Source organism: Molossus molossus, unplaced genomic scaffold (genome assembly GCF_014108415.1).
Source record: "Molossus molossus isolate mMolMol1 unplaced genomic scaffold, mMolMol1.p scaffold_m16_p_1, whole genome shotgun sequence".
In the NCBI taxonomy this organism is placed as follows: domain Eukaryota; kingdom Metazoa; phylum Chordata; class Mammalia; order Chiroptera; family Molossidae; genus Molossus; species Molossus molossus.
In genome coordinates, this window is record NW_023425344.1 from 216,462,776 (window position 1) to 216,606,954 (window position 144,179).

General features: G+C 40.6%; 1 protein-coding gene across 1 annotated transcript; it reads left to right on the top strand.

Annotated features, from left to right (window-relative positions):
• The first annotated feature begins 17,335 nt into the window (after positions 1-17,335).
• SYT16 (synaptotagmin 16) lies at positions 17,336-116,038 on the top strand. The gene is made up of 6 exons (XM_036277918.1): positions 17,336-17,950; positions 84,321-84,533; positions 89,999-90,255; positions 95,493-95,933; positions 98,760-98,949; positions 115,641-116,038. Exons 1-6 carry the CDS (start codon positions 17,431-17,433, stop codon positions 115,952-115,954), a joined length of 1,935 nt encoding a protein of 644 aa, XP_036133811.1. The 5' UTR covers positions 17,336-17,430; the 3' UTR covers positions 115,955-116,038.
• Positions 116,039-144,179: the final 28,141 nt, after the last annotated feature.

Genomic DNA, 144,179 nt, shown 5'->3' on the forward strand with positions numbered 1-144,179 from the left:
GAGGTTGTAAGGCATAGAGTAGTTATTTTTATTTGTTTGGTGGTAGCGGAGAGGCAGGAGTGACAATTTATTTTTTTGAACCTATTAAGCAAAATAATTTACCTGACAAAAATACCTTATCTTCCTTTAGGCTATATATTTTTCAAAGTTCAAAGAATTGACACAAAGTATTCTATCTGGATTTAGGTGAGGGGAAAAAGACACAGACACTGTTTCTTCCTAGTAACACAGGTAATAAGAATAGGTAAAGATAACTGGTAGCTATCATTTGTTTTGCGTCTACTATTGCCATGCACCTGCTAAGTATGTTACATGGATTATTGGGTTCTTTATTTAAGGTACTTGTGTTGTTCATCTGCAGTGATTGCTTTGGGGGAGAGGTGGGCGCTACCTGGAATAAAGAAACCATTGTTCAACTTTGAGGTAAAAAATGGATTAAAAAGGAAAATGCCATGGTAAGATAATAGTTTTTAAACAGCCTAGCTCTGAGAGAGACAAAAAGAGAGGATAATTCCCCCCACCCCCAAAGCTTTCTTTATATATCAAAGGCAAAATTTAGAAGTTGGAGCTTCATTTTAAGAGGCACAGTGTACAAGGACAGAGGATGTGTTATGAGGGCAGCTCCCCCAGGCAGGGAGCGGGAGAAGGAAGCCCTTTCACTGTTGGAAGGGCAGCCGATGGCTTGGAAAGATTATACAGAAAGAGATTCCAAGGGCTGGAGATGTCGCCTGGACCCCGAGAAGGGGGGCAGATGTGGGGTGCGGTCAAAGTAGTTGCAGTGAGAATCAGAATCCCACATGGCCGGAGGAAGAGGCAGAAAGCAGGAGTCAGGTGCTTCCCATTGGAACAATGGCCGTAGACTGCCGCCCAGGTGTCCCGTGTGAATAGAACATACTGGGGAGATGGAGGCATAAAGAACTTGAGAAGACAGCCCCACACTTCCTCAGGTGAGCAGTTCATGTCGAACAGGGGTTTTAGAAGTTTCTGCATGACCCTTGGGGGAGAAGACTGCAGAGAAATGAGCCAGTGACGCTGACAGAGTTGTTGCAACTTGGGGTGAGGTGGGCCCATCTCAGAGGCTGGGGGCTGAACTGCCCGAGGCCTTCTGGAACCAGGGCCAGCTTCATGGCTGTGCAATCAATTGCATTGGTTTAATGGCTCTGCTGTTGCCGTCTTGAAATTCTTAATTATTTTTGAACCTCGGGCCCTCCATTTTCATTTTGCACTGGGTCTTGCAAATTATATTGCTTTAAAAATAATGCCGAGTGATTTACAGGTGTGGCCAGGGTACAGGACCACTGATGGAAGGGATGGGTTCATTGCTAATTTCTTCTTTCGGGTCCGGAAGGGAAACATTTGGGCAGAGTATTAACTCTGGCCCAGTCTTCTGTTGCTTCTGCCCACAAATTATCCATCTGGTGTTCCCCACTAACCAGTCAGGTGGTCCCCTCCCTGACTAGTTCAGCTCAGCTCTAGTTTGGTCAGGAAGCGAGCTTTTTCCTTCATGATGCTTTCTCTTCCCGCCACCCCATGTATACCATGACACTACCAACAGTTTAATTCTGCAAAGAGATGTAAAAAATAAGATATTTAGAAAAAAGTGTCTATAAGATTATTCAAATTACAACCAACTCTAATTTATATTCAAGATTCTGAGGGTTTTACAAATTTTTAGTGAATTTGACCACAAGAGTTTGCCTGTCCCTCCTATATAACTTCCAGTGCTTTCAGAATGAAATATATATATATATATATATATATATATACCCTTCTCTCTCTCTCTCTCTATATATATATATATATATATACATATACATATACATATATATATATATATTTATAGACAGAGAAACAGAGAGGGGGCAGAGAAGGAGAAAGGGAAGAGGATTATTTTAAGATATTAGTTTATATGATTATGGAGGCTGACAAGTCTGAGATCTACAGGGTAGGTCAATAAGCTAGAGACCCAGAGAAAAGCTAAAATTGCAGTTTAAGTCTGAAGGTCATCTGCTGACTGAAGTTTATCTTGCTCAGTGTAGATCAGTCTTTGTCCTATTAAAGTCTTCAGTTGATTGGATGAGACCCACCCACATAATAAAGGGCGATCTGCTTTTTACAAAGTACACCATTTTAATTGTTAATTTCATCCACTAAATATACCCTCACAGAAATATCCAGAGTACAGTTTGATGAAATATCTGGGCTCTGTGGCCCAGCCAAGTTGACATGCTAAATAAACCACTACAGGAGCTTACTTAACATCTGTATTTGTGTTCTTAATTCCTTCAATGTATTATGTTAAGGAGGTTGGGAAGAGAGTCTCATTTAAAAAATATAACTTTGTTATGTAAATTTTCAAGCATACAGTAAAGTAGAGAGAATGGTATAAGAACCCCATGTGCCCATCACCCAGCAATTATTAAGAAAGAGAATTCATTTCTAAGTTATACCCTATGGTCTCCATTTCCTTGTTTTCCGTGCTCAAGAGGTAGCTATGTCCCTTTCAAATCTCCATCCTTTAATATTTTTATTTTATTTTTTTGCAACTTAGATGATGGATTATAGTTCCCAGCTCAAGAATTTGACTCAGCAAATGAACGTGTTACACAACTAGCTGATTGATGGAGATGAGGACATTAGATTAAAGGTTGGGAAGACACTAAAAGTTATTTGACAGATCTGGGCACAATTACCATTGGAATATAAGCAGGTCTACTTTCTAAGCTATTTGCATAAGGGTGCTTAGTGAGTTACCTTGCAAACATTCTTCTTGTGGCATTTGAGCTTCCGTTGTGATACCAGGATATTAATAAAAACCAATCTGAAGCTCTGTGTAAGTATGAATGACTGTGGAGAGGTTTACCAATGACTGTAGAAAATCTATCTCTATCTATCTATCTATCTATCTATCTATCTATCTATCTATCTATCTATCTATCTATCTATCATCTATCATCTCTAACATACATAGTTCCAAGTCTTAATTTTTGGCAGAAACTCTGAGCCTTTTTGTATTTGAAATAGCCACAGCATGAACGTTTTGGACTGAACATTCCGAGTAGACCTCAGTAAACCTTGGTAGATCTTGGTAGATGACGTAGAAGCACCCAGGAAATGTTTATTGCTCAGTGGACTAAAGTTCTTCCCTAATTCTGCAACATTTGTTCCCAGGATGAACTGAGGAAGCCTTAAACACACATCCTTTTGCTGGAGACAGTGAAGCTATCTCACCAACTTTTTGGGTAGCTTTGAGGGATTTTGGTGCGGTGGATATGAACACGTCATCCTCATTTATAGACGAGGAAAAGGCTCATAAGTTTAAAGCTCGTGCTTGTTTGCACATGCTAAAGAACAGGATCACTAATGACAGTCGTTCTCTTTGTGATATCTCCCAGAGATACAGTCGTGCCTGGAGGATACCATGGGTGGCATCAATTACATTTATCGGAGAATATTGGGTTTTTGTGCTCTTTTGTAAGGAAGACAGTAATGCTTATTATACTTTAAAGGGACACATGCCTTAAATAAAAAAGATTTAGTTGATGGGTGGGCAGCAGGGAAAAAGAATTATCGTTTGAGTAGAAGAGTTAGTAGCATAGATTACCCTTTCTGCATTGAAGTGGGTGTCTATGAGATTATATGCTTAACTAGCTATTTGAGTAATCTGTTTTAAACTAGTTATTGGAGTAATAGGTTTAAAATCTCATCATTTTTCTTAGCCTGACAGATTAAAGTAAAAGAAAGGACATATCTATGGTTATATGTTTCTGTTAAAATATCTGCATTGCTCTAAAACCCACTTACAGGAGAAAATGCCTTATTCACAAAAGCTCTCACAATAATTTCAAGTCTATATTATTCCAGGCTGTCTGATTGAGGTTTAGTGACAAAGTGACAGGTATTACTTGAAGTAGGTGAATTTAAGAATTCCAAAAACATTTTGAATCTTAGTTTCTCAGTTTCTATACTCTGAATCCTCAAAAACAGTTCTCAATACTTAAGAACAAGGAATGTCAGTTTTATAGAATAAAATTGCTATCTGCTTAAAAACTGTTGTTTTTTGTTTTTCCCCAGTGAGCACTGATGACAGAGTGATAATTTATGGTGGTCTCTCCACTTTCTATCAAGAGAGGATAATGGAGAAAAACTTACTTTTAGGGCATTAACTCTTTGAATGTTTCTTTTAAAATTATCTTGAAGCAAAATACACATCATGGCATTATATGGCACACTATGGAAAGTATGGTGAAGCTCTCAGTGTCCTAACTTTACTCTTCAGCACAAAGCTCTTTCATTTTAAAACTGGTCTTTGATCTTCCCAAATCCACCCATCACTCCTCTGCCCCTAAACAAGTCTGCTTACTAAGGCTGTACTGGGTAGCTCATTATTCTATGTGGGAAAGATGTCAGAGTCCTTTTACATTTCTGTTTTCCCATGGGTTGGCTTTATTGTCCAAGACTTAACTACAATTGGTTTTTAGGGAAAGGGTTTCATTTAAAATTTCCCCCCAAAAATCTGAAACTAACCAAAATACGTATTTTGTGTGGGATTGTTTAGAAATGGGACGTGAACATGAAATATTATTTTCCATATCAGTTGGAGAATTTTCCTTTCTATTATTTTCTCTATTGCAGATAAATATGAGAATACTCATATTTATGCTAATGTGTGTGTGTGTGTGTGTGTGTGTGTGTGTGTATAAAATTATATTTGGAATGTATAGTTAGTATTTTGCTACCAGGAAGTAGAATCCCATTATTATGGGTAATGGTAATAAATCTTACTTGAACTGAGCTGTGCTAATAGAAAACTATAGAGATATTTGCTGTTCCTTGGCAAGTAAGCTTCCATATAGTTTAATAAGAAATTGGAGAGATTGAAAGAAGAGAAAAAAAAAAGTAAAAGAGAAGCATTATTGGCTTACAATAGAAATATAACTGCATTTTGTTTTAACCAAATAGACACAATCTGTGTAATTATATAAAATACTATAAAATAGATCATGCTGGTATATAGAATTAGTTAAGATCATTTGGATCCACTATTATGCTTAGAAAACAGTGCTGCCCAGTTCTTATGTGAAAATCCCTGCCAATGCAAAGGGAAATGTAGGAGTGTTTTTAAATGTTCTTGAATTGGGGCCACTGTGGCTGGGCAGACCTGAGAGACGGCATGTCCCACCCACCTAACCTACTTATGTCTACAACCACAAAGATTCCATTAAGGCTACTGCTTTTGATGGGGTCCCAGGGGGATCTGATTATTAATGTTCACCAGACACAGAAGTATTGACATTGTCATGTTATTAGCATTACTATTCTAAGAGCCCAGTCGTCAAGGACCCCAGGAGAACTTATTTTGATAACCGCTAATGAAGGAGATAAAATTTGTAGCAATAGCCATTTTAGTAATGAACAGTTTTAATACCTGCTTAGTTTGAGGCTTGTGTAAACAAATAAAAGGAAAAATTAAGGAAAAGATTGAGCACTTGCTAGCATTGATGTAGGTTAAGGGTCCCAGTTCATGAGTATTGATGTGTTTATTCGTGGACAGAGAGGGCCAGTATAAATGGAACTGTGAGGCCGTGTCCTAGGACTTAGCAGACATATGCAATGGATTCATAATTTGTGCTCAAATGATTTTAGATGAAAGGCTTATATTTCCCTCATCACAAGCATAGTGGGAACCTGATGAAAACTTGTGTAATTGTTGGTTGTAGGGTGTCTTTCAGACAGACCAACCTCACCAATCTGTGCTATTTATAAACAGTGACAATGGGGATAAGGGACCCTTTTGAGACTCTCAAAAAAAAGAAAAAAGAAAAAAAGAAACATCATATCCAGGAAAAAGCTTATTCATTTACTATTTTGCATATAGTTTAACATTTATAAAAACTATCCCTAGGTCTTACAGAAGTTAGCCTCCGGTGTTATTTCCACTTTCTTTTATAACCTTTTAAAAATTGTATTATTCCATTTATATAGAATTCCCAGAAAAGGCAAATTATAAAAACAGAAAGTAGATTAGTGGTTGCCTGGGGCTGGAGTGAGAATGGGGATTAATTATATATGGTCATGAGAGATCTTATTGGGGTGATGAAAATGTTCTTATACTGGGTTATAATGATGGTTGCACAACTCGATAAACTTAAAATGTGTTGAACTGTGCTGAGAAGGGGCGGGTTTTACTCTACGAATCATACCTGAATACAACCTTGCTGTTCAAAGTGTGTCAGTGGGCCAGCAGCAGAAGCATGACCTGGGAGCTGATTAGAAAAGAAAAACCTGTCCTGGCCGGTTTGGCTCAGCGGTTAGAGCGTTGGCCTGCGGTCTGGAGAGACCCAGGTTCGGTTCCCGCTAAGGGCACGTACTTCGGTTGCAGTTTGTCCCCGGCCCTGGTTGGTCGTGCGGGTGGCAGCCACTCGATGTGTCCCTTCACGTCGATGTTTCTCTCTCTCTCTCCCTTCCTCTCTCTTCCTCCCACTCTATCTGTACAAAAAATGGAAAAATATCCTCAGGTGAGGATAAAAAAAAAAAAAGAAAAAAGAAAAGAAAAACCTTAGGCCCCTCTCCTAACCTCATAATAAAAAAAAAAATTAAAAAATTAAAGTAAATAGTCCCCTGAAATATTTTTATGATGATGATTGTTATCTTGTTTAGCCAGCTATACTTTTTTTGTTTTATTTTAATGGTAAATATAGAAGTCAGCTGTAGCCTAGCTCTAGTCAAAGCTCTCATAACTGTCAATTTTATGATGTCTGAATTAATGTAATTTAATGATATTCTTGTTCTAATGGAGAATTCTGGATATTTTTTCTTGAGATGTAAAGGATTGCATATTATAAGAATAGGTACCTTCATAGATTTGAATTTGGGAAAAGGTACTCAGGTCCTCATTAAAAATTTAGTGTTTAAAATGTTAAATCATTAAAAATGATAAACATGAAAGACTGGAAACATGCAAAATGCATTAAAAATGTTTAATGAGCCCTGACTCATGTGGCTCACATGCATTGAAGGGTTGCTGGTTCAAGTCAGGGCACATGACCAGCTTGCAGGCTTGATCCCTACTAGGGGGTGTGCAGGAGGCAACTGATCAATGTTCTGCTCTCACATTGATGTTTTTCTCTCTCTCTCTTCCCATCCCTTCCTTTCTCTCTAAAAATCAATTCAAAAATCTTTAAAAAAAAAAGTTCAATGAAAGAAGCAGGATGTAATATGTGTGTGTATTCAGATACTCAAAACTTGATTTCCAGTTCTGTGGTAGTCACTCAACTAGATGCTGACAACAGGGCAAAGATAAAAATTAACCTGCTACTGAATTCATGGAGCTGCCAGTTTAGTGGGGAAGACAGCTGTTAAGAGAAATAATTACATAAGTCATCAATAAGCCATAGTTATAATAAGTGTTAAGAGGAAGTAAGAGATACTATGAGAGACTATTTCAGGGGGACATAACAGAGTCTGGATTATATGGGGGCTGGTTGTTGGGCAAACGTTCTGTTAAGTGAAGTGTAAACTGAGCCTTGAAAGGAGATAGATGGGTGTTGGGAGACAGGGGAAGGAAGTATGGAGGGAGAAGAGGTTCATCAGCCAGTGGGAGGAGCCTAGTGAAGTAAGATACTGAAAAGAGGAGGTGAGTTGCTAACTGATAGAGGGCAAATAGAAAGTGACTAAAGATAAGAAGGCTAAAGATAAAAATACCAAGTATGGCCTTTTGAGTCTTCTGCAAGATTTTGGACTTTATCCTAGAAGAAATGGAAAGTAATTTTAAATCATTTTAATTACTTGATCAATTACTTGAATGACTGGATCAAATAGGTAACATTTTTTATTTTTTATCCTCACCCCAGGACATTTTTGCATTTATCTTCAGATAGAGCTGGAAGGAGAGAGAAAGGAAGAGAGAGAGAGAGAAACATCGATCTGAGAGAGACACACCGAGTGGTTGCCACTCGCATGACCTCAACTGGGGCTGGAGATAAACTGCAACTGAAGTACATGCCCTTAGTGGGAACAGAACCTGGGACTCTCTGGTCTGTGGGCCGATGCTCTAACCACTGAGAAAAACTGGCCAGGGCCAAATATATATCTTAAAAAGACCACAAAGGCCATTCTGTGGAAACATGGAGTAGGAGTGAATGCAAGGAGATCACTTAAGAAGTGGTTTAGGTGGGAATAATGGTGACTTGGATTCCAGTATTACCTGTGCAGGTGGAAAAAGGCAGGTAGATTCAAGGGTTATTTAGATGGAAGAATGGGCAGGCCCTGGTGATGGAGTCTAGGTAAAGGATAAGGAGTTGTTAGGTTCCTATATACTATGATTATAACTCTACAAATAACAAGAAAATATGATAGAAGAAATGTGCAAAAATCAGAGTGTGTTACAGTGGAGAGGTTATAAATGATAGCCCCTCCCTTAAAAAAATTTTTTTTTTCTTTATTGATTTTAGAGAGAAAGGAAAAGAGAGGGAGAAAGAGATAGAAACATTGATGAGAGAGAAGATCAATTGGCTGCCTCCTGCATGCCCCCCACTGGGGATCGGGCCCACAACCTGGGCATGTGCCCTGACCGGGAATTGAACCAGCAACCTCTTGGTGCATGGGTCGACGCTCAACCACTGAGTCACACCGGCCGGGCTACCACCTCCTTTTTTACCAGAATTTTATTAGGCTAATATTACTTCCATAATTAATAAAAAAATCTAACAAACACTGAATGATTGTTGATATTTAGAGAGTTGCTTAATCTATCCCCAGAGGGCTTCAATTACATTTGTTCCATAATTTCCCCCTATTTTTGAGTGTACATTTGAGCCTACATTTTCAAGTGATACAAATGATATTTTTATCTCTTCTCTTGGGACAAAATCAACAATCTGGTAAATCTCCAAGTCTGAGAGTAATTCCTGTTAATTGTGCCTGCATTTTGCCTTCCTCAATTTCATTACATTAACTTCTAATTACATCTCTTCATACTGTGGATGTTATTTGAGATTTCAGAATCTCCTTTATTTGGGGCCAGTTGATGTGCGCCAGTGGCCTGGAACACAGGTGCACTCTCGTCAGGGGTCTGTTGTGATCACTTCAGCAAGGGTGATGCAAAATTAGATTCTTTCTTATTTTGGTTGGGTCTTTAAAAAGGTAAATATTAATTAGATATAACTCATTCTTAAATTCTCAGTAAAAATTTTATTATCTGTGGGTCTGAAAATGGGTTTCTGTGCAAGGGCAATGACAGTCTCAAGGAAATTGTGTCATTAAAGCCTCTTTCTTTCTTTCTTTCTTTCTTTCTTTCTTTCTTTCTTTCTTTCTTTCTTATTTATTTATTGTTGTTGTTAATCCTCACTGGAGGATATCTTTTCATTGATTTTTACATAGAGTGGAAGGGAGGGAGAGAGTGGGGGGTAGAGAGAAACACGGATATGAGAGAGACACATTGATTGGTTGCCTCCCACATGACCCCGACTGGGACCAGGGAACGAACCCATGACTCTTTGGTCCGTGGGCCAACACTCTAACTGGTGAGCAAAACCAGCCAGAGCTAAAGCCACGTTAAATAGTCTCTCTAGAAATGCTGAAGAACTTATGTGTTTATATAACCACTGAGTATTTGTAGAGCATATATAAGTCTCTGCCTTGGATATAATAGATGTTCCAAAATACTCTATGGGCTTATAAAATTTGGAGAATATTTGAAAGGTGCTGTTGTTGCAATGGCAAAAACCTTGAGCAGTTTGAAACTCTTTTGAGTCAACCTTAGTCTTTTTGAGATCATCATGCTCAAATACAAAGCTGTCTGTTGGATAGAGTTTGAAAAATAAACATTTAAAAATAATCATTCCTTGACATAAGAAGTAGTTTAAAATTTTTTATGTTATTACTTATTTTGGAAAAGTAATTGCAATAATTTTCATTTTTAAAAGAGTTCATTAGTGAAAGGGGCAGCCAATGTGGAATGAAAGTAGAATGATAATAGACCTTGGAGTCAGACAAGCTGGACTTGAACCCCACACTGGCCACTTATTAGGAAAATGCCTTCACTTTTCAAAAATTTCTAGTTATATGTTTTATTGGCATTTTGTGAAGATTTGGAAGAGCAATAAAAGCAAGAACTTGGAATTTGATAAAGGAGAACTGCAATCCTAGCTTTACTCTTTGCTGTAGGTGTGAACCTTGGGCAGCTCACTTACCTTTTCTGGCCCCAGTATTTCAACTGTAAAATGGGAAGGCTAATATCCTTTACAAAGAGTTTTTATTCATATAAGTTGTCAAAAAGAATTGCATACTGTAAAGTGTTTGGCAAATGTTAGCTATAACAATAGTGTTATTTTTTCTGAGTTCGTAGCATATTATGGAGAAAACTTTAAGACTTTAACCTATTTTTGCCTTTTATGATAACACAAAATGGTTTAGTAATAAGGACTGATACTGAGTGCCTGTTCTGTAATGGGCTCTGTTCTAGGAGCTTTAGAAACATTGTGTAATGCAATTTTCATAGTGAACTGCAAGACAGATGCTAGTGCTCCTGTATCATAGATGAAGATATTTGGGTGCCCCAGGTAACACGATTTGCCCCAGGCTGTGGCATAACTGAGGGAAAATCCAACACTGAGCCTGTTTTTTTGTGTGATTCCAAAGCCATTGCTATTTCTTTTCTTCAGACTGTCTCATTTTCCTCAGTGTCTACTGATATAAGTATATTTTGATTATAAGGCAGTTATACATTTCACTCTACATTAACTGCCCCCCTGTAGCTCAGTGGTAAGGAGTCTGTTGGATTGCCCATGTCCCAGCAATGACAATGTGGCTGTCCTGTATCCATCTTTTTGAAATAATATAGTCCATTTTTATATTTGTTAAGGTTCCAGCATTTAGAACACATTTTGCACATTTTGGACAAATGCTACAAAAGCTATTTCATCTCAATGGCACATATTCCTCCCCACATAACAAATTTTCTCTTAACAGAAAACACCTGTAGACTCTTTTGAATCATGTTAAAGATGGCCCACAGCCCATTTTATAGTTCTTATTTGGACTCCATGCATTATTCATCTTTCTAAGCCTTCTTGTTCATACTAGGTAACACAAAATGCTTTTCTCTGAAAGGCATGATAATTGTCATGAGAACTGTAGACCTAATTAGCCTCATGACCACTCCAGGAAGTCAGTGACACATACCCCACATCTAAAAGATGACACAAAGTAGTTAACTGGTGGCTGCGAGAAGACACTTTAAATAAACCTGGTGTTCTTGACTTTTACTTATGTCTTCCCTATAGATCTTGGTACAGAATAAAAAGAGTAGATTTTCCAAGGTAATTTCTCCTTCAAAAACTGCTAAACATTAACAGACTTTAGTAGATGAACTTGCGTAAGATTTTGATTTGGGGATTGGTCACCTGGGGACCATATTGGAAACATTTTGTTTTCTCTCAGAATTGGTTTGACTCTCTCCAGGAGCTGATAATCCTCTAACAATCACAGAGGCACACAGGCTTCCACCTTTTCACCAAAATAATATAGTTTTTAAGCATAGTCCCTAGAAGCTGGTATTTCCTCTTAGGTCAGAGCTCTCCCCTTCCCTTCAAGCATCTGTCATCAGACAGAAAACGGGGGGCAGAGAGATCCAACTAAGCAGCCTTTGAAGGGCCATGAGCGTTATTCTTCTGGGTATGGAAGATTTCTGTTGGTAATTACCCTTGGTGAGGATGATCAGAATATGTGATAAAGCACATGGGCTGAGGAATTGGATAGTTTTCCCCCTACAGAAACATAACTCTTTAATGTTTACTGTTTAGTTGTTTCTTGTGTTTAAAATAACCTTAATTAAATTAAATATTTTTATAACTAAAATATAATTCTAATTAACATAGAATGTAAAGGTAGTTATACATGAGTGTGTTAGTGTGGCTGAGTGCCCACTGTGGGGCAGTATCACTGGGGACAGCTATACGTTCATTCGGGACAGAAAGGGCTCTGTGAGTTGTGAAAATGATAAACAGCCACCGATCTACGGTTCCTTGCGCTTTCTTATTGCATCCTCAGACCTCCTCACACCCAGTGATTCAGGAATTAAAGAGGTGACACCCAGCAGGAGACCCCTAGGCCAGTTATATGGTGCTGATTATTAATTTATAACCCCTAGAAATATATCAGTGGCTTTACTTCCATCTGTATTTATCAATTGTTACTAATTCTTTTTTTTTTTTTTTTTTTTTTTATCCTCACCTGAGGACACTTTTCCATTTTTTGTTCAGGTAGAGCGGGAGGGAGAGAGAGGAACAGAGAGAGAGAGAGAGAAACATCGACGTGAAGGGACACATCGAGTGGCTGCCACCCGCACGACCAACCAGGGCCGGGGACAAACTGCAACCGAGGTACATGCCCTTAGCGGGAACCGAACCCAGGTCTCTCAGGACCGCAGGCCGATGCTCTAACCGCTGAACCAAACCGGCCAGGGCGTTACTAATTCTTTATTAGGTTGCTAGTTTGTTTGTTTATTTATTTATTTATTTATCTTCACCCGAGGACATTGTTTTTTGCATTTATCTTCAGATAGAGTGGGAGGAAGAGAGGGAGAGAAACATTGATGTGAGAGAGACTCATCAAGTGGCTGCCGCCCACATGACCCTAACTGGGGCCGGGGACAAACTGCAACCAAGGTACCTGCCCTTAGTGGGAACCGAACCCGGGTCTCTCTGGTGCACAGGTCAATGACCTAACCGCTGAGCCAAATTGGCCAGGGCAGGTTGCTAGTTTATTTAGCACTCAGAGAGGTTGTAGACGTTCCCTGGACATGTTTGTGGCTGGAGCTTGTATCTTAAACATATACACATAAACATACACACACATAGTTTTTTGTTGTTTTAGCTTCTCATAATGATGAAGTATCATGAACTATTTTAATTCAAATAATGAACCTTCTCAACTGCCACAGAACTTGTATGTATTTTTTCTTTTAACCCAGGGACCTGGACTGTCTTTTTTTGGTCTATTTTTCTTTTCTCAATTAAAAAAAATTATTATACTAATACCAGAAGCCACTTTGTCTTCTCAGCTGTAAGAAAGCCCCCCCCCCCCCCCCAAACCAGGTTACCAGGTATATATCTGCTATCACCCTTGGCGTGCTTTACCAGTCAAATTGAAATTTACCTAAGCAGCAAAGATGTTTCCATGGTTACTGTGCCAGGGCAGAGTCCTTTTGACTTAAGACTGCTTTAGCAAAACATGAAAGGTCTCCAGGGTTGCTAGCTAGATTGTTTTTCAGGTTCTGGCTGTAGGTCGGCCCCCTTCCTTTTTTCAGTATTTTGGGATATAATAGCTGAACACTGTTTCATATATAGACCGAGTTTGGCCGCTTTCCAGTCACTCTGATAGCATCTGACAGTGGTTATTGACAAAAGTACAGAACCAGCCCCTGAAAAGGCAATGCTGAATATACCCAGCATCAATGTTATAGTGCTTTCTGGCTCACACTGGCACACTCTTGGGTTTCAAAGCAGACAGGAACTGCATGAGGTTATCTAGTTAGTTAATTTCACTTTACAGGCGAAGGAAAATGAAAGAATCAGGGCTATTGAACTTTATACATTTTCATTAATAACACCCATTCAGTAAATATGTATTGAGTCCTTACCCTGTGTGGGTCCTGGAGCTATTAAGTATAAACACAGTCCCAGCACTTACAGTCTCACAGTTGACTGGAATAAGAAGACTGACACATAGTTACCACATCCAGTGAAACCTTATATCATAAAGGCACATTCAGAGCACTTGAAGCCACACCCTTGATTGCAGATGAAGAGTCCACATAAGAGTTTCGTGTACACAATGAAATCTTTACCAGGCAGTCTAGGGAGAGAAGGCATCGGGGTAGAGTAAACAGAAGTCAGGCAAGAGCAGCCACCTTGGAAAATGCTGAGTGTGTTAGTGTGGCTGAGTGCCCACTGTGGGGCAGTATCACTGGGGACAGCTATACGTTCATTCAGGACAGAAAGGGCTCTGTGAGTTGTGAAAATGATAAACAATCACTGATCTACGGTTCCTTGCACATCTTATTGCATCCCTCAGACCTCCTCACACCCAGTGATTCAGGAATTAAAGAGTTGACACCCAGCAGGAGACCTCTGGGCCAGTTATATGGTGCTGATTATTAATTTATTTTGAGCGTCTCTCCTCTCCTTTGCCTTAGTAAGGGATGTAAACTTCATCCTATACGATAGGGTTTGAAAATCACATGCCTTCATGGTTGGGGAGACTACACAGAAATGAGTGAAGCAAGTGGGTGTAGAAAACAGGGAAAGTTGATGACTGTGATGAATTTGAAGTATTAAAATTAATTTTTAAAGAAGTCTGTGTCGACAAACAGAAATAAATGTTTGCCAGTGCTCAAATTTCCCAGTATAAGAAATAGGGAACCACAATATTTTTTTAAATTTGGGGAGTGATACAAGATTGATTTATTTTTTAAATTGCCACGAGGGTTTGACGGACAGAGGTTACAGAAGACATGGAGATATGAGACAGAGAGCATGGCTGTTTCTAGTTCAAAGATTGGATAAGAATATGTTGGATTAAATTCAAAGATTTTGGGTTGCCTATGAAAACAAAGTTTGTTTGTTTTTCTTCTTTTCTGTATGATAAAACAATAAAAAGAATTATTGGATTATTAAGGAAGATGTGTCATTTCTGTCTTTAAAAGTTTCAAGTACCTAAAGGACAGTGGTAGACACTAAACCCAATGATTCTGAAAACTCTCTGGGTCTGGGATGCCCTGAAGCATATTAACTTAAGCAAAATATTTGTGGAGAAAAAAGAAACTAAAAAACTGTGGGTGGTGAAATGGGGCACACAAACGCTGAAAGAACTCTTGAATGTTACCAAGCAGGGGATTTTTGTGGGAACATGAAGATGTTTTCAACAATCCTGTGTTGGCTTTGGCTGGTATTTGTCAATTTAACAAATTGGAGTACATACTATATGCTAGACACCGTCCTAGGCACAGTTTGTTTTTTAATCCTCACCCAAGGATACTTTTTTCCCCATTTATCTTCAGATAGAGTGGGAGGGAGGGAGGGAAGGGGAAAGAGAGAGAAAGAAAGCGAGTGAGAGAGAGAGAGAGAGAGAGAGAGAGAGAGACATTGATGTGAGAGAGGGACATCAACTGGTTGCCTCCTGCAACCGAGGTACATGCCCTTGACTGGAATCGAACTCATGATTCTTGGGTCTGCAGGCCGATGCTCTAATTGCTGAGCCAAACCGGCCAGGGCTGTCCTAGGCACAATTTTAGCTAGGATTTATTCATTCATTTATTGAGAATTTACTATCCCTGTCCTCCACGGAGCATTCATTCTAGGGGAGGAGATGGTAAATAAACCTGATACCAGGCCAGGTTATGGTGAGCAAACCTAGAGGATGGAATGAGGCTAGGGAACACTAGAGATGGAAACCAACCAGGGAACAGTGATCACTATACAAAATATAATGGAAGAGAGTTTTCACAGGCCCCAAACGAGCAGGACTTGGAGTGGAATGCAGGTATCGCAGAGAGAAATTTGCACCCACTATAATGTTGTGAGTATAGAGTGTTGAACAGTTGTAGTTGTAAAAGTAATGTGCTAGGTTTTTATGAGCTGATTTTGAGAGTTTGGTGAGACACCCCTGTGTAGCTATTTCCTTAGATCAGCCTTTCTGAAACTTTGGTGGTATCAGAATCAACTGAGAAACAAAAGAAATACAAAGGTCCAGGATCTATGCTTTCAACCAGCTTGGGCTTCTGTGTTTTTCATTAGCTCAGCTGGTGGGACTGACTCACAAAGTTTGAGAACCACTGACTTAGATAAACGGAGATAGAAGCCCAGAAAGAGGAGCTAAGGGCTGGAGATGTGTATTTTGGAGTTTTAGAAAAAGTGTTCATCGAGACTTATGGATGGATCAACTCTCCTAGCTGATGAGTGTAAACGGGGAGGAGGAAAAACCAGAGGACAACGAGTGGTTGCATATACGCAGCTGGTGGGGAGACGAGGAAGAGTCTGAAAGACAGACCCATGAATTATTCAGCATAAGGGGAGAGTGCAGAGTTCAGTTTCTCTTTAACTGGAATGTGGGCTTCCTGGGGACAGAGACCTCAGGGTTATATTATACCTGGCATTGTGCCCAGCACTTAATAGGCATTTAATCAATATTTGTTTATTAAATGAATCAGTGTATGCATGGTTTCCACAAAAGCTAAAGAGAAATTCTTAGGAGCATATAGGCAATCATATCAAATGCAGTAGCCCGAGGTCAAGGGGGCTGAAACTTCAGAATTGCTGGTAGATTTGGTCAGAAGGAAGCCATTGCTATAAAAGAGATGGGTTAATTAAGTACAAGCAGTGGATTTAGGCTCTGTTGTCATTTTAGCATTCATCCTGGGCTGTTGATGAACAGTTAAAGGCTACACACACACACACACACACACACACACACACACTACACATTGATATGCATATGTATATGTGTGTATATGGTTATATGTATGGATTTATGTACAATTACAGATATTTAGCTCTTGAGCCTTCATTGAGCCCTGTTGCTCTGTTGATGTCCTCTAGCTGCCTTCTTGAGGTTGTGAATCTGGTGGGAAGAAGTGTCATGGGTTTTGGAGGGGTCTCTTGGGAGGCTGGAATGAATATAGACCAAGGAAACCAAATGCTAGGGATGTGTTTCCAATAAGCTGCATAATTTGTCCTCAGTTTTTTGGTGATTGTTTGCTCCCCAAGAATAGATATAATTTCTAGAAATTGCATAAAGATATAAAATCCTACTGTTAGATTTGTTAAAAGCTTTGAAATTCTAGGCACACATTTCTTTTGAAAAGATAAATCTTTGTGTCATGAAGCCGAGATGCTTATTAGCCTGCTCTTTGGGATCTGCGTGTTCGTCGATGAAGCATCCAATCTTTCTTGTATTTTGAAATGTCATATCCAACTGCCTTTTAATGAAGATTCATTTATTCTTTTCACACTGTTAGGTATGGTCTGTGGGGAAAGACTTCTCTCAGTCCACATGAATAGAGCCCATTACCGGTAATGGAAGTTTTGCATGTGCCTGTGGAGGTGAATGCGCATTGAAATAATTTATGTTTAAACTTCCACAGTCCTTTTTATTTAGCTGCCTTAAGATTTCAGTGACGAACTCTTTTTTGTCCCTAGTTGCTGTTTGACATTGATTGTAGGCATTTGGTGATGGGTCCAAGGTTGTAACTCTAATGGGTGTAAGTATTTCTTTCCTCTGTTTCAGCTGAGAAGTTTTGGGAGTGAAATATTCACAGCCATTAAGAGACCTCCAATTTAATTTCTCATCATGCTTATTCTGTAGTTCATATTAACTCCACAGTACTGAAGGAACTGAACAAGTGGATCTCTAGACCTCAGATCGCTGGCCATGGTGTGGGCCATGGCGTCTCAGGATGCTCAGAATTTCTTCCAGCCTCTGTCTTCCTGGATATCTCGGGTATATGAAGCTCTCCAGCAAGCAGGCGGTGTGCTGTCTGCCTCCTTGGTTAACTTAAGCAAACAAGACTCTAAATTGAGTGACAAGCTAGACCAGGACTTAGATGATATTCAGATTCAGGAAACTTACTTTGAAGATGAAGAACAAAGCGATGGTGGGAGTCAAGAGGACACAAATTCCTTGTTTCTTGAAGTGGAGCATTTTTCTTGTAATAGTGATTTGCAGGACTCTGCTCAAAGTACAAGCCCTAAACGTAGCCAACATGCAAAGGACTCGCGTTCCATTATATCCCGGTGGCCCGCTCAGCCCTGCGATGACCACAAGTCGCCACGTGTGCTTTCTTCTGTTGCTGAGGAAGAACATCACCTTGGAAAGCAAAGGTGTGGCCTTCAACCTGGCTCTGAGAGGCAGCTCTCTGGTATTTTAGAAAATGTCTATGGAGAAAAGCAAGGTAAGCTAGCCAGTAATCATTTTCTCCAGGTTCTTCCAGAGGACGTGTTTGCTCATTTTATTTTGACTTGTTTTAGTTGTCATATGCCTTTTATTTTTCTCCTTCTTATACCTTTCCACACGCTGGCTTTTTTATCGAGAAATATAATCCTTAGGAATATTTTCAACATGTAAATTTTGGAATATCCATATTCGTGGGATTCATATTCCAAAACAAGAGTTCCAAGCGAGTGAAATGTTGAAAAGGACTCTGTGGGTTCTGTGTGAGAAGCCTCGTGCATGTCATGCTTTTTAAAATATCTTTCAAATTGTTCTCTCTCTTTTTTTTTATACTAGATTAGGAATCTCTAGATGTTACTATATTATTCAGTGTGAAATCCTGTGCAAAAAGCCATACTTGTTGCAAAATTTTTAGTTGATAACACTCCAAGAACACTTCTCACAGTATTTCACTGAGATGTGATGTGAGATGACAGTAGATAGAAAATCTCTGAAATAAGAATAGCTTGATTTTCTTTGAGCCTTGAATGGAAAGGATATATTTAAAACAAACGGCCTCTAAAGCTTTATCCTGTCAGAACTGAGCATATAATGGGCCTTTGATAAATGTAAAATGAAGACGGTATGACTGTAATTAACTCTGTAAAGGCAGCTGTAGTATGTTCTGGATAGGTTTTTCATGCTTCTAATACTCTGAGCCTGAAGTAAGGACGTTCCACCTGGTTGAGGGAAAGAGAGGTACATGCTGTGCAGAGCAAGGTGTTGGGTGTGAATAGAGGACGTGTGGTTGTAATACATACAGAGCTCACACAGCCTATTGGATCTTTTATGTAATATAAAGGTGAAGTAATTCGCTTCCTATTAGGGGGAGCAGACATTTCTGGAATGTTTCATAACCTCCTCCGCTATTTTCATGATTCCTCTTAGCTTTATCTTTTTAAAAATTTATTGTTGACAGGATTACAGATGTCCCCCGTTTTCTCCCACTTTGCCCACCTCTACCCAACCCCTGCCCCACCTCAGCCCTTCCCCACACTACGGTCTGTGTCCATGGGTTATGCATATATGCATATATGTTCTTTGGTTAATCTCTTCCCATCTCTTCCACCCCTCCTCTCTGAGATCTGTCTTTCTGTTCCATGCATCCATGTCTCTGGACCTATTTTGTTTGTCTGTTTATTTTGTTTATTAGATTCTAAATATAAATGAGATCATGTGATACTTGTCTTTCTCTGACTGGCTTATTTTGCTTACCATAATAATCTCCAGGTCCATCATGCTGTTGCAAAGGGTAAGAGCTCCTTCTTTTTCACAGCGGCATAGTATTCTATCGTGTGAATGTACTACGGCCTTTTATCTGCTCATCTACTGATGGGCACTTTAGCTGTTTCCAGATCTTAGCTATTGAATATAATGCTGTTATGAACATAAGGGTGCACATATTCTTTCTTTTTGGCGTTTTAGCATTCTCAGGATATATTCCCAGAAGTAGGATTGCTGGGTCAAATGGCAGTTCAACTTTTAATGTTTTGAGGAAACTGCATATTGTTTTCCATAGTGGCTGCACCAGTCTGCATTCCCACCAGCAGTGTGCTATAGTCCCCTTTTCTCCACATTCTCTCCAGCACTTGTTTGTTGATTTATTGATGGTAGCCATTCTGACAGATACGAGGTTATACCTTATTGTGGGTTTAATTTGCATTTCTTTGATGACTGGTAACATTGAGCATCTTTTCATATGTCTCTTCGCCATCTGTATGTCCTCTTTGGAGAAGTGTCTATTCAGGTCCTTTGCCCATTTTTTAATTGGATTGTTTGTCTTCCTGATGTTGAGTTCTTTGTATATTTTGGAAATTAACTCCTTATTAGATGTATCATTGGGGAATATATATACTACCAGACATCAAACTATACTACATAGCTTTATCTTTTTAAGAAAATGTTTTATTCAGCTATATTAAGTTTTGGAAAATGAGGAAACATTTTTATACTCTTTTTATGCTTCCTTGATGGTCTTACTCAAATTAAAGTAATATTAAATGCTAGAATAAATTGGTAAAAACAATGCAGGCTGATATTCTTTGTGAATCTGATAAACAAGAAGTAAGTGCAGTTTCAAGTGTTTTAAAATTATCTGTAGAGATCATTCTGAACATAGTTGGGCTACCAATAGGATTTCTCAGATTTGACTTGAAATTTCTATTCCTACTTTAGAAAATTCTTGCTAAAGTTGAACTATGTTTAAAATGTTTAACGTAAATTAGGTTCAATAGATGCTCAGCACTTCTTTTGTTAATTTTTTATAATTGTAATAATTTATAAACAATCTAAAATAATTGTTTTCATTTGTCTATTCAGAAGATGTTTATTCAATTAATTATAGCCTCCAGAAAGGCAGGGGTCATGTCATGGACTCATTTCTGTGTCCTTAATATCAAGCATGGTGTTAGGTATGTAATAGGACATCAGATAACAATAAATGATGGAATAGCAGCAAGAAAGCTAACAACCATAAGATGTAAATACTATTAATCTCACTTCGCAGTTGAGAAAACTGATGCTTGGAGAGTTTGATAATATACTCAAGATCCACATTAAGAAAGAGGCAGAGCTCAGGAAGACTAATTCTTAAGTTTACACAAATACCCTCTCTCTGTATAATTTACAAAGAATAAAATCTATCCTTTTTAGTACAGTTCTGTGAGTCTTTACAAACACACACAGTCTTGTAACCACTGCCACAATCAAGGTATCAAACAGTTTTATCACCTCAAAAACTTCCCCAAGTCTCTTTGTAGTCAATCCTTTTCTCTACATCTAGCTCCTGGCAATTGCTGGAATTTTCTGTTGCTATCGTGTGCCTTTTCCAGATGTCATATAAATGGAATCTTGCAGTTTGTTGCCCTCGGATCTGGCTTCTTTCATAATGCACTTATCATAACGCCTTGCGATTCATCCATGTTGTTGTGTGTTTCAGCAGCTGGCTTCTTTTGTAGTGTGGGATAGTGTTACTTACATGAACACACCACAACTCGTTGCTTTAGTCACTAGTTGAGGGACGTTTGGGTTGTTTCCAGTTTTTAGCAATATGAAGAAAGCTGCTATAACCATTTACATAACAGGTTCTTGTGTGAATATAAGTGTTTATTTCAATTAGGTAAATACCTAGGAGTGGGGATTGCTGGGTCATATGGGAAGTATATGTTTAACTTTATAAAACAATTTCAGTGTTTTCCAAAGCACAGTTTTGCACTCCCAAAAGTAATCATTGAGATTCCCAGTCACGCATATTCTCACCAGTGCTTTATGGTGTTGTTATTTAAAAAAAAAATTAAAGCCAAGCTCATAGGTGTATAGTGGTAGCTCATGTTAGGAGATAGTTCTCCACGGGTCTCTTGCATTTTGGCATGGTCTCAGAGCACAGTGGCAAACATCTCTCTTTCGAATGATCTTTTCAAGGATATTTGTATGACAAAGAGCCTTGGAAGACAGAGATAGTGTCATCCTCTAGAGCAGAGGGAAGAATTGTTTGATGTCCAGTCTAGTATGTTTCTCCTCAGGGCAAAGCTTAAACGGATTTGCTTGCAAATGATAGAGGTACTACTGAAGCAGGGTAATTTGTTAGTGTGCAAGTAGGGTAAAATCTCAGATCCATCATAGGTTTTAGCATCTCCATTGGCTTTAATTTGCATTTCCCTAATAAGTAGTGACACTGAGCATCTTTTCATATACTTATTTGTCACCTGTATTGGTTTTGTGGGCTCTTTTGCCCACTTTTATTGAATTCTTTATTTTCTTATTTTTGAGATTTGAGTTAAAACTATATTTTGAATATGAGTTACTTTTCAGATATATGATTTAAAAATGTCTTTTAAAAATTATTATTATTGTTAATCCTCACCCGAGGATATTTTTCCACTGATTTTTAGATTGAGTGGAGGGAGGGGGGGGGGCAAAGGGAGAGAGAAAGAGAGGGGGAGAGAGAGAGAGAGAGAGAGAGAGAGAGAGAGAGAGAGAGAGAGAGAGAAACATGGATGTGAGAGGGACACATTGACTAGTTGCCTCCCGCACAGGGCTGGGGCTTGGACTTGCCCTTGACTGGGAGTCAAACACACATCCCTTCAATCCACAGGCTGACTCTCTAACCACTGAGCCAAACCAGCCAGGGCTAAAAATATTTTCTTTTTATTCTCTTAGCAATGTCTCTCAAAGAATAGTGAGTCTTCATTAGATGAGATCCAACTTACCAAGTTTTTCTTTTATGAATCGTGCTTTTGGTATCATATCTAAGGAATCTCTATACAACCTAGGGTCACAAAGTTTTTTTTTCCCTATGTTTTACTCTAGAAACTTTTTTATGTAATATAAGGTATGAATTGAGGTCCCCCCTCTCATATCGATGTCCAATCATTCCTGTACTATTTGTTGAAATTCTTTTCCCATTATATGTTTTTACATCATTGTCAGAAACCTATTATATATATATTTATGGGTCCATTACTGGACTGTACATTTTCCCATTAATCTATATTTGTATTCTTTCTCCAATATCACACTCTCTGTTCACTATCACTTTATAATAAGTCTTGAAGTCAGGTAGTGTGAGCCCTCCAACATCATCATTATTATTATTATTATTATTAATTATTTTAATCCTCACCCAAGGATATGTTTTTATTGATTATTAGAGAAAGAAAGGAAGGGACTGAGAGAAAGAAACATCAACTGAGGATTAAACCTGCAATCTTTTGGTGTTTGGGACAATGCTCCAACCAACTGAGCACCTGACCAAGGCTTTATTATATTTTTAAAAAGTGTTTTGACTATTCTAATTTTTTAAAAAAATGTTAGAAATGTGATTGAAATTGTGTTGAATTTATAGAACAGTTAGGAGAGAATGACATGTTAATAAAATTGTGTTGTTCAGTCCATGAACATTGCATATTACTTCATTTATTTAGTTTTTAAATTTTCTCATCTGTTTTATAGCATACAGGTCTCATACATATTTTGTTAGGTTTATACCTGAGTATCTTGATACTATTATAAATAATACTTTTATAATTTAAAATTTTTAATTGCTGCTTGCTGGTAGATAGAGATACCATTGTATTTTTGTATAATACAACCTCCCTAACTCACTGATTAGTCCTAAAAGCTTTTTTTAGTAGCTGTTTTGGGATTTTCTACAAAGACAAAAATGTAATCCATGAGAGAAATGACAGTTTCATTTCTTCCTTTTCAATACCTATGTCTATTATTTCTTTTTCCTGACTGATTACAGTATATTATCATTTTGAGTAAGAGTGGTAAATGTGGATATCTTTGTCTTAGTGGAAGAGCTTTGTCTTTCACTATCAGTTCGGTGTAGGCTTCTGTAGATGCTCTTTATTATTTTGAAGAAAATGCCCTTTTGTTCCAATTGTAGAGATTTTATCAAAAGGAATATTGAACTCTTTCCAGTGCTATTTTGCATCTATTGAGCAGATCATATGATTTTTCTTGTTTAATCTATTCAAATAAATTATACTGATTAATTTTTGAGTGTTTAACTAGTTTACCTACAAGGGATAAAATCCACTTGGTCATGGTATACTAATACACACACACACACACACACACACACACACACACACATATCTTTGGATTTGATTTGCTAATATTTTGTTGAGGATTTAAAAATACATTTTCCTTTAGAGATATTAGTCTATAGTTTTCTTGCAATCACTCTCTCTGGTCTTGGTATTTGGGTAATGTAGACCTTATACAATGAGTTGTGAAATGTTTTTTCTTACCTACAGTCTAGACAAATTTGTGTTAAATTAGTATTATTTATTAAATATTTGCAAGAATTTTCCAGTGAAGCCAACTGAGCTTGGAATTTTATTTTGTGGGGAGATTTTGAAATACAAATTTAATTTCTTTAGTATGTATAAGATGTTCAAGTTATCTGTCTTCTTGCATGATTTTTGGCAATTTGTGTTTTTAAAGGTTTTTGTTTTTGAAAATGTATGTTGTTAAATTTAGAAACATAGTATTTTCTGGTTATCTTTTTAATGCTTGTAAGGTTTATAGTGATTTCCTTCTTATTTTCTAGTATTAGTAATTTTTGTCTTCCTTTTGTCTTTTTACGGGGTGTGAGGTCTGTCTGGGTAGAGGACTATCTTGGCTTTCTCTTAAGGAGTTCTATAATGCCTGAGATAGTTATGTGTAACAAGTTGTATAAAAAAAGTTTGTGTAGCCCTGGCTGGTTAGAGCATTGGCCTGTGAACCAAAGGGTTGTGGGTTCATTTCCTTTCAAGGGTACGTATGTACCTTGGTTGTGGGTTTGTCCCCAGCCCTGGTTGGGGTCTTTCTGGAGGCAACCCGTTGATCTATTCCTCTCATGTTGATGTTTCTCTCTCTCTCTCCTTCCCTTCCACTCAATCTGAAGATAAATGGAAAAATATCCTTGGGTGAGGATTAAAAAAAAATGTTTGTGTTAAATTACAAACAATTAGGTATATGGAAGCTTTGGGGGTAATTTTGCCAGGGGTAATCAGGAACAGTTCCGCCGAGCAGATGATGCAGGACTGCAAACTGGGAGCATAAGTCAGAATGTAACAGTTGACTGGATGGAGACGGTATTCCAATGGAAGGCTGTGGCGTGAACACAGATGTGGACGGGCCTGGCATTTTCAGGGGTGGATCGTGAGGCTAGAGTTTAGGCTGCAATTGGAAAGGTTTTGGCTTCTTGTATTAAGGATTTAAGTTTTATTTTGTCCACGTTGGGAATCTCAAAAAGATCTTAATCAAGAGTGACACCAACAGAGAGCTCTGTTTTAGAAGGAGAACTCAAGCATCAGTTTGGAGGCTAAAAGGGAGGAAAAAATAAATGTCAGAGAGCTATTTTAGTAGCTTGTAAGAAGAAACTGTGTGTAAAACAATGTGAATATATAAAAAGAAATTCTTGTCATTATTTTAATGTTAGTCCCCGAAAAAGGCATCCCAGAGAGTCTTTGGCAGGACCCGGGCCCCGGTAGGTGGAGGCAGAAGTCCAGGTCCTTCCGTCAGCCTCCTTACTTGCAGGGGTGCCCCTCGTGAATGCAGGCTTGGGAGGGGAGCTCTGTCTCCGTCTCCACTAACACTGAGCTGAGTGTAGCCTTATTACTGCTGGACGATGGTGAAAATCCTGAATCTCCACTTGACCTCTTCTGACACCACCCACGTTTGGAGGGGCAGAGGTGCCTCATTACTTCCGGGTGTGTATGCGGGGGTGCCCAGGCTCTCCATGTGGGCTCCTCTGGGGCTGCAGGGGTGCAGATGCTCATTACAGGCTGTCAAGGAGAAAGTCCTGGATCCCTGCCCCGCCTACTTTGGCACTCCCTGTGGGGGTATTGAGGTGCCTCATTGCAGGCTGGTGAGGATGCAAGTCTAGGCTCCCCACTTGGCCTCTGCTGGCGTGGGTGAGGAAGGGAACACAGTGTCTTCTGTGTTATTTGGCTGGAGTAGGACATTTATTGTCTAAAAGTTTTCTGTTTTGCTAGGCTGCCCTTTCCCTGGGCTTTTGCGTAGAGAGAACAGGCTTTTCTCGAGGCCGTTTTTTGTCCGTGCCCATTGGCATTCCAGGGTTGCCAGCTTCTTCAGCTTCAAGTCTAGGCCATATGAGGCCATATGAGGACCCAGGGCACTCATGACCATGCTGTTCCTTGAGTCCCGTGGTCCCCAGCCAGTCTGCCTTCTTCTCTGCCCTGTTCAGTTTTCTCTTCTGTTTTATATACAATGGCTAGGATTTCTTGTTTTTTTTTTTTTTTTGGTTGTAAGTTGGGGGAATAATAGCGAAAAAACATCTATTCTATCTTCCTGGAAAATAAAGTCTTCAAATTAGCCCTCCATAGCGTTATGATTTTAAATCCCATCACCTCTCCCCATTTCACAGTGAAAATAAGAACAACAGAAAATGATAAAGAGTGGCACGTGTGCATAGGTAAATATGGGAGACACACTTATAAAGAGAGGCCTTCTATGGTGGCCTTTCTCAGTTAATCAAATATTTATCGAATGCCTACCATGCACAAAGCGCTGTAGGGATGGACAGGTGCACACAAGGGTAAGCCATAGGATTCTCCCTCCCATAATTGAAAAGCTTATACCATTTGTTTAACATGTTCCCGAAGATGCAAAAATGTTTTTGATGCCCTGGCTCTTTGGTGGCAGTGGGAGTTAGAGATGCAGCGGGGACCTAGAATGAGACAGTCCCCTTGTCCCAGTTCACTTGTGACTTCATAGCTGGAGGAACTTTACTAAGTTGCCTCTAGGGAACATCCATGTCTCTCTCCCTGGTGTGCTAAAGCCCACTAATTCATTCAAATGCCATAGCACATGAACAAAAGCCTGTATTCCTTTCTCCCCTTAAAACATTTAAATACCCCAGGACCCTATGAAACTAGGATAAGGGACTGGCCTCTCAGGTCTATGGAGGTTCAAACACTTGGGTTTTTTATTTGGGATTTCACCTGCTGGTGAACAGTCTTAACCTATCTTCGCATGCTTATTTCCCTCTTTCTACCAAGGGATCACATCAGACACAGTACTCGGGCTGCTTTGTCGTCTGAAAAGAGATGTATCTGGAAATACGCTAGGAGAAGGCAGCATTTGAATCAGTGATTTATATGCACTTTGTAAAGTCCTTGTCAAGCCTGCTTTTCCCATTTAACCTTGAATTCTTTTCAAAACGTCGTGTCTTGATTTTATGTTCCTTAATGTGCCATATTTTTCTCCACAATAGATTTTAAGCTAAATTGGCCTAAAACAAGAGGGATGCTGAATGCTTTTTGTAACCATGGAAACATTTCTGGGCACTTACTGAGGACCTGGTTGCCAATAGTAATGTAACAGAGAAAATAGATACACTTCATTTAGCAGTTGCCTGTGATTAAGAGGCAGATAGACTCCTTACGGTGCCACCTCAAGATAGGCTTTTCGGTTTGAAGACCCAAATCCAAACACCAACGTCTCAGTTGGGAAGCAGTGTGACACCTTTGATATGTAGTGGGAAGGAGTTCTAATTGCACTGAAAAATCATCTTTGTTTTCAGTTTTTCACCTCATACTATTTTTTTTTTTTGAGGCTGTTTTTTTAACCACATGTATTTGTTTCCAAGAAATATGCTCACTGTTTCCTGAAATAGCCCGCTAATGGAATTAATGTGTTCCAAGTATACTGGCACATAGAACTGGAGAAACACTCTTTGGCTATGTGGAATGTATCTAAAAAGTAGAACAGTAGGCTCTGAAATGAGGGTGATATAATTTGACTTTTCAATCTGATTACTCTACAAGGTTAGTATGACATGGAAGGGAAAATCCTACAGTGTTCATAGTTGCTGGTTGGCCCCAAGCTTTTATGGATTGAAGGTATTTCGTTCTGTTATGCTCTTAGGGTGGATCATGGAGGTTGAGACTAAATGGTGTCAGGGAATGTAATGCAGTTGATTTATTAAATCATACAGACGTCACTGCCTGTCTGCAGGATGCGTTACTGCACATGAACTATTGCATCCTGTCTTTCCTATATTTGCAATACTGGAACTTTGCCTTTTCATTGCACATGTGCTTTCTTGAGAGTGAATCTCTTTCTGGTGAAATTTATCTTCATTTGTTATCCTTCACCCAGTAGCGTTTGCCATCATGTTCCTGTGTTGTCTAGAACTGTCCATGAAGAAGGGTTTGGTCTGAAACGCTTCAAAACTTGTTTTCTAAAAACTTTATGAAGTTAATTTTTTTGATATTTGACTTCCACATTTCAGGAAAACTAGGTATTAATGAACATGCTAAATGGATGTACAGTTTTCAGAGCCTTGACATTAAGGCAAGGAGTTTGTTATTGCCATTGGATTTATTATGCATTTTTGTCATTTTTAAAGGAAATTTCAGGCATATGACAAAATTTTACATGGACGCAAGTTAGAACGTGTAACTTATAAACATGGTTGAAATATTGATTCGATTTTTACCTTCATTTCTGGGTGTTATTATAATAAATGCTAGAACACTTTTAAGGACAGGTTTAAAATGAGAAAATAAAGTCTATTCTGTATTTTCCCATCCTTACCACCATTAGGAATGGATTATAGGAGTTAGAGGTAACATAGTATAAATAAGCTTAAATTCCATTTTAACCATTCTCAGGGAGAAATTTTTCTTTAATAATGCAATTACTTGGTAATAAAAAGACTCAGGAGTCTTCCTTGCCCTGAGACTCAGACAGTAATGGAGCTAGGTGTATTTTTTGTTGCAGTTATCTAGCTGAATGGTGAAGAAGCTGGAGCCAGGTAGGAACTAGGAGCTTAATAAGACCTGTTTTCATTTATCTTGTTTCTTCTTGCTTGAGGGAGAGACTTACCTGTGTGTTTGTGTGTTGTTTATCTTTTTTTTTTTTTTATCCTCACCCGAGGACATTTTTCCATATTTTGTTCAGATAGAGTGGGAGGGAGAGAGAGAGAGAGAAACATCGACGTGAAAGGGACACATCGAGTGGCTGCCACCTGCACAACCCAACCAGGGCCGGGTACAAACTGCAACCGAGGTACGTGCCCTTAGCGGGAACCGAACCTGGGTCTCTCTGGACCACAGGCCGACGCTCTAACCACTGAGCCAAACCGGCCAGGGCTGTTGTTTATCTTTTTAAATACCATAGAAATACTATCCTCTTCTCTTCTTCCCCTCTTTTATTCTTCTCTCGTTGGTAGATCCCCTTTCTCCCTCCCTTCGTACTCTTTTCCAGTATCCGCTCTGGAGGAGAGAGTCTTTTTCTGAAAAAGAGCCTTACAACAGAGACAGTTTCGAGATGTGTTATAAGTTCCTCTTCCTTTGAGCTCTTGTTAATTCCGCTCCGGGGTGGGCTAGGCCATTGCTAATATAGTGTTTAGTGTCCTTTACATTTCCTAGTTTTTAAATTTATGAAACACTTCAAAATGTAGAAAACTATAGTGTGTTATAACAAACACCCACAAACCCACCATATAACTTTGCCAAACCTTAACATTTTCCCATACTTAATTCCGATTTATTTTAGAGAAGCCGTCTAGGACAGATATAACTGGAGTTCCCTGAGAGCCCCTCTTTGTTTTCGTTCCCTTCTCTCCTCACTAGGAGTAAAGCAAATCTAAATGTGCGGGTTATGATGCTCATTGTATTTTTATTCTTCTCCTGCAAGTATTTGTATCTGTAAATTATACGTACCATAATTTTGCATGTTTTAAAACTTCACACAAATGATATAATGTTGAATATATTTTTCTGCAATTTGTTTTTGCTTCCCACTCAATGTTATGCATTTAAATTATTCAGACACATGTAGATTGGGTTCATATTTACTGTTATATAGTAGTCCACTGTGCTAATTAACATACCATTTATCCATTCTCATGCTGATCTAATTTTTCCATTCTTGTGAACATCTAATTTATTTCAAAACTTTCACTGTTACAGATAATTCCACAATGTGAATATATATCTTTGAGCACAGATAGTGGAGTTTATTTAGGTGGGACATATAAAAGATACAGTCCTACCTTGAGCCCCCTTCTTTACCGAGGTAATTTCTTCCTGGCTTGAGGTCCCTTGAATAGATTCCCTTGCCCTCCCCCACTTTTTGTTGAGGTGATTCAAACTGGTTTCTTTTCCCTATAACCAAGAGAGTCATAACCAATATTTAAGAATCTAAGAGTTGTTTGTGTTTCCATAGCAAGTTTAATGAATGAGAATATGGGGCACTGAAACCAAATTTTAGGGGGAGTTACAGGCTTCTTTGAAAGTTTAATGAAAGTTATGAACCTACTAATTCAGAATATATATACATGATATATTAAAAAATTTTGTAATGCAATTTTATGGGTTCGTTGGACAGCCCAAAGTTCAACGATGGTACTCTAGATTAATCTACAAGGTTTACAAGGGAGAGCTAGACAAGGGGTCAACCATTCACTTGGAATTTGTTTTTACTCCTAAGAAAATGAAATTGTAGAAATGCATTAGAATCTGTGCTGCTTTAAAAGTGTTCCCTCTCAGCTCAAATCCATTCTTCCATATCCTGCTTGGGATGTTGGGGCAGGAAATCTGTTAACTACACTTCTCCTTTGCCCGCGGTGATCTTTGTGCCAAAGGAGCCTTGAGAGGGGTATTGGAAGATGGAAGGAAGAGAAAAAGGACTTTATTTTCCTGTCTTTACTCACTGTTGCTGTTACTGGTACCCAGCACAGCCCTTTACACTGCTATCTTTTTGGGTTCTAGTCATCCGTTTCTTTCAGCGTTCATCCCACTCAGAGGTGGCCGCAGTAGCCCAGCAGTAGCCCCTCCTCCCAGACTCTGTGGAGCTGTTCTTCTGAGATCCTGAACCACCAGCTCCAGCCAGGCGAGGGCCCCTCAGATGTTCGAGCCTCATATCCATAGGACCTCACTTCTGAGCTTCTAGTTTCAATACCCTTAACTGCTTCCCTTTGTTTCCCCAGCTGGGAGGATCTTAGCACCTTCTGCAGTTACAGCTTCAGGGCTATTTCCATGTTCCTCTTCCCATTCATTCAATACTCAGTACCTGTAGAATCCACTTCTATGTTCAACTTCCTCTGTTAAAATACCAGTTGTGGTTTTGGTTTTTCTGACTGGACCTTGATCACAACAGTAATTAAAGTACAATCTAAGTTGTGTAGATTTTGAAGTAGTCCATATTAATTGTGCAAAAGCTAGAAGATGCAGATGAACTGAGACTTTCTGGAAGTGATAGGGAACTGGTAAAATGGACATCTCAGTGTTATCCATAGCTGATATTCACCAGGTAAACAAATAAATAACGGCAGGTGATTTGTGCCATATAGAAAAGTAAAGCAGAATAAGGGGATAAAATTTAATTGAGTGACTGCTATTTTATAAAGGGTGTTCCTACATTTTATATAGAAAAGTAAATAGACATAGGATGAGGCATGTGCTTGGTGGATTGATTATAAAATGTGGCTTTGCCCAAGCTTGTTAGCGTCTGGTCATCATAATACTACCCAGTATTTACTCTGGAGTTTCTGCTACTCCTGAAATTTTCTGACATCTCGACAATCTTTTGCTTAAGGAAGTCAGATACTGGATGATCACAGGAGACGTTCTTGTTCAGGGAAAGACTTCACAAACCTTCATTTCATTTCAAAAATCAGTTTCCTTGGGGGAAAAGAAACAATTACAAAGTTGACACTTCAAGCATTATCTTCTTAAGGTATAACATCAGAGCCTATTTCAAAACTAAAATGGGAACTTCAAGTTTTTCTGGGGCTACCTAGTTTTTATTTTGTTTTGATCTTGCAGAAATCAGCCACTGCTAAACGTAGGCATGGGAAGATGGAAACTGTCCTCCTGCCCTGGGACCGACCACGACAAGCAGTTCTTTTCATTTGAGTCTGAGGTAGATCAGCTCATACACGAACCACTGTGTCTTACCCTTGATACTTTCCTTTGCAAGGTTGGACTTCTTCTTAGCCTTCAAGTGGCATTGAGGCAATACTGCTGATGTCCCAGAAACCATGCTATTTATACAACTGAACTAAACTCACATCATACTAGGGGTTTCTCCATTTCTTGTAAGCAAAGAAGAAGGGGATGAGCTCAAGTGACTGATTATCTGGGAGTAAATCTGGTTTCATGAGGAGTTTTATCCAGGAGTTCAAATGTTATCGTTGGGACCTGGTTTCTCTCCCTTGGCCTCCGCTCTCTTGCCTCTGCTTCCATTTGGGCTGGCTCCATTCTCTGGCTTCATGTGTAGCGAGACGGTTGCCAGAAGCTTCTGGTTTGTATCCTCTTAGACTCTAATCTGGTGGAGAAAGAAATGTCACTTCCAGGCAACTAAAAGATAAATCCTGGGGTTAGCCCCTATTGGCTTGATTCATTTGGCGTGGCTTGAATTATGCGGCAAACCAAAGTAATCATAGAAATCAGGGAAGCACGGTGCTCTGGCCAGCCCTGGGTCACGTCATTCATGGAGTTGGTGAAGAGGCTTTGCCAGAAACAGGGTCTGAGCGTGGAGGAAAGGTGTCTACCAGAAGAAACTGGAATGCTAGGAGTTGGAAGAATAGATGTTGGGTAGCAAAGACAAGAGGTTTATAGGAGTCAGTGCCTTTCGTGGAGACCTCCAGTGCTTTCCCACTGTACGCTGATACACGTCCAGATTCCTTGTATGCTGTGTGTCTTCACCACGGGTCCTGTGAACACCTGCCTCTCGGTGCTCAGGGATGCACACCTGCTACAAGTCAGGTAAAACAGTAGTTCATTGATAATTTCATTTGATCATGGCTTCTCTCCTGGATGTTGGAAAATCTCCCTCTCGTCTGTAGATTGGCTCAGCTCTAGAATTAACTGTATGAGATCTGTATTAATTACTACACAACAAATTGCCTCCAACTTAGTGGCTTAAAATGACATGCATTTATTATTACAGCTTCTGTGGGTTAGGAATCCAGGAATAGAATGGTTAGCTGTGTCCTCTGTTCAGGGTTTCACAAGGCAGAAAGAAAAGTATCAGCTGGGCTGCATTCTCATCTGGAGAGTGGACTGTGGGGGGTGGGGGAGAAACATCAATTGGGTGCCCCTTGTATGCACCCCCACTTGTGATCAAACCCGCAACCTTTTGGTGTAGCCGTGGTTCTCAACCTTCCTAATGCCGTGACCCTTTAATACAGTTCCTCATGTTGTGATGACCCCCAACCATAAAATTATTTTTGTTGCTACTTCATAACTGTCATTTTGCTACTGTTATATCTTAGGCGACCCCTGTGAAAGGGTTGTTCGACCCCCAAAGGGGTTGTGACCCACAGGTTGAGAACCAGTGTATGGAATGAGACTCCAATCAACTGAGTCACCCGGCCAGGACTGGAACGTTCCTTTCGAAGGCCCTTCCAGAGGGAGAAGTATGTGTTATTGTCCACGCTGGTCCTTCCTGCTGGCTGGCCAGGCTCCACAGGCTCCGAGGCCCAGTCGGTACAGCAAGCTTTACATTCTTCTTTCCTCGCTTTGCATTTGTCAAGGATTTCCACGCTTGCCAACTGGCTGCAACTCAAGCTTTTGTGTTGATTGTTGCACATCCGAAAGCAAACCCCAGCTTAGCACTTTTGACATTGTGTTGGAAGAGAGGCAAGAAGATAGTATCTGAAGACTTGCCTTGACCTTCTCCACCCAGCATTAATGAAGATTTAATAGCCAAGTGAAAATGAACTGTGAATGTGACGGTGTCAGCCTTCACTTGTAGTGATTAGTTGTTTCCCTAAGACACAGGGCCAAGCACATGAGTCCTGCCTTTGCAATTGAAATAGAGGCTCAGGAGGGGCTACCGTGGCATTGCCACATGTAGCAGCTGTCAACTGGCCCGTCTCAGTCAAACTGGCAACAGTAAAACCATTTCAACGGAGAGCCAGCGGAGAGGTCCTGGCAACATCTCCGGAGCATGCACCAGGGACAAAAGATGGAGAGAGCAGTAACTCTCCTTTGGCACTCCAGCCGTGGACATGAAGTCATGATATCTCAGTCCTCGGTGGCACAGCCCCAAGGCATTTTCACAGGAGGTGTCTCCTTGTCAAGAGATTTTTAACTAAGATGGGAGAGAAAGTCTATATACCAGAGAGGTACTATCATTCAGTATGAACGCAGAAAAATCTTTGTTTTTCTGGTTATCAACTGAGTCTTAAATTATTTCAATAACCTTTTTGGTTATGGCATTGATTACAATAGAATTATTTTCAAAGTAAAAGTATTTGACCCCTAAATGTGTTTCTGAAACTGCTATGATTTTATCTACGTTAGCGTTGTCTCATTTTTTCCTGATGTTTGAGCTTCCTTGAGAGATTGTATAAACTCCTTAGAACAGGGACCATGGACTAATGCTCCCGGTATCCCTCCCATCCACACTATATTTAGCACTGTGACTTTCATACGTTAGGTTTACAATAAATGTTTCATAAGTTTGGGGGGTACTACACTTTGCCAAGTTTCTGGCGTAGCTTTGTCAGGCAGCATGAAGACTCTGGGGACATGGCCAGAGAATACTTGCTTGCCTGCTCTTTGGGCCTGCCTGTCCTGTAGTCAGGAATTTCTGAAATGTGTGAATTAAGAAACAGAAAATAAAATTTGTGGAAAACTGATATTTATCAACTATCGGTTTTATTAACAGTTCTTTGCAGATCCAAAGGTTGCATTTTTTGGTGGAGGGATATAAATGCCTCCTTTCTACTGGGCTGGCCAGCGTCTCTGAATCTCCCTTGCTTGGTCGTTAGTATCTCCCTAACCTCTAAATGTTGTCACGATCCAGGGCTCAGCCTGTGGACTTTTCTCTTTTGCCAACCCCGTAGCTTCCCTCCTATTTAGTCTGAGCCGGAGCCCTTTCAGTGGCTACAAGGCCCATCGTAATTTAGTCCCATGCCGCCTCTCTGACCTCTTACTTTATCTCTCGCCAACTCTGCTTCTGCAACTCTGGCTGCCTCAGATCTTCTAAAACACCAGCTGTGCTCCTGCTTCAGGACTTGTGCACACGCTGTCTCCTCGAGCTTGAATGCGGGTCCTCCAGATGTTTCTAGCATTTGTTCCCACTGCGCCCCCCCCCCCCCCCCCTGCTCAGCTGACTTCTCAAAGGCCTCCCTGATCACATGAATTGAACCTGGATCTCCCTCCCCTCTCCAGCCATCCCATCCCCTTTCTGTGGCATTCTTTCCCCCTTGACACCACTTATCACAACAGCATGTGACCTGTTTTACTTGTCTGTCTGTCTGCATGAGGACAGACATTTCCATTCGTTTCTTTCCTGGGTGTATCCTCCACATCGAGAAGTGCTTGTCTCATGGTGGAAAGAAAGAAATATTTGTCGAATAAATGAATGAATACTTTTTGGGGGTATTTGGTATATACCCTGTTTTCAGTTTGTTCTGACAGCAGTCACAAACTGAGTGGCCGAATTTGCCAGGATTTGTAGTGAGTGGAACTGTAAGCTACTGGAGTAGGAGAGCTGTGCTTTTCGCTTTTCTCAAGGCGGTAGAAAGAAACAGGCTAAAACTCCAGTAGGAGAAATAATACTGCAGCAATACAAAAGACCTGCTTTAGGCTTAGACTTTAACAGACGATCAAACAGAATTAGCATGTGCTTATTAAAAGAAGCTGGGAACGTGGAAGAAAACACACACATGGAGGTATTTCATACCCTTTGCCTCAGGGACAAATCAGTTCCCTTTTCTGAATTATCAAGATGAACCTTGTGTGTGAAGACTCTGGTCTTTGGAGCCATTTGGGTTCAAATGCCAACACTGCTACGTTCTTGCTGGGGGAGCATTGGCACATTGTTTGACCTAAAGAGGCCTCTCTTTTCTCACCTGTAAAAGGGGTAGCAATATCTCGTTAATGTGAGAAAGTGCACCAAACAGGCATGGAGTTAGGCACAGACTCCTACTCTTGGTTGTTATTGCCGTTGTCTCTGTGGTCTTAAATTGAAGATTAGCCTAGAATCAGAGGTGCTCTAGGCTCCCAGGTATTTCTTTCTCCATGATACATTTGCAAACACAGTGAGTCTTCTGCTAGCCTGCTATGTAATCAGAAGCTGAGGGTCATGGGCCGCCTGGTTCCACTCGGTGGGAGGTGTGCCCAGCAGAGCAGGCACCACATTCCTGATGAAGATGAGCTTCCCATGGCATCATTTATGTACTTTTTTGGGGCAAAGGTCAGTCTTCTGTAATTTCTTTTTTTTTAATTGTTGCAAGTATTACAGATGTCCCCCTCCTTTCTGCTCCCTCCTCCCCTTCCTGCCTTCCCCAACTTAGTGTCTGTGTGGATTGGTTGCACATATATGCATATAAGTTCTTTGGTTTATTTCCTCCCACCCCTTCCACCCCTCTGAGGTTTGTCAGTCTGTTCCCTACTTCTATGATTTTGGATCTCTTTTGGTCGACAGCTTATTTTATTATGTTCCACAAGTAAGTGAGATCATGTGGTATTTGTCTTTCTCTGAGTGGCTTATTTCGCTAAGCATAATGCTCTCCAGATCCCTCCGTGTTGTCTCAAAGGGTAAGAGAGCTCTCTTTCTACAGTTGCATAGTATTCCACTGTGTAAATGTACCACAGCTTTTTTATCCACTCGTCTACTGACGGGCACTTGGGCTGTTTCCAGATTTTAGCAATTGTAAATAAATAGTGCTGCTGTGAACATAGGGGTGTGCATATTCTTTTTTTTTTTTTTTGGTATTTCAGGATTCTTAGGATATATTCCAAGAAGTGGGATCACTGGGTCAAATGGCAGTTCCATTTTTAATTTTTTGAGGAAACACCATGTTGTTTTCTGTAGTGGCTGCGCCAGTCTGCATTCCCATGATCAGTGTGCTAGGGTACCCTTTTCTCCACATCCTCATCAGCATTTGTTGTTTGAGGATTTGTTGATGGCCACCACTCTGGCAGGTGTGAAGTGGTATCTCATAGTTGCTTTAATTTCTAATGCATCATTTAAAAGTGCTGACCCAATAACCTGTTCTAAATGGTGGCCTGATCATAATCCCATCAAAGACTATTATTGCTGTGTTTGAAACCTTAGTGAGGAGACTTGACATTGGGTGTTGGGCACACAATGCAATTTACAGATCATGTATCATAGAATTGTACACTTGAAACCTATATAATTTTGTTAGTCACAGTCACCCAATAAATTTAATAAAAAATAATTTAACAACAACAACAACGAACCTTAGAGATTGGCAGCAGTAGGAATTGATGAAGGGAATTCTTTTTCTTTTCTTTTGTTAAATCTTCACCCAAGGATATATTTATTGAGAGAGAGAGAGAGAGAGAGAGAGAGAGAGAGAGAGGCTGCCTCCCATACATGCCCTGATCTTGGATCAAACACAAATCCTTTTAGTGTACAGGATAACACTGCAACCAACTGAGCCACCCGGCCAGAGCAATGAACAGAATTCTTCTTCGTTTTTTTTAAATAAAGAGATCCTTTCACTCCCCCATTAGTTAGAGCTCCACTTGGATTAGCAAAGGCAGATGATTTTATCTGGGTCATCTCACATATCACATTTAAAAGTTCCTGAAGAAACTGGCCTGACAATCTTAGAGTTATTTCTAATTCTGAAGATTTCTTTATTTTTAACTTTTATTTTAGTGAGTTGTAAAGAAGTTTAGAGAATCTGAGGCCTGACTGATAAAATCCTGACTGATTGCATTTCCTTAAAGAGGTCTTTTCCCTTCTCTGGTAGATAGGTCAAAGTAAATGAACATATAGCCTCACGGTTACTACAGGATTTATGTATACCTTTTCTTTATAGCCCTGTCATTTTGTATATTTCATAGAAGAGCAGCTACAACCCTACCATCTTTCTCTCTTTTATTTTTAAATCTTTATTCTTTTATAGATCTTTGGAGCGTTCCTAAATTTACCTGTACATTTGCCCAGAAAATGTTGAGCTGAATTGAATTTGGAGGGTTCAGTTGCAACGTTTTCCTCATTTTCCAAGGGCAGGAGGTGATGGGAATTCCCCCTCGCCTCCCCCAAAGCTTCCATATTTTCACTTCTCCGTCCACAATGTCTTTTCACCAACCAGCACCTCTGGCTGAGGCAGAAGCGCAGACCCCCGCCTCGCCCGCGGTGGGCTGTCCACCCGCACGCGTCCTTGTTCAAGCGCGCGGAGTTTCTGCCCGGCTCAGCGGAAACCCTCCGTGGCAGCGGAGCCTCTCGGAACCAAGCTGGACATCTGTAATGGAGCTGGAAAGCTGGTCCCCTTGGGTCCAGCGGCGAGCACGACCACCGGCGGGTCGGGAACCGGTCCCGCGCTGGTACGTGCAGCTTGCGCCCCTTGGCGGTGACCGCGGGTTTGGAACTTCACACGGATGCGACTAACGTGTCTTCGCTGGAAGCCCGAGTCCCAAATTCTCAGATGCAGGTGGTTTGAGAAAAAGAAAAGTTGTGAAAGGTTCACCCTCGTGAGAGGCGACATTTTATTCTTTCTTAGAGTGTGACCTGTGGGTTAAAGAAAAACAAAAAACAACCGTGTCTACTGACAGCCCGTGTCAGTGTCCTTTTAGTGGCTTTATTCATTGTTGGGGTATTTTTTCTTAATCCACCCCCTCCTAAGAATCAATAACTCTTAAGCATTAGTAATATTTTGCAAATATTTTCCAAATATGCTATTAGACAGCGTCAGTTGGTCGTCTGGGGGAGGCGACTGTTCCGTTGTTATGTTCAGAGTCACTCCAGAAGGCAAGAATAACGACTCAAATCAGTTTTACCTAAAGCCCCATTTTTTAAGCTATCACTCTGAAACAGCAAGATGCCATGGTGAAAATGAGCCAGAAAAATCTGGATTTGAATTTAGGTGCAACCTTTGATTTCCTGTGTGACCCCCAGGGCAAATTACTTGGCCTCTCTGGGCCTCAGTTTTCCCATCTGTCCTCCTAGTTGTATTTAGTGTGAGCTGTCTGCAAAGCCTATGTTGGTGCCTGGCCTGTGGGAAGTTCTTAGTGAACACTAACCATGTGTAGGTCTGTCAGTTGAATATTCAGCTACATTTTCTTTTAGCTTTTTTGCCCTCAGGGACTGTAGGGGTTGGGAGGGGTGTTGGTTTTACAATTAACTTTTTAATCTCTTAGTAGTTCATGTTGGTATATGATGTAAGATGAAGTTCTAACTTGGAAAAATTTCCAGTGGGACATATTTTTCAAAATACCATTTGTAGAGCAATTTCTTCCTCCTTCCCCATTGATTTTTGTAAAGTTAAAAGAGTTTTCTTTATCATGTATTATGTTCTTCTGGCTGTTAATCTGTTTCAAGGATGCCCTATCTAGTCCATGAGCTGTAGGGCAGTTCTTGTTTTAATACATAGGTTGGTGGGGTTCTTTTTTGTCTTTTTATTTATTCTTTTATGGAAGTATAACTTATGTCTAGTGAAGTGCAGGGGTTTCAGTACACAGCTCGAAGAATGTGTACTTATACTTCTTCTCTTGTAACTACCCCCCACCTCAAGTTAGAGACCCCAGATGGCTTCCCTATGCCTGTTCCCTAAGGTAACCACAGCTCTCTCTTCTAGCCGCGTAGATTAAGGCATTTTCTTTGTAGTCCTAGTTTGTTTGAGGATAGAACAGATGATACGTTTTATTATGTTTTTTTTCTGCACTTACTGAAATAACCATATGATTTTTTCTCTCTCTCTTATTCTGTTACCAAGTGGATTATATTGGTTGATGTTCAAATGTTAAACTAACTTTGTATTCTTGTAATAAATCCTACCTGGTTGTGATGTGTTATTCTTCTTAGATATCAAGAAAGTTGAATGTCAGATACCTTTAGTATGGTTTCTGCCTCGTTGTTCATGAAAGGTACTGGACCATCACTTTCCTTTCTCGTAATGTCCTTTCCAGGCTTCACTGTCGCAGTTATGCTCGCCTCCTCTCGAGATCTGGGCAGCGTTTGCCCTTTCTAGTCTCTGATTATGTAAGTTTGGTATGAGTTCTTCTACAGTTCAGCAGATTCCACCAGGCCAGCTCTCGGGAACTGGAGCTTTCTTTGTGGAAAGAAATGAAATAATTCATTGAATGTCTTTAATATAATGAACCTTCCAGGTTTTCTTCTTTTGTCAGATCTTTTCTGATGTATAACTTTTCTAACATATGCATTTAAGGTTCGTTGTCTCAAATACAGTGCTTTAGTTGCTGCTCACAGATTTAATATATTGTATTTTTATTATAATTATGCTCAATACAGTTTCTAATTTGTTTCAAGTATCTTTCCGGTTATCTTTCTTTTGTTGATTTCAATAAAAGTTTAGCTGTCCTGTGGTCAGAGAATATACTCTTGTAATTTCAATCCTTTGAAATTTGTGTTGTTTTCTTTATTGGCACAGTATGTAGTCCATTTTTGGTAAACATCCCATTAAAAATGGAAAAGAATGCATATCATGAAAGTGTGTGTATATATATGTGTATGTGTGTGTATTTATTCTCTATATTAGGATAATTTGGTTAATAATGTTCAATTTGTTTTTTTTCTTTATTGATTTTTTTTTTTTTCCTAGAGAGAGAGGGAGAGAGAGATACAAACATCAGTGAGAGAGAACATCGATTGGCTGCCTCCTGCATGCCCCCCTCTGGGGATTGGGCCCACAACCTGGGCATGTGTCCTGACCAGGAATCGAACCACCGACCTCTTGGTGCATGGGTCAACGCTCAACCACTGAGCCACACTGGCTGGACAATCATGTTCAATTTTTATATAATCTGATTTATTTTCAGTTTGTTATATTTGTTTTAGAGAGAGGAATATTAAAATCTTTAAATAGGATTACAGGTTTTCTATTTTTCTTTGTATAATTTGAAGTTATATTAGTTAGGGTTGTTTTCTATTAAAAATACTTTATTATTATGAAATACTTTCCTTATTTTGAGTAATACTTCTTGACTTAAAGTTTATTCAGATATTAATAAAACTGTATCATATTACTTTTGATTACTGTGTGCATGCTAGATTTTTTTCTTTTCTAAAATTTAAAGCAACTCTCTTATCAATAGATTTAGTTGGATTTTCTTACTTTTATCTAGTATGGCAATATTTATATTTTAAATGGAGTATTCAGTTCATTTATATTTACTGTAGTTACTGATATAAGTGGGTTTAATTCATTTTACTGGTTATTTTCTATACCCATCTTGTCTGTTTTTTTGTTTGTTTGTTTGTTTCATTATATCCTTTCTTGCCTTTTGAATTAATTAAATACTTGTATTAGTCTACTTTTTAAAGAAAATTTATTTTTGTTAATCCTCACCCGAGGATATTTTTAGATAGAGTGGAAGGGAGGAAAGAAGAGAGGGAGTGAGAAAAAAACATGGATGTGAGAGAAACACATCAATTGGTTGCCTCCTGAAGGACCCTGACCAGGGCCGGGGATTAGACCTGCAGCCCTTTGGTCCGTGGGCTGATGCTGTAATCTCTGAGCCAAATCGGTCAGGGCATATATTTTTTTAAATGAACTTTTTAATAATATATGCTTTTAGGTGGTTACCCTAGAGATTATAATATTCATTGTTAACCTTTTAAAGTCTACTCTAGATTTTATCACTTCCTGAACAATGCAAAGACTGAAATATTTTAATTTTATATATCCATGTCTACACTTTTGTGTTTCTGTTGTCATACCTTTTATGTATATAAATATTTTAAATCCCCAAGGAATTGTAATTCATATTTGTTTTTTGATTAAGGTATAATTTATAACTTAAATATTTTACCACTTCATGTGCAGTGTATGAACTTTACAACAGTATATTCCTTATTCCTCCATCCTGTCCTTTGTGATCATCATACACTTTACTCTAACATGTACTCTAAATATACCTAATATATTACTATTATTTTTGCCTTGGACAGTTATACAAAATTTAGAAATAAGAAAATGGATTTTTAAACTTAACCTTCATTTATGTCATGTCTATTACTCTTCATTTCTTTATGTAGGTTTCCATCTGTATCACAGTTCTCCACTCTGAAGAACTTATAGTATAGGTGTGCGGTGAAAGAATCCTGTTTCTGTTTGTTTGAAAATATCTATGTTTCTCTTTCATTTTGGGGAGATATTTTCACTGGTTGATAGTTTTCTATTTCTTTCAGCACTTTAAACATGTCATTTTGATTGTCATTGTTACATGGTTTTTGAAAAAAATCTGCCATAATTCTTATTTCTGTTCCCTGACTGCTTTTAAGGTTTCTTTTAACCTTATTTTCAGCAGTTTGAATATGGTGCATGTACGTACGCGTATGTGTGTGTGTGCGTGCGCATTTAGTTTATCTGGATTTGTGTTTTTTAAACTTGGATCAGTGTTCTGCTCTTCATTAATTTTGGAGAACTCTTGGTTTTGTGGGAGACTGCGAGCTGCCTTCCAGGACGCTGTAGCATTTGCATTCCCCCCAACGGTGAATGGAAGTCCTGTGGCTCCACAGCCCCCCGTCAGTGATCTGAATGTTCACCGTTGTGCTAGCTGGACTAGGGGTATCTTGGTTGAACTTGACTTCTTGATGACATATGATGTTAAGCATATTTTCATGTTTATTTGTCACTTCTATATCTTCTTTGGTGAGATGACTGTCCACATATTTTGTCCATTTTTAAATCAGGTTGTTCACTTTCTTGTTGTTTTAAGAATTCTTAGCATATTTTGGATAATAATCCATTATCAGATATGTCTTTTGTAAATATATCTTCTTTCAATCTGCGACTTGTCTTTTTATTCTCTTTAGAGTGTCTTTTGCAGAGCAGATGTTTATTTTATTTATTTATTTTTTATCCTCATTTGAGGATATTTTTTCTCCCACATCAGATAGAGTGGGAGGGAGAGAGAGAAGAGAGAGAGAGAGAGACAGACAGACAGACAGAGAGACAGAAAGACAGAGACATTGATGCAAGAGAGACACATTGACTGTTTACCTCCTGCATGACCCAACCAGGGCAGGGACAAACCACAACCAAGGCACGTGCCCCTGACTGGAATCAAACACGTGACATATTGGTCCGCGGCCCTATGCTCTAACCACTGAGCAAAATCTGCCAGGGCCAGGTGTGTGTTTGTTTGTTTGTTTACTTATTTAATCCTCACCCGAGGACATTTTTCCATTTTTTGTTCAGATAGAGTGGGAGGGAGAGAGAGGAAGAGAGAGAGAGAGAAAAACATCGATGTGAAAGGGACACATCGAGTGGCTGCCACCCGCACAACCCAACCAGGGCCGGGGACAAACTGCAACCGAGGTACGCGCCCTTAGTGAGAACCGAACCCGGGTTTCTCTGGACCGCAGGCCAATGCTCTACCTGCTGAGCCAAACTGGCCAGGGCCCAGGTGTTTATTTTTAATGAAATCGTGCTTTAGTGAAATACTGATACCTAAGCGTTTCATTTTTTTGAGTGCTAATAGAAACTGCATTGTGTTTTTTTCATCTTAAATTCCAATTTTTCATCACAGGTACATAGAAAAGCAATTGATTTTCATATATTAACCTGTATTCTGCAGCCTTGCTATGATCACTTGCAGATCACTTTTTAAGAGATAACAATAAAAATATTTTTGTGATTATATTTTTCCATTGTATCAAATTACATCTGAAGTATTATATGAATTAGTATTATCAACCTGTCCTTGAATTCTTGAGATAAAGCTTATTTGTTTATGTGTGATGATTCTCTAAATTTATTACACTTTGTCATCTTCATAAAACAAATAGGGTAGCTTTTCTTTTTGTTAATGTGTTTTGAATAAATTATTACATGTCATGTAATACCTGTACCTTGCAGTTTTGGGGGAATTCTTTGTCTCTGTTCCTTTGTTTGATTAGCAAACCGTCCCTTTTCCTAAAGTCTCACATGGAATGGTGGGGATCTTCCCTGACTCATGTTTTTTTTGTACCAAAATGTAATTCAAACTGTATTGCGATTACCCAGTCCCTCCCTCCCTCCCTCCCTCCCTCCCTCCATCCATCCATCCATCTTTTTTCTTTCTAGTTTCTAAGCTCTGTGGAGGCAGACAACCTGTCTGAATTGTTTACTACTGTAATGCCAGAACCATTGCACAGCCTGGCTCATAGTAGGTGCTCAGATAATACTTGCTGAATAAGAGAGTAACATTTTTTTTTCTAGTAATAGATCAGGTTTTCCTTAAGGACCTAAGCATATGATTCATTATAAGCACTTTATTGACACTTAAAAAGAAGATGTCTTTTCTGCTGTTAAGGGATGGCATTTGTGAGCATGTAACTATTAATCATATTCATATTTCCAACTACCTTTTTATTTACTTGATCTGCCAGAGACTACAAAAAGTTTCTTCATCTGTGTAGTAACATATTTTACACATTTAAATGCCGTGGATTCATGATGGTAATGTCTTCATTTTGGATTTTCTCTTTTATCATTTGTAAGACCAACTTCTATCCATTTAATGCCCTTTGCCTTAAACTTAACCTTCCCTTAAATTAGCCAGTAGGTTATTTCATTAAAAATTGTGTGGGGGCCCTGGCCAGTTTGGCTCAGCGGTTAGAGCATCGACCTGTGGTCCCGAGAGACCCGGGTTCGATTCCCGCTAAGGGCATGTACCTCGGTTGCAGTTTGTCCCCGGCCCTGGTTGGGTCGTGCGGGTGGCAACCACTTGATAAGTCCCTTTCACGTCAATATTTCTCTCTCTCTCTCTCCCTCCCACTCTATGTGAATAAAAAATGGAAAAATGTCCTCGGGTGAGAATTAAAAAAAAAAACTGTATGGGGAAAATTCCCTTAGAGCACGTTGAGCCTCTTTTTTTCTTCTTGTTTTCTCTCCTAGTACCTGTGACTTTATAAGATGCGATACATGGCTTCCTATCCCGTTCGGTCCTGCCATGCTTCATCTCTAATAGCAAAGCTTTCCAGAACGAATGGAGGCCTGATAGGATTGACCTGGGGCCAGGAAAGAGAAAGGGCTGTAACCACCTCAAAAGTAGAGCCCAGTAAGGGGGGCGTGCTCTGAGCTGGAGAAAGACCTCCTTTTCTTGTGTGTGGCTCTAGATCTGGGTTTCTCTAAGGGGACATGGCAGGGATGGGTAGAGCTTCTACACCCAGGGCCTATACTGATGTCTCAGAGGCTGTTAAGAACATTTACTATCTTTCTTTCACTGCGTTATTAGGCTTTTAGATTGGAGCCTGAGCGTGCCATTCATTGTATTTCAGTCCAGACTCACTTGCACTGTGGTGATACTCTCAGAGGTGACATTTCATGGATCACTGTCCTTTAGTTCTTGGGGTGTCATGACCTCACACGCTCAGTATTATGTTGGGAGTTTAACTCTCTTTGACCTTCCCATTGAATCAGGCTTGGGCACCGGCTTGGAAACAACTCAGAGGTCTCAAGGCAGCCAGCAGCCATGTTTAACTCGAGTCTTCTGTTCCTCCCCTTACCTCCCTCAAATGGATCGAAAAGAGACTTTCCGTTTCAGAGGGAAATGTGTACTTTGTGCGGTCCGTGCATCCCTGAAAAGTTGCTCATTTTTACTGCAGACTTCATTACTGCTGGAGGTTGTGTCAAATGTAGGATCTGGTTCCTTAGGAAGGAGGAACCTCTGAGTTTCATCCTTACTCACTGCTGAAGGCTTCAATGCGCCATCTGAGCTGCTTTTCATTCAGGGGAAGTCCCGGTGCCGTTCTTGGTGTGGCTGGGCTTGGGAAGGCACGCTTGCTGAATTGGGTTGTGCCACCATGCGATGTCCTGATAGCCATTTATGTTTGACCTCTGCCTTCCATTGGTTGTCTTGCAACATTTTGATCAGAGCTGCAAAAACAGTGGGTTACGCATTTACTGGGTTATATTGAACTTGGTACTGGTGATGGTGGTGATGATGGTGATTATGATTGATATCATTTCTCGAAAGCTTACTGTGTATCAAGCAGTTCTCAGTGCTTTATGTACATTAAATAATTTAATCCTCCCAACAATTCTGTAAGTACTATTATTGACTCCATTTTACAAAAGAGGAAACTGAGGCATATTCTTTTTTTTTTATCCTCACCCGAGGGCATTTTTCCATTTTTTGTTCAGACAGAGTGGGAGGGAGTGGAAGAGAGAGAGAGAGAAACATCGACGTGAAAGGACACATCGAGTGGCTGCCACCCCCATGACCCAACCGGGGCTGGGGACAAACTGCAACCAAGGTACGTGCCCTTAGCGGGAACTGAACCCCGGTCTCTCCAGACCGCAGGCCGATGCTCTAACCACTGAGCAAACCAGCCAGGGCCTGAGGCATATTCTTAAACCCAGAGTCCCATAGCTAGTATGTGGCTCAGAGGGATTTGAACACAGGCAGCCTGGCTCTTCACCACGTGTTATGTGGCCTCTGTAAATAATTAACCCGCAACATTCTTCTGTTTGTGTAAACTTTTATGTAAGTTGGATAACATTGCACACGAATTCCCATGTTAATTATGGTTGTCAAAATAGAACTGAGAATTTCTTGAAAGGACTGATGAAGGAGAACAGGTTTTATGATTGAAGGGGAAAGTCATCAAACGTTAACATCTGATTATTAAATCTTATTATTGTAACCACTCCTGCAGTAAATATTCTTTTCTTTAAAGTAAACAACACTAATATTTTGAATTGGGCTCAAAAAATAATTTAAAAAAGGGACTTGAAAATTAATTTATAAGTGCTAACTTGGAAGTACTGAGTATACAGATGGTACCTTGAAATGTAATCAAGGAAAAGGAGCAGGAGAAACTTAGTGGACTTTACCAGGTGTAATAAAAAACAAATATGGAACATTTCAACGTCTTGCTCTGGGAACTCCTTTTTTTTAAAAAAAAAACAATGATTTTCCTTTATTGATTTTAAAGAGAGACATCGATGAGGGAGAACATCAGTTGGCCACCTCCTGCATGCCCCCACTGGGGATCAGGCCCACAACCTGGGCATGACCAGGAATCAGATCAGCGACCTCGTCATGCATGCGTCAACACTCCACCACTGAGCCACAACGACCAGACTGGGAGCTCCTTCTTTAAAGCAAATGTAGCTATATCTGTTCCTCAGGGGAAAATTCAGACAGAGGCCAGAGTTCCAAGCAGTGCATGATTACCTTTCATCAGAGCGGTTCCCATGGGGCCAGCCTGAACATCACAATTAGGAATGAAGTGGCTCTTCTGGAGCAGAGTCGTGGGTGAATGGGAGGTGAAAGGAGACATAAAGAGCATCCGTAACTTTCTCCCAGTATTGGTGGCAGCCACACCTCACCTGGGGACAGAAGTCAGGCTTTTCAACTGCACTTGTGTGAACAAAGAGCAATGCCCACAGCGGTTTTATCTTGACTGTGAAGATTCTTGATGAGTATATGGAGATCATGTGGAGCTCTAAAAATGATGTTGTACTTCCTTGTGGGAATTCTACTCCCAGAATAGCAGTTCTTTGAAATCCTCATTTAAACGAGCTTCGTGATCTGTGGAAGGTGAGAGTGCTCACACCTGCTTTGCAGATGGAGAGACGCTGCCCTAGATTCCTAACAGGTGGTTTACTTGAAGTCAGGGATGAGTCAGCAGCGGGGCTCCTGGTGGAGTCCAGCGGTTCTGCTCTCACGGACTCTCTGGAGGAAGTCTCCCACCTCCCTCTGACACAGGGTAGTTGGCAAAAAGCTGAGCAGTAGGGAGTGTTTGCCGGGTTTATCAGCTTGAGGGCATTGCATTTCTGTGTGTGTGTGAGTACACATTGGTGTGTTTGTTTGTTTGTCTGTTTTCTGAAACTTTTTTGCCAAGTAGTATGTTCTTCCCACTTCCGAGATGGTAGTTCTGATTTTGGGGGGGGGGGGGGCAGGATTGCTCACAAATCAGGAAGATTCATTCACCTGTTGACAGATTTTAGCAGCAGCTGATAGGTGACCACCCTCTGCCACTGGTTCCCCCAGCCTCGTCCTCCACTGGGCGTCAGCAGACAGTGCAGAAAAGTGATGTGATGTGTAGCTCTTTGGGAGGTTTGGACAGTGGGAAACTTGGACAATCGTTGAAAAGATTCAGTGAAAACCAAATTGAAATGTCTCTGCTCAGACTAAAGCCAAGTTTGCCATTCTTTCTCTGACTTTTTTGTTTGAATCAGTCCCTTTGAATAGAATGGCAACTTTCTCTACTTAATATTGTGTTGCGAGGGGGAAAAAGTTAGTGTTTTGCAAGTGTTATAAACAGAACTTTATCATAGAATATTGAAAATTCAACCACAACGCAATGAATCCCTTGTGTAGAAATCATTTGGAAAGGTCCTCAAATGACGAGTTGTATTGAGCCTAGTGTGGCCTCAATTTACCTTAAATTGTTGGAAAATAAAAGGTCCATGTAGGCCATCTCCACAGCAGGCCAAATCCTGTCTAGTTTTGTGCCAGAAATTGTGTTGGTTGCTCTCACTTTCTCTTTCATACAGTTTGGTTGAACTACCTGTTTCACTTCCTTGCTAAGGGGCAGGTATGGCTTTGATCTGTCTACAGCATGGTTATGGAGGTTTTGTTCGCTATTTGTTAATCAGATTCAAAGGTGGTTTCAACCTTTCTCTCAGTTAGTGAATAGAGTGTATTAAGTTATCATTAATTGAAGCCAAGCACAGGTGAAATAAAATGGATTTTCAGGCAGTAACTTTTTGTATTTATAAAATGAAAACTGCAAAGGAAAAAAATGAAGGCCATAATTTATCTGTTTGATTTAGTTATTAATAACTAGCAGAGATGCCATATCATTTGACTTCAAGTAAAAGAACATCTGCTTTGGAACCAAGACTATCTGTGCTTAAAGCCTAGGTGAGTTTGGGAATGTTAACTTACACTGTGCCTCAGTTTCCTTCTCTATAAAATGGGGAGAAGTGATAGTACCTGTCTCATAGCATTGTTGTGAGGATTACCTAAGATGCTGTAAAGCACACAAGCTACATAGGGTAGATTGGTTTTCTTAAATTATTAAAATCAACTTAGTTCATATTTTGAAAATGTGCTTTTAAAACCCTTTGAAAATATACTCAATGCCTAAAAGATAAAAGGTCACAATGCACAAGTAAACGTAGGCCTGTCTATATTAAACACAATCATGTCCTCAAAACTGAGTCCTGTTTGCTTGAGTTCAGAGAAAGAGACTTGCCAATCTGGGTTTCGAGTGAGCTGAACTGCATTAATTTGCAGGTCTATTCACATTTAGCACAAACACTATAGTTAGAAAGACACTGTGGAGCTGTTCAGAAATGGAGATGATGTTCACAGTATATTTTAAAGGTGGAAAAAAATAGTTCAACCTCATTTGAAAGGCAAATAGTTACTAATCTACATGAACAGGTAGTCAAACTTTTGGGCATTTTTTCACTCCTACTAATCATGAAAACAAGAAAGGCAAATGTGAGCCTGAAAGTGAGAGAAATGATCGCATTTTAGGACTAAAATAACTTAGAAATCAGAAGAGTCCCCTCATGTTATAGTCCAGAAAACTGAGACTCAGAGGGTATGGTGCACTTGCTCTAAGTGACATGAATAGGTGGTGACAGGGGACACAGTAACACACATCATGACTCATGAAATGACTCAATATTAAACTCACCGTCCTGGGTAAATTGGAAAATCATGATAAAGTGGTAACTGCTAATTAAGTGATCCGTGACACCAACGAGCCAGGTAAGAATGGGTAGTGTCAGAATTTGGCCCAGAGAGGAAGGCTTTATCAGGTACCAAAAGATAGTTGAGACCTAAGGAAGGCCTATACAGGAAAAGTAGACTTCATCTGACCCATAAAAACAAGAGGCTGTCATCACTAACATCTAAAAGAGGCAGCAGCACAATTTTCCAACTATAAACATGGAAGGGAATTTAATGGAGTGAAGAATAATGAGTGAATTACCTTGACAATGGCTCGAGAGGTCAGGTAGGAATATGGTGGCTTCCATGAATACAGCCGAAACCATGAGCCCAGCTGGTGTGGATCAGTGGTTAAGCGTTGACCCATGCACCAAGAGGTCACTGGTTTGATTCTTGGACAGGGCACATGCCCAGGTTGTGGGCCAAATCCCCAGTGGGGGGGCATGCAGGAGGAGGCCAATCAATGTTCTCTCTTATGAGTGTTTTTGTCTCTCTCTCCCTCTCCCTTACTCTATCTCTAAAATAAATAAAAGAGTCCTGCTGATGTGGCTCAGTGATTGAGCATTGACCCATGAATCAAGAGGTCGCCGGTTCGATTCCTGGTCAGGACACATGCCTGGGTTGTGGGCCAAATCCCCAGTGGGGAGTGTGCAGGAGACGGCCAATCAATGTTCTCACTCATCGATGTTTCCATCTCTCTCTCCCTCTCATTTCCTCCCTCTCCAAAATCAATAAAAAGAAAAAATAAAATAAAATCAATAAAATATATTAAAAAACAAACAACTAGGAACCATGAGATAGATGACCCAGTAAGTGGAAAGAAAGGTAAACATGGGAGGTAAAAGGAAAATCAAGTTACAAAAGAAAAATGATAGAAGCCTAAAAAAAATAAAGAGGGTAAATGTTGGCATTATTGCTAGCAACTGACCATCTTAAGAACATTTAAAGTTTTATAGAAGTGCAGGCTGTTATAAAGATAATTTTTGTCATTTCCTTCACTATGGAAAAACCATTGAATCTTTCTTGGTTTTAATTCTTTTCTCTGTAAGGTAAGAATTGAAATAGCATACCATCCTAAAGGTCTGTTATTCTATGACATTTAGAAGAATCTGGAATCATTTACTGAAAAATTCCACCAAATAGTGACAATTTCAAATCTATTATTTTTCAAAATGTCCATTAGCTTAGGATGGTTTTATTTACCTGATACATAACACATTTTTATTTCAGTTTATAAATATATTATGCACTTGAGTTTATGAAAATCAATCCACATAGGGTGCTGAAACTGAATAATGATAATTATCTTTTCGTGTAAGTACCTGCTTAGTTTGCAGGCAAAACTCTTATTTGGTTTTGAAAATCTGGTCAAACATAATATAATAGATTGGGGAGCTTCTAAGTAAAGAGAACTCACTAAGGTAAATGTAACAAAATTTAAAACAACTAATTGAGAATAAGTGAAAGTGGGGGTGGTTGGTGGTTTTTTTAGGGATTCAGGAATAGACTATTTAGGTAAATAGAATTTTTAAAAAGTCTCTTTACCTAATGAGCATCATTGCAGAGGATGTAAGAAATTTAGATCCCTAATTATTTCAAGTGATCCCATCATATTTGGTTTATTTTGAATTCTGTACTTTTAGAAATATACCAACTATTAAATGTAAATCTACACTAAGTAATCAATTATAGTATCAGAAACCTTGAAAGATATTTTATGACATTAAAAGTATCTCTGATGTTAAGTTAGCATAATAAATTCCAGGAAAATATTTTTCTCTAAATATTTCAGAAAATGTCTCAAAAATATAAAACACTAAATACTTAATTTGATTTTAAAATATAAAGCAGAGGATACTGCTACAAGATGGTGGTGGGCAGGACCAGAGCAAGGGTGAGTGTGAGCGAGTGTGAAAGAGAGTGTGACTGGACGTGAGTGTGGATGAGCAACCCGGAGCAGTGTGGAAACGCAGGGTCTGAGGTTCCCGTGCTGTGGCAGGGGAGTAGCTGGCTATGGCGGTAAGCAGCTTGTCAGGGTACTTCTTCCTGCCGCTATTTTGGGAGATCTGTGGTCTTTTCTGGGCGGAGGTAGCCAGAGCCGCTAGCGCCCAGCAATTTGAGTCCACCAGCCTACTTCACACCATTGGATCAGTGAACCCTGCTGGGTCAACACAAACCAATGCACAGTAGCGGGGCTGTCAAGGTACCTGCTGGCAAAGCTGCAAGTGGCTGGGAGCCAAACACCATCCCCCACAGCAGCAGCCTGATAAGAGCTGAGACACACCCCCAGCAGCAGAGGCTCGGGAGCAGGCATCCATCCCCAGGCAGCAGCAGCCCAGATGGGCAGCTGAGATCCATCCCCAACAGCATCAGCAGAGGCATAGCAGGAGCTGAGCCCCATCAGGCAGCAGCACACCCTAGCTGCCAGCGGTGGGACTCAAGGCTCTAGCGGCCGCGGGATCCAGCAGCCCACAATACCAGCAGACCATGGCTCCAGGGGGGGCCGCATGATCCAGCAGTCCATGGCACTGGCAAGACCCATAGCTCCAGTGGGGCCCGGGCAATACAGATGCCTGCAGCACTGGTGGGGCCCAAGTGATCCAGCAGCCTGTGGCACCTGTGGGGCCCAAGCAATTCAGCTGCCTGAGGTACTGGCGGGGCCCATGGCTCCAGTGGGGCTCGTGGCTCTAGCAGCCGCGCCTACCAGGACAGACCAATACCAGCCACCAGTAGTCAATCTTCCAGGACACACAGCAGGCAAGAGGTGCCACACATTAGAACAGTCTGGGAGGCACAGCAGTCTTATTTGATACACACTGACCGGCCTACACATCCCAACATCCCTCACCGGGTTTAGAACTACCAGACAGCTAAAATGGAAAGACAAAGAAACAACACTCAAATGAAAGAAAAGGAGGAATCACAAGAAAAGGAACTACATGAAATGGAAGAAAGCAATTTGTCATATAAATAATTCAAAGCAATGATTTTAAGGGTGTTCAAACAATTCAGGGAGAACGACAAGCACCTTAATGAGAATTATAAAGAGCTCAGCAGGAACTACAACAGTTTAAAAAAAGAGGTAGAAGCTATGAATAAAAATCAAGAGGAAATGAAGAACGACATAGCTGATATGAAAAATACCTTATAAGGATTCTATAGTAGATTAGAAGAAGCTGAAGATTGAATCAGTGAGTTAGAAGACAAGGTAGAAAAAAATGCCCAAATAGAGCAGCAAATGGGGGGAAAAATTAAACAACATGAGAAGAGTTAAAGGGAGCTTTGGGACAACACAACATGTAACACCATTCACATCATAGAGGTACCAGAAGGAAAAGAATCAGAGAAAGGAATAGAGAACCTGTTTGAAGAAATAATGACAGAAAACTTCCCTAATTTGGCAAAGGAAAAAGTCACACAAGTCCAGGAAACAAAGAGAGTCCCAAGCACAAGATTAACCCCAAAAGACCCACAGCTAGACACATCATAATTAAAATGGCAAATATTAAAGACAAAGAAAAAATCTTAAAGGAAGCAAGAGAGAGATATAAAGTTACCTACAAGGGAGCTCCCATTAGACTGTCAGCTGATTTCTCGATAGAAACACTGCAGGCCAGAAGGGAGTGGCATGAAGTATATAAAGGAATGAAAGGCAAGTGTCTGAATCCAAGACTACTCTATCCAGCAAAGCTATCATTCGAAACTGAAAGTGAAATAAAGAGCCTCACAGACAAACAAAAAGCTAAAGGAAAGGAATTTACCACCACCAAACCAGCACTGCAAAAAATGCTAAAGGGACTGCTGTAAGAAGAAGAAGAAATAGAAAGAGAGAGGAAAACAGGCATAAAATAAAAATGGCAACTAAGAAGTATCTATCAATAATAACCTTAAATGTAAATGGCTTAAATGCCCCAATCAAAAGACATAGGGTAGCTGACTGGATAAGAAAACATGACCCATATATATGCTGTCTACAAGAGACCCACCTCACAACGAGACTCACGCAGTATGAAAGTGAAGGGATGGAAAAAAATTTTCCAGGCAAATGGAAAAAAAAAAAAAAGCTGGTGTAGCAGTACTCATATCTGATAAGATAGACTTCAAAACGAGGGCTATAATAAGAGACAAAGAAGGTTACTACATGATATTAAAAGGAACAATCCAACAAGAGGATATAACCCTGGTAAATATATGCACCAAGCACAAGAGCACCAAACTATATTTAAAAACTTCTGGAGGACTTCAAAAGAGAGATCAAGAGCAATACAATCATAGTGGGTGACTTTAACACCCCACTGACACCACTGGATAGATCTTCTAGACAAAAAATTAACAAGGACACCAAGTCCTTAAATGACAAACTAGATCAGCTGGACTTAATTGATATTTACAGAACATTTCACCCCAAAGCTTCAGAATATACATTCTTAAGTGAACATGGGAAATTCACAAAGATAGACCACATGTTAGCACACAGACTAAGCCTCTACATGTTCAAGAAGACTGAAATCACATCAAGCATCTTCTCAGATCACAATGGCATGAAACTAGAAATCAATTACAACAAAAACATACAAGAACATTCAAACACATGAAGGATAAATAGCATGTTATTAAACAACAAATGGGTTACCAAGGAGATCAAGGAAGAAATTAAAAACTTTCTGAAAACCAATGAAAATGAACACACAACACAAAATCAATGGGATGCAGCAAAAGCAGCTCTGAAAGGGCAGTTCATAGTACTACAGGCCTACCTCAAGAAACAAGAAAAATTCCTAATTGACTTTCTAACCCTACAACTTAAAGAAAAACCCAGAGCAAGTAGAAGGAAAGAAATAGTAAAGGTCAGAGCAGAAACAAACAACATAGAAACTAAAAACACAATTCAAAAGATCAATGAAACAAAGAGCTGATTCTTTGAAAAGATAAACAAGATTGATGGACCCTTAGCTAGACTCACCAAGAAAAAAGAGAGAGGACCCAAATAAACAAAATCAGAAACAAAAGAGGAGAAGTTACAATTGGCATCAATGGTTAGAGCATCAGCCATGGACCAAAGAGTCTGGTCAAGGTTGGATCCCCAGACCCAGTCAGGGTTATGCGGGAGGCAACCAATCAATATCTGTCTGTCTGTCTCTCCCTCTCCCATCTTCCCTCCTACTCTATCTAAAAAAAAAAAAAAAAAAAAAAAAAATGCCAATGGAAAAATATCCTCAGGTAAGGATTAAAAAAAAATTAAAAATGAAGTACATCTCAAAAACCACAGGACAATTGAAAAGTAGATTATATAGACATTTTATAAAATCAAGGATAAACATGTATCTTCAGATTTTGTTACTAATTAAGCTGAAATTTTCCCTCCTAAAGGCCAAAAGTGAAAATAAAATGTTGGAAAATATGACAAATAAATGCACTAAGTACAGACTTCAGTCATTATATCAGTGATGTCCCTCCTCCCACACCCCAATGCATAATGAATAGAAACTAGCATAGCATACCTCACTTTTTTATTTTCAAAGCAAGGACACATATTCTGGAAGAAATTTAATAATCATGTATCAACTCAATCATTTGAGAAGAAGTTCATGAGCCATTATTATTATTATTATTATTATTATTATTTTTTTTTTTTAATTCTCACCCAGGACATTTTTGCATTTATCTTCAGACAGAGTGGGAGAGAGAGAGAGAAACATTGATGTGAGAGAGAAACATCGACTGGTTGTGGCTCGCAAACCACTACCACGATACGTGTCCTTGGCTGTAATTGAACCCAGGACTTTTTGGACTACAGGCCAACGCTCTAACCGCTGAGCCAAACTGGCCAGGGCTCATGAGCCATTATGAGATTAGAGTATATGAAAACACTAGCAAGCTGGAGAGGAGAAGGAGCAGGTTCATAGCCTTTAGGAAAATAAAGATGTAGAGGTATGCTATCATTTATAAATAGTAATCAATATCCAATTAAAAAACAAAAGCTTCTTACAGCAGATACAAAAATTAACTCAAAATGGTCATAAAAGCGAAAACTATAAAATTCTTAGATACAGACCTGGGAGTAAATCTTTATGACTTAGGTTTGGCCAAAGCCTTATTAGATGGGACACTAAAATCACAAGTCACACACGCGCACACACACACAACCCCAAAAACCAAAAATAGATACATTTGATTTCATAAAAATTAAAATATTTTGTACTACAAATGATACAGTCAACAAAATGAAAAGACAGTCTAAACAATGGGAGACAGCACTTGCAAAAACAGATGTCACAAGAGACTTACATCTAGAATATATAAAGAACTCTTACAATCAATAATAAAAAGCAATAACCCAATGAGAAAATGGGCACCAAAGGAGATATACAAATGACCAACAAGCACATGAAAAGATGTTCAACATTGTTAGTCGTCAGGGAAATGCAAATTAAAACCACAATAAGATAGCACCTCACACTTACTAGGATAGTTGTAATAAAAAAGATAATAACGAGTGTTGATGTGAATATGGAGAAATTGGAACTTTCATAAACTGCTGGTTGGAATATAAAATGGTGCAACCTCTTTGGGGACACGGAGTAATTATATAACCCAGCAATTCCACTGCTAAGTATGTATCCAAGAGAAATGAAAACATATGTTCATATAAAAACTGGCACATGAATGTTCATAACAGCATTATTCATAGTAAGTAAAAAGTGAATCAACTCAAATGTCCATCAACTGATGGGTTCATAAGCAAAAGGTGGAATATTATTTGCCCATAAAAAGGAATGAAGTACTGATTCATACTACGATGTGGCTGAACCTTAAAAACATTCTATGTGAAAGAAGCCAGTCACAAAAGATGACATTTTATAGAACTCCTTTTATATGATGTCTAGAATAGGCTAATCCACAGAAACAGAAAATAGATGAATGGCTGGCTAAAGCTGGGGGGAATGAGGTGATTGAGGGGAAGGGATGATGGGTAAGAGATGCAAAGTTTCTTTTTGGGGTGATGAAAATATTCTAGAACTGTGGTTATAGCTGCATAGCTCTACAAACCACTGAATTGTACACTTAAAATTGGTGAATTGTATGGCAAATGAACTATATCTCAATAAAGCTATTTTTAAAAACCCATACCCCCTCAATCCAATCTTCCACCCCTCAAATGAAAACTGTCCCATGCAGTAATTTTCCAGAATATGACACAAGTTTTACTGTGAAGGGTGGACTTGACTGAACATCATACTCGCAGACCACAGGCTTCTAGTTTGTCTCATGGCTTGATCAGCTATGGCAGATGCAGTGCCACGAGTCATTCCAACGGCACATAGCCCAATTGTTTAGCACCTTACTTTTAAAAAATATGAATTGTTTCTATTTGTGCTGTATACTGCTTTGATTTTTTTTTACCTTGTTCTAATTATTTTTTAGATGATTCTGTTCATGTCTTTATCATATTATAATAGCTCTTAACAATGTTGAATCCATTTAATTAAAAGGAAAAAAGCCCATGAAGAGAAAGAGAGGGAGGATAGAACACTGAGAGAAATATGAGGGAAAATATTTGTAATGGCATTAAAGAGAACGGTAGCCATCCATTTACAGGTTTAGGAAAGAAGTTAAAATAGATTAATAGAAGCTAAATTTGATAAATGGTGTTTCTCTGCTGTACACCCTGTCCCTGCACACCAGTGGGTGTGTTCAAGGCCTGCTTGGTAGCTATTTGGAACTTGAAAGGCATTTTCCTATGAGTTGGGGCTGAAGTCCAGACCACAAAAGCTCATTTAATCTGTGTGTATCTGAAGTGCAAGATGAAGAGTCATATAAATGCTAATGAAATATGTAATTGATTCATTTTAATACATCTTCACTACGTACCCTCTGTGCCTGATTATGGTGAAAGGTACTTTTCCCTGTTAGATGCTTCTGGGGTTCCAACTCCTTTCATTACAGTAAGATAGGACTAATTATTAATGACTGCTTTCATTCAATAAGCATGCATCGCACAGCTGCCGTGGGCCTGACACTGCGCTGGCGTGGCTCTGAGGACACTGAGAGAGGGACTCTGCTCCTACTTTTAAGGAGCTGTCACTCTAGAGAGGGGCATGTGCAAGTGAACAGAGTCTTAAATTACTTTGGGAAGTGCTTCCATAGGGGTAAGCGCAGATGGCAGGGGTCACAGGAATGAGGGAAAGAAGCCCAAGCTCAGGCTTGTGATCTTGGGGATGGGAGACTAGACCCTGAGCAAGGTGAAGCCAGAAGCATTTTGAAGAATGAGATTAAAATTGGGATTGGGAGTTGGAGGGGAGCAGAAGTCATTCTGAGACTTGAGGATGTGAATAAAGGAAAAAGGCAATAGCATGTAGGTTGGGAATAGATGGGAGCAGGACGGGTGGGGTTGGAGAGAAAGCCTGGCTAGAGGCATGTGTAGAATGCGTTCCTGCAGAGCGCAGGAGGGGTGGGGCACTGCTCTGCTTATGGTCATGGTGGACGTGGGAGTTGGAAATGTGGGGGGTTCGAGATTTGCAGGGACAGCATGAGGACTGAGCAGAGTGCTCAGAGGAGAACACTAAGGAACACTGGTGCCAAGAGATGAGCAGGGAGGATGGAGGGAGGACATGATGCTACGATGCCCTGGAAGACCAGGGAAGGCACATCGTCAGTGTTTTATTATTCATATTTTTGTTCTTCTCCTTCAAGAAGACCTTTCAACAGTTCATATAATACTGGTTTGGTGGTGATGAACTGCTTTAGCTTTTTCTTGTCTGGGAAACTCTTTATATGTCCATCAATTCTAAATGATAGCTTTGCAGGATAATCTTGTTTGTAGGTCGTTGTTTTTCATCACCTTGAATATCTCTTGCCACTCCTTTCTGGCCTGCAAAAATTCTTTTGAGAAATTATCGGACAGTCGTATGGGAGCTCCTTTGTAGGTAATGGACTGCTTTTCTCTTGCTGCTTTTAAGATTCTTTGTCTTTAACCTTTGGCATTTTGATGATGATGTGTCTTTTTTTTTTAATCCTCACCGGAGGACATTTTTCCATTTTTTGTTCAGATAGAGAGGGTGGGAGGGAGGGGGAGAGAGAGAGAGAGAGACATTGATGTGAAAGGGACACATTGAGTGGTTGCCACCTGCACGACCCAACCAGGGCCGGGAACAAACTGCAACCGAGGTATGTGCCCTTAGTGGGAACTGAACCTGGGTCTCTCTGGACCGCAGGCCGATGCTCTAACTGCTGAGCCAAACCGGCCAGGGCATGATGATGTGTCTTAATGTGGACCTCCTGGGGTTCATCTTCTATGGGACTCTCTTGTATACTTCCTGACTTGTATGTCTGATTCCTTCACCAAGTTAGGGAAGTTTTTTGTCATTTTTTCAAATAGGTTTTCAATTTCTTGCTTTCTCTTCTCCCTCTGGCACTGCTATGATGCAAATGTTGGCGCACTTGAATTAGTCCCAGAGGCTCCTTACACTAGCCTCACTTTTTTGGATTCTTTTTTCTTTTTGCTGTTCTGATTGGGTGTTTTCTGCTTCCTTATATTCCAACTTGATGGTTTGCTTCTTGGCTTCACCTGCTCTACTACTGGTTCCCTGTAAATTATTCTTTATTTCAGTTGGTGCATACTTAATTTCTGACTGGTCCTTTTTATGTAGTTGATGTTCTCACTAAATTTTTTGGAGGTCTCCTTAAGTTCCTTGAAGGTTTCTCTAAGTTCCTTGAGTGTGTCACTAAGTTCCTTGAGCAACCTTTTAACCAGTATTTTGACCTCTGCATCTGATTGATTGCTTATCTCCATTTTGTTCAGTTCTTTTTCTGGAGTTTTGTTCTTTTCTTTCATTTGGGATATGTTTCTTTTTCTCCTCATTTTGGCTGCCTCCCTGTGTTTGTTTCTATGTATTAGGTAGAGTTGCTATGTCTCCCAGGCTTTGTACGGTGGCCTATTATTGTAGGTGTCCTATAGGATCCAGTGGCACAGCCTCCCTGATCACCCCCAGCTGGGCCCTCAAGGTGCACCCCTAGTGTGGACTTAACACCCTTCTGTTGTAATTGAGTCTTGATTGTTGTTGGCACATCAATGGGAGGGATTTACTCAGGCTGATCAGCTGCAAGGACTGGCTGTGCCCACTGACCACTGGCCTCTGACTACCTTGGAGGATCAGCTGTGCAGGGGCCCACCACACAGAGCAAGACTTACTTCAGCAGGGCTCTGGTCCTCACTGAGTCCACTCCTTGAGTGTGTCACTTGTGGAGGTGGTTGGGTGGTGGTGTTTTAATGTGGTCTGAAGCTGTCCACTGAATGTGCTGGCTCTGGGGCCAGGTCAGCCACCACCTGTGTTCTATCCAGGGCCACCAGGCATAAGCTACAAAGCTGTCTGCAAATGGCTGCTACTTCTGCTGGGCTTGTAGGTGCCCAGGCAAAGCCAAGCTGTGAACCAAGGCTGGCTGCTTCTAGTGCCAAATCTGGGGCCACTTAATGAGAGGCATTGGGGCTAGCTGAGACCAGATGCTGCTTGTTTGAGAGAATTTAGGAAAATCTGAAGCAGGAACCAAGAGAGGCCAATCCTATGATAAAGCCACTGGTAACAGCTTGGGTGGTCCTGAAAGTTGGGTTGGGCGGGGCCTCAGAAAATCACCAGGGCGGGGCAATCTGTATGAGCCAGGTTGCTGGAGTCCCAGATATGGTGCTGGTCCACCACCTCGGGGAAGGGCTCACCGAAGGAACAAAAGCCTCTGCCAGCACGTCTGTCTGAGAGAAAGCTGCCTCTCCAGCCCTCATCCTGAGGCCAAACAGCTCAGTTCTTCCCTGTATGTCTCTGGTGCCTTTCAAACTGCCTCCCCTCTGAATTTTGAAGGAGCAAGTCTGAGAAAGTCTGTGATTGGGCCCTTTAAGAGGAGTTGCCTGGGGCTTCAGTAGCCCCAGCCTCCCTGAGCCTCAGTTCCCGCTGGTTTTTCCAGCCAGAAGTCATGGGGACTTCTCTTCCTGGCACTGGAACCTGAACTGGGTGCCTGGTGTGGGACGGGGACCCCTCACTCCCCAGGGAGGACCTTCCCAGCCAAAATATCCCCCTGACTTTTATCCACCACATGTGGGTGTGGGACCAGCCCATCCGCACCTCCCCACCTCCTACCAGTCCCCATGTGGCTGCTTCTCTAATTTCATAGTTGTAGGTCTTCCATTCAGCTTGATTTCAGGCAGTTCTGAATGATGGTTGTTCTGTAGTTTAGTTGTAATTTTGATGTGGTTGTGGGAGGAGGTGAGTACCACATTTACCTACGCTGCCATCTTGACCGGAAGTCTGTGTTTGTTTTTTTTAATCCTCACCTGAGAATATTTCTCCATTGATATTCAGATAGAGTGGGAGGGAGGGAGGGAGAGAAGGAAAGAGAGAGGGACATTGATGTGAGAGAGACACGTCAATTGGTTGCCTCCTGAATGAGCCCAACCAGGGCTGGGGATGGAACCACAACTGAGGTATGTGCCCTTGACTGGAATAGAACCTGCAACAATACTCTAGCCGCTGAGCCAAACTGGCCAGGGCTATATATATATATATATATATATATATATATATATATATATATTTTTTTTTTTTTTTTAATTTTTAAAATTGATTCTAGAGAGAGAGGAGAGAGATGAGAGAAACTGGGGATCAAATTCGAAACCTGGGTATGTGCCCTGACCGGAAATCAAACCCAGGACCTTCTGGTACGTGGGCAACACTTCAACCAAGTGAACCACACTGGCCAGGGCACATCATAGTATATTGCATCATGTGTTTACCACTCAAAGTCAAATCTCCTTCCTTCACTATACATTTGACCCCTTTACTCTTTACTGTCCTCCCACCCACCTTCCCTCGGGTAACCACCATACTGTTGTCCATGTCTGTTTTGCGTGTTTGTCTGTCTTGTTTGCTGCTTTCAGTTTGATGTCCCATGCATGAGTGAAATCATGTGGTTCTTGACTTTTTCCATCTGCCTTATTTTGCTTAGCATGATATTCTCAAGATCCGTCCATGTTGTTGCAAGTGGCAGTATTTCATCTTTTTTTATGGTTGAATAGTGTTCCATTGTATATATGTACCTTATCTTCTTTATCCAGTTAACTATCAGAGGATACTGCAGTTGTTTCTATGTTTTGGCTGCAGTGAACATAGGGATACATAATTCTTTGTGTAGGTACCCAGAAGAGGGGATGCTGGGTCATATGGTAACTCTATTCTTAAATTTTTCAGGAATCTCCATGCAAACAAATGAAACTAAACTGCTGTTTGTCCCCATATACAAAAATTAACTCAAAATCGATCAAAGACCTAAATATAAGATCTGGAGCAATATGTTACATAGATGAAAACAGGTACTAAACTTATAGACCCTAGTCTTAGAGAGGATTTTATTAATTTGACTCCAAAGGCAAGAGAAGTAAAGGCAAAAATAAATGAATGAATATATCAAACTAAAAGCTTCTGCTCAGCAAAAGAAACTGTCAACAAAATAATGAGACAAGCAGCCAAATGAGAAAAGATATTGGCATGAGCGTTTTGCCCCTTCAGCTTAATTATGGCAGGATCCCTGTTCACAAGGCCCTTTTAGTTTTCTTTTGTTTTTCTTGTATTTGTATAATTTCTTTACCTACTCTGTTATCTTCAGAGCTTAGAATTGTATATCATCCTGAAAAAGTACTTTAATATCCTAAGACAAGGATTTTTAGAACATTTGAGATTCCTGCACCTTAAAAATATATTAATTTATAAATAAAAGTGGGTAAAAGGTTTGTATAGCTTTATTAAATACCAACATATGGTTTGGATATCTTTTTTAGAAATCAAATATATAAAATTAACTTTTATCTTAAATGGATATTTTCCACATTATCTTAATACATGTGTGCTAACCCTTATCTGGAATTCCAAAATCCAAAACATCAAAACCTGAAATATTTTTTTTATAAGACCAGGGATGACTTGGATGGAAGGAGGTTATTTAGAACTTTTACTTATCTCTCTGAGTAAATATCCACATTTTAATTATTAATGTGTTTTATCACAAGGTGTTGCCCAAGACTCCACTGGGGTGTTAAATAATATATGGTATGTGTACCATATTGCTTTTTTAAGTTCGACAAGAGCCCGAATTCTGAAACATATGTAATCCCAAAGTTTCCAATAACGGACTTGGCAGTCTCTTTAGGTGCTGACCCATCTAGGCTACTTCTGATTTCTTAATTGAGCCCACTTTTTCTGCCTGCTTAATAGCCCTCCAAAGCCTTTTGGTATCATAGAAGACAGATGGTGAGATTATATGCCAGCGGAGGGCCAGGGTTTATTTCTGTTCACATGTATGCCTGACATCAGGCTCTGGGCCTTGCACGTTGCATGGTCAGTGCTGTTCACCAAGCAGATGTGCTTTGCAGTAAGTGAATTTCCTTCCATTCTCTTTCCCTTTCCCAGCCTGCTTCTGGCCTGGCAGTAGTTCCACTCTGCAGTCGTCAGCAGGAGAGAGGCAGTGTCTTTACGTCACGGCCCAAGTGTGACCCTCTTGCAGGCAGCTCTGAGGGAGGGTGTTGCCCTTTGGACTGAGGGTTACAGATTCTGAGGCCACAGCCAGGCTTCTCAGGAACGAGCGCCATGACCAGTTGGTGTCCTCTGTTTTGGGCACAGGGGGAAAAATTTTAGTGGCACGTGTTCCATGATTTTGTTAATCCTAACTGCTATGGACACGCAGGGATGCTTTGTGTCCCACTTTGATTCTTGCTTCCTCGTTTTCATTTGGTTTTGAAACCCGGCCTGTGGTCTTTCCTAGGCCCCTGGGACCTGGGCAGTGGAACACCTGTTACTTGTCTATCTTTGTGTTTACCAAGAAGAATAGTGTGATGGGAGGAAAATGGATTTGGGAGTCAAACAGAGCCTACATGTTACTTGACTTTTTAAAAATCTTCCCTGGAGGACATACTTAGAGAGAGGAAATGGACAGGGGTGGTGGTGGTGGGGGGGGAGAGATGAAAGAGAAACATCAATCGCCTTCCATACGCTCTCCAACTAGGGATCAAACCCAAAACCCAGGGGTGTGCCCTGACTGGGAATTGAACCGACAACCTTTCGATGCACAGAACAGCACTCAACCAACTGAGCCACTCCGGTCCGGCACATTGCTTGACTTTTGTGAGCCTCAGTAACATCATCTGTCAAGTAAGGATACAATAAGTGAGGATCTGATTGGTTTTAACATAATATTTTAGGCAATATGAGTGTACATCGTAATGCTTAGTAAATGTTGCGTACAGTCCTTCTTTGCCCACAAATGATCACTTTTGTTCCTCACGGCAATCTTAAAAGGCAAGGCAGGGATTATTATTTCCATTTACATATAAAGAAATGGCACCTCTGAGAAGTTAAGTAACATGTGGTAAATAGCACACAGCTAACAAATGGCAGAACCAGAGCTCAAACTTGGGTCTTTTATTCTAAATCCTTTGCCCTTCACTACTGCTCTTCTTCAGTAAAGGGAAATATTTCTGAACATAAAAGCACATTTAGGTAGATTCAGTTTAATTCAGCCAATGCTTTCAGTATGCTGACCTTTACCTTGGGGCTGTAAAAGCCTTGGAAGACTGCTTCTGGGAACTCATGGTATTTCAGAGACAAGGCCTGGGGTGGCTTGGTCAACATATACGGTGGAATCAGAAAACAGTCATGATATTTGGGACCACGGTACTGTTACAAAATCATAAATTTATTTTAAACAGAGAGGACCCTAATAGATCAGCGTATTCATGTTAGGTGTATTGTGTGTGTGTTTGGGTTCAGGGGAACAGCATAAGCGATGTGGGAGGAATCAAGAACATATCATCCGACTGGGAAATAAGATGTAAGTGAATAACATGTTAATAAAGATTTAAATATAGTCAAGAGAGAAGACATATCACAAGGTAGTACCTACGTATATGCTTAATGAATTATGCAGACAGCATTTATTGTAGGAAATCAGAGGAGAGAGCAGTAAGTATACAGGATATATAGTTCCTTGGCCAAGATTTCATTATTTCATGTCAACAGAGGTCGATCTAGAGTGGAGATCCCTTGATTCTCACCTGTAATACTCTCTACACTTTACTACTGTATTGGTCAGACTCCTTCAAGGTGCAAGTGATAGAAACTCAGTGCAAAAGGGGCTTGTGCATGCGTGTACAAACACACACACCCTACCGAGGCAAAACCCTTCTGAGTCATTTAGCTGACACCCCATTAATTATGAGGTTTTCTATTTTAGTTGAACTAGGCACTGAGCTTCAATTATTGTTACCTCCAGTCTTGTCCAGTGGTTCTCTCCATGGTTCCGGGTAGTTTCCTCACTTGCACACACACACACACACACACACACACACACACACATTTGAGTTTATTGGCTCACATAAGTGAAAAGCCCAGTGGGCTGCGCCAGATATCGGAATGATTGGCTTCAGTTCACAGAGGGTATTAGTATTAGGAACCTACAATTCTTAGTTCTGCTTTTTCTGTGTTGGATTCTCTCTCTGGCAGGCTATCCTCTAGGTCAGCGGTTCTCAACCTGTGGGTTGCAACCCTTTTGAGGGTCGAACGACCCTTTCACAGGGGTCGTCTAAGACCATCAGAAAACACATGTTTCTGATGGCAATTCATAACAGTAGCAAAATTACAGTTATGAAGTAGCAACAAAAATAATTTTATGGTTGGGGGTCACCACAACATGAGGACCTGTATTAAAGGGTCGCGGCATTAGGAAGGTTGAGAACCACTGCTCTAGGTGATGGTAGACACAGGCTATCTCTTTCCAACTTATCAACCCCAGCCACACAGTTGATTAGCTTGAAGGAAATAGTTTTCAAAATTTCTGACAAAATCCTGAGGCTGGCTGTCATTGGCCAGCTTTGAGGTGTATGCCTACCTCAAAGTGAAGAAATGTGGACTGAGATTTGGAGAGGAGCGGTTTCCTAAAAAACAAAAAATCTATTTATCGATCGATCTATCTAGATATAGATATAGATATAGATATAGATATAGATATAGATATAGATATAGATATAGATATAGATACATCATTACTTAAAGAGAAAGACTCTAGAAAGTCAAAATGAACATCTGTATAGTACATACAACACATATATAAAACCTGGAACCTCTTAGTAAAAATAATTTAAATAAGAATGTAAGTCTTTCTGCATTTTTACCCACAGTGATTTTAGGTGCTCTTCATCTCTTTGTGTAGCTCTAAGTATATCTGGTATCATTTTTCTTCTATTTGAAGGACTTTTAACATTTCTTGTTTTGCCAGTGACCAATTCTTTCTGAAAAGTCTTTATTTTGCCTTTGTTTTTAAAAGATATTTTCTCTGGGTATAGAATTTTGTCAGCTTTTTTTTGTCAGCACCTTAAAAATATTTCTTGACTGTGAGTTTCACAATGAGAAACCTGCTGTCATCCTTATTTACTTTTTTTGTTGTTGTTCATAAAGTATTTTTCCCCTCTACTTAAAAAAAAAAAAGTCTATTTTAGAGCAGTTTTATGGGTACAGAAAAATTGGGTAGAAGTTACTAAGAACTCTCAAATACTCTCTCTCCACCTGTCCTGTTTCTCCTGTTATTAATGTCTCAGACTGGGGAGGCACATTTGTTACAATTGATGAAGCAATTGTATTACTAACTATAGTCCATAGCGTATAATAGGGTTTACTCTATTGTTTTGTTCCTGTCTCTGACTAGTTTTCAGCAATTTGATTATGATGTGCTTTGGTGTAGTTTTCATCATATTTCTTGGACGTAGGATATGTTGAGCTTCTATCATTTTCATCTAATATGGGAAAGTTTGGCCATAATTTCTTCATATAATTTTTCTGCTCCCCTCCTTCAGGGTCTCCAGTGACATGTATTTTATGCTGCCCCAAAATCTCACTGCTGCTCTGTTCATGTTTTCACAGTGATTATATTTCTTTGTGCTTCATTTTGGATAGGTTCTACTGCGGTGTTTTCAAGATTATTAGTCTTTTCTTCTGCATTGCTCAGTCTGCATTTAATCCCAGTCAGTGTATTTTTCATCTTAGACAGTGTGTTTTTCATCTCTGAGTTCCGTTTGAATCTTCCATATCTCTATTTATTATGTTCAGTCTTTCTTTTAGCTTCTTGAATATATGGAATACAGTGATATTTATTGTTTTAATGTCCTTGTCTACAAATTCTATTATCTGGATAATTTCTTACCCTATTTTAATAGATTTTCCCCCTCATTACTAGTCATATTTTCCTGCTTCTCTGCATGCCTTGAAATTTTTGATTTGCTGTTGTACAGTCTATTTTACTGTGTCGTGTGCCGGATATATAAATATTCTTGAGCTTTGTTCTGGGATGTGGTTAACTTGGAAAAATTTGATTCTTTCACATCTTGGTTTTAAGCTTTGTTTGGTAGGACCAAAGTACTGTCTTATCTTAGTGCTAACTGTTCCTCCCTACCTAGGCAAAACCCTTCTGAGTCATTTAGCTGGCACCCCATTAATTATGAGGTTTTCTATTTTAGTTGAACCAGGCACTGAGCTTCAATTATTGTTACCTCCAGTCTTGTCCAGTGGTTCTCTCCATGGTTTCGGGTAGTGTCCTCACTTGCACACACACACTCATCAGTATTCAGTAGAATGCTCAAATACAGCAGATGTCTGGAGTTCTCTATCTGTAGCTTTCCCCTTTACTGCTGCTTTGGTAAGCTCTCGCATCCTTGGCTCCCTGGCCTCCTAGCTCCCCCTCTTCAACTCAGGGAGACCACCGCTTTGCCTGGGTTCCCCTTCCCTGCATGGTGGTCTCAAAACTCTCCAGGCAGTCAGTTTGGGCAATCATAGGACTTACTGGCTCATTTCTCAACTCTCAGGTGTCCTTGCATTTTGTGGTGTAATGTTCAATATCTTGAGAACAATTGTTTATGTCTAGATTTTTAGTTGTTTCATGTGTGAGGGTAAATTTGCTACTTCCTATTCCAACTTGATTAGAGGCAGATGTCTCCTTGATAAACTCTTAATAATTTAAAGGTTGATGTTGGATTTTCTTGAGATTTTGTTTTTACATGGAAAGTTAGATTTCTTGGAATTTCATTCTCATTTTCCAATCCACAGTCTTCATTTATTTTTCCTGTCTTATAGCACTTGTAAGACGTCCAGTACAAAATCGCAAGGAAGTGATGAAAGTATTCTTATCTTTTATTGTTCCTAAAAAATGCTGAAGTTTACTTTTTATATACAATATTATATTAGTTATATTAATTTCAAGTGTAGAATATAGTGATTTGACATTTTTATGCTTATAATATGACCGTGCCACTAATTCTAGTAATCATCTGTTGCTGCGCAAGCTTATCACAATATTATCGGCTATATTATCCTATAAAAACTATACATGAAAAACAAAGTTTACTTTTGAGTATGATGCATGGTAGATTTTCTTTTTCAGGTTGAGAAAGTTTTTTTCCTATTCTTAGTTTTCTAGGAGTTTTTATTGTGAATGGGTATTGAAATTTATTTAATGATTTTCCAAATCTATCGAGGTGATTATGTTTTTCATCTTTAATCTATTAATGTGGTTAATTACATTTAAGAAATAAACCTGATACTTAAACTTCTGTGCTTGTCTACTACAAATTCTTATTCTTGATGTATTTGTTTTTAATACAATGTAAATTTTGTTTGCTGTTGTTTAGTTTAGGATATTTACAACTAGGATAATGAGCAATTGTTATATAAATTGCCTTACTTGAGTTTATGTTATCCTTATAAAAGGGTACCAGGAAGTGTTTTCTTGTAGATCAGCTTGTATAAAAGAGGAGTTTCCCATTCTTTCAAAGTTGGAAAGAATCATATGAAACCATCTTGATGTAATATGTCTGTTTTTAATTGTTTTCTATATCTTATTTTTAGTGGCTATTAGCCTATATGTTTTCTATTTTTTCTTTCTAACAATTGTTTAAACTAGTTTTTTTCTCTTTTGATTTTTAAATGTCCACTATATTTGTAAATATATTGTTTGTTTCCATCAATCTTGTCAATGGTTTATTATCTCTAGTTCTTAATGTTTTCTTTACATTCACATTTTTATTAATATCTGCTTTCCTCTTTTCTATTTCTTCCTTGTATTTTGCTTCGTTTAAGGTGTCGATTAATAACATCTTGAATTGACTGGTTATAATATTTATTTTTTTAATCTTTTTCTTTAATATATATCTTAAATTAATCCATGAATTTCCTTTAGGTGCCACTTTAAATATATCCCACAAGTGGATGATATGTAATGTATTCATTATTTTTTAGTTATAAATATTTTATCATTCCAATTAAGGTTTCTTCTTTGACCCATCAATTATTTAAAAGTATGGTTTCTGATTTCCAAAAGCATTTTTATAAGTTTTTAAAAGTCTTTTTGTTTTATTTCTAAATGTCTTGATATTAGAATGTAGTCTAATAGTATTTTTGAAGCTTCCTCTGTGGCCTAATAGATGGACTAATTTTTGTAAATCTTTCTTACATGCTTGAAATTATTGTGTATTCTTAGCATCAGGAAAAATGATTCCTGATTCATCATGATTACTTTGTTTTCATCTCATCACATGCTAGTTCAATCCTTTTTGTGTATTATATTCTGTGTGTTTGTGGGGTGAGCTCATCTTCAGAAGGGGTCTTTTTACAAATAGTGAGGAGTATAATCATGTGTACCTTGGGCTATGGAAGTATTTTTATAGATCAACTTTGCACTTTGCTTCTGTTGGGTCTCCTGGATTTCTTGGCCTTCAGATCTGCACTGTGCTGAGGGTAAATCTCTGTGGGAAGTAAAAGCTTGATGTTTTTATTTCTAATAGGATTTCCCCCTCATTTACAGCCCCAACAGATAGCAAACTTTCTTGCCATTTCTCTAGGTCTAGACTGTTAGATGAAATTTTACTGGTCCCCTTTTCAAAGAAAGGGAAGCCCTTATTAAAGAGTAGGAGCCTTATGCTAGAGTCCTGAATCCAGCCAGGCTTGCATGAACCCAGGACTATTACCATCCTAGATACCAGTCTATGGGACCTGCAAACAAGTTGTTTACTCCTTTGGACTAATATCAGGTTCTAATTTCATCAATATTTCTTTGAGTTTGTAGCAGGAGAGTTATATATGGTCTTAGACTTCCATACAGCTGGAGCCAAAAGCTGATCTAATTTCTAAGATGAATAAACAGGTTTAATGATCACCCAAGATCACCCAATTGGAAAATATCCAAGCTGGAATTAAAACCTTCGTGTGATCTACTTCTTATTGGTATGCTTCCTGCTTCCATTTAGCTTTTATATGCTATTTGTTATTGTGAATTTTACATGTCAATCTGACTGGGCCACATGGTGCCAAGAGAGTTGGTCATATATTTTTCTAGGTGTGTCTGGAAGGGTGTTTGTGACTGAAATTGGAATCAGTAGACTGAGTAAAGCAGGTTGCGCTCCCTAAAGCGGGTGGGCCTCACCCAAGCAACTGAAGGTTGGAGTCGAACAAAAAGCTGGGTGAGGGGGAAGGAATCTGACTGCATGTCTGCTTGAGTTGGAGTGACAGCCTTCTCCGGCCCTCCGCCTGGAACTCACCCCTGGCTTGCCTGGTTCTCCGACCTTCAGTCAGGCTGGGACTGCGCTGTGGCTCTCTTAGTCTCCAGCCTGCCAACTGCAGATCTTGGGGCTTCTCAGCCTCCATAATTGTGTAAAAATACATATATATATATTTATGTATATATATGTTATTCTATATTTTATTATACACACACACACACACACACACACACATTCTCTTATTGTTTCTGTTTCTCTGAAGAACCCTAATGAATATAGCATTGTACTACTTTTACATTTATTTATTTGTTATTGAAGCATTTGTTTTTTGCCTAATAGTGTATTAGACACTAAGGGGACAGACAAGAGAAGAGTAAATTAAGAAAGCAGATTCCTTAAAGCTGTTAGATGACTCACAGCTACATAAACCCATTTAGAAAATGTTAAGTAAGAAAAAAAATAGAAGGTAAACTCTGCATGATGGTTAAGATTATGGATGGAGCCCTGGCTGGTGGTTAGAGTATCAGCCCGTAAACCCGAGAGTACTGGGTTCGGTTCCTGCTAAGGGCACATACCTCGGTTGCACTTTGTCCCCGGCCCCGGCTGGGGTCGTGTGGGTGGCAGCCAGTCGATATGTCTCTCTCACGTCAATGTTTCTCTCTCTCTTCCTCCATCTCTCCCTCCCGCTCTATCTGAAGATAAATACAAAAAATGTCCTCAGGTGAGGATAAAAAAAATAAAAGATTATGGATGGAACAAGGGATATAATCATACATTTCGAATTCAGTGGTGCCAGGCTTATTTAGGTGGTTCAATGCCTGAAAATTGAGGTGCTTTTTGTGGTACCACATGAAATTTTAATGCATTTATTTTCATCATGAATCAGGAACCATTTTTTTCCAGGGGAAAGTATGACTAGATTATGTGAGCCACGTGACAGCCACAGCAGTAAGTGTGCATGTTCACGACAAAATAAGCTGAGGAAGGGAGCAATGACTGGCAATCTCTTTGTTAATATTCATTTGTTTTATTACCTGCTTTTGCTCATCAGCATGTATGACAATAGGCACCTGAGACATAAAAACTTTATGGAAAAAATGGCCCTTTCAGAACATTTTCAATTAATTTTTCTGATTTTCAGGGCATCACTGAGGGTTGCTATTCTAATGTGTGCATACCACCACTATGAATTGCATGACTTTTTGGGCGGGAATATAGCTCCCCCCCCCCCAAAAGCTGTTACTTAGCTAAGTGAATATTTCAGTCTGTTTCTTTTAGTTGTCATGATATATTTGGGTGTATTTACTGTAGATTTGGTGCTGGGGAGACTTGAAACTGTCTTCTAGAAATTATCTCTGTAGCTGGGCTGGGGTCTATTGCAAGATAAAACAAAACTTTGGAAACTGACTTGAGGATGATCTGCATAGGCTGGGAAGATGAGGGAATGACGTGAACAGCTGGAAATTCAGAAACAACACCTGCAAATCACAAGATCTGTTCATTATCTTTCTCAGTCTTGGTTACCCATCCCATGCCCTGCATTTTTGTATCCATGGCAATGGATTGGTTTTTGTCTTCCTTATCAGAACATTTTTAAATTAAAATATTGATGCACACTTGCTTGTAAGAATTCTTTGGGGTGATGGAGAACTATTGGGGGTTGGGGGGAAGCAAGAAAAACCATGCTGGTTTTATGTTTTCTCTGCTTGTGCAGAAATTTAATTATCAGGTCGCATCAGTTCTCAGCAGAGTAAATTACAGTCGTGGCCATTAATTTGTATGTAAATGCTGCCATTGTAGGAAAACAACACAACACATGGGGCCCGTCAAGGAATTCCCCTGTAGGAGGCATACAAATTTGAGATCAGAGCTGGAAGGCAACGGGGAGGTGGACAGTTCAGCACTTGCTCTTGTCCAGGTCAGCCCGGCTGCAGTGATGACCCGGCTTCCAGGGAGTGTCAAAGCCAGCTGCTCAGAACACATTTGTACCCCAGAGTCCACACAGTGAGAGATGAGGGCTCCCTGAGTGCAGACACAGGTCTGTTCAGAATATCCCCACCAGCAGATCTAATCACCCTACCCCTCGACGTCGTCCCGATGCCTCTTCTCCTATCTTGGATGATTTTGGCCTGGTGGGGGAAGAGAAGTAAGTCTTAAAGAGGCTAAAGTAGCCCTGGATATAGGGCTGATCCCTTAGGTGGTGAAGAACTAGTAATACAACCCCCGTCCAGAGATGCAAGGAAAATTAGGTGCGGATCTCGGCAAACACTCCTCCTGGTGATAAACATGGTAAACTGACACGGCAGCAGGGGAGTCCAGGTCATGGCAGCACTGTCTGTGTTCAGGGTTAGTCAGCTTTTTCCTTAGTCAGTAGCTGTTGGCTGTTAGCAATAGGGTCCAATAACTAGAGACAGAGAGAGGTTGGACAAGAGATAAGTGAGGGTAGCATTTTAAGGCTTACCTAGGAACTCAGAGTATAAATTAGAAAGCAGACACAGTGGGGATCAGAGAAATGCTGCATTTGGTGTGCACTCTGGCTCTCGGGCATCTTTTCTAGGGCGAGAGCAGGAGGACACGTTCTAGACCTCATTGTCTTAGAGCCTTCTCAGCCGCACAGAAATGGCTCAAGGCTGGGAGTAGTTCAGTCCACAGGGGAGGTCCTCATGCCTCGCAGGGAGGGGGAGGTAAGGCTGCCACGGGATATAGCTTTGCTTGAACAACTTTTGAAAAACTTTATTGAGGTACTATGGAAATACAATAAGCTGCATGCATGTAAAGTATGCAGTTTGGTGAGTTTGACTTATTATAAATGTGAAGCCATCACCAGAATTAAGAAAACTAACATTTGCATCACTCCAAAAGTTTCCTCATGCCCCTTAGTAATCCATTTCTTTCTCACCCCGCCCCAGACAACCACTGGTCTGTTTTCCATCACAATATATTCTTTTAACTTTTCTACAATATTGTATGAATGAAATCATATATGGGTACTTCTTTCCTTCCTTCCTTCCTTCCTTCCTTCCTTCCTTCCTTCCTTCCTTCCTTCCTTCCTTCCTTCCTTCCTTCCTTCTTTCTTTCTTTCTTTCTTTCTTTCTTTCTTTCTCCAGTGTCCTCTTTTTTGACTTTTTCCCCCACTCAGCTAATGCTTTTCAGATTTATCCATGTTATTGAGGTTCATTCCTTTTCATTGCTACCTAGTATTCCATTGTATCAATATATCCCGATTTGTTTATCCATTCACCTGTCACTGCACTTTTGGGTTATTTCCAGATTTTGGCTATTGCAAATATAAGCTTCTGTGAATATTTGCGTGCTCTCTCTCTCTCTCTTTTTTTTTATCCTCACCTGAGGACATTTTTGCGTTTATCTTCAGATAGAGCGAGAGGGAGAGAAGGGAAAAGAGAGAGAGAAACATTGATGTGAGAGAGACACATCCACTGGTTGCCACCCACACGACGCCAACCGGGGCTGGAGACAAATTGCAACCGAGGTACATGCCCTTAGCAGGAACCAAACCAGGGTCTCTTGTCTGCAGGCTGGAGCTCTAACCACTGAGAAAACCAGCCAGGGCTGTGCTTTCTTTTTCTTTGGGAAAAATATCTAACAGTGGAGTAGCTAGGTTATATGGTCAAATGTATGTTTGAATTTTTAAGAAACTACTAAAATTGTTTTACCATTTTACATTTTGACCAGGAATGTACAAGAGCTCCCGATGCTTTATTTCCTTGCCCTTGGTATGGTCGCTTTAAAAAAACTTTATTACTATATCATTTTGGTTTTAATTTGTATTACCCTGATGATCACTGATGTTAAACATCTTTTCATTTGCCTATAGGCCATTTGCACATATTACTTTGTAAAGTGTTGTTTGAAAAGTTTTATTGGGTTGTTTTTATTAAGTTATATTATTATTGAGTTGTAAAGGGTCTTTATGTATTCTGGATATAAGTCTTTTATCTGACATATGTGTGTAAATATTTTCTCTCAGTCAGTGGCTTGCCTTTTCATTTCTTAATGTTTTTTCAAAGAGCAAAAGTTTTAAATTTTGATGAAGTCTAATTTACAATGTTTTCTTTTATGTTTCATGCTTTTGCATATTTTAAAGTTCTATTTTCAATTTATTGTCAGATGTAGAAATAAAAATGATTTGTATATAATGACTGCTAAATTCACTAAGTAGTTTCATCACTGAGGTTAGCTGTAGAATTTTAGTAGATTACCTTTTTTTCAGATTAATGCACATCCCTAGTAAACTAAAAAAAATTTTTTTAATGAAATTGATGTTAATTATTGGCAATAACTTTTCTGTAACTGTTGAGATGATTATTTGATTTTTCTTTTTATTGTTTATTTGTTGCATTATATCAATTGATTTTAGTATTTTAAACCAATTTTGCATTTCTAGAATAAACCTTATGTGGTTATAATGTAGGCTATGTTTAGTATATTACTGAATTTCATTTCTTAATATTTGGGCAAGGATTTTTTTGTAACTATGATCATAAGTTATATTGGTATGTAATTTTCTATAGTTGTGATATCTTTGTCAGGTGTTTGTATTAGGACTATACTGGTTTAATAAAATAGGTTGAGGAATGTTTTTTTTCTACTTTCCATAAGAGTTGTGTGGATATTGGTGATATTTGACATGTATAGAACTCTATATCCCAAGCTGCAGAGCACTATCTTTTCAAGTTCACATTATTGCAATGGAATGTTTGTTCTGTCATAATACAAATGTGTATACTTACAGATTTTTAAAAAGTTTTTCTATCAACTATTGAGAAGGGATTGTTAAAATCTTCAATTTTATTTTGAATTTGTCTATTTCTCCTGTAACTTCTATTAGTTTTTTCACCGTGTATTTTGAAGCCATGTTAATAAGTACATACACACTTAAGATGTTTGTGTCTTGATGAATTGATCACTTTATCATTATAAAATATCCTTTTTTATTTTTTTAAAAATGTATATTTCAGTTATAGTTTATATCTCATATTATTTTTGTGTTACTCTCAGGTGTACAGCATAGTGGTTAGGCAATCATATAGTTTACTGTTTTCCCTGATATTTACAGTACTCACCTGGCACTGTACATAGTTATTATAATATTATTGACTATATTTCCTATGCTGTACTTTTCATCCTTATGACTATTTTGTAACTACCATTTGAAACCCACATGCACTCTTGGTAGAAATTCAGATTGATGTAACCATTATGGAAAACAGTATGGTATTTTTTCAAAAAATTAAAAATGGAACTGCCTTATGACACAGCAATTCCACTTCTAAGTGCACATCCCAAGAAACCCAAAACGCTAATTTGAAAGCATATGTACATCCCTATGTTCATTGCAGTGTTATTTATAGTAGCCAAGATGTAGAACCAAGCCAAGTGTCCATCATTAGATAAATGGATAAACAAGTGGTGGTACATATATACAATGGAATATTACTAGGTCATAAAAAAGAATGAAATCTTATCATTTGCTATATTATGGATGCACCTAGAGGTATTATTCAAGTAAAATATCCTTTTTATTTTAAAAAAAATGTTTTTATTGATTTTAGAGAGAGAGAAACATCAATTACTGCCTCCTGCGTGCCCCTCACTGGGGATCCAGCCTACCACCCAAGCATGTATCCTGACCAGAAATTGAACCAGTGACCTCATGGTGCATGGGACAATGCTCAACCAACTAATCCACACTGGCCAGGGCTAAAACTTTTGTTTTGGAGTCTACTTGGATATTAGTATAACTGCATCAGCTTCCTTATGCTTGCCGTTTACATAACGTATCTTTTTAAATCCTTTTACTTTTAACCTGTTGTGTATCACATAGTTGGGTTTTGCACTTTTATTCAGTTTGAGAATCTCTGCTTTCAAATGGGATATTTATTTCATTTGCATTTAATGTATGAATATTATTGTATACCTTTTGTATTTTCTTTATTCACTGGTTGCTCTGGGAATTACATACACATCCTTAGTTAATCACACTCCACTTTAAGTTAATATTTTACCACTTTGCAACATTTACTCTTTATATTATATCACTTTACAATTATTTTTATTTTGCAACAGCATAAATTATTACCTCATTGTGTTAGTTATCTTATATTTTACTTCTCCATATTTTGTCAACCCCACAATGCAACAGAATATACTTTCTTCATTTATCTGTAGAAAAAGTAAAAGAAGAACACATCAAATATTTTTTGTATTTGCCACATGTTCCAATGTTTAAAAAAGTTTTTTTTTTCTTTATTGATTTTTAGAGAGAGAGGAAGTGAGAGGGAGAGAGAGAGAAACATTGATGAGAGAGAACATTGATTGGCCAACTCCTGCATGCCCCGCTCTGGGGATTTGGCTCACAACCGGGGCATGTGCCCTGACTGGGAATTGAACTGGTAACCTCTCAGTGCATGAGCTGACGCTCAACCATTGAGCCACACCAGCCGGGCTGTTCCAATGTGTTTATTACTTTTGATTCCTTCCGTTGGATTTGAGTTTTACTTTGTTACACATTTTCTTTCACATGAAGAAATTCTTGTAATATTTTTAAAGTGCAGGTCTAATAAATTTTCTATTCATTTATATTAAATATGTTTATTTTGTATTCCTTTTTGAAGAATGTTTTATCTGGATATTGAACTTAGTGTTCACAATTTTTATTTCAGCACCTGGACATGTAATGGCTGGCTTTCACGTTTCTGAGAGAAGTCAGTTTTTATTCGTATTATTATACTCCTGTATGTGATATTTCTCTTTCTTTTCTCACTTTCAGACATTTTACTTCATCTTTCATTTTTCAGCTGCTTGACTCTGATGGGTTTAGCTATTGGACTTTTTAACTTGGTTGCCAAAAATATTTGAATCCATATGTTGTTTTTTCACCAAATTTGAGGGATAGACATTATTAAAAAAATATTTTCCCACACTTTTTGTTATTTTCCTTCTTGCATTCCAATTACGTAGATTTTTGACAACTCCATATGCCATCATTGTTCACTGAGGCTTTATTTTCTCCAAATATATGTTCTTCAACTGGTTACTTTCTATTGAGATCTTTCAACGTTTATTGCTATCTTCAATCAGTTATAACACCAGTCCAGTAATTTTTTTTTTTTTATCCTCACCCAAGAACATTTTTTCCATTTTTTGTTCAGATAGAGTGGGAGGGAGAGAGAGAGAGAAACATTGATGTGAAAGGGACACATCGAGTGGCTGCCACCTGCACGACCCAACCGGGGCCGGGGACAAACTGCAACCAAGGTTCATGCCCTTAGCGGGAACCGAACCTGGGTCTCTCTGGAGAGACCGCAGGCCGACACTCTTAACTGCTAAGCCAAACCGGCCAGGGCATTTTTTTTATTTCAGAAATTTTATTTTCAATTGTGGATATTTATTTTGTTCTATTATATTGTTTCCATTTTTTGCTGAGATTATATTCTGTATATTTATTATGATAACCTCTCCCTTTGATTTTTTCAGTGTATTTATAATGAATGCTTTAAAGATTTTGTCTTCTATAGCCAACATCTGTGGCATCTTCTGGCTGGTTTCCATTGACTGCTTCTTTTCTTGATGATTCACATTTTTCTTGTTTCTTTACATTTTCCTTATTTCTTTATATGTCTAATAATTTTTGTTATACACCGGACAGTAAGGATGAAATGTTGTAGAGGCATTGGATTCTTTCATCTTCCTGTAAAGAATGTTACTTTTTGTTTTAGCCCACAGTTAGATTACTTGTTGATTCTTTTGAGTGTGTGAAGTATTGGTTTTATACTTTGTTACAACGAACTCATTTTCACTTTTACTTTTAGTCTTACTTCTAAGGTTGACGCTTCTAGAGTTTTAATAGAAAACCCGAAGTGTTGACGAAGCCCCTCTAACTTGGCCAGGTTCAGGCTCCCAACTCGGTCACCCTGAGGTGAAGGGAGCCAAACATGTCTGTTCAGATGATTGGCCCTCCTGTTACTTTTTCTGGGTTCTTTGGATTCTTTGCCATGCATTCATCATTCAGGTTTCAGCCAAGTGTGTTTGAGATAACTTCACATGCCGATTTGGGGGTTCCCTCTCTGGGGTTCTCTCCTTTCTGTTTTCCCCCCTATTTCCAGCTGCTCTGGCTGCCCTGAGTTCTGTACACCTCAAGTCAATAGGATTCCGATTTCTGCCTGAGTCCTGGGTGCCCTGTCCCCTACTGGATTGGGAGTACTTTTAGCAGAAAAGCAAGGTAACCATGCATCTCACCCAGTGACGTTTTCCTCTGTCAAAATTTGGATTTCCTCCACTTTCTACCTGTTCTTGCTCATTCTCTGTGCCTTCAAGTAGTTGGTTCACAATGTTTGTGTGTGAATGTATTATTATTATTTGTAGTTTAGTTCAAATCACTTGCTCCACTGTTATCAGAACTGGAATCCTCATATTGTAACTGACTTTTCCCTTACATAATGATCTGCATATTACTAATTTTTATAAAAGATTTTATATTTGACTCACTCATATGTAACCATTACAAGTGCCACCTCTTTGTTTATATATGAAATGAAGTTGTCAAAACATGTCACACAAGGTGCAGGGTGACAAAGCAGGTGTGTGCAGGAGAACCAGCTGCTAATTCTTCCCCTGCCACTAACTGGCTATCTGACTACAAATAAGTCTCGTAAGTGGTCTCATCCTTAGGTTCTATTCTCTAGAATGAGGGAGTTGGGTTACGTCAAAAATTGTCAAACTTCTAAAAAGTGTCAGGATTCTTATTTTTTCTTCTTTCCAACAGAATCTTACAAAAATATAAACCATATTAAAGCAAACTAGCCCTGCCTGTGGATGGTGCACAGCTCAGCCTGCTCAGAGCAGCCGCCCCGTCGCCACGCGGACAGTGGCATTTATGGGGCCTGCACTCCAGGGGCACAGACTGAAACAAAGCAAGGCTGGACGGTTTCTTTTTAAAAATGTTTTTCGATTCCGCCTGAATCCAAGAATGGCTGGATGGTGCCTCCGGAAATGTGGTCATTTTCTTAGGATCTGAAATGTGCAGTTGTTGCTTTAGACCTCCCTTCTGCTTTGTCACTTGAACTAACATTTTACTCGTATTCTGGCCTCATCCAGTCACCGTGGGCAGACACTTGCTGTGGCTATTTGTGAAATATGGAATATAAGGGATTTCCTGCAATTGTAGCTAAAAGTAGCTCCGCGGGTACTGCACCGCCATGCACAACCCACCCCATCTATCTTTACTCCCGTCTCCAGGGTGTGAGCGGCACTTCCATCCACCTAATCGCACCTATGTGGGTGGGAAGGAATTAATAATCTTGGAGGAGCAGACAGGCTTAAGGAATAATCGCCTTGCATTACCAGTTAGTTGGTGGTTTTGTGGTCTTCAAGGAAGCAACAGAATGAACAGGTGCTGGGCACTGCCCACACCCAGACGGCACTGCCAGCTCTTACAGGGGTGCTCCACCTCCGGACTTGGGAAGGAGGGTGGAGAGGGAAGGAAGGTCATAAAACCCACAGCATCAACTTAATCTTCTCCTCTCCCATCCTTGTGTCTTCTACCCTTCTCCACAACAACTCTGGCTTTCAGGTTAGACGCTGCATGAACACACACATTCTTTCCTTGACAGGTAAATACAAAGCTTTATAAAAGGGGTTCTACACAGGCTCTTTCATAATGAGGTGTAATAATAACAACATTCAACATATCATATGCTGGGCATGTGCCAAGTTTCTTTCTATGGTTTATCTCACTTAGTCTCTCAACAATTTTAAGAATTAAGGATTATTAAAATAAAAAAACACTGCTGTTTAGAAAGATTGAGGAACTAGCTTAGGTGTCAAAATAGCAAATAGGAGATTCAAACTCAGGCAGCTTGACTCTAGATTCCACATCCGTAACCACTGTAGCTCTTAACTGATGTTACACTCGACAGGGACCCACCTTCCCCTCCTGAATTTGCAAGATGAAGATATCATTTCCTCTGCTCCTATCTATTTAAAATAGAAAAAAAACCACTAAAGTTAGAGAAAGAGATGATCTGACTTCATGGAAGTAGGGACTCGATAGTGATGGGTCTACAGATAGCTCGCTCTGCGTGCCAAAGTCATGAGCTTCCTGCCGGTGCAAGAAGCCCAGAGTGGCACCCCGGTGGTGTGTGATCAAAGGGATGAGGCTGGGTAGCTGTGCATCAGAAAGACTGCGGAAGAGTCTGGTATGTGGAAGTATCTAAGATCTCTCTGAATTCTGTAATTGAGGACGCGAACAATCATAACCTCAAGATGTATCCACATCCATGGCAATTGTGCAACTTCTTCCTGTTATTTTAACAAGCTAATTGGATGAAGGGGTGAAGATTTTATACAAATCCTCACCGCGCTGTTTCCCAGGAACTTAGCTTGAAAGGGGTTTGAAGTTGGTATTTGATATGGCATTTTAGGAAGGACTATCTTATCTCTGAAGTAAGTGCCACAACTTAGATGAGACTTTGTGATTTTCAGAGATTTAAGTTGAATGAAAGCCAGATCCATTATTTGGTTGTTGACATAGACTCAGGACAAGGCGAGTAGCTGGGATCCTTCAAAAAGATGAGTCAAGATTTGAATTGGAAAAAAACAGCTCATTGGTGAGAGAGCTTGGAAAATAATGGAGCAAATCATTGACGAGGTTCACTGGAGACCCACGTTTGTTCCTCACATGATATAACTGTGGGCAAAACACTTTGCCTCTTCAGGCTTTGGTTTCTCTTTGTGAGCATGAGGGAATAGATAGATGCTTATGAAAATTCTTTCCAGCCCCAGCTATGTGATTTTTGTTTTCTTAGCAATAAAACACAGTTGTATAGATTTTGACCAGGATTTAAGAAGTTTTTTCCTTGAGGCAGCAGATGGTAGAGGGAGCATAATGCGGTCATTCATAACACTGACTTTGGAACAAGACAGGTTTGGCTTGAATATTGGTTTCACTATTTATTAATTGTTCTGATTGTGGCAAATGTACTCACCTCACTGTGCCTCACTTTCCCCATTCATACAATGGGGCTAGTAAAGTACCTATTTCATTAAGGGTTATTGTGAGGAGGAAATATATTGACACATGTAAAGTTCTAGAACAATGTTTGGCACATACTAAATGCTGTATGTGGGACTGATTTTATCATTGTAATAGTGCCACCATTGACTTCTGTTGCCGCATAGCAGTTTCCAGGAAGGATGGAAGTTTCGCTTTTTAGGCAGAGAATTTCCTGAGATCTGGGGAGTAAGGCTCAGAAGGGCAGGTGTTACCGTCCCGCAAGGAGCAGGAGCCAGGGTTCTGTTGCTTGCCTGCAAGCACTCACTCCCACACGGACTGGCCCTTCTTCTCGCTGCTCTTCTGTTTTCACAAAGGAGCCAACCTCCTGGCAGGTTTCGGGGTGGAAGCGGCAGAGTTCCCCTCACCTTCCTCTGAAACGGAAGCTAGATAATGGCCGTAGTGTCCTGGTGCAGTGATGTCCGATGGTGTGCACAGCGACTAAGAATCTAGGTCCTGAGTTTAAGACTAAGCTTTGTTACTTTGCTGCCTCGGGCAACTTCCTTAACTTCTCTGGGCCTCTGTTTCCTCTCTCTACAACAGGAATAATAATCTCTACTCCTGTCACAGCTGTTGCTGTGACAATTAATTGAGATAATATATGCAAAGTCCCAAGAAAGGTACCTGGCGTATAGTATGTGTTTAGTAAGTAGGAAATGTTACAATTACTATTATGATTATTTTATCAAGGGAGAAGAATCTTGCTCTTGGGTGATCAGTGACTCACTGGAAAGAAAAAAACACAACTCAAGGACCACATAGTAGTAAATGAGTGAATTCTAATTACTGATGTAATACGTGGGGAAAAATATCCATGAGCTAACTCACTTAATTTGAAATTGATGACTAGTTAACTTTAAAAAATGCCTGCCTAGCAAATACAAGAGGAATCTCAGAGACAAAAAGATCTCCAAATGGATGCCTAATCCAACCACCCCTCCTGCGTGTATATTCCCCTGACTCCCTCCTGGGTGCTTAGCTGGCTCTGTTCTCTAAAGGTGGATTTAAAATGTTCTCCAATATGTCTCTGGATGTCTCTGCTATGTGATGGTTCACCCTGTACCGGAGTACAATGTCCAGCACGTTGAGACGCGAGCGGACTGCTCATTGTGATGGTTTTCTGTTGGGATGTATTGGAGTATTCATGGGAAATCTAGTCTCTTCTGACACTTAGCTTTCCAGGTCCTCCCCTGGCACTGGTCACAGCCGATACAACTGAGTCACCTGACCACAATGTGCTCTCGTGTTCTTGGACTAGCTGCTCCAAAAAAGAGAGAAACACATAAAATTTTAATGCTTGTGGGCAGGAAGTTTGGAGTTGGGAGTTGGGAAATTTAGATCTAGAAAAGTCCTGGGAAATGATCCAGATGTTAGAAATGATTCCCAAATTATGAAGCAGGGCCAGAGAGGCTACGGGACTTGGCTATAGGGATTCAGCTAGTTCATGTGAGTATACAGAACAAGAATGATTTTCATCACCTCTCTGGTTCTCCAGTGTGGTGACCAGAAATGTGGCCTCAAGAGACAGGCTGCCTTGATTCTACCGCTTATTGGCAGTGTGGTCTTCAGCCAGTTCTTCAGGCAGGACTTCTCCCTGCCTCAACTTTCTTACTTGGAAAATGGGAACAATGATAGGGATTTTGTGTGGATTAAATGAGATATTATGTGTAAGGCACTTAGGACAGTTCCTGGCACATTAAAAAGTATTTAAAAAGTGTCTGTTGTTATTACTAGTCTTCCAAAGAACCTCAAAAATATCAACTCTTAAATAAGCCAGAGAATAAATGTTTTGACCCGGCTGGTGTTTAAAGTATTTTCTCTCACTTGAAATATGTCCTTTCAATTTCTTCTGAGCTTCTGATGCAGGAGCCATCTCCAGGAGCCATCTGTGAATCAACCACATTCTTCCCCAGGATCCTTGTGTGACTTTTGGATGAAAGGAGGAAATTTTCAAAAAATAATTTTTTATTATTTATCATTTCCATGTCACATTCAGAAAATATTTATGGAATATCAAGAACAAAATAAATTGTCAATCAAAATAGATCCAGAGACATGGAAGTAGGGAACAGACTGACAAACCTCAGAGGGAAGGGGGTGGGGGGAGTTGGGAAGAGATAAACCAAAGAACTTACATGCATGTATGCACAATCAGTAGACACAGACAATAGTTTGGGGAAAGCAGGAGAGGGAGTGGGAGCAGGGAGGCAAAAAAGGGGGGGCTTCTGTAATACTTTCAACAATAAAGATTTTTTAAAAAGGCAGATATTTACAGAGTAGTCTTCCCTGTGCCTCGCACAAAGATCGGGCCTGCAGGGATGCAGAGGTGGGCAGTCTGATGTGCCCTCACCCTCGTGATGTGCATGGGGTAGGTGGAATGGCTGGCAATTAAACAGGGCATTCTGCCACAGCCCTGGAGGGGGCACTGCCAGGGGGGACAGAGATATTTCACAGCACGTGGAAGGAGCCCTAAACATAATTACATAATTTAAGGGGTCAAGGAAGGGCTTACTGGGAGAAGTGATGTCTATGCTGAGACCTGAATGTGAGCTAGATTCGTGACCACTCTGGATGGGGGCTGAAGAGCGTTTCAGGCACAGGGAACGTGTCCATGCAGGGGCCTCAGGGTTGGGGTAAAACACTGTGTATTCACCAATTTATTCAACACTTAACAAGTGTCTATTAAGCAGTCACTATGCAATAAGCATTGTTTTATATAATGGGCACACGTCGGTTAACAAACGGGTGATGTCTATTTCTATGGAAGTTACGGGGGAGAGGAGGGACATGAAGATGAAAGGTGCTGTGAGGAGAACTGCTGAAGGATGAATGATCAGGAAAGCGATCAGGGTAAAGTCGAGTTGACAACTGACTGGTGAGAGGAGTCGGGGAGGAGAGGGTTCCAGGCAGAAGGATCAACAAAGGCAAAGAACACAAAGGCAGGATTGATCTGTGCATGTTGGAGAAACTGAGAGGACCCATGTGCTGGGAGGTGAGGAGTGTGGGAAAGCGGTACAAACAATTCAAAGGGTATTTGGGTTGGCTTGTTGGTATTGAGAAAGGCATCAGAACATTTCTAGTAGAAACAAGATCTCTCTCTCTGTCTCACACACACAGTATGGATGTCTCCTTTTGTAACCAGGAAGCTTTTGGAAAATCTCAGTTGCAAATCTCAGTGGCCCTGTGGGTTTTCATGGCTGAGACGAAGCCAAGCGCATCCTTCCTGTCATGACTAGATCTGCACATAAGGCACACGCACAGATAAGTGTCCTCTTCCCCGTTAGGAGCACAAGTCGGCCACATAAGGGATCAGCAGGGTTGCCAGCTCAGCAAGAGGCTCATTGTGTTGATTAGGGCTGTCCCAAGAGTTTCTCCTGGGTTCTGGCCACATACTTCTTATTACCCTCATGAGCCTTCTCTTCCTGTTTTATTCAGTTGGATTCAAATTTGCGTTTCAACCATGCTTTGCATTCTTTCCGTCCTGTTTGGGGTGGCTTGATCCAGACTAACGGTCCCCGCTCTTCTGTCTCTCTGACGTCTATCTCTGCGTGTGGGCCCTGCAGGAGGCTGACGGGCTCTTGTCTGCTCTCAGTCAACAGCTTTGGAGATGATGGAGAGCTGTGCACATCTTCTGACACTGACGAGGAGGTGATCAGACAGTTCGAGATTTCTGTGTCCCGGTCCCAGAGCTTCCGTTCCAGAACGTCTGAGAAAGGCAAGCACACAGGATCGGAGCAGAAACCCAAAGTCCGCCGCTTGCTCTCTGCCAGCGACGAGGACAGCACGCAAGTGTCTGCCAGTGCAGGTATTCTTTGCATCAGACCCTTCCTCTCGCTAGACCAGGGGCGGCCCATGCGAAGAACGTCCGAGTCACCTACCCTCTGCACCTGCACCTGCAGACCGGAGAGGGAGAGAAAACGGCGGGACCCAGAGGCAGGGGCAGGGAAAGGGCCGCTCTGAACCCTCGGGCAGCTGGGGGAGGGACCAGACGGCACTTGTCAAGCTTTCTAACACCGCGTTCCCTTCTGATGAGTAGGAGAACTTCACGTTCCCTTCCGCTGACACTGAGACCCTGCGCCTTGTCTCCACGGCAGTGGTGGAGTCTGTTCTCCCCATAGCTATGTAACCGCAATACTTTTAAGTCTTTCTTTGCATACTTTGTATTATTAAGGTAATAGATAGGTTTCATTTCCAAATAAAAACATGTACTATAATAATATTGAATAACCCTTCTCAAACAACACGTGCCCCGCTCCCTCTCCCTCATCCCTGTAGTTTTGGGCCCCACCCCCATTTCACAAGAGACCACTGGGCAAGGGCCAAGGTCTGACGCCTCCCTCCAGCATCTTTATACTAAGACCACCGTCCTCGAGGGGAGGGAGGGCACCGGCCAAGTAGGCACAGTTTGTGACAAGGGAAGGCCTTGCTAAGAGCCCTCCTCCGTCCCGGTCACTCCCACAAAATAACCCGGAGAAAGAACAGTAGGGCACCTCCGCGCTCCCGAGTGAAGGTCGGGCATCCCTTTGACTCTTATGCCCAGAACCCTGAGTACGCAGGCGCAGGACATCGGGAATGGGAAGGGGCTGGGAAGTGTATTTGGTAGAAAGCCAGAGAACATGGCATGCCGTCCACCTTAGTGACCTGGTCTAAATGACCTGGCTTCTCTCTACTGTTCTTTCTTTCCTTTTGGGCTTGTGGTCAACGCCATGGGGGCATCGTTGGAGCTCTTCCATGGTTTTTCAACACGAAGCAGTAGAAAAAGGAAAGGGCACAACAGAGAGGAGATGACAGAGAGGAAATTTGTGACCTGACGTGGGTGAGGCAGGCAGAAAAGAACAGGAAAAAGGGAGAAGGGACCAAAAGAACCCTGTTTTTCAGTGGGAAATATCATAATTTGCTACCCACCGTGTAATTTTACTTGTTGATATGGGCAACATAATATATTTCCTTGCTATTCTTTTTAGCCCAAGGTAAGCCAGAAATAAATGTCTTATGTAACCAAAGCATGATATTGACCCTCTTGTCATTTTCTTATACCCTCTCCTGCTGGTCTGTCTCTCATGTTACATCCCAGCATCCCTCTCTCTCCATTGAGAGGCAGTGTTAGCTGAAGAAAGGTAATAGCAGTTGATTCCCTAGGAATAGCTTGTTTAATTCTAAAGCTAATGGCCCCATTTTCCAGAAGTCTGTGTCCAGTATCTGAAGCATTCAATTGGCTGATGTTCTGGGAGTTCTGACAACCACTCCAACCTGTACCCTTACTGAAATGAGCAGCAGCTTTTGTTGTAACTGGTGATTCTAAATTTTTTGACAGATGATGATAGAAAAGGTAAATTTTTCACTGCTGAAAAGAGGAAACAGTCTACTACAGTGAATGAATGACCTGTCGGTTTTGAAGAAAACCAGGAGGATTTTCATGGGGATGAATAACTGCATGCTAAATTTTATTGTATGATTGTTTTCTGTGTCATTTCTTTTTGTTTGTCTTTAGATTAGTGAAATTGTTTTAGCAATAAAGAATAATGAAAAGATTAAGTGTGCACCCTGAGAGGATTTCTTTTGCCTTCTCTCTATTTAGCTATTTTTTTCACTCTGCCTTAAACGTGATTTTCTAAGATCACATTTAATTGTAGACAATTCTTACTTTAAAAAAACACATTCAAAATGTTGGACTGGTGAAATTAAAGGTCCGAATTCAAGTAAAATCTGAACTGTGAATGAGTTACTGGTAGGATGTCTCATGTTTCAGCTTCAGTGAGATCCTTCATTCTAGACTGAGTGGTGAGGTTATTTTAGAACCAAGACAATGCTGTCTTTTTATTCTAGCCCAGTTCTCTCTTGTCTCACGAATATGATTTAGTGTTATTTTGCATGAATTGGCACTGCATTCCTGATAATGTCAAAGAGGGTTTGGGACAAGTGATCTGGATAGGAGGCTGTGTATCAGATCTTTAGGCATGAAAGGTGGGCTCCAGAATAATTGGAGTCTTTTTTCCATTTTTGTACTAAGCCTTATTTTTGCTTGTGAAATATTTAGCTCATGGGGTATTGCAAAGAAGCCAGATATTATCTTCCTGGTGTCCTTAAATACAGCTCAGTTAGCCCCAGAATCTGTGCCTAGTTTTGTTTGGAATGGTGTATCAATCAGAATTTTATCTATATCAAAGTGATATCAAGGTGATATAAAGGATGGGGCAAAAGTAGGTTTATGGTGGTTCATATGGAAAATACAATAATTAAGAAATAATAATATAAGAATAAACTGTTTCGCGTACTCACAACTGTAAACCTACTTTTGCCCCACTCTGTGTGAGTGTGTGTGTGAGTGTGTGTTTGTGTGAGAAAGAGAGAATTGGCTGACACACGTGTGGGGACTGGTTAGGCAACAGAACGGCACAGTTCTGAGATGCATAGGAATGGCTGTGAAGAAGGCTAGGCTTAAACTCTCAGGTCTGAGCCAAAGCAATCCACAGGTGAGATTTCCTCTCTTCCAGGGGACCCCCCCACCCCATTCTCCTTTTAATGGACTGATTATGTAAGATAATCTCCTTTATTCAAAGTCAACTGCTTAAGGGCTTTAATCACATGTACAAAGTACCTTGACAACAGCACCTAAAGTAGTGTTTGATTGAATAATTGGAGACTATAGGTCAGCCACACTGACACACAAAAGTGAGCATCAGAGACGGTAAGCAAAGGTCCCTGTACATGGGTGGTGGTGGGAGAGAGGAGCTTGGGAGTGGGAAGGAAGGTAGCTGGTTACACTCCATCAAAGCAGGATGTGGACTAAACAAATTCAAGAATTTCTCTGCTGAAGTTAATATAGTAGATGTGACATAATTATGCCCTGTAATTCCTACAAAGCCAGGATACATTTCCCTGACAACAGGAAATTACCTTTCTGTATGTGTTTAAGGTGACATGATCTTTAATTTGGGGCATGGGAGACTGCTTTATGTAACGGTGAATCACCCTTCCCTGTCCCGCTCCTCACAGCTTGTACCCCAGATTTGCTTGTCTAATCCATCCTTGAATGTCTGTCAAGGAAAATGGTTTGTTACATTAATACAGTTTTTATGTTTTTCAGTTATGAATAGCTTTTCAAGGCTTGATGTAGCTTTTGAAAATTCTCTTATTACTGATCTAGGTATTATCACGGTAGGAGTTGAAGTCATGAGACAATTTTATGGGAGTAATTTCTTGGCAAAGTTAGATTTTGTGCTGACACCCTGCTGGGTGCTACACATGTTGATGGATGACCCACTGTTTAATAGGACATTTTGGAGTTCATGTGTGTGAGGAATGGATGTGCTAATTAGAGCCTTAAAAGAAAATTCGGCTTTATGTTGTAGGGTTTTGCATATAGAATAGTCCTTGTTTTGTCATTTTCTGTGGCCTTTTAAAAAGTGTGTTTGCCAAATAACTGAAAGTGTGAATGTAAAAATGTTATGGTGTCCTGTGAAAGTGTTCCCAAGGGGCCTGAACTGAATTATGGAGAACAACAAGGCTGATAGGGGAGCTTCTCAATGGCTTGCCATGGTTTTGCAGAATCCCAACTCAGGAGTCTGAAGTTGTGCATTGAAGACCAAGTCTGTCCGAAATGTTTTCATATGGTTTGCAAAGGTGATGATGTATTTTTAAGTTTGCATGTTTACTATAAGTAGGTCATGTACCGTCTGGGAAACCACTGTCGCCAGCACCCCAGTGTTACACACATGGCCGCTTCAGGTGTTTGTTACCTGCCTAGCCTTTGAAGTTAGTTGAGGGTTTAGTGAAGTCCACTGGCAGATAAAGACTATGCAGTAGATGTATGTGTCTTAATGCTTTCAAGGAGCTTTTGTTCCAGCTGAGACTTTAAGACTAACAGTGGAAACAATTGCTGCTGGATAGTATATAACTAAGAGCTGAACTTAATTTTTTTGCTTTTTTTTTTTTTTGAAGAGAGGGAGAAACATCGATGTGAGATACATCATTTGGCTGCCTCCTGCACGCCCACCACTGGGGATCGAGCCCACAACCCAGGAATGTGCCCTGACGGGGAACCAAACAGAGACCTCTCTGTCTATGGGATGCACTCAATCCACTGAGCCACATTGGCCGGGCAGAGCTGAATTTATTATATATATTTTGTCATCCACTCACTTATCCTGTCTATATCTCTAATTTTCTCTCATCCGGGGATGAGGGCTACTGGGGGAGCCTAAAGGCCAAAGAGATACGACATCCTTGGCTACTCTTTGGGTGTAGGAGGCAAGGCAGGGTGAAAGCAACAGCGTAGGAAGACACTGTCAATTTTTCCTTACTCTCTGAACTAGACATTGAAGGAGAGGCAAGAGATGAAGAGAGTAAGGAAGTACCGAGAGAGGAGGACAGAGGGAGAAGAGAAGAGAGCAGGAGGAGGAGGAGAAGGAGGGTGAAGGGGAGGGGGAGGAGGAGGATGTCTGAGAAAAACACAGTTTGAAGGACTCAGGAAGACCTAGGCGTTGATGAGGCTTTCTGGAGAGGAAGGAAAGAACAAGAGGGAGGGCTTGAGAACCTCTGCGAACGGAAACACACAACCAGCATATTCATGAGCCAGTGAAACCCCAGCTGACAGAGAGTTGGGAGGTGGTCGAAAATGCTGGGTTGGATGTGGCCAGTTTGGGGAGAAAAGGAAGCAAGGCTAATGTTTATGGAAGGCCTGGTGGCTACCAGGTGGATGGCATTTGATGTTTCTCTCTGATGGCTTCTATCATTATTTTATAGATAAAGGTTCAGACAGCTCAAATTGTTCAAGTTCTTAAATCCATATTGCATGGATCAAGTAGAGAAGTTTCTACTTGAGAAAACCCCGAAGCCTTTTGAGCAGAGGGTAATATGTTGATCGTGGAAGAGAAAAGAAAGAATGGTAGAGTCAGGAGACCATATGATCTCCATAGCCGATTGCTTTTCTTGCTTTCTAGATCCATCCCCGAAGTCGGGTGGCCAGTAACTCCAACAAAATATTAACGTGTTTAATTTACCCTCCTAACAGAAACACACATCCTTTATACTTATATTATTAGAAAACATTTAACCTTCTACCCCACATAATGTACTAATGGTCTTTTAAATTATGTGGACCAAATTTATGCATTGTGTGGATGGAATTATGTTCCTGCAGGTGTTTTGTGGCTTTTGTTTTTGAGGTCTTGATTGGTGTAGTTGCTATTGTTCAATTTCTCTTTCTAATAAGGTATAAAATGATAATGTATTTGAAATAGTTTTTTTTTTTTTTTTTTGCACATTTAGATTTGGATGGAGCCAGCCAACTGAATTATTCTGAGAAGCTGTCTTATGGCGAAGATGATCCCATTTCTGCCCACTCGAAGGCCCCATGTGAGGTGGAGGATCCCAGGCGCCATGGTGCATCTCCGCTGGAGACCAGTGTGGTCCGCAGGCTCAGTCGCCAGTCCACAGAGGGCAGCTTGGAGATGGAGACCGCTTTTAATAACCGGGGACTGGAGGACTCCTACGCCACCGACAGCTCCTCCGTGTGGAGTCCAGAGGCAAGTCCTTTGTTTGCCATTCTTTTCTTGCGTCTGTGCTTTGTGCTCTGTCTAGGTCTTGTTCCCCCATCCCTCAAGGAACAAATGTCTCCAAGAAAAGAAAGCACTGCCATGAAAAACAGGGACCCAAAGAACCTTTATTTAAAGATTCAGATGACCAAGGTCCAACCCCTGTGTCGACCTATAAAAGAATCATATATACATTTTTAACAAAATGGAAGAAAAGAAGGAAGAATGGTGGCAGAATGGGCCCAGCAGCAACCGGGCTTCCTTTCTTACAGAAAGGAGTTGTTAGTTCTTTAGAGAGACTGGTTTGTTTTCTTTATGGTTTCAATTAAGGGGAGTCTATTTTTATTTACTCCAAATCTTGAGTGATGATTATTTGGATATGAGAATTATTTGAAACTTAAACTAAAAAACAATGGTCCTCCAAATGAAATTATAGAAGATAGTGTGATGAAAGTCCTGCAGTATGTTTGTTAGCTTTTAATTGAATCAAAGGCCTAAGAGATAACATTAGTCTGCAACAGCCCTCTGGCCATTTGCTTTGCTTTCTGAAGCGAATCTATGATAAAAGATTATTCTTCTAAATTTATTTTTCAATTAAAACTTACTCCAGAACATGCTTAACCAACCAGAGGTGTGACAGGAGGTGATGATGCTAGAAACTACTGTTTGTTGAGCGATTACTATGTGCCAAACACTGTGATAAGGCTTTTACAAATTTTGTTTCATTTTTAGGCATTTATGGTGATTCCTTATTAGCTAGATTCCCCCTATAATGATCCTATAATATAAAGAGATATTAAATGGTGGTGCCCGATACCTTCATTGAAATTAATTTTGATGAAAGAAGTCATATCAGTATGTAAATTTCAGTGTAGTTTATGGGGACAGAGGAAGGAGAAGAGCGAATGGGTTTTGTTAGTGTCCATCTGACTGAGAAAATAGATAGGACGGATCTTTTATTAGGGCCTGGACTGTCATACACACCAAATGCTCATCAAGGAGAAGAAAAAAGTCACAGAAAATCACGTTCCAAATCCTCCCTGCCATCGCACTGGGGTGGGCAGAGAGAGGAAGAGGAGGGTGTGCACCTGTGTACGCACACCTGCGGTTGGTGTTCCCGGTAAGGATGGGAGATGGCAACTTGGATACGTGGTCTGTGGCTTGTTGAAAGCAGCCCTTTATAGAGACATCCAAAGCTATTAACCTTATGAGTTTTGTAAAAAAAAAAAAAGTGCTTCCCTGTAGGTTTACTGCTAAAAGTCATATTAAATCTCACGCAGTACCACTGAATGTTTAAACACATTCTCTTTGGCTCTCTCACCACAAAAACAAAACTGAACTGTTTACCTGCCTGGTGACCCTCCATCCCCTTGATCACTGTACCATGACCCTGGAATTGCTTTCTCCAGGTAACTGCCCATTTGCCAGCCTTGTGGAGCTTTGATAGAAGACTTGGTGTTGAGGGCACTAAAGTCCTTCGACTCCAAAAATACTCAGACATCTCTGTGTGCTCCATTCAACCTCCTATCTATTTTGAGACAAAAACTGTAATTTGTGCTCTTACAGTAGAACAAATGCAGGTTGGAGACAGTTCCTGTAACCGCCTGCTTGGCAGGCCTGGCTCGCCTTTTAAGAATTGATTTATTTGCCTCTTAGCTGTATTAAGAACCCCGCCCCGCCCTGTGTATCTGGCATCGGGAACATATTGTGGGTCTGTTTACTTTGGGCCGTACAGATGACATCAATACTATCTTACTAAAACAGAAAACGCTTTCAATTCGATAGCAAATCTTTAAAAGTACATGGGGTTTTGACAACGCGGTACAAGTATTCCCATCGTAAAGCAAACCCAGGCTGTGAGGGCTAAAGGAATCATTTATTTCGGCTCAGGAGGAAACCGGTCATGCCGTGTGACTACCCGTCCGGCTGGCGGGTTTCTGCGCGTGTTCTCTCCTGCGGGCAAGGCCGCCGGCTCTCCCTGCAAACCCAGGCCTGGCGGGGAGGCCAGTGGGAGGGCGGCTGGCGATGCTGAGCACACAGGGAGGCAGGTGTCCCACTTTTCATCTCTGTTTTCACTGATTAACTGGTTGGCCTTGAGAAGTTAATTAAAATCTGCCAAATGGGGATAAAAATGAAGAGATTTTTACCTTGCAGGAAGGTCAGATGGATTAGTGATATTAACAGTACCCATAGGAGGAGCGCCTTTGGTTGCCCGGTGAGAGGGACTGTGTGTTGCAGTGATTAATTGCTCTGAAAGTACCGGCCTTCACAAATCTTGATCAACCCAGGCAGGGGCCACAAACCCCAGTTTTCGTGGGGCCACTGCTTGGATTGTCCCCGTCCAGAGCCTGGCCTTTGCCTGGAGCTGTCTCTCACCCGGTTACTTCAGAGCCACAGCCCCTGCCCCAGGACTTCACCACAAACCTGCAGGTGCAGTGAGCGTTGGTCTGAATAGAGAGCCCGATGGACAAGTGGCGGGAGAGTCATTTTCTAGGACATTTTTACTCTGGCATTGAAGTTGATGACGAAACTGGGAACAGTTAGCAGATGTTAAGAGCAGGGGGCCTGAAAGGATGTGAAATTCAAAGTAGTGTGTGTTTGCAGCTCTCTCTTCCCGTCTTACTCCCTCTTCATCCCGCACACTTGCTATACCTATGCATTGCTGCGGTGAAAGATCTGAGGGAGAAGAAGGGAGACATCACGGCTCAATGTAAGGTTTGGGACTTGAAGCATTAATGCAGGTAAATCCTGAATAGTCCTGGCTGGGCTTATGATGTTTGGGGCAGGGGGTGAATTCCTTAGCCTTTCTAAGCCTTGGTTTCCTCCCCTATAAAAATAAAGATACTAAAATACCTACCTCATTAGGTTAGTGAATATTTTAAGAAGATAATATTTCTTAGCCGTGTTTCCCAAAAAGCACAGGACATGCAATCCCAGGGAAGAGTGAGGGATAAGGGAGTGAGACAGGGAAGAACAGAGCATCATTACGAGTCTAATCAAGTTGGCACCACTAAGTGTGACTCATGGCTTGGTCCCGTGAGACTGTGCTCTATGAGGCTGTGTAAACTAATCTCAGGACATCTTTCCAAGGGGAGAAAAGCTTAGTGCACGAGGCATTAACTCCCCCCACACTCTGGACTTTCTCTGCATGAGTGCCAAGCAGGATTCTGTAACTTTCCAAGCCTTGACATCCACAGAGGGCCCGTGGTGGGAGCTGGGAGCTACCTGGCAGGGCAGGCGGTAAGACTTTATTGAATTTCACCAGGCGGAAGCCACTTAGAGAGCAGACAGGCTGGGCCTGTGGGGAAAGATGGAATAAGAGGGGAGGCCAAGAAAGTCTGAAGTGCATAAAAAGCAGGCTTTTGTAGTCTGTAGAGGGCTTAGTATAGTACCTGGCATAAGGGAGGGCTTAGTATATGTTATCTATTATTACTTGTGTTCTGGCAAGCAATACAGAAATGATCAAGAGTAGGCTAAAATAGATGGGAGTTTTAACAGAAGACTGTGACTTGAGTTGGCCTAACTCCTTGGAGACTTGCTTCTAATATTATATCTACACTAGTCGGTTGTATTCAAAAGTCTCTATAGCAACCACTTTTATCACTTGAAACTAAGTACCTCTGAATAGAAGCACTCACACATGAAGGCATGCATGCTCAGAGGAAAAGATAGAAGAAGCTTCCCTTATTTTGCAAAAAACCTAAATTTTCTTGGTAGACTAATGTGAATCTTAAGAGAGAGGGCATTTAATAGATGTCTCCTAGATGTCAAGTCCTTTAATTTTTACTATAACACTATAAAGTAGGTACTCTGTCCATTTCACTGTGAGAAAAGCAGGAAGTGGAAAGGAAGAAACCACTTGTCCAATGTCATGGCGGTAGCAGGTGTTAGAACCGGGATCCCTGAGGCTGTCTCTGTCTCGAGAACTGCGCACTTTTATTTGAGCTCTGTTGGGAAGTTGTGTTGCTGCTGAGCATTTTTCAGGTGTTTTATTGTATCTTTTTTGAAATGAAGAGGTCTTTAAGTTAGCAAAGTCTGGCGTTCCATTACATAAATAAGAACTGATTCTGATTTACAATAAGAAATCAGACCCAAGTTTCGTTATGGGCAAGAGTCATACCTTCAGAGGAAAAAATCAAATTAGGTTGACATTATTTATCGTCTGTTGGAGGGTGGTTCATTACTGTAAATGCAGTTCAGCTCAGTTTTCCCAGTGAGGTCATCAGATCTGACTGGCTACTGGTGAATTGCTATCTAAGGGTGATATTTCATAATGAAGGGAGCCTGCTTGAAAATAGGTAGCACCAGTCTACTGATGGGAATAGATATTTATGGAGTCTGTTCTGAGCCAGATATTTTTTTCCCATCTGTTAAAACTTTACAACAACACTCTATCAAGTAGGCATCTTAATGCTCCCCCCCCACCCCCCACCCCCGCAAGAGTACAGAAAGGATGGCTTATTTGGCCAGGATCAAAAAGCCAATCCGAGGCAGAGTTATGATTTCTGCTTGGCACTCATGTGTACATTCACCCGAGGTGTTCTGTCTCCAAGTCCAGCGTGGAGGCTGGGGCTGCCCCCCTAAACCCATGCTACTTAGACTGTGGTTTGAGGCCAACAGTGACGTCCTCACAATCTTCTGAAAAATGCAGTCTCAGGCCCCACCCCAGTCCCGCTGAGTAACAATCCTCAGATGATTCAAGTCCACACGAGCATCTGAGAAGCTCTGCCCGAAACTTCTCTCCCATGTAGACTGAATGTCTGCTGAGAGGCCACCGGGCCATGACCCCGGTTTTATCGGGATTCTTGTCTTCAGGAGGTCCTGGCCAGTAGAGCACAGGCCCCGGCCCAGCCATGTCTCCTGGGACGCCAGGCAGAGTTACCCCTTGGCAGTTGTACAGTTGACTGATTTCAGACTTTGTGTCTCAGTCGGTTACAATGTAGTGGTCAGTTGTGCTTTTTGAGAGGCCGTGTAGAGGAAAACACTGCAAAATATAAAAGCTTTGTTCATTTGTCCCCAAAGCTTCCCCATATGCCAGGTACTGGGACCTAAAAACATTCACAGTCTCGTGGAGAGAGAGACCGGTGCACAGACCTCTCTAATAGACAGGGATCTGAGCTAACAGGAAAACAAGAACGGTTCTGGAGCAGCACCGAGGGGCATTGTCTCGCCGACATGTAATTGGGCGTTATTATTCCATTCCTAATCTCCCCCTCTGTCTGCAACAGGAGCAGGATGGGGCCGATTTTCAGGTGCCCTCGGGAGTCCCAGAGCCCATCTCAAAGTGTGGTGATCTGGATGTTACCTTCGAATACAGAGCTGCCAGCCAGAAACTCACTGTGACCATCGTGAGAGCACAGGGCCTCCCGGATAAGGACCGAAGTGGCATCAACTCCTGGCAAGTTCACGTGGTCCTGCTGCCCAGTAAGAAACAGAGGGGCAGGACGAGCATCCAGAGGGGGCCCAATCCGGTCTTCAAGGAGAAGGTGGCTTTCACCAAGCTGGAGCCCAGAGACCTGGCGGCCTGCGCCGTCCGCTTCCGCCTGTACGCCGCCCGCAAGATGCCCCGGGAGAAGATGATGGGAGAGAAGCTGTTCCATCTCAGCCACCTGCACCTGGAAGGGGAAATGAAAGTGACCCTGGTTCTGGAGCCGAGAAGTAACATCAGTGTGAGTGTGTTAAATGGTGCTGCTCATGGCGCCGTGTGTTCGAGGATGTGGAATTGCCGGCCCTTCATTCAGGACATTCAGCCTGTGAATTCAAACACTCTAATTTAATTTTCCATTTGGTTCTCCCCAGCCTTATGAGCCGTGATTTGCACTTTATGCTTCACTGGGTTCTTCGTGCCCGTCTCCCCTACGGCCCGATGGATGTCCATCTAAGGACATGAGAGCGCCGTGCGTGGAGGGCAGGGAGAGCCGGGAGCGGTGGCCAGGCCTTCTAGGCGGCCAGAAAATGGCCCTACCATCCCCGCTCTGCCCCCAGTGTGCATGGTGGCAGCTCTCAGAGATGGACTGTCCAGGTGAGGTCCGTGACAGGTGTGTCTGAGGAGGCTGCCAACGGTGGCCCAGCACGCCAGCCACCTCCAACCTCCGTTTACACCACCAGGCTCCTCCGGGCGCCCCGTCCTCTGCATCCCCTGGGGTTTCAAGGAGAGACAGTGCATGTGCATGTCTGCAAGCTGGGCACCTCACTATTGCCATGGGTACTGTGCCATCTACTGGGAGTGTCACCTCTTAAAAAACACGTAAAAAGATCAGGTAGCTGTCCCGGGCTGCTGGGCCAGTCAGCCATCCATTCAGAAGTGTTTACTGAGAGCCTAGTCTCCGTCAGCTACTGAAGGGGATGCAGGAAAGAACAGAACAGGCGATGCCTCTGTCCTCGGGGAGCTTACAGTCTGGTGGAGGGGGGCACAGCAGGTAAATCAAGGCAGGAAGGAGAGTGACAGAGGCTACTGCTTGTTCAGAAGAGTCAAACCATTTCTTTGAGGTGGTGATATAATCCAGAACTCAGGGAATGAAAGGAAAAAGCCAGTGACATGTGGAGGACAGGGGGTCAGACAGAGAGAAGGCGAACGGGTGAGGGCCGGGAAGGGGCTCGTCATGTCTGAAGAAGAGGAGAGGAGCCAGGGAGCGTAGCGACGGGAGAGCCAGCCACTTCCATTTGTAACAGATGTCTCCAAATCAAATCTCCAGTCTTGACGTCCTGATTTTTGCCTCTAATTTCATTCCACCCATAGTCTTCCCATCTTGGCTAAAGGCAACTCCGTCGTCCTTTCAGTCGCTCAGGTCAAAAGTCTTAGAAGGCATTTGTGATTTCCGTCCTTTGCACCTGAAATCATATTGGCTCCATCTTCAAAATACAGCCAGAACCTGCCTTCCTGCGGGATGAAATGGCCTCCTAAGGCCTCCCTGCTTCTGCTCCTGCCCCTCACACTGTTCCCAACACGGGCTCAGCATGAGCCTTTTAAAACATAAGCCAGACCACGTCGCATCTCTGCTCAAATCCCTCTTTTTTCTCAAGCTCTGAGGGAAGCGTATCTGAAATCATGAAAAAGCAGAAGCCACAGGAGGTCAGGAGTCCTGCCTGCACTGTCGAGCTTAGGGAGAGGTGTGCTCACACCCATTTCTCTGTGCCAGGCCCTGTGCTGTATGCTGGGAGCAGAGCTGAGTAGGGGGAGACTAGTCAGTATGAAAGGACTTTGAGGGTCAACGATTTTCCATTCTCCACTTATTTGTTGAGTGTGGTTATATGCCAGACACTGGGCTATGGCCTGAGAGGTCTATAAGGACTGGGAATTTGATGGGAAAGGCAAGCTAGGCAGTGATAAGGGTCCACAGTAGATGCTTCTATAGAAGCACAGGGGAGGGAGGATTTTCACCCAGAACTAAGCAAATATTCCATTGCTGGGTTATCATCATCCAGTGGGGGCTGTACGGCACCTGTGGGAACCACCTGGCCCCATAGGGTACCAATTGCATTCCATGAAAGCTGGGGCTCTGATGCCTATGGCTTGGTCAACAGGATATTTTCCTACAGATGTAAAGAATACTTCATTACTTTGAATGCCTTTATTTGTTGGAGTCTCTGACCAGAAGTTTTAGGAAGTGATGTGAAATGTGGAGAAGAAAGGCTTGAGCCAAGTCCAATGTATTCATTTCTGGTGCAAGAGGTGGGAGCTCCAGGAGGCTGGCTGGTTTCCCCTGCAGGGCTGACTCCCACTCCCCTTCCTGAATGAGAATCAGCTCGGGGATCAGCTTCACTTTCCTCCCCCAGATGTGTCTGCTGCATAAAAGTGGGTGTTTCAGAGAAGCATGCACGTGAATAAAACAACGGCAGGCACAGGCTCTGCCCCGGGCTCACCTGGTACCTGCAAGGCCCCTGAGATCGCAGTCCATGGGCCAGCCTCCTTGTCCAAAGTTGTAAACATGCTCACTTTCCATGCAATTTATTTCTTAGGAGGAAAAAGATAGCACCTGGCACATTCCTGATAACCTTTAGAAGCAGAACAAGGGGCCACATGTCCTGTGCAGTGGTAGATGTCCAGTCGTCATTTCTTCTTCCAGTGAAGACAAAATGCCTTTTGAATTGCTACATTCATCACGAAGCTGCAGAGAATGGAGTGGTTGGGTTCCACAGAAATATCGAGCACAAATGACACAGGAGGGAATTTTGGTCTATATTAAATGTATTATTAGCTCTCTATGTATCTTAGAGGGTTTGATTTATACTAGTAATAACATCTTGGTTCGTTTTGTCTTTAGAGAGGAAATATTGAATGGAGACAGCTCTTGAGACAAAGATGTCAGTTAATAATGCAGGGGCTCTCCTCCAGGACCGTGCTCCCCAGGCCCATTATCATTCACACAGAGTGCACCCTTCCTTCGTAATCTTTGGCAGCCGTTGAGATTGCCAACCAAACATAATATTGGCTTTCTGTAAAAGAGAGTAGTGCAGCGTGGGCCAATGGAGTCTTTGTTTTTCTTCCCCTCCAGAGTGGAGAGTCTCGGCTCAGCCCATCTGCCGTTTCTCACAGTGATAGTGCTTCATCCACGCAGTCGCTGTCTCATGGAGGGGCGCCAGAGCTGTTGGTGGGGCTGTCCTATAATGCCACAACGGGGCGATTATCTGTGGAAATGATCAAAGGCAGTCATTTCCGAAACCTCGCTGTGAACAGAGCGCCTGGTAAGTGCATGTCTATTTCCCCAGCTCTGCTCCTTCCAGGAGCAAGTACAAGCCTGTGTCTGCTTGCATCTTGATTCTTTAACTTTTACAAAAAAAGTTATCTTGGTGTGGCTTAGAGACTTTTTACAAAGTGATACTTCTGTGTTCTTTAATTACCTTTCTATTTCATTAGACCGGAGGCTTCTTTGATATCTAGGCACATCTTGACATGAAACAGGCAGACCTCTATGTGTCTATTGTTTAAGGGAAAAGAATGATGTCTTTTTAGCATCATAATGTGTATGGGCCCCCAAACACCTTCAAAGAGGCAGAGCTCAGGCTCTGGAGGCAGGTCTACTAGCTTACCTACTGGCTGTGCAATTTGCTCATCTTTTCTCAATCTTGGTAGACTCATCTAGAACACAAGGATATTAATAGTATCTTCCTCAAGGGGTTCTTTTGGGGTGTAAATAAAATAACTTATGGTAGAGCATTAGCACAGTACCTAACACATTGTGAACATACTAGAAATGTTACTGGTTATGGTGTTGATGGAGGAGAATGTGAAATAGGAGGATCTGGGGCAATACAGGCCTGACTCACCACTTCTGCGATCACCACTGGAAAGAGGGGCTCAAGGCTCACTTCAGTAACTGTAGTCCAGGGTTCAGGAAATCAAAATAAGCAAGCAGCTCCTGCCGACTATCTCTCAATGCCCAAGAAGTTGGAGATTGAACACTAGAATGATGCTGCTAAAAATGAGCTTACCTGTAATGATCTTGATTGTTTGCAAAAAACAGCTTAAAGGGGGCCAGGAAGATGATTTCTGCCTCAGTTCTGCCTTCTGGGTCTCGTATATGTACATCTAATCAGAGGAACCTAATTTTCATGTAGAATGCTAGCTGCAAGAGAGTCTGAAAAATGTTGTTTTTGAATTTCCAGCCTTTCAAGTATAGGAAGGTTAACAAGAAGGGGGTAGAGTGGAGGGCAAGTGAGCCTGTCCTCATTGGCACCAAAGTCCTCCTGAAATAAGGATGAAATCAATAACAACTTGGTAGGTTGCATGAGTCAATGGACTCTGGCCTCACATGTAGAAAAAGGTTCGCTGCAACAATCAAATCTGGGCTCTTACTCCTTTTTTGAAGGGGGGTGAGGTGGCTCTTACTCCTTTTAGCCTTTAATTGTGCTGCATTCCATGAAGTCTTCATTCAGTGGTATTTTGTTAGCCAATCTGTATTAAAGCCATTAGAGCAAGTTTGTAAAAAAAAACAAAACAAAGCCCAGAACTCTGGGTAACAGAATAGACAGGTGCATAAACCATAGTCTGTGTTGACATAGTCAGAGCCAGGTAAGAGCTATTTAAAATGCATAGTAAGTGCTGTTTATTAATTGCACAGCTAAGCTCTACTTTGTTAGATATAGCTTTGCTTTTCAAAATAGCTTTGGATTTGTGAAAGATCTGGATTTACTGATTTATCTTCAGAGCTTTTGCTGGTCTCTTTTTCTGAACTCCTGAGGTTTGGTGCGATCTGAACAATATGGGGGGAAGAACATGGTGGTGCTGCAGAAAATGATGGGGAGGTGGGTCACAGTCATGGCCCATACAAGTGCATGCTGGGAAGCTTTAATTTGTGTGCTGGGTAGTACCAGGAAATACAGGGGGTGGGGGAGGACAGCATGGTGGCCAAGAAAGCATCAGCTAAAGGCCAACAAACTAAGGTGTGAATTCAAGCTCTGCCACTTACTAGCTGTGAGTTACTAAAGTTTTCTGTACCTTGGTTTCCTCATCTGTAAAGTGGGGTCATGACAATATATACTTTCTAGGTAGGGATACTGCATATAAAACTGTGATGTTGAGGATGTTACTATTGTATTTTCATCCATATCTCTATGAAAGGAAACACTCCAAAGGGAAATTCTTATAACAAATATTTACAACAAAATGGGGGGAAAAATGCAAGTTCTAATTTAGAAATTGATTTGATTCCAGAAGTTTAAGTCAGTTTGGCTTTTATGACATGATTTTTCATAGACATAGTGTTGCAGTTTAACTTAAAATGTAACTGACATTCTGTGTCTTTGCAACCAAAGTAATAGAAGACAATGTTGCTATGAATTAAAACGGAAACCCAATAGGGAAGACAAAAGGTTTTTGTTTATGTAGAATGCAGGTACTTGAGGAAAATCCAGCTTAATTAGGAGGGGTTGAGAAAGTAGAAGGTTCCTTTGTGAAAGGGACCTCTTGGTACTTTCAAGAACTTTAGATGTTGATGGCATTGGTTCCTCATTTTGTCTTACTTCATTACACACTAGCACTACTTTGGCAGTTGCCAGGCAAGTTGCAGATACATTTTTAGCTCCCATATGGAAGAGAACAAGAGAGAGAAAGGGCGAGGGAACAAGAGTTTTATGAGGTAGCTGAGCAGAGCTGGAAGAAACGGGAGAAGGAGAGAGGCTGCACGTAGGGAGATGAATGGGACGGGGAGCAGGTGGCGGAAGAACCTTGCCAAGTGCGCTGGCCTCCAAGGTGCAGGTGGAAGGAGGGCAGGAGGTGGGACCAAACCCCGTGCAAGAGTCCACCATGGAGGAGGTGCCTGCAGGGGAGAGACATGTGTAGGAATGTGTATGTGCCAGGGTCACGGATCTTGTGCTTGGGACACTTGGCACAGGTGCATTTATCTTGTCTGTACAGAGGGACATCAGTGCCGTCTTCCAGAGGGTGGGTGTGATACTGTGAAGATTAGTTCCTAGGAAAAGCTGCAGGGAAAGAGGCCGAGCCTGAGCACTGGGAACATTCCTTCTCTAAAATATTGACGGTTCCAAATCCTGCTGGAAACAGAGACAAAGGCTGGGATTTCTATGTGAGAAGTTTTTGTCTCAAAATATATCGTGAAACAGCAGATAACTGAATTCGCCAGCTTGATTTAGTCAGAGGACTGTTCTGATATTTTAAACTTATCTTCTTAAGCAAGATGGAAGAGTTGGACAAATAGTAGATGAAGTTCCTCTCCTCTTTTAGGGTCTTAGAAGAAATAAGCCACTGAAATATAAGCCCCCTCCCCAAACATTTGAGTTAAATCCTTGGGGAGATGGCTCTGATGAGCAGGAGCTGGCGGGGGCATACTTAGAGATGTGTCTCCACGGCAACCCCCCAAACCCCAAATGGCTAAAGTGGAAAAGACCATTTTCCACTCCCACCAGGAGAATATAATCCTGGTGGGAGTGGAAAATGAAATAACCACTTTGGGAAAAGGCCTGGCAGTTGTTTATACAACTAACCACGCACTGAAAATCCAGCAGTTCCATCCTTAGGCATTTGCCCATAAGTTAAAAAAAATCTGTACAAGAATGTCCTTAGCATCTTTATTTACAATGTCAAAAACTGCAAAAAGTCCTCATGTCCTCATGAATGAATCAACAAATTAAGACATAGTTCTATTGTTGAACACTATTCATCAATAAAAAGGAAGGAAATTAACTGAGGTATTTAACGTGGAGGAGTCTCAAAAACATATTGCATACTGACTGCACGGTTCCGTTTATATCAAGTTCTAAAGAGGCAAAACTCATCTATAGTGACTTTGGAAAGTAGAAGGGTGGTTGCTTTAGAATTGAAACTGGTGTCAGGATGGACTGGGCAGGGACATGGGATATTCGGGGGTGGTGGACATGTTCTATGTGTTAATAGGGGTTTGTGTTAAATGGATGTTTGCATTTGTCAAAACTTGAGTGGCGGACACAGTGCAATATACAGATCATGTATAATAGAAGTGTACATCTGAAACCTATATGATCCTATTAACCAATGTCACCCAATACATTTAATAAACAAACCTTACTGAATGGTACTAGGCTTTGTACATTTTGCTATATATAAGTTTGAACTTAAAATAGAAAAGAGGCATAAAATAGTGCAACTCGAATGAAATGCCTGTTGCAGTGTTTAGGATGAAGATGATGATGGCTACAGGAAAGAGGGATGGATGTTTGGATAGAAAGCAAACTGTCTGAGGGCAGGCTGCTCTACCCCAAATCCCATAGACTGGGGGGCTTCAACAACAGACATTTATTTCTCATGGTTGTGGAGGCTGGGAACTCCAAGATCAAGGTGGCACCTGACTTGGTTCCTAGTAAGAACCATGTTCCTGGTTTGTAGACAGACACCTTCTTGGTATGTCTTCACATAGCAAGGGAAAGAAAAAAAATATTTCTCTCATGTCTCTTCTTATAAGGGCGCTAATCTCATTCATGATAACTTCACACTCATGACCCAATCACCTCCCAAAGGCCCCAGATACCACCACACCTTCAAATGGCATCATACTGAGGATTAGGGCTTCAACATATGAATTTTGGGAGGATGTATACTTTGGTCCATAGCACAAATAGAGCAAAATAGAACAATTGAAGCATCTAGGTGATGGGTATATGGGTGTCTGCTGTACAGTATTTCAAAATTTTTTTTTTTTACATTTGACAATTTTAATTATAAAATAGTAGGCAGAAAAAAATGGTCTGAAATTGTTTGGCTGGGTTAGGAGGATAAAAAATATAACAAAAGTCTTAGCCACAGAGAGGGGCTTCTGTGGTCAGCATTACATTTTGTTTTTTATCATGATGACATCTCAAGGTCGAACCCTACTTCCCTGACTCAACCTTGGACAGGATAGACAGGATACCAAATAGCTGAGCCTGAGGACACCTTCTGTAGTATTCTCCATAAATAAAATTTATCCCAAGAAAAAGTGTGTGGATGGGCATTTCTTCATTTCCAAGTTTAACCCTTTCTCTAGTCGTTTGATAGGCAGGTAGGCAGGTGGGTGGGTGGGTAGGTAGATGATAGATAGATAGATAGATAGATAGATAGATAGATAGATACATGGATGGACAGACAGACAGATAATGTAGATATCTATCTATCTATCTATCTATCATCTATCTATCTATCTATCTATCTATCTATCTATCTATCTATCTATCATCTATCTATCTATCATCATATGCCTATAAATTACTGTGTTTTTTCAATAATAGGTAGGCCAGGGGTTTATTTAAAAATTACTGAAACCAGTTCGGAGATTCTATTCAGAATCATAAATGAGGTAACAACATGAACTAATCTTAGCCCACGTCACACAACAATGTGCCAAGGAATCATTCCAGGCACTTTTAAGGTAGCATCTCATTTAGTACATGTGGTGGGTGTTCAAAATATTGTTGTCATGGTTGCCAGGGTAGTCTTCAAATCTGATGGCAAGGGATAGTCTCCACACCTGTGAGTGGTGGATGGTCCAGGTGAAAAAGCAGCTTACAGCGTTGGGAGACATCTAAAACCCTGACATGCATTTGCAAATGCTTTTGAAAATGTCACCATTGAGAATTAGAAACATTTGATTATCTATTAAATTTGGCTTCGTGGGGAGGCAATTCTCCAACAGTTTAGCAGCTCTGTTCTATCCTTTTCCTGGGCCTGCCACCCAATTACTGCATGGCCTCGACCTTTGATTTAACCTCCCTGAATTTCATTTTCTTCCCGATTAAATGAGGTCAACAAGCTAATGTTACTGGTACAAGTGCTATGTCAAAAAAATGTTAGCTATTCTGTTGTGGGTTCTTTCTCTCCATCTCCATACTTGCTATGTTTCCTTCTCCAACGTGTTACTGCATTGTGTGTATGTGTGTGTGTTATACACACAAGTAATGGTCCTTGTTGAAAACTATCATTAAGCTGTCCCTGCCAGTTAAAACACGTTCCCAAGACTCCCAGAGTGTGCGTGATTGGCCACGTGTGATAATTACCTCCCAAAGGATAATACTTACAGCAGCAGCATATTGACCTTGTTAGGCACTCACAGCAACAGACACTGGAGGAAAGGAAAACAGAAAAGCAAGTCAAGCTGCCTCGTGTTTAGCGTGAAGAAAAAGTGGGAGGCGGGGGATGCGTGCTACAAACGAAGTACAGAAAGAAAAGGATTATTGATGAAAAATTACTCTTAGCAGATGAATAATAGAAGGTGTGTTAGCGGAGACTAGGAAGTGATGCAATAATATGTATATCCTATAGTCTCAGTGGCTCACACGGCAAAGGTTTATTCCTCCTTTGCATGGCTTTCCAAAGTGAGTCAGGTGACTCTCCCCCAATCTGTGACGAGGTGTGCAGGCCCTCTCATCCGGAGATGGTGTTATATTCAAACGTGACCTCCAATGTTGCCAGGACAGGAGGAGGCAGCATGGGGGACCTCTTGCCTGGTGGGAGTGGTTGGATGTAGCATGACTGAAGGTAACATCGATCTCTTCCCATGTTCTGTTATTCAGAAGGCAGTCACACGGCCCAGCCAACTCCTGTCTGGTGGGAAGCCTTATTTTGATATTTGACCGGAGTCACTAACCATTATTCACCTAAGTTTACTGGGCCTTTGCTGCTCAAAGCCATTTCAGATCCATCTCTTACTGTTTGGAGGTCTAGAAGCAGTCAGCTTTTCCAACCACGAAAAGGTCTGAATTCCCGTATTTTCTCTTTTCCTTTGCACACTGGTCAGTTATTTCCCAAGCTCACCTTTCACCTCCCTGCACCTGCCACATGAAGCCAGTTGTACTGAAGACTCACGGTTAACATTCTGTTTTTCAATCTGTTTCCCTGGAGCAACAAACTCATTAGGCATATGCTCTTCCTTCTGAGTGATAGCAGATGGCGATTTTTATCAGCACATAATACAGATTATGGATCTCCACTGTGCTAGCCTCTGGTATTAGTTTTTTCATAACCTGGCACCCAATTTCTAGGCCAGTGTCCATTCTTTGTTTCTTTTTTTTTTTTTTTATGATAACATTCCAGTTCGGTTTACCAACTACTACGTCAGTCAGGTTTTGTCGGGAAAATACTCTAGGTATTTTGAGTCAGAAGTTGTTTATTACAGGGTTTAAGCATGGGAAGGCTGGGGAGGGAATATCAGAAAGGTTTCTTCAGGAAATCTAGAAGTATCAGTATCACAAGGAAGGTACCAATATAGTGTGAGCTGTGAGCACACGAAAGGGGTGATTCTCACAAGGATGTTTGAACACCATGGGCAAAACTCTCGCTTGACAATCTTCTTCTTTTAAATTGATTGATTTATTTGAGAGAGAGAGAGAAAGAGAGAGAGAGAAACATCAATTTGTTGTTCTACTTGTTTATGCATTTATTGGTTGATTCTTGTATGTGCCCTGACCAGGGATTGAACCCCCAACCTTGGTGCATCAGGATGAGGCTCTATGCAGCTGAGCTACCCGGCGGGGCAGAGTCTTCTAATGCTGCACACGTGCTTGCAACTGTGTCGAGATAGTCATGGCCCCCTTTCCTTCTGCTTCCAGTCTCACAGCAGTGGCTTCCATTATGGGATCTCACTAGGGTCTTACAGGCAGAGATTTAGGCAAATGTAGTTTTAAGGCTTTACACCCCTTTGGTACAGGAAAGAGCTTAGAAATGTAGAAATGGAATTGCATATCAACAATTAATATGCGGTACAGAAGGGAACTTGCTTATCCTCAGTAGTGGGCATTTTAAGAAAATATAGATTCACTGTCATTCTTCATCCTGAAATCCCTTCAAAGTCAGGACAAAATTAGGCTCCCACTAGCATCACTTATTCAACATTATACTGGGGGCTGAAGGCAATGCAATAGAATAAGAAAAAACAAATTAAAGCTTGAAAGGAAGAAACAAAACTAGCATTATTTGTAGAAAATGTGGTTGCCTGCAGAAAAAATACAAGAAAATCTACAAATTTAAACTAAGATCTTTCTTATACACTATGAATTGTTTTCTAATGCATCAGGAACAATTAGAAAGTAGAGTTTTAAAAATATCACTATTTACAACAAAATATTTAATATATATATATACACACACACATACACACACATATATATATAAACTAAAAAATAACAATAAAAGATGAGTAAAAAATTATAAAACATTTTAAAAGACACACAAAAAACTAGATAGATATACCATGTTCATTGGTGAGAATATTCCATATTGTGAAAACAACTTTTCCCAAATTAATTCATATATCCACTACAATCCCAATCGAAAGCCTGACAGTGTTTTTAGTAATATTTTACCCTTATAAAAGAAAGAAATTGATGAGCTGATTCTAAAATTCATATGCAAGAGCAAGTTAAACCAAGTGAACCAATAGAGTAACTTAGCTTTTAAAAAGATGATAGAGGGATTCTTCCTAGCAGACATCAAGACATATTATAAAATGATGATAAATATTATCAGGCTTCAGGAAAGACACTCAAACTTAGAAACTTGGCATCTGATAGAAGTTGTATTACAAATCAGCGGGGAGATAATGGACTGTTTAATGAATAATGCTTCCCATGTGGAAAAATAATTAGACCCCACTTCACACCACACACAAAGATCAGTTTCAGGTGGATTAAAAACCAACTGTGGTCAGACAAAGACAAATAGTGTATGATCTCCCTTATATGTGGTATCTTTTTTTTTTTTTTTTTAACATAGATACAGAAAATAGATTGGTGGTTCCCAGAGGTGGGAGTTGTGGGGGTGAATGGGTAAAGGTGGTCAGAAGATACAAACTTTCAGTTGTAAGATAAATAAGTCCTGGGGATGTAATGTATAACATGGTAACTGTAGTTAACAATACTGTATTGTATGTTTGAAAGCTGCTAAGAGAGTAGATCTTAAAAGTTCTCATCACAAAAAAAATAATTTGTAACTGTGTGTGGTCATGGATAATAACCAAACTTATTGTGGTAATCACACACACACACACACACACACACACACACACACACACCAAATTATTATGCTGTCCACTTGAAACTAACAATGCTATATGTCAGTTATACCTAAAAAAGATGATCAAATGTGAAAAACAAATTCTTAAGACTTGTAGAAGAAAATATGGGAGACTATCGAGTTCAGGTAGAATTTCTTAATTTTGTTTAAAAATCATCAACTGAAAAGGAAAACATTGATAAATCTGATGCCATAAATATTTAAAACATTTATACTGCAAAACTCATTATAAACAAAGCAAAAGGATAAATTAAAGCAGGGAGAAGATACTAGCAGGAAACATAACAAAGATTCTGTATCTAAAATTTATAAAGAGCTAGTAATTGACTCCTGGGTATACACTAGAAAAATTCTCAAATATTGGTATAATGCAAACTATAGGAAAATGTTCACTGAATTATTTTCAACTCTTGGTTACTAGAAACAAATGTCCATTAATTAAAAGTAGGAATAAGTAAATTGTAGTGTGTTAAACACTAGTTTATTAAAATAAATGAATCACAGGTTTATATATCAATATAGATAATATAATAAATTTAATGTCAAATGAAAAAAAGTAAGTTTGGGGAAGACATACACTAAAATGTTAAAAGTTTTTTAATGTGCAAATTATTGTTAAATATATTTTGGATATCTTTACTAATATAGTGAAAATCTAAACTTTATCTACTTATATGATGAAAACCTAAAAACGTACATGAAAATGATAAAGTTTAAAGCCAGGATATTAGTTACCTTTAATGTGAGAAATTAAACAGGATCTAAGAGGGATATTCAAGGATCTTCAATTATAATATTTTTTCCTTGAAACTCAAAAAAGATCAATAGTAAATACTACAAATGCCGAGTATCACAAGTCTGGATGGATGTGTGTAATATTGTTCTCTACTCTCTTATGTGTCTTTAAAAGGTTTTCTAGTTGTTAATGAATTTAAAGAGAAGGGGAGATTAAATGACCAAATTCCTTTCCCTTGCCCAGGGAATCACAGTTCCTCCTGCCCCCAACCTGAGGCTGAGTTTACAGTCGTTTCTTGTCACTTCGCACTTCGACTTTCGCGGCTTCACTCTATCGCGGTTTTTTTCAAATATATTCATTAAAAAGTTGATGGAGACAGTGGAAATGATACAGCACACACTTGGTTGTCTGAGTCAATTATACACCCCTGTATTACAATTAAAATGAAAATTACTGAACATATGGACTGTAGGCCTATGAATTCGAGCATCCCAGGAATCCTCCAATGCCAGGTGCAACCGCTTGACCACTCTTTGTGTGTGGCCAATAACTTTTTTCCAAAAAATCGGGTGTGGTGACACTGAGCCAATCAGAGCATGCTATTCACTGATTGGCTATCCTATCCTCTTCCTATCATGACCGCTGATTGGCTCAGCCTCATGCAAGTTCATTTCTCTCATACATGCTTCTACATCGCTACACATTGGAAGCATCTTTGCTCTTGTGTTTGCCATTTCTGAGAACTTTTATCTAAGCCCCATGAATGGCTCCTAAATGTGTTGCTTCTTCTAAGCCTTCTGACGATGAAACTACGTGCTGGAGGAAGATGCTTACCATCCGGGAGAAGGTGAAATTCTTGGATATGATCACAGATAGCAAGAAAATTGTGGAGGTTGCCTGCCATTAAGACTTGAATGAGTCTACCGTTCACTCCATCCATAAAGATGAAAAGAACATCTGTGCAACGGCTACTATCTCTTTCAACAAGGAAGCAAAGCATGTTGTGACAAGTCATAATAAGTTCACAGTGCAAACGGAGTCTGCCCTAGCCATTTGGATCGCGACAGCTGCAAGAAAAACATTTCGTGGATTCGTGGGTCATCCGGGAGAAGGCGAGGCAGCTCTATCAGCACTTTACAGCGAACGAACCTCAACCAGGACCCTCTTCTGCTCATGGATTTCACAGTGAGCAAGGATTGGTAAGAGAAGTTCCAGAAGAGGATTTATCTGAAGAGTGTCATTCTCCACGGAGAAGCTGCCTCTGCTGACCAGCTTGCAGCAGAGGACTCCGTGAACAACACGTTCCAGAAGGTCCTTGAGGAGGGTGAGTATCATCCAGAGCAGGTGTTCAATATGGACGAAACAGGACTGTTCTGGAAGAGAATGTCTTCTTGGACATTCATTTTCAAGGATGAGGCCAAGGTCCGTGGCTTCAAGGCGTATAAGGATTGCGTGACTATCGTTATGTGTGGAAATCCTGAGGGATTTTTGCTCAAGTCTGCCCTTGACTACAAGGTTAACAATCCCAGGGCCCTGAAGAGTAAAAACAAGAACCTGCTGCCAGTGCATTGGATGCACAATGAGAAGGGCTGGATCACGAAGCAGCTGTCATCGGACTGGTTCCATGAGTGCTTCATCCCCCAAGTCAAGCTGTATCTTGTGGAGAAGGGACTCAAGTTTAATGTCCTTCTCCTCATGGACAGTGCTGGAGGTCATGCATATGACCTATCCTAGGCAGTGTGCAGATCGAGTTCCTTCCTCCCTGCATCACTTCTCTGATTCAGCCCATGGATCAAGGCGTTATTCACGCATTCAAGGCCCTCTACATGCACCTTGTAGCACTTTGTTGAAGGCATGGACCTTGAGGAGAACTTCTTGCTGAAGTACTGGTGGCAGTATACCACTGTGACCTGTCTGAAGAACATCGAGACCGCACTGAAGGACATAAAGACAAAGACCGTGAAGGTAGCTGGAAGATGTTGTGGCCTGAAATTGTCCACGGCTACAGAGGATTCACCCCAGAGGATATAAGCAACTCGACAGTGGATAAGGCAGGCTAGCCCGGATGCTGGGAGGAGGAGGTTTCACGGATATGACCCACGATGACATGGATGAACTGCTGGATACACATTTGGATCCCTTAACTGACGAGGATCTGGTGGAGATGACTAAGTCTGTGAGTGAGGAGGAGGAAGAGCAGCCAGAGGTTCCTGGGGATGAAGAGGAGGAAGTTGGCCTTACACTTGAGTGTCTCTCGCAGGTCGTGAGAACTATTAAGGTAGTATAGGATACGACTGGTGAGTGGGACCCACAAATGATGTGTGCATTGCCGTTCTGGAATGCACTTGATGGAGCAATAGAAGCCTACAAAAGCCTCCTCATCGTATGAAAAGACAGTGCCAGCAACTGCCTATCATGATGTTCTTCAGCCGCGCACCCGGACACCCGCTGCCTACTCCTAGTGCTCCTTCTCCGGAAGAAGATGACGATGCACTTGCTGAAGATACTGCACCACCTGAAGACTCTCCTACTGAGGTCGTGCCTTTAGAGGAGCAGTAACCTTGCTCTTCTTTGCTGTGAAGTTCATTTCTTCATCTTCAATGCTTCATCATATAACGAGTTGCACTGTTTTCATAGATTAGTGGTTGTGTGTAAGAACTGTGTGTGTGTAATTAAATGTACAATAATAATATGACATTTGTAACCTCTAAGATGTCTTATTTTCTCTTATTTTGTCTAATATACTGGCTAATACGAGTGAAGTGGTGACTAAAGGGTGTTATTTCATGTCTAGAGGGCTCTAATAATGTTAAAAATGTATTTAAAAGGTTGTAAACATGTTTTCTATGCTTTAACTGTGAAAATATTCAATTTATAAATAAAGAATCCTACTTCGCAGAAATTCATTTATCACGGTAGAGTCTGGAACTGATTAACCACGATAAACAAGGGCCGACTGTATATACAAGTGGTGGACCATCATGCTGCAGATGAGTAGCTTTTTGTTTGGGCTATATAAGTAACCACTGTGGCATCACACTGATCCTTAGGAAAAACGGCTTCTGAGTTCCAAGTGACATACTTAGTGCCATGATAAATTGAGGATGTGTGTACAGTAGTCCCCCCTTATCTTTGGTGGATACGTTTCGAGATCCCCAGGGATGCCTGAAACCAGGGATAGTATATCGAACCTTATGTGTACTATGTTTTTCCTATGTATACATACCTACGATAAAGTTTAATTTATAAAATTAGGCATAGAGGAGATTAACAAATTAGTAATTAAGTGGAACAGTTATAACAAAATAGTATAATAAAAGTTATGTGAATGTGGCATTAAGCATTTTACTTGAACACAAGCATGGTGATACCACAACCGTTGATCAGATAACCAAGATGGCAACTACGTGACTAATGGGTACAGCGTGTGTACAGCATAGATACAAGGGAAGAGGAATGATTCACCCTCCCAGGAGGACTGAGAGGGATGGCGAGAGATTTCATTATGCTACTCAGAATGGCATGCAATTGAAAATTTATGAATTGTTTTTTCGCTTAACATTTTCTGACCATGGTTGACCGTGGGTAACTGAAGCCATGGAAAGCAAAATTGCAGATTAGGGGGGACTACCGTACTGTTACAATTTTTTTTTTTTTTTTTTTTTGGTACATGTAGTATCGTCCTTTATAGAGAAACAAGTGACTGGGAAAGCAGTTGACAGAGCTGAGCCAGAAGAGCCACATCCAGGACTGTCAGGGGATCATGACCCATTCAGTGTTTTGATGACACTTTTGAGTTACTAAAGACATTGCGAGACTTTCTAAATCATCGTTAGAAGATGAAATATTGCTTGTTGTGGTTCTGCAACAATTATTATTAATTTCAAAGAATTGAAACAGACCTTAGTTAAGTTGTAAATTGTCAGTAGACCCTTTCTCTATCCATCTGGATTGGTGCTCATCAGAGTAAGTCACTGAACACCCAAAGACCCCAGCCATGCTCCCACTTTTCTGCACAATAGAATTTCCTGAGCCTCTAGTGTGATCACCGAAAAACAAGCACATTACTACCGCTGATAAGGGTTCCCCTTTGAGCTAGAACATCAGCACCATCTCCTTTCGGCCAGGTGTCCTCCGACTGGACTGTTTATAAAATTATTGTTTTCCTTTTTTTGTCACGATTCAGCTTCAGTGATGGAGGTCTGGTAGTAGCAAGTGGCCTTTCTCATAATTAGGAAACAATCTTATGACAAGGTAAAGCGTGAAATTGTTCTCTGTGAAATGAGCGGGTCTTTGCGAGAGTGCCTCATTTCCCACGGCCACACGGGCAGCAGGATCCACAGAGCAGTTGGTGACCGGGCTGAACTTTCCCTTCTGGAGCCACGCAGCCCTACAGCTGCGGAAACACACACCCACTCCCCATCGCTGGTTGTCTGGTGGCTTTTCCAAGGAGCACTTTGAAGAGCGGAGAGCCCTGTGTCTGAGACAGAAGTGTTTTCCCACCTGAAGTGTAATTTCACACCTTGTGTTTCTCGGCAGATAAGTGCATAAAATAACACATCACACCGGAATAGAAAAAGATCGAGATGGAAAGAAAGCTGCAGGTTGTAATTTGGTTCTTATCGTACAATGCTCTCGTAGAGAACAGTAAATTGCAGAGACCTGGGTTTACACTTTTAAAAAGTTTGACTGGTTTGCGGTGGAAAAGTGAGCAGTAAACACTGATCAGCTGTCAGCCTGAACAGAATGTACAGAAATTGGAAAACACCATAACATTTAGAGAACACCTTAACAAAAAGAGAGAGAGAGAGCACACATAAGTTAGAGGTAAATGTTGTAGTTAAGAAAAAAGTCAAGAAATTGACACATGATTTTAGTAAAAATATAATTGTTTTAGGAGATAATATTCTTTGTAGTGATCCTTTCAAGAATTTTAGCAAAACTAGTAGGCAATACCAGTGATTTGGATATTTTCTTTTCTTCCGATAAATGACTAAACATAAGATGCTACTTAATGTTTTATAGCATTCTCGTGCAAAGGTTATAAAACAAGGGGTTGAACTATATTTTTCAAGTTTGAAAAAACTTGAGCCCAGGAGAAAAAAAAAAGTAGAGCCTCCTGGCTGGTCATGAACATTTATTATAAAATATTTAATGCTTATTGAATGTCTATGCTCCATGTTAGACCCTGGCCAAGCACTCGATACACTGATAAGCAAGGCGATGCCTCTTTCTACCACTGGGGTGCTGACAGTCTGCAGACAAGTAAACAAGCAATGAAATACTGGGTGTTAAGTGCTGAGATCAGCTAAAACTTGATGTATATTTTTAAAAAAAGTTTTTCAATTATAGTTTATATTCAGTGTTATTTTGAATTAGTTTCAGGTGTACAGCACAGTGGTTAGGCGATCATATACTTTACAGAGTGTTCCCCACGATATTTCCAGTACCCACCTAGCACCACACATAGAGATTATGAGATTACTGACGGTATTTCCTGTGCTGTACTCCACACCCCCACACCTATATTGTGACTACCAGTCTGTACTTCTCAATCCCTTCGCCTTTTCTCCTACCCCTCCAACCCTCCTCCCCTCCGGCCACCAGCAGTCTGTTCTCTGTATCTGTGAGTTTGCAAAACTTGATGTTGATGAATCCCATAGGAGTGTTATCTGAACTAGGGCCAGTGGGGAGGGGGAGTGGTTGGGTAAAATTCCTGGGTAAAGCAATGTCCAAACCAAACTAGTGAACAGAAGCCATGTGAAGGTGGGTGTCACTTGGAATATCGGAGCGTGTGTAGCTTGTGCCAAAGTGGAACAGGAAGCGAGCAGGTGGGGTTGGAGGGATGAGGGTAGTTCAGAATAGTTGCATTACAATGTGTAAAGGCAATAGTGGTGTGTGATAAGACTAGAAGATAAACAGAACCCAAGTATGTAGTCTATACAAAGAAATTTACTTTTATCCTGAGACTAGTGGGAAGTATTGACGGTTTTGTTTGTGCTTATTAGCGAGAGCGACATGACCAGATAAGCATTTTACAAATATCACTTTATCCAGGGACTGGTGTTCAGTGAGCAAGTGTGCAGCAATGCAGGTGAGAGACGCTGGCAATCTGAGCTTATGGTGAACCCCAACAGTTCAGTGGCATTGAGGGTGGAACAAGGTGGGTGGATTGGCTGCTATTTAGGAGGTAGAGTTGATAATATTTGGTGACTCATTGGCTGCAACAGGGTGAGGAAGCCAGTCTTGTAAAAAAATGTAGTCCTGTCTGGTCAGTGTGGCTCAGTGGTGGAGCATTGACTCATGTCCCTGGAGGTCGCTGGTTTGATTCCCGATCAGGACACATGCCCGGGTTGTGGGCCCGATCTCCAGTGGGGGGCATGCAGGAGGTGGCCAGTTGGTGTTCTCTCTCATCAATGTTTCTATCTCCCTCTCTCTCAGTTCTTCTCTCTCTAAAATAAAATATATATATATATATACATATATATATGTGTATATATATATATATATATGTATATATATATATATTCCTATTTCTGGTTTGGATCACTGAGGCGATGATGCTACCATTCAAAAGACAGGGAGCACTAGAGCAGTCCATTTTTAGGAGTTGAGATCATGAGTGTGAGATGTGTGTGGGATGTCCCTGAAGAGAAATGAGGGATTTGGCTGGACCTTGAGCTTGGGAGAGAAGTCTAAGCTAGAGATGCAGATTTGCTAGTTGTCATTGAGTAGGTGAGATGATCCAAAGAATATGTACACAGTGAGAAAAGAAGAGACTCTTTAACTCAGGCATAAAACAGTATTTTTAACTATGAAACAAAACACACACACACATATATATATAAAATGTGAATGAAAAACTGGACATGTCCTCAAACAGCACTGTACATGTGCCTTTGCACAAATTCACTCCTGTCCGTGTAGAGCTGCTAGTGAACATCAGCAAGGTGCCGAGAGTGGGCTGCATGAAGCATTATGCGTTCAAGGTCATAATCACTTTCCTTAATCATTCATGTAAGATGTGTTAGTCCTGCAGCAAGTACCAGGCCTAGGAATGCTGATCAGTATGTTAAGGAAAATTTGCTGCCCATGTAAATATTACACCTAGACCAGCAAAACAGGGAGTACTGATGTTTTCTTATTTCCATTTTTTTCTCTTAGATACATATGGAAAGCTCTTTCTCCTCAATTCTGTGGGTCAAGAGATGTCCCGCTGCAAGACATCCATTCGACGTGGTCAGCCCAATCCTGTCTATAAGGAGACCTTTGTTTTCCAGGTGGCTCTCTTTCAGCTCTCCGATGTCACGTTGATGATTTCCATTTACAACAGGCGTACTATGAAGCCTAAAGAGATGATTGGTTGGATTGCTCTGGGCCAAAACAGTAGTGGCGAGGAGGAGCTAGACCACTGGGAGGAGATGAAGGAGACCAAAGGCCAGCAGGTCTGCAGATGGCACACCTTGCTTGAGTCCTAGGCTGGCCAACATGTGTCTATGTGCCACATCTGCCCTGGTGACCCTAGTTGTTGACTACTAACACCAACTCAGTGTGTGCTGGTAGGCTGTTTAAAGACAGGCTTTCAAATAGGGATTGGATCCTGTTAACCCTAGAACATTCTGTATGTGCTGGGTGGGGTGGGGGATGGGGATCTTTGGTTTCTCTGAGGTTTGATTTGGATTTAAGTATTGTGATTTTTTGAAAATTCTATGTATACAGTCATCTATGTGGAAAATGTTACTCTAGTGGCAAGCACTGATGATGAGTTAATTTGTGTTAATAGGTTATTGAGTTTTGGTTCAGGCTATGGAATGAAGCTTCCTTCTCCTGTCTCTTTTCTGTTTGCTTGAAGAGTAACCTCAGATTGCAAGGGAGCTGTTACATGTTACTATTTGTAACCGCTTATGCATATGAATCAGAATTTTCTTAATATGGTGCAAAAAAACCTCTAAAATACAGAAGTGAGTCAGACACGGAGGCTCAAAGAAGAATGTAACTGTCACCCATAGTCCCTTATTCCACCTTTTTCTCTCTATCAAGAAATCCCCTCATTTATTTACCTAACAAATAAATGTCATGGACTTGCACTTGTAAAACAAATTTGTATTAATTAAATACCTCTTTTTATCTCATATATTGTGGTTTCCTATGAGGTTTGGCTAGAGAAATCATTTTGAAGTTAAGGAATAGTTCAAAAACCACTGTTAAGACAATCTATCTCCTTGAATATATAAGATTTCAAGCTTGTAACTTGCAAGGTTTTATGCTCTTTTTCTCACCTAATAAATTCTTACAGAATATGAAGAAAATCCAAAAAAACCTATTTAAGTCGTGGGTTTATTGATTTTTCTGAATCTAGTGTTTTCCTCTTACATTATCCTTTTTCTATATGCAGTTATATACACAGACATATATTTTGAATGTATGCCTGCATGTAAACCATACTTTTTACGCAATATTTTCCATCATTAGAACGTCGCAAATTGTAAACAATGGTTCTTGAATAATGTTTGATTTGATAGACTCTTACAAATGGACATGTTTAAATACCTGCGAGTGAGAAATAGATTCAGCTTGTAAGGAATAACACTTAATTTTTCTTGGAGCATTTGATATGCCTATAATTGTCATTTTTCACGGCATCCGCAGCAACATATATGAGTCACTGCCTGCATCTGGGCATGAGCCGCAGGGAACAGGGATGCTGCACGGTTATGAGCGTGACATTTTACTTCCGGCCGACTTTGATACATTTGTGCAGTGCATGTTTATTTAGTTTTTCTTAGAGCTGAGTCCTAAATTTCAATTACTTTAAATTGGCAGTCATAAGAAAAGGTAAGGGATGTGTGTACATGTAACACTGTGCCCATGGGCAGCTCTTCTAAGCACTTGCTCAGGCACTTATTTTTAGCTTTTATGTTTCATTGTTGACTTTTTGCTGTCTGTGGGAAGAGTGATAGCTAGTGATGGATGTATACACTTAAAAACACACAACTCCTCCTCAGCTCTGCATTTTGACAGATTGTAAACGTAGGCTGTAACCCTTGAAGAACATATTTATTCCGTACAGCCTGTCATGGTTATCCTGACAAGCCCAGATGAAGGCACAGGATAACCCTGCCATGATTTCAGATTCCAACTTTGGAAAGATGTACTTTCATAGGGAATGATCAGAATAAGCAAAATAAATTAATATCTTAATTTCTTTTCAGGTCATGGGAGTTTCGCATACAATGCCGCTCAGTTAATAAGTAATAAAACCGTGCTCCTCTGGGTTTGTACCCCGTCTTCCTCTGGAAGACCTCAAAGTGCTTTGCCAGCATCATATCCATTAACTGCTGAGTGGTCTTTGCAGTGTGGCTGTGTCATCCAGTAGAACTGAGTGCAATTGATTAAGTAGCGGCACAAAGAATTGGCTTTTCACATCCCTTACTCTCTTTATGTGCTTGTGTTTAAAGGGAAGTAGAGCAGCCCTGTTATGCCTTCTTTATGTACCCACATAAAAGCAGTATTCACTTTAAAATTTACATTTGAAAAAAATCTGCATATATTGTACAGATAGTCCTGGATGTCCTCCCCCCTCATAGTTCCCTGCCCCGTGTTTTGCTGCATCTCTTACCGCATGGTGCCCAGTAATCACCTCTATCCCTTCTCTGCTGCCCTGACCCTCCCATTTTTAAGGTTTTCTGCTGGTATCGTCAAGATATCTTTGTGTGTTTGATCTCTTTTCCAGTAGTCTGCTTATGACATACAGTTCCAGAAATGTGCAGCCGTTTAAGGGAAGGGATGCCTGAAAAGCACTTTTTATTTTTATAACTTTACACTATTGGTGCTACTCATCATGTGGGATGTATGTACATCGTGAATATACAGCCACATCCACCGCAAAGCTGACGTATAAATATAAAATGCTAGTGACAAGATACATTAAAATTCGAGGCTGGATTTTTTTTTTTTTTACATTGATTTGAAATGCTGGTTTAGTAAGATCTTTCGATTTTGTGCACTTACACTCCCTTATTTTCTTGGCAGTCTAGACATGATGCATTTAACATGTTTTCACTCGAGCTTTTACATCTACATTTGCTTTGCAAAAGAGTTATGAAAGATAATTAGTTGGTTCTGAAGTGCAAAAGCCACTTGCATGTATTTTATCTAGCTCATAATTAATCTCTCATAGGGACATTTGAAATTGAGGAAGCATCAATATTGTTGCATGAGTAGTTCTCGCTATGTTTTTTTCCCAAAGAGGTGCTTTTTAAGGAAGATTGTGGAGAGAAATGGAGGCACTGGGTTTGTGGAAATCAGCTTTCTAGTGTGCCTTCTCGCAGGGCGTGCGTTCATACTGGATCGTGAAGCGCTGGTTTTACCCGGCCCGGGGGCGGCTCCCGTGCTCCCCGCCACCCTTCTGACTGCTGTCAGATTTGTAAATGGGCCATTCACCAGGCAGCTGAACACCTGCTCTCGCACTTCTCCCTCCTCCACTGGGTCCCTGCGTGATGCGCAGTTGTTTGGGATCTTGTTTTTGCTGATGTTGCATAACTGTGAGGGGAGGTCTCGCCTCCCTACCAGAAATACTTGTAATGCCGTTAGTTGCATTACACGCAGCATTCTACCCACACGGAGTTTAAGAAAGAACCCTCACCATGATTTCAAGGGGGAAAGAGAGTATGGTACTGCATTGACATTTTTCTCTCTGCTCCTCCTTCAAAGGCAGTAATTGACCCCAGACGTTGAGATCCGCCGTCGTGCTAGGTGCTAGAGGCAGGCTTGCACAGTATTTTAAAAACTGTTGACCCCTCTCGGTCAATAACCATGCTTTACATCCTGGCTGCACTAGATCTGAGAATCAAAACTCTTTTCTTTTTAAGTAATGCGTTATTTAAGTTGAAATTGCTATCAGGTTATATGAAAAGGCTTCTCTGATAGCCAATGAATTGATTAAATTGGTGGTTCACTGTGGACTTTGAATCGAGTTTCCCCAAAGCCTGGCTATCCTTTTGCAGCGGAGAACTCAGTACATTAAGATCAGATAACCAAGCAGGAAAGGATTATTTGTAGATGCCATAAAACCCAATGAAGGCGTATTCATTAATGATAAAGAAATCACTATAAACTCATGTGGCATCATCTCCTCTTACTTTAAGGACACTGTGGCTAAAGAACATACATTCCTTAAAAAAGTCAATCTTTTATTCCAAAGGGAAAAGCTGTGAAAACTATGAAAAAAACAAGCAATCATATAGCATGTGTATAGAAGAATTAAAGAATAAATAAATAAGTTGGCTAACTTTAGCATCTACCAGCATATACCCAAGAAGAGTAAACTAATAATCTAAAAGACATTTCAGAGAGAACTAGCTGTCATTTTATCATACCTCATGGAATTATGAAAATTACTTAAAGATGAGGGAGATGAGGCTAGCCTGAGAACTCAGGGAGGTTGGCACAGGCTGTGGGCTTAGCCTGGGTATGGGGGTAGCTCTGCTAACTGTGCAGCCTTAAGAAAATGACTTATCCAGCCTATATCACAGTTTCATCAACTGGAATAGAAATAATATCTACCTCATAAAGTTTTTAAAAGACATTAGAGAAATATCCACATATAGTAAGCATTCCGTGCTTCCCCCTGACAATCATGCTTTTAAAAAAAGGTATTTAAGATTTGTTTCTGTGTTTAGTGAAAGCAATAGTGACACTAGAGGAAAGATAAAATTTCTCAGATACTTTAAAAAAGGATAGGTTCATGGAGCTTGTCTGAATTTGTAAAGAGAGGAAGTTTCACTGGGGCAACCTAAGAAGAGATAAGTCTGTATATGGAGGCTACTGAGTCTTAATAAATCCCCTTTGAGGTATAACAACCAAATCTTTGTTTTGGGGTATTTTTTGCCCCCCCCCCCCGAGGTTTCAAGGAGACACAAAATTTTAGTGCTTATATGCATGTTGTAATAAATCACACTAAGGTCTCTCCTCATCCCTAGCTCTTCTCCATGATTGGTACCTGGACAGAGCACCTTGTCACCATCAAAAGAGTTGGTGATCTGAAAACTAAGATAAATGGTGTGGTACTATATTGATACCTTGCTTAAAACAGACAACACTTTTTTGGACAATATTATATATCTAAAATGATATCCTTATAGGCAAAATGTTAAATGATCTAATCATGCAACTATCAAAACATATAAAACTAGTTGGACTAGAAAATTCCATTCCGGACCAATTATTTATTACTGTTTCCTTTAAGAGATCTTAATGAAATGAATTTCATCAGAGGATACTAATGGAAAGTTTTAAGATTGACTTGTTGATATAACGAAGTATGTTCAGTTGTTCTTAAGTGCTCAAACCTTGGGTAAAGAGGCAAGTTTCCCGAGGATTTAGAACATGCTCTGTGGACATTTGATCTGAAGAGCGGTCCGTAACTGACCTCCTCAAGTTTAGTGTAACAGGTGCCATGAGCCAGTTATGGACTATCTGTGTTTTTAAACTAAGCATGGTTCTGGGACGGGGAAGTGTAAGGCTATATTCCCGATATTGCCAAATTGCCAATGTGCTGATTCAAGTTCTGGACTTCCCAATTCAGGAGAAATATGAAGAAAGTGGAGGAGAACCCCTTGGCCGAGGGCCTTCAGTAGGGAAGTCAAAGCAGTTGGTGGGGAGTTGAGAAGGCTGTGAGTGATTTCTAGTGACAGTGTCCAGGATGTAAGGAGTTCTTACCGAGAGGACAATGCACTCCTTCTCTGCTTGACCACAAGGACAGTCAGAGATTTCACCTGACTCAAGGTCAAGAGAGCTTAAGATATAAGGAGAATTATATGAAGGCTGTTTTGAATTCATTAAAAATGTGTTCATTGGATTTCCTTGTGTCTAGCACCAGAAACGTGGAAGTGGGGTACAGACTGACAATCCCCAGAAGAGGGGGTGGTGGGAGAGAGATGAATCACAGAACTTATATGCATGTGTGCATGAACAATGGACATGGACAACAAAGCTGGGGACAGGGAGGGGAGGGAGGGAGAGAGGGGAATCAGTGGCGGGGGGGAAGGAGAAACATCTGTAACAAAAATAATTAATAAAAAATACACCTCTTTGGGATAGCATAAAACTTAACGTCTTTTTGGGGCTGTGACAACACATGGAAGCGTTAGTTGTCATAACAACACCAGCCGTGCTCACCAACATACAGTTGTTCAATTAGTCCAATTGTGCCATAAAAAGTAGACTTCCTTGTTATGGGTTATTAGAAAGAGGTAAAATATATTGACTTAATTCACTAGAGAAAAACATCTAGGAAGCTTGGGACTTGAAGCAAGCGTTGGTCATGTTGGAGGAGGAATCATTAAGGGAGATCCCAGAATCATCCCCTTCGGAAGGCCTTTAAAATGGAAACAGCTGTGGGTTCTGTCTATTGGAGAACGGGAGGGCATGCAGGAAGAGAGCCTTCATAAAGTTCCTTCTGAATCTCACGTTTCATATGTAACCTCCAAACAGAATCCACAAGAACAATACTAGGCCTGTCCTCTTCCCCTCTGGACAGTTTCCACATTGATTTTTCTCTGCATCAAACAAGACCTTCTCTGGGGAGTTGCTGCCGGGCTTTGGTTCGGTGACTGGGGATGTCTGCAGACTGAGTTCCCTCTCACCGAGCTTTGCCTGTTTGTGCTTCCCTTGGGTCACAAAGCAACATCCTAGACACACAGACAAGAGTCACCTATATGTGTGGCTACTGTGGAACCAGTGAAACAGCTCGAGGTTCACAGAACATGCAGAGGCGGTCACGGAGGCCTGTGGACCTCCTGGAAAAACCACCGCTGAACGCTGCCCCCTGCTCGCGGTCGCTCGCTGACGCCCCCTCGAGGTGTCCATGGTGGCTTTTGCTTCACGTCCACGTTACCAATTCCACTTTGAGGATGCGAGGGGCCGGCCTTCCCATTAGTGTCACCGTATTTATGCATTTTTGTTTACTTCACTTCCCCCTTAAAAGTATCTACTTGCCATTTTTTAAAGTTTATATAAAACACGTTCATTCAAAGGATATTTATTAAGCATATTATGCCTGTCTCTGGGCTAGGGGCTGGGGAATCACAGACGGTTAAAATAGTTTGAGCTCAACCATCATTTTTGTTTCTGAATATTCTTTTTTTAGAAAAACTGGATCCTGATAAAAACTCTAGGTAAATGATAAGATCTTTTATTATCCTTTAATTTTTGGCTTTAATGTACTTCCGTGATGGTTTCTCCTCCTCCCCCCACCTCCTGCCCCATTAAAGGAAAAGGACTTAAGGAAAGTTACTTCTCTGCCTCTAGTTAAGGAATATACTTTGGTGGCAGTCTATGCTTCCCTTCAAAAGAAAGGAATACGCTTTGCATCTGAAGGGAGCAGTAGCATTTCACTCTAGTAATGAAATGAGTTATGGCATGAAATGGAAGTTGGATGTTTAGCATCTTTTATTTTTATAACTGAATATTAAATCACCATTGCAAGGCAGTAAGTTAGACCCTGGGATGCTAGGTCTGTACAAACAAAGATGACACAGTTCTTTAAGCTCTGTGTTTTAATAGTTGAAAGGCATTGCTACCTGTCACTTTTTGAAAGAGTGAGAGACAGTAGCTGGCAGATGAAGGGGTGATGGTGTGAACAGAGAGTTCTGCTCACTTCTCTGTGTCTTCTGATGGAATTGTCTCAGATGTTATACACTAACCACAGTTGGGATATCCCTATGACACGGGTAAAGGTCAACACTGGAAAGTCCCTACCTTGCCAGATTGGCTGCCAGTAATTGTTTTCCAGTCTCACACAGTTTTAAACCTGTCTGAATCTGACTCTTAATGGTTTCAATTTTATAATAGGAGATAAAAATAGGAGTTTTGCCAATGGATTTATTGCTTATAATTTTGTGATACCATAAAAAGTTACTCAAGTATCTACTAAACATGTCTCAGTCTATGTGAGTTAAATCAGAATCTTTAATGTCCTAAAAATTCTTACTGAAGACAATTTTTCAGTGTTGCCCAGTGAACAGGCCATAATAAAAATTTTGTATCTCTTATTTGATGAAGACCTGATGTTTGGGGAAAGATATCAGAAGGCTTCCAATTAAAAACTTATTGGTAAGGAACATGTATACTAAAAAAATATTTCCATGTATGTTATTCTGTATCATATATTCACATTCTAGGTCCACATGCTGCTCATAAGAGTTTCTTTGTCAAGTTCTTCATAGTTGGCACCTTGACCAAAGTTGATTGTTTCGCCACATTTTCCTGTGACCCATAATCATCTTAACAACACCAAATAACAATGCAGTCTTTTGTTATGCCACCATACAAATGTAGCTACAAGTTAAATTTGACTATGACATACAGTCTATTCCAGAATTTTAAAATTTAATTTTATTGCAGATTTTAAGTTTATAAATAAGTTAGTATTTGTACACTGGGCTGTGGCTGAGAAATTTGTGTAATATTTGTTGGAATACGATTTGACCTATATTCTCAGGAAAAAGCAGGATGGTTTTTGTGATCTCTTTGCTTTTTAAATTTTTAATAGCTTTAATTCTTTGAGCAATGTCAGGTTCACAACAAAACTGAGTGGAAAGTACAGAGAGTTTCCATATAGCTCCTACCCCGACACTCATACAACTTCCTTCTCTACCAACATCCCACACCAGGGTGGTGCATTTGTGACTCTCTGTGAACCTATGCTGACACGTCATCACCACCAAAGTCCATAGTTTAGATCTGGTCTCGCTCTTGGTATTTCACTACCCTAAAAATCCTGTGTGCTCTGCCTATTCATCCCTCCCCTCAACCCTTGGTAACCACTTTTCTGATCTTTTCCCCATTTCCAGGGGGTTGCCTTTTTCAGAATGTCATATGGTTAGAACCATATAGTGTGGAGTCTTTTCAGACTGGCTTCTTTCACTTACTAATAAGCATTTACGTTCCCCCATGTCTTTTCATGGTTTGATAGCTCATTTCTTTTTAGCGCTGAATAATAATATCTCATTGTCTGCATGTATCAGGTTGTTTATTTACCATTTTAAAAACCCTTTATTTGTAGTTCCCATTGCTATGGCACGTTTTGTTAATGTGCATGTTCTCAAGAAAAATTGTTGGATTAATTCACATGATTCATCAAATAAAATGTAGAAATTCCAACCTGGAGTCTATTTCACCTGATACTGGGCTTGTTTTACTTCTGAGGAGAAGATTCATCAAAAAGATCACAATCTCATAATTTATTTTAACCTATCTAAGCCTTCCCCCCTCCACTGGAATCGAAACAGAGAAACGTTCTGAAGGCTATGAGGATGTGATCCCCACATTCAGTGACTCTGGTGTGTTTTCTGTCGTTGAGCAGTAATTTAAAATATATACATCGATAGACGTGCTAAATATGTTATCACTGATTCACGATAGAAAACCAGCTTCTGTTACTAGTTTATGTGATTTGACCACTGCTGCTGAGAGAGAGGAAGTTCTGATTGTGCCCCGTCGTCGTCGATTGTACAAACGAAGTAGAAGTGGTGTGTAACCAGCTGGCTCCTCCAGCAGCTCCGAATTCTGAGCGGAGGATGGCCCGTGATACCGCACAGCCCAGCGAGCTGTGGGCGCGTGCTGCGGTGATCACACTGAATGAGTGGGGAGGCTCGACAGATGATCGATAGCGGGTGAACATTTCGACATTATTTGTGTGCTGACTGCCCTTGACTTTGCAGTTGCAGCCACTTGTGGAAGCTGACATTACTGCAGAGATGAAGGTGCGGTTGTGGAAAGAAGATCGGGTCAGATTAAAATTAATGAGGCCTTTGTTCCAGTACCAAATTGTCCCTAATGAGCTCTCCAATGAATGCGAACTCACAAGTTCTCCAAGCCTTCATATTGGCATCTGAAATAGTGATATTTATTTTATTTATTTTCTCCAGATTGTTGTAAGAGGACGATTCCTTCATTCCTTCCTTAATATACTAAAGCATTCTGAGTCCCACCACGTAGCATGACAGGGTAATCGATGGGAAAATGCATTTTAGAATTAAGAGTGTTTGAAGACTGGAAGGCATTTTATTATTTTTATTTTAAGGTCAAATAATCTCTTTATGTTGCTATATCAAAGTAATTGGCACTGTTATATCTCTGCCAATCACTGAGCTATATTCACAGAATGTTAGTAATTTGACTGAATGTTAGTAATTGTCTCAGCCATTCTGAGTCTGAGAAGATAAAGTATTAGGTTCTAATTCTTTTGTTCAGACACCCTGACCACAGAACAAACTGCAAATCCATCTTTTCAGCAGGTTTTCCAATCTTTGAGTGGAAAACAGACCTTCCTCCTCCTTCTCCTCCTAACAATTTAATTTGAGTACAGGGAAAGTATTCAATTAAAGAGCAATTTTTTCATGAAATGGGATTTAGATACAGCATTTGGAAAGATGCTTCCCCCACCAAAAAAGTTCCTCCAATCTATGTTCTTATTTTTGTTTTGAAAAACCAGACTTCTCCATCTCTGCTCCAAGTGACTTCCCTCACCCACATAATCCTTTCTTCCCAAATACCATCTATTGTCTCCAATTAAAAAAGTAAAAATTAAAAAAATATTTTCAAAATACATTGAAGATTTCATAACAATATTTTGTGTCCCTAGTGCAAGATAAATCTGACTTTCTCAATTTTTTTTTTTTTTTGGTCTTCATATGGCATCCAAAACAGTTGTTCACATTCACACATCTATGTTTCTCCATATGCGTACTGTGTGCAACTCTGTTGTTTTAAAATATTTTATTGGTTTTCCGTTATATCTTAACTTTTGATGGGTGTCCTTGGAGAACTTGCATTAAAAATGTAAATGCGAATGATTCATTCATTTTGAACATATGTAGCTATCTTCGGGAGATTTCACCCTGCGTGGAGCAAGCACACTGCTCTTAGCAGGGAGTGTGCTCTGCAGTTCTGTTCTCCTCACAGCTGGGTGCTGAAGATTTCCTAATGTTGTAAACCTGCACCTTTTCTATTCCAGGTGTATTCGAATTTGTTATTTCTGGGTCCTAGCCTGTCCTGAGTGTTTGGTGGTCAATAGTTCTATGGATTTCACCTATAAGGACAGTTTAGCATAGCATGGTTTAGTATAAAACCTGCTCTCCCTTTAGATTACCAAGTCACTGGGTGGCATTTCTGGTCAAATTAATTGTTCAAGGCCAGACTTTGCTCTAAGGCAGGAGCTGCCCCGGACGGACTTCCCCCGCGGTGTCACGGGCGTTTTCAGATCTGGCTGCTGGCGTAGTTCCTCTCCTGAAGTTCTCCAGCAGAGGATCCCTGGGCGTCCATACTTTCAAGGAAGGAAGGAAGGAAGGAAGGAAGGAAGGAAGGAAGGAAGGAAGGAAGGAAGGAAGGAAGGAAGGAAATATATATCTATCTTCTCCTCCAAAGGGTTGAACTCTAATTTCAGAAACATCTGAACATCTTCAGAACGTCCCACGTTGGTGTCTGTTTCTCACAGTGCGACTCAGTAACCTGTGGTGTCTCCAGCTGTTACCTGAACTAATGGCTCTAGAATGTGATGATCCCCCCAATTTCAACAATTACTTCTGTTGGTGAATGATTAGTGTGTCGGAAAAAAATTTGAAACAATTTTTAATTGTTACACTTAAACACTAGAGTACCTTTTAACCTTTTGTAATGTTCAAGATTTCATAATAATCGTTTTCACGTATTACTGTTGCACTGTTAGGTCCCGTATTTTAATTGGGCAAATCAGTGACATACTTCATGGTGATACTATTGTTTTAGGATCACCCTTGGAAGATAGGTTAGAAAATATAAAATTGTTTACCTGTGATAAAGAATAAGTTCACGATGAGAAGAATTATACTGTTTTTCTTGTACAAAGAATGCTTAAGGCAGATGTTCAGTCTCACAGTGATTTTGGAAGCATATTTTATGCAGCCTCAAAACTATTTCTGTATTAGATATTTAAATGCATGAGGATAAACTCTAATTGCTTTTTGTTTAAAACAGAAACACAGAAGAAGCATTAACCCCAGTTTGTATAAAGTGTCTGCTGCAACTGAACTCGTGACAGTTCAGAAGTGAAAACCATTCCAGTTTTGTAAAACTGCTGCTACTGGTTTTGTCAATAAAGTTTAAGCAGATGGCTTATATGTATATGTGTGAAATTTTTTATGTTAAAAAAGATACAGTTTTGCAGTATCAACATGAAAATTTTATGAGCCTGAATGATATTGCTTATTTTAGTATATACAAAAACCATACCAACTGCAGACATATATATTAGAACTATAAGCATTACATTTATGATCCCTATAATTTATTTTGGTTTTAGGGTGCTGCAGGCTTGTACGTTGAACATGTATAAACATCGATGTCTATCAACTCACATGCTACTTGAAAGTATTGAATTTAAATCAAGACTATTGGATAAGTGAGGAGCTATATAAGTGTAAAGATCATCTGGAATAACTAAGTTGCGTCTGAAGAGGATTCTGAGAGGGCAAAACTGGGGTATTCCTGTATAAAAGTGAAGGCGATTGCACATCACAGAGGCTCTTTTCTGATGTTCTCTCCTCTGTGTGCTCCCAGCTCCAGTAAGTCCGTGAGGCTCCAAGGCAGCAGAGTAGAGCGGAGTAGACAGGGCTGTTATGACCAGACACCTCAGCAGTGAAAACACGGCGCATGTCCTCAAAACAAACAAGCAAAAAAGAAAACAGAAAAAAAAAAAAATTATAGATTTTTCAGGGAAAATCTGTCTTTCCCATTTTTGCACACGGTATTGGCTGAGGTACTTAATGTTCTAATAAGCCACCCTAAATACCAGAGAGTTACCATCAGAAAAGTTTATTTCTCACTGATCTGTTTTTGTCCACACACTTTTCTTTCTTAGCAGCATCTCAGGGATTGAGGGCCATCTCAGAGTCCTGAAGGGATCCTTTTGCCCTGCACATGGAGGAGGTAAGAAAGGTCTTAGAAGCAAATGCACATTTAAGGGGCCAGGCTTAAAGGTGGTCATCTCCACAGCTGCCCGAACTAATCCCATGGGAACTGTACTTTGTATACACAGGGAAATGAATCAGTTTGGTGAGGCTCTTCTGGATAGTACCATGCACATTTGTCTTTTTTAAAAATATATTTCAAATGCTGTGGTAGTGGTGATTATCTAAAGAAAGCTTGCTGGCTGCAGGCTCACTGTTGTTGAAGTTCTTTCTAACCCATGGGGGCACTAGAACATTATGGGCTGATTGGGATTCTACTTGTCCACCTTGGGCATCATGGAGCATTTCAATACTGTTGGCAGGATGGGTGCTCTTGCAAATAAAGACTGACTTCACATTTCTGCACTGATAACCTGAGCAAGGATGAACACTTCTACATGTGCATGCACACTAGTAAATACGTGCTTATTGAAAACAGCAAAGCAAATAATAAAATATAATCTGAGGAAAAGCAAAATATTGCAGAGGAAAACATTTTTTTCAGTATATGTATTGTAGAGTATATCATCAGCAGAAACTAAATCTTGACAGATAATTGCTACTTTCTGACATTCCTTCAACAAAGACTTACCCATCCTTAAATGTTAAAAGAATGGACACAGCCATCAATGACTCTGGTTCTCGAAGTCTTTTGTAGTAATTAAAAATAAAAAATGTAACCATCCTGAGTAACATTTTATTGGAGAATCAAACCACATTTTATGTCTTGTAAAGTTTAGTCTCTTTACAGTTTCCCTAGGGTTTCTCCAGCGACATTCAAAGACGACTCAAGAGGAAGATTGGCTGACAACTCGGAGCTCTGATGAATTTTAATGTTCATTCTACTACATAATAAAACATCTTATTCTTTTCAGCAAACAGATAAGAAGCAAGAGACAGGATTAGCATCACATCTGTGGTTGTCTTGAGGAGGGACAAAATTCAGTGGAGAGAAGATTAGAATTTAGATGAACTCTAAGGTGGATTGTATGGCATTTTAAAATTTAATTTTAAAATCCAAAATTGTTTAGTAAAAGGTTTGCTCTAATCACTTGCCCAGAGAATTGAAGAATTTAAAAAATAAATCTGCAAATACAAATAGTCCAGTAAAGATTAAACTCTTATACCTGTGTTCTATTTCTGGCTTTGCCACCAGACAATTCCACGATCTTGAGATTACCTTGACCTTTCACTTCATGTCTTCCAATATCTGTTTTCTTGAGGTGGTCCCAGATGAAGAGGGGATTTGGCAATTATTTGGTGAGTTACATCGACAACAGAAAAGAATCTATCCAGGTCTATTCTGATAGAGTAGACTAGAAGTGCTGCCCATATTGGTCAAGCTCACTGGCCACTCACCCAATAGATACTTTTTTCTCTATACAGATACAACGTGTGATGATAGAGGCTGCTTTTCACCTGAGGTAGAGGAGTACTTTGAGGAACGATGAAGCAATTCAGCTCAGAGGACTCACGCCTACTTTGGAGGACAAATAAAAAAATTAGGAAGATATAGAAAGGACTTTTAGGTGATTTCCTAATGCCATTAAAATCCAGGTAGCAACCTTGATAAGATGCTTTGAGAAGGAAAACACATTGCTATATCTACAAAGTGTCTCATGAAGGGCAGAAAACAATTTTCAGTATAATAGGCTTTTTTCCTTCTACTTGATTAACTAAAAGGACAGGAACTGGTTACTGCCCTCGTGGCTTGTGTAAGTTCACTAACTGATAGGACACAGCTAAGGTGTACACAGGGAAGTGGGGCCAGGCAGAGTGGCTCCATCCATTCACATGAGCTCTTGATCACCTTTGATGTACCAGGCACTGAGAGTTAGGTGCTGGGGACAGTGTTAAAAAGATGGAATTAGCCTGGCTGGTGTGGCTCAGTGGTTGAGCATTGACCCATGCACCAAGAGGTCGCCAGTTCGATTCCTGGTCAGGGCACATGCCCGGGCTGTGGGCCCGATCCCAAGTGTGGGGCATGCAGGAGGTAACCAGTTGATGTTTTCTCTTCTCTCATCAATATTTCTATCTCTCTCTTCCTCTCTCTTCCTTTCTCTCTAAAATTAATAAATAAAAAATATTATTAAAAAGAAAAAAAAAAAAGATGGAACTAGCTTAAAACCTGGTGAGGTGACTACTGTGAAATGGGATCAGTAGGATGATTTGGGAATGTAATTAGGAGACTATTCCAGTCTGTGGGAGGCATGTAAGGGAAAGAAAGCCACTATAAGGAAGTGGTATTTAAGCAGAGACTTGAAGCCTGAGTAGGAGTAAGCCAGGTAAAGGGAGGCATTTTAAGGAAGAAGAAACAGCATGTACAAAATACCTGAGACAAAGGAGCACCTCCCCCATTCAAAGAAACTGAAAACGTTCTGAGTGACTAGACCTGGAAGAGCAAAGGGGCAAACCTTCAGGCTAATAAACTGTTAACTCTGAGGTTTGTTGAAAGTGTTAAGCTGGTACCGGGTGCCGGAGGGAGCAGGGGCCTCTGAGAGGAGCAGGGTCACTGTGTAGCCCTTTCCCTTCTGCAGAATGTCTGTCATTGCAGGAGTCAACCTGATACTGCACAGCAGCCCAGCTCGGGCTCCACAGACAGCAGCTTTTCATTTTAATTGATTCCCAGTGGTACTCTCTTCCTTCCAGGCCGTGGCTTGACCTTCCAGAGAACCAGGGGAGCGGTGTATCTCCTTCTTCAATGAGATTTCCCCCTCTAAGGATAGCTTTGGGCAACATTTTTTTTCTACTAGTTTTATAATTTTTTTGCCTTTAATTTGGCTCATTGGCTACCCACATTTGCTCACTTTGATGTTCTCATTATCCTCTCCACATAGGCATTACAACCCCATTGAGCAACAAACAACAAAAGGCAATGATAAAAAATAAAATTATAACTTGAATGAGATATCAGAGATGATATAATCTTTTGAGTGAATTTATACTAAAGTGTAAATGACTGAAACATGCATAACTTCTCCAGTCTTCTTTGTGAAAAGTACCTTTTGTTTTTTGTATTTTTACTTTAAAGAAGTTTTGCATATTGGCCTGAGTTTTAATTAGCCATTGGATAAAAACGAAGACGTTCTAACAGTATAAAGGAAGTTTTATAGACCAAGGAGGACATTTTTCTGAAATCCTTGGTAGCATGCCAGTAATCAGCCAAAGCTAGTATTAAAAGGAATTAGGCTCTGGTCTGATTTTCATGGATTGGTTAATATTTTGCGCTTTAAAATTGAACAACTGCTGAAACCCTCAGACACAAACAAGAACGATCTGGGGAGGAGAGTCCCGGACCACAGAAGCAGCTCTTAGGCTTTTCACCCCACGTGCCTCACCCCAGGCCACACGCACACTCCTCTGCCTCAGACCTTGTTAGGGAACTGCCCCAAGGCAAAGGCGCATCCCAGTGGAAGTCTCAGTGTCTAAAAAGCACTGACCAAGTCCTGCTGCTTCCTCAGCCGCCGAAATGCTGCCCCATTCTGATCCCCAACCGCGCCCCCCCCCCCCCCCACGGGAACATCCAGCTGGGGTCTTCAGAGAATGACCATGCCCTGGGAGGCACAGGCACGGCCCTCATCTTCCCATCATCTGCCCAGCCCTGCAGGAGCCTAACCAGAAGAAACCTGGCACCGGTAGCTGCAGCGCTCACCTCCCCCTTCCCCCTGCCCCTCACCCCTCACCCCTGATCGCCCTCCTGGCCCCAGCGAAGGCGCAAGCAGGACCTTCCCTGTTTGGGACTCTTTGTTAGCTGCCCTTCCTCGTCCTTGCTCTCAAACCTTGCTCCTAGCAGCCTCCGCCAGTGCACCCGACCTACAGGAAAGTTGCTCCAGAGCTGTTGGAGGGGCGTCATCGCTTCCTAGCAACGCTCCTAGCAACCGGGTAACATCTGCTCCCTCTGGTCCAATGCGAGCAGAGCACAGCTGCGCGCCCGCCTCGCGTTCCGAACCAGAGAGAAGCGCTTCAGAGACTGGAGGCACCGACCTGCAGGAGCCAGGGCTGCCGGCCGAGCTGCAGTTGCTGCTGCCGCCGCTGCCGCCGCTGCTGCGCTGCCGCCACCGCCGCTGTCGCTGTCAGCGCCCAGCTGAAGAGTGACAGCGCCGCAAAAGCAGGGAGCGCCGAGCCCCGCGCCTTTACCAAACAAGTGCATGCGCCCTTCTCCTGGTGAGTGGACCCAGCTCGCAAGGTAGGTGTGGACCCCTCCAGCCAGGTGCCTTCCCCGGAGACTCAGGAAAGACTCCTTGTATTGGGGGTGAGGGTAGGAACGTGTTTGAGATCCCACTCCGCCCCCAGCCATTGAAAAGTGGTCAGCTGATGGCCCCAAATAACCTGACTCGATTTTTTTTTTTTTTAAATCTTGGAATTAGTTCTTGAGGATTTCCCAGCCCGACGCTGTTAGGTTTGTGTTCGGAAGTTTTCAGTTCTTGTCTTTCCTTTGACTTCGCTGCCTGTGTGCGTTAGGAGAGCTGGAAGCAGCAATCACTCGTAGAAAGCCTGCGGTTAAGGCCAAAATGACACAGTTGTAGTCTCGGCTAATTGAATCAACACGTATGGAGAGCAACATCCTTTTAGGTGCTGCTCTGGAAAAGGTCCATTTTGCCTGGAGCAGCCCTTCACTGTTACTCAACCTCCTGAAAAGTAACCATAGTAACTCACCTCTCTTTTGATGGGATCCTCCTCATTGGCTGCCTATCTTGCTTTGGAAAGCTCATCTCTCTAAATATAGAAGATGATGAGATCTGTAAGCCTACATCCATGTAGAAAAGGTGCAGTTAAACATGCCCTTTAAGGAAAAGTACCATTTGGCTATTTCAAATCTTGTGAGAAATAGTGTGTTCGCCAGAGAATGACTGAGTTGTGTGTTTTGAGTTAACTGCTGGATTGTTACTTTAGAGAAAATATTTTCTGAAATTATACAAACCCTGGCATTTAAAAACAAATTATGTATCTCTGACTCTGATTTTTAAAAAACATTAACCCACTGATAATCTCCCAGTAAATAACTGGTGAGGTCAGTTGTTCAGTTATTTCCAAATTTCTTTAGGATAGTTAATGTTCCTCATGAAATTAAATCTGAAGATTAAATTACTTGCGTGTTCAAATACTTATGTATTTATCTCTCCAGTCCAGGTCAACCCTACCTCAAACATCTTAGTGTCCTCCTACTAAATGCTTTCTCCTGATTTGGTAACCAGTTCAAGTCAGTGCAGTCCTGACTCATCCCATGTTATTTGTGTTTGTCTCCTTGTTTCAAAATCCCAGGTAACCCATTCATTCATGAGCCGGAGGCTGTGAGAAATGCTTGCTGTGCAAAGGGGAACTCTCACCAGATTTTCTGAAGCTGTCCTAGAAATACACTTTTCAGATTGATTCAGCATTACCAGGTAATCATTAGCTTTAAAGACATTACTGTTTAAATATGTATCCAGAGAAATAAATGCTAATGTAGCATTACCATAGCCTACAAGATCAATATAAGGGGTTGTTTATATAGATGGTTGCTGGGTAGAAGTCAATAGAGGTTTTCTGTAGAAAGGACATTTGTGGGCTGGCAGATCTTCCTCCCTTAGACCCATGTGAATAGGGTGGGCCAATTTAGGTAGCCTGGCTCAGGGAACATGTCAAGCGGAAGCCCGCTCAGCACACTGGTGCATGTCTGAATGAAGGCAATAAAGAGAGCTCTCTAAGTTGCAAAAACAGAGATTGTGGTGATGTTTTAAATTTAATTTGCATTAAGGTCATGATGATACAAACCCATCAGTGTTAAGCATCTCAATTTTCAAGACTGAATCCAGCCTTTTAATGAGTGTTCAGCCCTCCAGCGTTGTGTAACTTTCACACGTACTTAGCTATCCACGCACACTTCCTGTAGGTAACCAGCTTAGCAAATTACAAGAAAATTCATGAAAATATACCATGCTGCATTCTTCCCTTTCCTTACTTCCTTTGGTAAAAATAAATAATTGAGCAATTTTGCTCTGAGACCTATTTGAAAATTTATTCTGTTCTGGTTGTAGTATGTAGTTTTTATTTATTTATTTAAATATAGTTGGTATGCAATGTTATATTAGTTATATTATTATAGTGTTTATGAATATCATGAGGCTTTAAAAACACCGGTCTCCATGATAATTGAAATATGTATGGTTTGATAATTTAAAGCATTAAAGATGACCATTTGAACCATCATAAATGTTTGTTTCAATTAGCCCACCCTTTTTTCTTTCTCCATCACAGTTACTATATTTTATGGTGAGAAAGAAATCCAAGGAGACCAAAAATATTTACTGTCATTTGCCGTGAGATGTGTATAGAGATCTAGTCATGCTGTCAACCTGAGGAAAGTTTGAGTAAAGCAGCCACAAGTATGGTTCATGTATGTGCCTTAGTCTTGTGATTTAGTAATTTCTATACATTGTATTTTTATGTAATATGCCCAGAAATTTAAAATCATTCAGTGCCTTTAATTATGTGAATGAGTCTGTCCTTTCATGAAGACCACTGTCACAATTAAAATGGCCAAGTGAAAGAGGTTTTTACATTTTCATTATGATTTTATCATGAATGTATAATGTGCAGAATATATATTGTGTAGTTTTGAAGAACAGATGTGTTTAAAAGCATTCACCAGACAATATTATCATGGTATAAATAAAATAGTATCATTATAATACAAGCATTGAATCCCAGAGACATTGGTGTATCCTAAGTCAGAGTGTGCAAAACAATTCCTACCAATTTATAGTAAAGGATGTAGTCGTGCTCATCAAGGGGAATACCAGCTGTAGTCGAACATATCATGCATTATAAAGAAGGGGTGTGCTTTGGTCTAGAAGGTTTAGATAAAGTTGAGATCAGTCAGGTTAAAACGGAAATCAAGTCCTAATTTCAGTTTTCTCCAACTTTAGCTGGAAGTTTTTAGGTGTTTATGATTATTCCACATTCAATTTTATGTCATGTTACTTCCATGTGAGTAAGAAGATGCTCTGAGATGCGGAGAACGTTGAACGGTTTGGTGGAGATCCTGGGGCTTCTTGCCTCCACATCTGGGCTCTCCACTGAGGACTCTCGCCAGCTGGCTTCAGCTTCAAAACACCGACTTCCCAACATTGGCTCTAAAGCTAAGGCACGGCCAGTTCACATCGCTCCATTTGTCAAAGCAGTATGCTTTAGAAACCCAGAAAAGGCTGAAATTAGAATAATTTTGGAAGTAAAGAAGTACATTGACCGTAATCATTCAGCACTAAAACTGAGGAAGAAGTACAAGTTCCAGTTTAGGAGAAGCTGATTCCCTGTCAAGCTCCCCATCCCCACATCTTATTTTTAATAAGTTGTCTGTCTAAATAGTATCAATGCATTCCTTCAATGCATCCCTTTTTTAGTCTGACACAATTATTATTATTTTTTATGATTAAATGTATACAAACAGGCTAAAAACAGAGCCATCTAATTTACCACACTAATTCTCAGTGGGATGGTGGGACGCTATTGATGAAAAGCTCAAGGGTTGGCTAGTGTTGTGTTGAGTACTGTAATATAGCTTTATATTTAGAATAAAAACCTTTTTCATAATATAAATTATATAATGTAAAGTGCAACAGAAAATCTTGGTAGGCAGAGATCCAAGTGTCTTCCAAATATCAGTGATGCTTAGTGGGGAGGAGGAACAGATTTGAAGCCGGAACTTCTCTGCAGTGGTGCATAGGAGTATGTATGATTTTACAAATGCTTATCAAAAGGGAGCACGGATTAGAAATATCAAGAAAAGTTGGGCATCTTGCAAAGAGAATTGGGACGCGGGAGCTTGGCCTCAGTTCTGCTCCTAGGTGCTACTTGTTTTGCTACTTTGGGCTCAGTTTCTCTGCAGGTAATGTGGGAGACAGACCGGCTTTTATTAACCTACGTGGGTGCTTGAGCTGGAGCACAATGCAGTTTAACAGAGCACCTTTAGCTCCTCAGAAGACAGGTGCCCTGTGAATGAAGAGCATTTTGCCTCTAGAGCAACTCCAGGCGGTGACAGAGATCAGGCACCATCTGAGGGAGGGCAGAGACTCCCCCGACGCCAGAGCAAATTCTCATACATTCTTAGTGAGAAAAGTTGTTGATGAGTAGTTACATCTTATGTTTTTCTACAAACCTGTTGGGGTTCCTGGCTGAATGTCTTTGGTGATGTACCCAAACCTGATGGTGGTATCAAAGTGGAAGACGATGTGGGCAACAGAGGGCAGACACTTTTCAAAGGGCCACCGCTGTCTATATACAAGGGATTACAGCCCTGTCCTCTGCGCAACGGACCTGGGCAGCTAAGGCAGCCACGGTCTCTCCCTAGACACCATTGGTAAGATATTTCGTGGGACCTATCTATAGCTATGTGATTGCTTTGCTAATTTTCTTTCTTATTTCCACTTTCCAAAGTGAAAGGTGAAGTGAAAGGGAGCATCATCTTCAAAACAAAGAATGCACTTCCGAGGGGTGGTGAATTACAAAGTTTGCCCACGAAACCTACAGCACTTGACACCTGTCATTACTAGGGCCAGATCACGGCAGAAGTTAGGCTATGTGCAGCATCTAAGGTAACTTCATGACTACGTGGCTGGTCATATCCCATTTAATGCTCTTTGGTTCCGAGGCCATCACCAGTGGAACAAGATAGACCTGTGGAATTGGCGGTGTTTTATGCATATTTCTGTGCCTGTAACTGGGGCTATTCCAAATGTTGCTGGTCTCTTGAGAAACCCTTCTAACTCACTGGCTGTCAGTATCCCAGTGAAAATTCCGAAGAAAGTCCTCCAGCAGCTGCGACTTGTTGGTAATTTTAAACTATCTTGTGCTTGGGGTAGATGACACATTTGAAGAAACTGATTGTTTCATTGATTCAGAGCTCAAAACTGGCACTGAGTTCTGCTTCCATAAAGTATAGTTCCCAGAAAGGTGCCAGGCAAAGGCTTATGAGGGAGAAGATTGATGACATATAGCTAAATATCAACAAAACCAAAGGTCTACAGAAGGCACAGATTACAACCTTGGATGTTGTACCTGTCTACCTTCTTGAATACACTCAGGAATGTGTCACGCAACTGTGCTCAACAGTACAGAGAGGACAGATGTTCCATGTATAACATAGCACTGCTGAGTAGAATATATGTATGATTTAAAAATTGAAGTCACTGCAATAATAATATCTAACATTAACTGAGCAGAAAATATGTGGATATGTGACAGGCACTCAGTGTGTGCTTTCAAAACACTATCTTATTTCATTTGCACACAACTCGATGAGTTTGATATTTCATTGAACTCAGGCTCTTTGAGGTTAAGTACGTTGCCCAACATCACTAAGCAAATAAATTGTGGAGCTGGGATCTGAAACTGTGAGATGGCAGTAGAAAGTCATGCTCAGGTATGTCTTTCAATCCATGCCATGAGATTACAGCATGTGGCTAATGGCGACAGATGGGACAGCTCTTTCTAAACAAAAGTGGTCATGGCCCACCAGTCAAGCATTATTTAGATAGGTAGAGACATGTACTCTTCAAGGCTCATGCCAGGCTAGCGCCCTACAAAGGGAAATCCATGAGACACTGGAAGTGAGGGCCTTGAGTTGTCTGTAACCTGAGCCAGTTGTTGACCTGAGGCTAGAACCCACCTCATTCTTTCTCTTGACTAGACTCTTCCTTTGTCTGTGGCTACAGATGCCACACTGAATAGGATGGGCTCAGTGCTGGGTTTGCAGTGTATTGATTGTGTGGAAATGAAAGGAAAACCTCACCAAAATTCAGATGTTAGACTCTTCTGTTCTTCATCATCTCTCCGGCTTTTCACAGTCTGGACAAAGGATGGTTCCGATGACAGGAGTTGTTCTCTTATTGTTTGTTCTCTCAAGGTGTTTGTAAATTAATTTGCTGATCATCTTTCCTTAATGTACTGCCCTGGGCCGTGTACCAAATGAAATCACTTGCACAATGATAGGGTTTCAGTTGTCTGAAGACAGAAGCAAAACAATAAGAAAGAGCATTTGAGCACTCGTTTATAATTACATTTTAAACATTTATTTAAAGAAATACGTATAAATTGTACTGCCAGAATTCCAGTGACAGGGATGGTCATTCTGTTCGGTGGCTCTTAATTTGTTGCTTGTTGAAGTTTTACACTATGAAATGCATTGAGCCCGGCAGAGAGATCTCATGTGCCCAGAGGTTATAGCATTAAAAGCAATTCGAATATACAAGGCAGCATTAGCTAGTTTACCTTCGGAGATAAATTTACGCTCAGCTTAATTCAGTTTTATGATTTATATTCTCAGAAGTCAGGACACTATATGTGAAGACAAAGTCATTTTCCTTTTTCTTGTCTATTTCATCAGCTTTGTTTGAATTGCAGGCTGGGCTGAGGTTGCCTTTTTAGCTGTAGGAGACTGAGGTATACAGATTTACACATGTTTACTGGATTATAACAGGCGAACGTCTTTGGATATTTGGAGTAACTTTAACTCTCCAAGTGACTGGATGTTTCAAAAGCATTTCCTTCATTCAAAATGTATGACCAGTGGCACTAAATCCAGAAATATTTGCTTAGAGCCGTTAGAGTCCCTGTACTATATATTTAAGTGTGACTGTTTGAAATATTCCTTTGCAGTTTTTTAACTCTCTAATTATCAGCTAGTGTCTCTGGGAGGCAGGGGGTTAGAAAGAGCCTTGGAGTCAGAACTGCGAGGCCAGGCTAGGATTTGCTTCTGTGGGATAGGGCTGTCCTATTGGCACTAATAAGAGCTAGGATTTATTGAGTACTTACTACATGCTAGGCACAGTGCCAGTCACTTGCCATGAATTATTTCTGTGGTCCTATGAGCCAGTATTATATTATTCCCACTTTACAAATGAGATTTGTCGAGAGTTGATGTAATTCTCTCAAGGTCATACAACTAAGAAGCAGCGGAGTGGGAATTCAAACTCACTTCCACCTGACTACAAAACCCAACTCCTCGTGCCCGACAGACTGTAAATCAGCGAACCCCTCTTGGCCACGGTTTCCTCATCTGCAAATTTTGGAGGCTGAATCAGGTGATCAGTAAGAGTTTCCAGGTCTGAATTTTTGAGTTCCAGTTCAGCCAAGAAAACAGATGTGGGAACTTATGTTTGCTATATATTTTAGCCTAAAAGTGGCTGAAAGCATCCTCTGAAATTTGATGCAGAAAACATTGCAAATAGCTAAACAGCCTGCAAGGAGGTAATTGTCAAACCGATACCAGCTGTGAAAGCTTTTCAGCATTTCAACAACCCACGGGGGTGTTTGTTAAGAGCAGTAACTAAGTGGCTAAGTGTGTTGCCCATGGAGCAGAGACGCGAATGTAGTCGCCCGAGAATTCAGTCTGCATTTTCAGGGTCTGAAATGTTCATAATCTTAGGCTGAGTGCTTAAATACATTCAGACAGAATCTTTATGAACCTTGGAGACATTTGGTATATATTTTTTGGCCTTGATCTCTTAAATAAAAATATCTTCTTCAGAGTGTCACTTGTTTTATTTGACATTTGGTTCTCCAAGCTGCCACCTGCCCTTCCTTTTATCATTCATTCAAAAGTTTTTAATTGGTCGTAAATGCTGTAAGACATTGCATTGCTTTGGAAAAGAAAATGAACAGACATTTAAAGATTATGTATATAGATAATATTTTCCTTATGGTAAAGTCATTCTTCTCATTTCTAAGTCTTTCTCCATCCTTTGCTACACTATAGTAATTGATTGGACCTTATTTTAAAAAAAAATCAGTGACTTCTTCAGTTGTAATGCTAATAACAGCCATTGATACTTCTTAATGTGAGCCCGGGAATTTATGTTGAAAAGTGACATCATTCTTTCTTCACTATTTAGTTAAAATGCAGTCTGGCTTGGTTCATGATGCTAAAGCGTCTAAGCCAATAGAGCCAATGTTGCAATAGCGACAACAAAAATCAATCCAGCTGATTGCTTGGCAGCCTGAGGATAAGGCAATGGGCTGATTGGCTAAATGTTCTGTTTTCAACTTGCTGTTGCGGTGCTACTCCCAATACTGCCTAATGCTTTAACAGAGGCTCTAAAATGTGGCCCTCAGACCTGCAGCATCAGCATCACCTGGAAATTTGTTACAAATGTAAATTCTCTGCTCCTGGCCCAGACCTACTGAAGTAGAAACTCTGGGTGGAATCCAGCCATTTGTGTTTTTAAGGAGCTCTCCGGATGGTTCTGATACTGGCTGACATTTCCGAACCACTGTGGCTTCGCTTTAAAAAGAAGTCACAGTAATCAATCGTCATCAAGGAATAACCCAATTATTTTTTTGATTAATTATTTGATTAAATTAGTTTAAAATACACCAAAGAAAGTGCAGTTTACTAAAAACACAGCTCCTGGGAAGTGTTCAGTGATGCTTCTTTTGTTTACAGTACAATCAGTTTTGTTTTCCTTTTGTTCTAACCATTTGGAATCTGGAAAAACCCCATATAAGCCGAGTTTTGCTCATTGAGTTCAAAGATTGTATAATATAGTAGCACTTACTGTCTTCGCTTAGATTGTGAGTGATCATTACATATTTGTCTCTTTTTAGGTCAGACACACCAATGGTTTAATATTTTTATTGTCCTTACAAAACATGTTAACTCTATTTAAAGGCTCTCTTGGGTTTATAATCTGTTGTGGGGCACTGGACATTTGGAGTGCTTTGGTCAGATTTCTGTAGCTTTTCCTACCGGTTTAGAAAAACCATTCAGCTACAAAAAGCTGCAGGAAGCATTTATACAAATGCCATCAGGTTGGAGGAAAAACTAGGAGGCAGGTTCTTGAAGAGCACATTTTTAATATTTACAACTTCAAAAAATTTAAGATGTTAGAGGAGAAACATCAAATATCTTAAACAAACATGTATTTAACCAGCACATTCATAAACTACTAATTTTGTGAATCAATTGGTTTCAACACCTAGACATAGTTGAGGGTGTGGATTAAAGGTAAAAACAACAATGTTTAAATATAAACTTTGTTTTTCTGGTCTGGCCCTCTGAGGTTGAATGGGTATTGAACAGGTCTCAAATAATTTGTATTCTGAATTCATTCTCGGCTTTCACTAGTATAAGCTTCCTGCCTTCGGTTTTTAAGGTTGGACTTCTTTTCTGTGATATGAGCACCATCTAGAGTACACACTTGGAACTTCACCTAAGCCAAACCATCTGTTTCTGAAAATGAAAGAACATTGTCCTTCCTTAAGTCAGAATCCTCAATAGCAATAGTATTTTAAAGAAGAAAAGAAACATTTTCACTTTGAGGTATTATGTAACATGCTAGTCAGAATGTTCTTTAAACATTTCATTAGCTGCTGATTAACCTCTGTTAAGCCATGCGTTGTGCAGATGGTTATGTACCACGCCTACATCATAGGTTTTGTCTATACACGTGCACAATTATTTCTTTAAAGTGTAACTGGGTCACCAACCAATTTTACACCAATTTGACTAACCCAGAAGCATTAAATTACCTCTGAAAATTAGGCACTTTAAAAGAATGATGAAAATAACCTCTTTTTCTCATTACATTTAGTGAATCAACTTCAAATTTTGGTATGATTTGACATTAAATGGCATGAAATTAAATAGAGGATTAGTAAGTATTTTATTTCTGAACATACGCTTAAAGAAATAAATATAACTCTGCAGCCTAGAACGTCTATTTTGGGTCTTCTAGTGGCATTTGCCTGCAAACAGGCCTCTCAGCCACAGGACAATGGGACTGACCCCTCTACCACCATGTTTAGTAAATGAAGAGAGAATATTGCTTCCCGGGGCCACAAGTTTCTTTTTATAGCAGCACTTTTATCATAAAATGCTCTTTGCCACAAACTCTGACTTTTCTCCCATTGTTTTGTTTTGTTTAGCTTATCCGACAAAAGTCTTAACATACACGTTAACAACGTCGAAAGTAGCCTACTTTAAGAGAAAATATGCAGAAGAAGAAGATTTACATCAAGATTACCATGGGTATTTTCCAAAAGTAAGGGGTTCACTTGTTATTCTTCTTTCACTTGTATGTCCCTAGTCAATAGCAAAAAGCTCTGGTTTTCATTTTTCTTAAAAAAAAAAAAAAGTGGATTTGATGATGCGTTTGCTTTCCAGCACCTGATACTGCCTGAGGACAGGACCTGCATACTCAAACTGTCTCTGGAGAAGCTCAGGTTTCTTGAAGACCCAGAAACCTACTTGAGAAGGTCTGTGTTAATTAACAATTTGCTACGGAAGATCCACCTTGAGACGGAGAAAGAGAGCTATGAATACTTTAAAGAAGCTCCCTGTTATAAGACTGCTTATTCTGATACAAGAAAACGGCTGAAGTTTATGGTACAGGAATGCTGTTCTCAGTCTCTCTACTATGAAGAGCTGCATTCGTATCATATTGTGCCTTATGCTTCGGAAAATGCCCTTTACGGAATGGGCTACACTAGCAGCCACTTGGAGCAAAATTCTCAGTTGCTTATTTATAAAATGAATTAAAGTAACTGTTAATTAAGTCCATTGATACTTTGTTTCTAAATGCCTGAACTGTTTATAGTGAAGATGTTAACATAAGGCACTTGAGATCAAAGATGAGATGCATGCTACACTGACTGGAGAGAACTCGGTTATTACTCAGCAGTCCTCGTGCCATCAAGTCAAACTGGAAATACGTCCACCTAGTATAATGTGGCTTATAAGCCCCCCCCCGCCCCAATTTTTCTAAGATAAGGGATGTAGGAAGAGACCTATATCAACATCTTACATCGATTTAAACATTTTAAGCCCCCTATTTCCAAATTCTGCCACCCATAGCGGAAAGTAACAAAAAGTAACAGATAAAACTGTTAAAATCTTGTCCCTGCAGATTAAGGGTGGAACAAATTTATAGCAGTTTTCTGTAAATGAGGAAAGAGGTAGGTTCTCGCTGAAAAGCTTTGGCTTGTCAAGCATTGTGCCAAATAGCCATGTGACGTCATTCTCCTTGGAGCATTGGTGGCTACTCAAAGTGGGGTGGAAGTACTACAACTTCACTGCTGAATGTAACAACCAGACTACTCCAAACTGATCCATTTCCCATGTTACTTTTTGTTTTGTCTTGATAGGCTTTTCTCTTTTAAAGTGAAATTGAATAAAAAAGCCTTGTGGATGGGCTTATCTCTAAGTTCTAGGGGCAGTTAAAATTTGTGGTGGGTCTTCAGTTGAAATTTTATTTATGATGTCATTTTTTTATAGGCTGTGAAGCTCAGGAAAAGTGTAGGCAGGTAAATTTGTTTTTAATAGGTTGATAATTAAAAAAAAAACTTATCTGCAAAAATTGGGGAGAACAACAGAAATTCTACATGAAGCTATTTCTTCATCTAAGAGTGCATTTGAGGCTGCCTGGATGAAACTTTGCACTGATTTTTGTACAATAGTTGACCATTCACTATTTGACAAACTGTTTTAGAATGCCTTTGGTGGTGAAGTTTAGATAAGTCCCTATATTTTGCAACTTGAAAGCTAATTATTTAACAAGTTGGATAGATTCCTGAAATTATTTGAAGTGGTTCATAATTTTCTTTGAGATTTGCGTGAGATGTCTGATTTCAACATTTGGGGTTATGTCCTATGGAGCATATCATTTCAGTAATTGTCACTAACTGATCAAACAGATTGGGATACCAAGGTGCCAAAGGTATATTCAACAAAATACCAAAG

Coding starts and splice junctions, on each gene's coding strand:
- SYT16 (XM_036277918.1), top strand. CDS start 17,431: ATGGTGTGGGCCATGGCGTCTCAGGATGCTCAGAATTTCTTCCAGCCT. Junction 84,534..89,998: donor GCAAGTGTCTGCCAGTGCAG/GTATTCTTTGCA, acceptor TTGCACATTTAG/ATTTGGATGGAGCCAGCCAA. Junction 98,950..115,640: donor CGCTGTGAACAGAGCGCCTG/GTAAGTGCATGT, acceptor TTTTTCTCTTAG/ATACATATGGAAAGCTCTTT.